This window comes from Stegastes partitus, unplaced genomic scaffold (assembly GCF_000690725.1).
Source record: "Stegastes partitus isolate 25-593 unplaced genomic scaffold, Stegastes_partitus-1.0.2 Scaffold221, whole genome shotgun sequence".
NCBI lineage: Eukaryota > Metazoa > Chordata > Actinopteri > Pomacentridae > Stegastes > Stegastes partitus.
In genome coordinates, this window is record NW_007577952.1 from 89,405 (window position 1) to 214,729 (window position 125,325).

Below are 125,325 nucleotides of genomic sequence, written 5' to 3' on the forward strand. Positions count from 1 at the left end.
TTGACCGTGACATTTGAATCAAGAGAGATACATTTACAGATACAGGCCTCACTGATAGATTATTGATTTTGTACCGGTTGGAAGCAACGTGGGTCCCCTGATCATCACTGACCAGGTTCTGGGGTCTTGACGTAGACGGTGTTCGCGTTAGCATCGTCAGCTGGAGGCTGCTGGAGCATCTGTTTAAGTAGATAAAAGGTAGATCGCAGACATTAGCACAAAAAAACTCTCTTCTGCCTTCATATTCCTGTATTTGGCACCTGATCTCCAACCTTGAAGGATTGAGTGTCTCAGACTTATTCATCTTGTGCATCATACGTGAAGCATCCATCTTCTCTATTTCCAGGTAACTGCTTTGTTGCTGCTGCTGACGTCTTCTTGTCTGTTTCTCTCCTCTGACAGTCAAGTGAACACATGAATCATATCTTGCCTGGCAGACCTTTCAGAGTTGCACCACCCCAAGCTCAACCTGGATCAGACTGACATTGGGCTTCTTAAGGAGGGAGTATGCTGACACCTGTTCACCACTACTGGCAATTCTGAGGTGAAGCCATCTACAGTGGCAATATATGGTGCACCTCTGGGATGCAAATTGAAGTTTTTAGCAAATACTGGACATGAAAAACATCAGGAACATCTCCTCACCAGAGACCAGCCTCAGTCTTGTGGGTCTGCTTGATTCTATTTGTGTCTTGGATATCCTGATGGACACCCGTATTGTGGATAATGGACTAAATATAATTTTTTGTTTGCAAAAGGAAGGATGCATTTAGAAGTCAACGACACCTAGCTCTTGTTCCTTATAATGTTCGAATACAGTTTCTGTGAAGAAAAATATCAACCAGTAATTTTCTGAAATGAAAATCTATGGATGGACAGGATCTCAGGGATAACGCCACACTCGTGGAGAAACAAGCACTTTTCTGATCGCTTCCATATCTCCCTATGAAATTATACTGTACGTGTCCTTACGCTACCCTTTCATGTCCTGCTTTCACTGCAGATTCTCAGCCTGTCTAGCTTCCCATTGTGTTTCCCTCCTCTCCGTCCATTCAACCCGACCTTTCTGTCATCCCACTTACCCTCTTCTGACCTCCTCTCTCCTCATCTGTGAACTTTCTCCCTTCCTCATCTCTCATCAAGTCTCCCTCCCTGCGTTCTTCTCAAAGCCACGTCCCGCTGTCCTTCTTCCAGCTCCGCTCATCAGAGGTCACTGTGTTTGTCTCTGATTTCGGTATAAATGGCCGCGTGTATGTATATGTGCGCGCATGAGTGTATATCTGTGCAAGAGTAACTTGACTGTTGTGAAAACAAATGAAAACTCTGTTTTCATATCCTTCCATGTATTCGTTAGCCCATTTCTGTGTTTACCTTTGAGCACCCATGGTAATCATGTTGTCACAGCCTATTTTCGGGTGCCCACTCAACCTCTCTCCATCGCTCTCCTCCGCTTTTATACCTTTCTCTTTTCTCTTTCATCCGTTCCTTTCTCCTGCTTCTACCTTCTTTCTATCGTGTTGCTCTCCACGCTTGTTGTTTGCTTCTCTCCATTTTTCTCCACCGTTCATTCCTCCCTCTCTTTCTCACTTGCCCTCCTCCCCTTTCGCTTTCTCTCCCTTTTTCTGCCCAAAGTTCTGCAGCCCAGCTGGCATGGTTTTCTAGTGGTGTAGTAAAATATAAATATAATAAGGACGTTTTTGAGCTGGTGAATCCATTCTGAGCAGAGAAACATCACCACAGAGCCCACAGATGTGGCACATACTCAGGAGAGAGAGAGAGGGGTGGAGAGAGGGAGGAGAAAAAAATCCTTCATTTGACATGGAGAGAGTGCAGCAGGAGCACTAGACTGCATTATTGTTGGCACTACCGAAGCTACCGGACTTGTTATTAGGACACTTCATACAAATTTGACTCAAGTCTTTGTCAACAATCTTCGAGCAAGTCTTCAATCTCAGCCCTCAAGACTTATTTTTAAGACCAGTCCGCGCACATGTAATTAATAAATTCGCCGTTTGAGCGCAATTCTGAGGATCAGAAAGAAGTTTGACTTCTGACTCAGGAGGAAATCTGATTTTCCGTTTGTAGCATCATAGTAATACACAGTGTTCAGCCATAGTTGACAAAAGGAATTTTACGTCTCTGCCTTTGTATTCAAATCAAACAATAGTTACACATAAACACCTAAATGACTGAACTATGACCATACAGGGAAGAATGTAATGCATTGTATTGTGTTATATTTCTTTTCTATTGGCTTATATGAGGGGCATAAATATTCTGTAAAGTGTCTGTTTATGTGTGCTGTGCATTTTTTTGTAATAATGCAGATTTGTATACGTGCATTATTGTGTAACTAAACGTTGCATGTGGTGTGTGTGTGTGTACGTGCATTATTGTGTTGCCTGTGGTGTGTGTGTGTGTGTGTGTGCATTAGATGACCTTTAGCTACCTGAAATTAAAGGCTTTCATGCATTGTTTTTGTGCGTGCATGTGTGCGCACATGTGCCTCTGTTTCCTCCTGCACACACTATGTGTTTAATGTCAGAGCACAGCGGAGCTCTCTCGGGTCCCCTGGGCAGCTCTTTGTTTGCTTTAGCCATGCGGTGGCTAGCCTAGCCCGCTAACTCCGAGACACTTTTAGCCTGCGCTCCACTTTTATATCATCCTGCTTTTATTTTCCTTTCTGTCTGCTCTCTGACCAAACATGCAGCACTGAACTGGCCTTTAGCAAGACTAGTATTGGTGCCATTCTCGACCATTGACAGACAGATTTGGTCATTGTGGTTTTCGCTGGCTGCCATGTTAGCTACAGCTTAGCATCTTAAACTGTTAGCACCGGCCAAGTGGCACTCGCTGTCAAGAATGCGAGACGTGTGAAGGCCGCCTGTTTGGTGCGGCGCATCTCCGGAAGTTTTTAACCTCCTTGTCTTGGAAGATTGAGGCTCGCAGGGCTTCAGACAAGAAACCTTTTTTGATGCTTAGAAGGCTAGCGCATAAAGACATAGTGTTAGGTGTTTATTGTGGTCTGGGGTTGGACGCTGGAGTGTGTGGAGGGACAGAGGGAGGAGGAGGAGGGAGGAAGAGGGATGGCGGTTTTAGCCACCAGCTGTTGTTACCTTGAGCATAACGTCCTTTAACCCCCATTACAGCAAACCACCACAAGCCACAAACACGCTAGCTTCCACTGAGTGAAAAACAACCCAAACTCACTTGTTTACTAGCTAATGTGCCGTGTCGTTCGCCGTCTCTTACTCACTCAAACCCCGCTCCGCTCTCGTCTTTTATCGACTGCCTCATTCACATCTTGCGCCCTCATTTCCTGACATATTCTCCTCAGTCTCTTTGTACATTTTTTTCCTCACCCTCTCTCATTATCTGTCTGTCTTTCCGTCTGATCATTTTTCACATCCTTTCCATCGCTTTCTTTTCATCTCCTTCTTAGCATTTTCTTTCATCTGGGTCTTCCTCAGTTTGCCCCACTCGGAGCCTTTGTTGGTTAGGGCCCTGGGTATGCGTGGGTAACCCCGATGCCCATGTAAAAAGGCTGTGGACTCATAGAGCCTCAGTGTCAGTAGATGAAAGCAGAGCGAGAGATTCTGGGGCTGGCACCCATCTCCCTCTGTCCTGCCACCATGGCCTCTTATTTCACAGAGAAAATTAATAACTTTAACAAACATCAATGAGCGAGGGCCTGATGCTCGGTTGGCTCGTCGGCTGGCCTGGCGTACACGCGTGTGTGTGTGTGTGTGGATCTGTGAGTTTGTGAGTGTGCACACATGCCTGGATATGTGTGCGCTCGCTTGTATGTTTGCGGTCCATGTGTGCGCATTCGGGCTCCTACCTTACATGTGAACTATTTTGGAGGTTGACAGGAATAGTGTACGACAGAGAAATTGACAGGTTGATGAATAGTAACGGAGGAAGAGGATGTTGGGGGGGGAGGAGTGCATCAGGCTCCACTTTGGGTTTGATCTGATCAGATTGTTGTCTGCTTGAAAGGCCATAGTGTCCTTCCTTGAAGCCAAGAGGAACTGAAAGATGGATGGATGAAGGGAGGGATGGATGGATGGGAGAATGTGACCACTTCTGAAGCATTGTCGACAGCCACGCTGAATAGGCAGCGGGCCTGCCTGGAGCCACGCCTGTATTTATGATCTTCAAAGGAAGGATGACACACACACGCTCACGCACACCCACAAAATGTTGATAGTTACAGGAAAACACATGCTTGTGCAAACGTGGGCACACACAAATTTGCATATAGATATCTGCTCACACATGATAAATGCAAACCTTTGCACACACTCTGCGTGAGACAAGCCTCGGCGCTCGCATTGTGTGAGAGCGGGTCAGTTGTAACTCAAAACTAAAACGCATTTTTCTGTTTAGCTGTAAACATCGACATGTGAACTGCGCAATGCTCTGGCCTGCTCACTTAGCAGTTTGGGGTTCAGTGTCTTGCTCAAGAACCCTTAAGAGGCTGGAGGAACCAGATGTCAAACCACCAAAACTTGGAATAGTTTGATATTGTGGGAAATATGCTTTCCTCCTTTCTTGCAGAATTACATCAGAAAGCTGATGCCACTTACATTTCTGTATAGTAAATATGAAGTCTTCCCGAGCAGCTGGTCGGCTTAGCTTAGCATAGAGGGACACAGCGAGCCCGGCTCTGTCTGAAGGTAACAGAATCAATTTGAAACCAAGCAGTTTAGATGTAAAAAGGTCCAACTTTAGTTTTTCAATGGGCCACGTGCTCTTTTCTTAGCCAGAGGTTGCAAATGTCTGAAGTCTTCTGAGGAGTATCAGTCAAAAGCCCCTGGACTTCTCTTGAAGACGTTTCACCTCTGATCTAAGAGGCTTCTTCAGTTCATCCACTAACCCAAACTAAACGTCTTCAAACACCCAAAAGAAAAGTCTAGTTGCTTTTTACTTAAGCTCATAGTACTACAATGAGCTGGAAGATTGGGAATCTACATACACATACTTCCTGATGTCTTACTCCCACTGTGAGGCTGACAGACAGCAAGTGGACACGCGAAGAAGAAAAATGTCCTTTCTGTGATTAAACATGAAATTTCCAAATCAAACATTTAGCATTTCGCACTCGCAGCGATCACAACGACAAATGTTCCCAGAGACCGTGGCGGACAGCAGGAGCATGAGAAGATTTCCAACATTAAGCAGAGCTTATTTGGACACATGAAAAAAGAGGAGGATGAACAACAGACAGAAGAAGCTGTCACACATCATATTTTACGTCAGTATAGTCGGACTAGTATACACAATGTCCAGCCAAGTGTGATCCGTGTTTCAGATCGCTGTCATTTACAAAGATTAGTCTGTCTTTACTTGTTGTGGATGCTGCCATGTTGAGAAACACCAGAGAATCTGCTTCTTTTTGAAGACGGTGCGCTTGAAATCGATCCAAGATTCCCAGTCAGAGCTGCTTGTTCCATCATCTGAAAAACACAAATGATCAGTGTTAGAGTTGAGCAACAATATACTGTGTTAATTACATGTTGGCAGTTTCTTATCTATCAGCTAATCTACATGGATGTGACATTAATCTCTGCAAGGCATCTATTAGCTGTATATTTTATCAAAGGTGGTCACATGCCTTCCACACTCTTGCCTTAAAGAAAAAGTGGAACTTCTCCTTCACTTCTCTCTGATTTTACAAGTATTCCTTGTAGAGAAGTTCCTTTTTTTTCCCCCCACAATGAGGTGAAACTTCATTATCACAGTCTTTGGAAACAAATTAGCTGAAACACTAACACCTCTATGACAAATTTTGATGTGTTTTAACTGGTTTGTACGTTCCATACCAGGAAAGCTCTAATGAATTTGCACAAGTGTCAGTGGACGTTCTATTTCAGCTAAAAGGTAAACACGACTATAGATGGCTGTTTACCGTGTGTGAATCTCTCTCTTTGCCTTCCTCTGTTCCGTCCAGAGACATGAAAAGCGGCGGCGCAGCAAAAAATACTTTACGGTGTTTACGCTCGCAAATAATAAAACATAAATTGTGGAAACCCTCAGCCTTGTACAGTTCAATTCATTCAAAGGAGGCAGCCCTGAGAAACAGCGGTGAGACCACTGATTTTCTGCAGGCAAATATTTGAAGAGCTAATTTGGAGGGGTTGGGTTTGCTGCTGCTGTGTGTGTGTGTGTTTCTGTTTGTGTGTCAGCCACATGCAGCCAGAGAGCCAGGCAGCCAAAAGGTATTAAATTAAAGATGTATGTTCTTTTCAGAGAAGCTGGCATAAAGTTATTAGACTGTCTGATTAATTGGATAGTTGACTAATTGTTGCTGCTGTAAATCTGTCAGGAATCCTTCAGTTAGACCACCTGCCAACATCCAGGCAATTAATCTGTCTCACCGCTGGTTAATTACCCCATTACCCAGTCTGTCACCCAACAGCCAACCAATGACCCTTGATCTTATTTGATATTGGCATACAGCTGGGGCAACAAAAAAAAAAAATCACTAGTGGCACCAGTCCGGGAAATTGATTGGTTTAATTGATTGCAATTGTCTGTTGTTTACAATCTAAAAGTAAAAGAAAAAAAAAAAAAAGAAAAAAGCTCACAGGGCTGTCAAGGGCACAGCCTGACAAAGACAACAACTGGAAATGTAAAGTGGCAGCAATAGGAGGGTAAAGCTTATGTTTGCTGCCTGCCTGGCTGCCAGCAGAGTGTGGACAGGACTCTCCAGTGCGCCCTGTGCCCGAGAGGGGCGGGGTGGGTGGCAGAGTATAGGGACAGAGGGAGCGAGGGAGAGAGGAGGAGGAGGGCAGGACTGGCAGGGTGCGGTCTGAAGTGGCAACAGATCGTTTTGGATCACTCAAATCCCTTCAATTCAACTGGAAAGCTGCAGCCTGTTGCGCGCCGGCCGCATATGGAGAGGAGACGCTTTCAATCCAGAGAGGGCACCAACCAAACAGCAGGCGAAAGTGGCTCACGTTGTGACAGCTTCCCAGAGCAGAAGAAAGAGAGGGAGAGAAACCACAACACTGCAACTCGGATATCAGTAACCGCTCTCTCTCTTTAACTCTCTCACCCACCGAATCGACTTTGAACCTGTTTGTTTAAATACACGGACTTTACAGCCTGCACACTTACTGTTGATTCTGTTGGGCGCTGGGAGCGAAGTTTCTCAATTTGGGTCAATGTTTTGGAGAAGCTGAAAACTTTTTTTTTTTTTTTTTTTTTTTTTTGTTGGTATCCTGATGGTGCCCCGTGTAGCCGAGGTGCTGATCTCGTTTTATCCGAAATCTTCGGACGTGCTGTCGCAACTGTCACGGACGATGGAGTCGGGAACTGAGCCGGGGAGGTACTGAAGACATCTGTCTCCCCCCCGGGAGAGACCTCCCTCCCCCCCGGGGCGATGCGGATCTCCTTCCTCCTTCTCACCGCCTCTCTGTGTGCCTTGGTCCTCCTCCTCGCACCTGCCTCGGAGGGCTGCGGGCCGGGGAGGGGGTACGGCAAGAGGCGGCTCCCGAAGAAGCTCATCCCGCTCGCCTACAAGCAGTTCAGCCCCAACGTCGCCGAGAAGACTCTGGGAGCCAGCGGGCGACCCGAGGGCAAAATTACGCGCAACTCCGAGCGCTTCAAAGAACTGACGCCGAATTACAACACAGACATAATCTTTAAAGATGAGGAGGACACGGGCGCCGACAGGCTCATGACCCAGGTGAGGAGGGGAGACGGATGGTGTGCGCCGCCGGAGATGCGCAAAGATGGGGCGCTGTTTCCTGAGCTATACTGCTTTATGTGTCGTTAAAAGTGATTAAAAAAAATAATCCTCAAGGTCTTATTAGTTACTCATGAGCTGCTGGTTGACTGCAGCATTCCATGAGGCTGAATGACGTGAATCACTTCAGACCAGATCAGCCACACTGTTCCTCCAATTGTCTGCTGCATGTTTGCTGTTAGTTAAATGTTTAAACCACAGTGATTGATTTCATTGACTCTCGCCCCTTCGTTTCACTTCTGGATTTTGCTACTTGACATTCTTAACTGCTTTTGCTCTCGCACCAATTGGTGTCTGTCGTCTGCACAGTTTTCCATTTGGCCAGACTTTGTGTGGTGCGTAAATCGCTCCCTTTGGGTTTTTACGCGCAGGACAGATTTAGCCTCACAGAAAACAATCTTAATCTCAATAATTTCACATCAGAGTCTTTAAAAAAAAAAAAAAAATCTTGTTTGTTTGTTTTTGGCCGCACATGAAGACACCTTTTACCCATTTGAAACTCAAACTACTGGAGTAGTAGCTTCTTTACGCACTCCAAACTCTACCCAGCTTTGTTGCGAGAATTTGGAATAAACTGTTAAACAGAGTTTGATCTAGAACACATCCATTCAGTCAGTCAGTCGGTCATTAAATGGTACTACCATCGACCACATTACCTAATGCAAAGCTTCAAATAATTGCATGTGAGCAAATAGATCTGGAGTGCTGAGAGGCATCTGGAGCTCAAGCCTTATGTAAGCAGTCTATCTGAAAAAACTGCCAAATCATTCCAAGCAAACACACAATCACAGCTGTGTGTACTTTGATCCTCACAAAATTCACCTGACAGAGTAGTAATATAGAGTTAAATTCTTCTTGCATGTTTTTGTTCTAGTTAAGAGTCACCGTACACCCTCATCACCTTTGTTCTAGTACCTGGGCGGATGTTTGACTTATTTAATCAATCCCTTGCTCCCCTTCTTGTTATGTGCTCTACTGATCTTTAAGAGCCACCTTCACTGTTCCCACATTAACTTGAGGACACTGAACAACTGAATGAGACATCACGTTGCTGTCCCCATTCTTCATACAAATCACATCCATTTGGTCTCACAGCGTCCACGTTTCACCTCAGGTTTCTGAGCAGGACTATTCTCTAACAAGTCTGCCTTCCCTTTCTCTCTCTCTCTGTCTGTCTGTGACTCTTCCAGCGTTGTAAGGACAAGTTGAACTCGCTGGCCATCTCTGTGATGAACATGTGGCCGAACGTGAAGCTGCGGGTGACGGAGGGCTGGGACGAGGACGGTCACCATTCAGAGGACTCGCTGCACTACGAGGGGCGTGCTGTCGACATCACCACGTCAGACAGGTAAGGCATGCAGCAGACCACGTTGCTCAGTGGAAATAGGTCAGACGAGGGCCAGGCAGCATCTAAACTGCCTGCAGTCTGTCAGTTATGACAGTCAATAAGTCAGGCAGTCAATGCACTTATCAGTAGTGTGATGAGTCAACCAATCAGTCAGCAAACTAGCCCCACTTGTTTGCTGATTGTAAACTAAAATCCAAATTTAAGTGTGTCCTCATTTAACAACATTTCAAGAACATTAGACGTGAGATTATGCATATTTTCTTTTGTCCTCTTTACAGGGACAGAAACAAGTATGCCATGCTGGCCCGCCTGGCCGTAGAAGCTGGGTTCGACTGGGTCTACTACGAGTCCAAAGCCCACATTCACTGTAGCGTCAAGTCAGGTAAGAGACGGTGATGATCTGTACGTGCATTATCTGAATGTGTCTTGTCGCCAGCTGTCATTACCGCTAATGAGGTCGATTCTAGACCCTGTTGTTGGTGATCGCTAATGGTTCAGTTTGCCTTTTAGTGCCTGCCTCATCAGTCTGTGTCGGTGTGAACGGCCTTTTGGGAGCCAATCAAAGCAGGGCGTGCACCTGCGCTCTTTGCTCCGTTCAGTCTCACTTCTCGGTCAGATCTCACCATAAAATCATCAGTTCCAAAGATTGTAGGGTATTTAGTGGTGTAATGTGCAGACAAAACAGTATAAGACATAGATGATTCTGGATGAAATCAGATGAACTAAATCAGTATGTTTAAAGTGGCATCTTGCTCTCCTGTCTGCTTCTCTGTGACCAATTTCTTTCCATTTCATTGTCAGTAATAAGTTTCTCCAACACAAGTCCTTGTATCGGATTCACGCAAACAATAGCTGACGGCATTCCACCTCCAGCTCTTCTTGAGACATCTGAGACGTGCGTTTACCCACGTCTGGTACCACCAGTTATTGGATGCCAAACTAATTTTCGAGCAGTCTGCTGAGGTTAGAAGGCTGTGAGATGATTAACTCTCCCTTTGTTTTGCTACGGCTTTTCCTTCAGTAGGTTTCTCTCAGATCTCTTATCTGAATCTTATCACCTCCTGGTCTCAGCCCTCCTTTTCTGCAGCCTTCAGGCCAACAGACACACACACCTTGGGCAAATATTTGGCTGCTTTAAGGCTGCTTCAAGACAACCCCCCACCACCACCACCACCACCACACACAAACATACACACACATTTGCACTGATTGATTTCTTATCGCGTTCTAATTTTTCTTCAGTAGTCATAGCAGGTATTCAGTTCTAATCTGTTCTTGCATTCTCGCTTTATTCGAGGTCATCCTACGAAATATTTAAAAAGAAAGCTCATTGCAATGCCTCAATCTTCATCGAGCCTGTGACTCACTTTAAAACACAAACTGTGCCGTAATCCAAACAATATCTAAAACCAGGTCTGAGTGTGTGTACTTTCCTGTCTCTCTGACCCCAGGCCGTGCTCTGACTGTGCTGATACAATCAGCTGGTTATCCATTAGCTCTCGCTGACTACCCCTTCTTCCCACCTCATCTCACTGCGTCTTAAAGGGCCAACTAAACCAGGTGGACTCAAAGAAGATCAAACGCACAACCTGTGGCAAGTTTGGAAGTTTAAAATGTGGAACAATAGAAAAACAAATCATGCAGAGTTGTTTAAAGAAGATCAAATGCACAGTCCATGGTGCATTTGTAGTCTTAAAGGAAGGACAGTAGCTCAGAAAATAAAACAAATGTCATACAGTGCAAAATCTGGTTTGAGAGCATGACATGTACTTGCAAAAGTGAAGGGGCAAACTTTCTCCTTTTGCAAAACATAGACGAGGTGCCCAACAACAGGCAAAAGAGCTCCTCTCTACTTTTTAAAAAAGCAGTCTAGTGACACCACAACAGGAGTTTTTCATTAGCTCTATCTTTAGTTCACCTATTTTAGGAGTAGGACTGGTTTAAGAACTGAAATGATCAACTGACTTATAAACTGCTGATAACGTCTGCGTCTTTCTGAAGTTCAGAACCCAACAAAGTTTGAACCTGACTCACATCACATACAAATGTTAACAATCCACCACTGATCCGCCGAGATAAAGCTGCTCCTGAGTCAAAGTCTCACCTGCTTTATAGATCACTCAGTGACCTAGAATAACATGCAGATCACTGCAGAAGGCCAAATGCCGGCTGTGCTGTTGCTCAACTCCTCAGAGGAATTCTAATTGCATTTTTCTCTCTTTATGTTTTCTCTACACATCCTTCTCCTTAGCAACAAACAGGTCATAAAAGTTATGACTGCACCGTGTTAAATCAAACAAGATCATGTTGTTTTTTTTCTCTTTCACTTCTGCAGAACATTCTGTGGCAGCCAAAACCGGCGGATGTTTTCCCGGCGATGCTCAGGTTACCCTTGAAGGTGGGGCAGCTAAACGGATGCGCGACCTCCTGCCCGGCGACCGCGTCTTGGCTTCCTCGTCAACAGACGGCCACGGTCCTCTCCTCTACAGCCCAGTCCTATCCTTTCTGGACCGCCAGCCCAACGTCACAAAGACCTTCTACGTTATCGGGACTGATGCAGGACTTAACATCACTCTCACGGCTGCTCACCTGATCTTTGTCTCAGACTGTACTGGTGGGTTGGAGCGACCAGGGCGGGAAGAACCAGCTGCAGAGCCACTTTCGGGTTCCGTATGGGGGAGCAGGCCTGGTCGGAGAGCAGGTCTGAGGACAGTTTTTGCCAGCGAGGTCCGGCCGGGACAGTGCGTGTTTACGTCGGCTGGGGAAGTGAGGTCACAGGCGAGACTTTCAGCCGTGACCTTTGTGGAGGAGCGGAGGAGCGCTGGGCTGTTTGCCCCCCTCACACAGCACGGCTCTATAGTGGTGAACGGCGTGCTGGCGTCCTGCTACGCTGCTGTGGACAGTCACCATTTGTCCCACTGGGCCCTGGCACCGCTGAGATTCTTCTACGGCCTGATGGGGCCTTCAGGAGCGCAGAGCGACGGGCTGCACTGGTACCCTTGGCTTCTGCAGAAGCTGGGGAAACTGCTGCTGGACGCCGGACACTTCCACTCCTGGGGTATTTAATACAGACATAGAGACACGATTCAGTCGGCTGTTTTCAGGAGCACCAAAGCACAGAGCACAGCTGACTTTCTGTTTAGCAGAAAGCAGTTGATGGGCCCACCAAAGACAATTTTATATTGTAAATATATTTTGTAATAACTCCACTTGCCTGTATTTGCTGTACTTTAACTTCTTTTGTTGCACACATCTGCAAGATACAAAGGGAGGAGACAGGAGGTTCTAGTAACTTCAATTTCAGAAGATTTAGAGAACGGAGAGTGAGGTGAAATTTCACATTGTGAGTGCATCTTACTCATTTTTTTTCAGTTTTCTCTCAGAGCAACCCAAAGATCCAAAAGCGTGACTTTGTCCTTTGTACTGTATTTGTCGTTATCCTTCCACATTATTCTTACGGATACAGAAGTTTAAAGATCTGATGACATACCAAAGGGAAGGTTAAGGTGAGGAGGAAGAAAGACGGAGAGAGAAAACTAGTGACTGAACACGGTGAAGATTTATATGTACATAGGTATTTATACAGTTATTTCATGTTGGGAAGGAAAGGAAAGACAGCAAATGGACTTTTACTCGGTTTACTGTCAGAGTCATCACTGCAGTTAGTCACTGATTCTTTAATCTTTGTTTAAGAGCCTATACTGTATATTAGAATTAATTTACAGAATTATATTTAACTGGACAACTTATAAAGTGCATTACAGTGTGGACAATGAAGTTCTATGTATTTGCTGAATGCAGCGTAGCAAGGTGCTGGTGTTGCATTGCAGCATCTGAAAAAAAAAGGACTTTCCTGCGACTATCGAAGGCCGGAGAATGAAGACGTTCACACAGCGCTTGTGTCGTTCTACTTCACTTGTCGCTTACTGATGCAGAATAGATGCATGGTGCTACAACGGCCCCCCCACGCCTCCTTACACGTCGTCACCGAGTCCGCCGTCTGCTCTCATACAACTTGATTGTCTCAAACTGATGTATATGGTTCATTTATACATTTTCATGTTTTTATCAGGTGTTTTATTTAAAAGGCTGTATTTGTTTTTTTTCTTCATTGTTTCGGGTTTTCAGGTCAGTAGTCTCTAGTTAAGGCATACACAAGACTCAGGCTGTATTCAACTACTGTATTAAGTAACAGTTATGCATCATATTAAAGACAGTAATTATTTTATTGTTGGATGATAAGTTCATTTGATTGCTCTCATTTTTTTTTTTTTTTTTTACAATCTTTTTGTATTCCATCTCTTCCCCCCAACACTTAACTAAAGACCTTAATTGGCAGAGGTGCAGTAAATCTAAGTTTTACGACTACGGGAAGCAGCTCTAATCTTTTCCTAAATGGAAATGGATAAACATGTAATCCATGACACCCAAACGCCCCTCCAGTTGACACTTGTTAAGTATGCTTTGTGACAACTCAAACGTTATCCAGGAACTCCAAAGCATTCTTCTATATGACTGCTCAAAGATTTGTCAAATATGTATATTAAGCTATTGTTGGAGAGACTATTTAAAGATCTATTTTTTAGAAAATAATGTAAATGTGTTGTTATTTTTTGGCAACTCTGTTCATAAAATTTGTATTTGAAACATAAACGCTTGTCGTGCTTTTGTAATACCAACGAAATCATCACTGAGGAAGCAGTTCACGTAATAAAGTGGGATTTAGAATGCTTGTTCTAACAGAGGCGCCCTTTGTCTTTGCAGCAGTGCTACTACTCGGCGAACATGATCATACGTTTGATGCGCGAACAGCCATAAGCCGGTGATCCCAGCGAAAAGCGAGGCATGGCTGCGACTGGCACAATGTGAACAGAGCATGAACGGCTGTGGTTACAGGGTGGGCGGCTGGTTGGTTTCAGTACCACGGACAGCATCACCCAGCGACGCTCTTCTTTCCTCTTCTTGATGGCTGAAGGCTTTTTTCTTTTTTCCAGGATGGAGAGTTAGTCCTTGAACACAGCACACTCTGCTGGATGCTTCAGTATCTGCAGAGAAGGCTTCAGAAATAATTTTGCACATAAAAATGTATTCATACCCTTCCATTAAAGAAAAGGCAAAATTCACTGAAATAACTGGAAACTGAAAAAAGTAATAATAAATAAAAATTTGCTAAATTATAATTTAGTGAAATAAGATGTTGCTTTTGAATTTTGGTTGAAAAGAATAATTTAAAAAAACAAAAAACAAAACTGTCCCCGACAAATTAGAGCACTTTGCTGATGAGCAGTGAAATCAAAATACTTGTCGACAGGTAAAGAAGTCTGATTGGTAGTTACAGAAAACACCTGATTGCAGTGATTGGCTCAAAGGTTTGTTCAACTAAATATTTGTTGTGGGTCCTATCATGCTTGTTTTTTAAATTTTTGAAATATTGCTGTTGAACCACAATTCAAAAGCAATGTCATGATTTTCATTAAATTGTTTTTTATTATTACTTTTGTCGATTTCAACTTATTTCAGCTGTTTTTTTTTCCTTCTTTAATGGGAGGGTATGGATAAATAGGAGACTTCTGCTGCTTAATGTTGTATTTTTAATCTATAAGAGTAAAAATGAGGACTAAGTAGAGACACTTTACTCAGTTTGTTCATTAAGAATAAGAATCAGATAGAAAAGTAGATTCTAAGTAATCTTTATTATTATTATTGGTCAGTTGGGTACAGGAAAAACCTTTTAGTTGTATCCCATAACTCATCGCAGGAGACTGATCCATAAAGACAGATACAGAACCAGACCCAGGTAAAACATTCACCGATTTGATACACAAAATTCGAAAAACAGGATGCGAGTGACTCATTTACCTAAACGTGCAGGTGTTGTTCTCACATGTGAGGCTTCTAAAAATACACATGGAAAAAAATAAATAAAAATCCTGCACATCCCAAATACTGAAAACCATTAGAAAATCTGTTCACCTGAGTCTGGTGGCTTCAAATTTATCTCTATGCGTCCCGTCTCCGTTTAATTAACTCTGTTTGGACCACGATACCTAGCAACATTTTGAGGCAAGGCTGACGGACAACCAGCAATTATAATCAGGACTGATTGGAGAGAGAGAACCACCACCGTCCTTCTTACCGAGATTATAAGAAAAAAGAAATGTAACAAAAAAAAAAATACAAACTGCTTGTTTCAGCTGCCTCAAAACCGAGCCACGTATCAGTGTCTTAAATCAAGGGTGTTCACACAACAACACATGGGGGAGTCAGCATGCTCACAGTAACTCACATACAGATATGAATGTCTTTATAGAATATGTATCTGTCATCACAGCTTGGCAAAAATTACACTTATACACAACGAATGCACAATAACACCTGGAACCATAATACCAGCCAGTGGAAAAAGACCCAAAACGTTTTGAGTTGCTTTTTGTCCAGTCAGAAAAAGTTTCCTGTAAAACGGACGCCCTTCTCCGCTGGTAGGTGGCGGCGGCGGCGGCGGTGGTATCGTCCAATAACAATAGCCTATAGATAAAGATTTATGTCTTTGCAAACAACTCATAAACGCACACACACACAATCGCACACACACACACACACATTTTCTCTCACACTTATTACACGTTAGTAACATCATGAGAAACCGTGAATCTCTTTTTAAGTCGGTGACGGAACGAACGGCTGAGTGTGAGTTAGTTTTAACTACCTATGCGGCTACGCTGAGAGCAGTAAACCTTACAGAAGTACAAAACACTCCATAACATCCTCAGTTGGCAATTATTATTATTATTATTATCTTTTTTTTTTTTTGACATAGTTACATTAGGCTATATGTAATCATTGCTTGGCAGCATACAAAAATAAAAGAAGTTGCTCTGGTGCATATTCTGAATCATCTGCGTTCGAGTCCAGTGGTCTCGACGCAAACGGAGGGAACTGTTTTCGGCACATTTTTTTTTTTCTCCTTTTCTTCAAAAATGAATGAGGCTGGCTCAGTTGTTATATTATATTTGATTAGTATTAGGGTGTAACCGTGTCTATAAACGATGACTATTATACTACCAGTAGCAGCTTCTCATTGGTGTAGTCTGGTGGCTAGCTTGATGGCGAGCCTGGCTAATGCATATTTTGGAATCCCTTGTGAGAAACAGCTCCAAGGAATTCAAAAAAATAAATAAACACAACTGTCACAAATGATTTTTTGCAGTTGCGTTTTTCAAGACCAGAATTTGTTTATATAGGATTCCTGCTGTCACTTTGACTACGCTGCTGACTGATGACCAGGTAACTTGTTTGGATTTTTAACAACAGGTTCAAACTACCACCATAGACTCTAAACTAATACAACAACCAAAGGGCCCATTTTTCCACACGTAAACAATTAAATCAGGGATAGAGGATGGGCTGGATGTGTCCGAAAGGCATCGCGTCAGGACTGTAACCTGAGATAACCCCAGGACTGGATCGGATATGTGCTGTTTGGTTGATTAAGCCTAAGTACGTTGTGTGTTTAAACGTGTTTTTGAAATCTGACTGAAGCAAAGTGGCTGATTCGGAGTTGGTTCTAACTTTTTCCAGTGTTTTTTTTTCCCACTGGGTGAATGTTTCCTACCAAGAAAAGTCTACTCCGTGTGCAGTTTTACCTTTTGGTGTCAGTCCTCCTTTATAAAACAGATTTTTCTACGTGTTTGGAAGGGATGCTGTGCTACACTTGGCATCGTCTTTTGCACTGCTCTCATTACCTCGATACCACCGTCACACATCTCGACGGATGTTTTCACTCTCATGATGGGACACGACCAAGAGTAAAACACAATTCATCTTCAGTTGTAACCATTGCAGAGGTCACCGTCCCTGCATCTGCCCCGTATGACCGGGATTCTCGACTCCTCAAGTATGGTTTAGCAACAATAGCAAAGACAAACAGCGTAAAAGTGAGACCTGTGAAATGGTTACATCTGTCGTTTTTGTTTTGTTTTTTTGTAAATGTTGGCAGAAATCCACAGAAATGCCAAAATCCACTTTGAGCACAGTGTAGCAGACCTTAGAAATGCATGATTTCCTCCAGGGCTGTGACAGCTCTGCTTCTATGGCCAAAGTCCTAGTAAAGATACAGTATCAGGGCAAGAGAGGGGGGAAAAGGATATAGGCAAGAGGAATAGAGACGCAGAGAAGGAAGCTGGAGTGACGTCCTGTCCTGCTCTTTTTTACAGCCTCTGGGTGAAGTTTTCGGGAAATACTCCTTTGGCGGCGTTTTCTTTCTCTTGCTGCCACTCGGCCTCCTTTATTCCCATCAGCCAGCCGTCATCCTAAACGTGCAAATATTGTATTGCCGTGATCATCTCTGTGTGTCTGTGACGCCACAGCACGTAATTAGATGTCTTGTGTTTGTGTGCGTACCTGTTCGTCAGGGTTGTCAAAGGTGATTACTAGCACCACGTCGCCAGCCTTCATCTCCAGTTCATCCGTGTCGTTGGCAGCGTAGTCGTGCATCACCTGGACCTGTTTCACACAAACGCGAGCATGACTTACCTCCCTATGGACAAGGTACATTTCAGTAGATTCTCAGTACGCCTGAGATTTTTTTAATTAGTTTTCTGTTTCACCTTGAAAAGGAAGCCGGGAGGCATTTCTGCAGGTTCTGGTGCTACTTCTGTTGGTTCTTCTGCTACTTCAGGTGTCTGCACGGAAAACAAGAGGGACGACTCACTTTTTTAAGACACATAACTGACTCGATTAAATCTCATTTCCTTGAAGCATGAAAGGTTAATAGAATAAAGGTTTTGTATTTATGACAACATGTACGAGGTGTGTCAGAGAAGTTCCAGGACCGGTGTCACAAAAGATAAATGTAAAACCCAAGCTACAAACTAGGAGTTTCCCTCGTCAGACGATCAACCAGCACGTCTACACAGAGATCCTGTTTGCTTCATTCAGTGAAGAGGCGAGAGTTGTGGCAGGACGAGTCGTGGCTGCTTCACCATGACAACGTGCCTGCTCACAACGCCCTGAGCATCCGACAGTTCCTGGCTGAGAAGAACATCACCGTGCTGGAGCAACCTCCCTACTCACCCCACCTGGCTCCATGGGATTGTTTCCTGTTCTCCAAGCTCAAGGGGGTCATCAAGGGGACCCGTGTAGAAGATGTGGACAACATCAAGATGAATGACAATGAAAACTGCGGAGGATCCCGGAAGAATCCTTCCAGGAGTGCATGGCGGCGTGAAGAGAAGGCTGAGGAAGTGTGTTAGACTCCAGGGGGACTACTTGGAAGGGGAAAACTTGTTTGGATTTGAAATATATCCTTTGTGACACCAGTCCTGAAACTTTTCTGACACACTTCATACATTGAAAATACACAAATCGCTTTCCTAAAGAATTTTGATTGAAATGTTCAACTCTGCAAAACTGTTTAATCTTGACTTAATTAGGACTTAATCACAGACAGGTTGTTTTGTGGTTCAAAAACATGAAGCACACATGAACACACCCTGTTCTTAAAGCACATCACAGCCTTAAAACAATATCTCATCTAGCTATTTTAAACATAATGCAAAGCGTAGGGGTTGTGTGTCGTTGCAATTACAAGATGTATAACATTTAAAATTAGAAAAAGTACGGCTCTTTGGAATTCTACACAATATTTGCTGCGTTTCACGTTTTTCGTAAAGAAAACGTTGCAATAAAGAGGGCATTTTAACAATTAATGCATATTATAGAAGTTCCTTTTGCACTCACCTCCTCCGTCGCTGGTTCTTCCTCTTCTGGTGCAGCAGCAGCTGCTGCAGATTCACCCTGTGAGCACAGAGACAGAGGACAAGCGAAGATAGGTGAGAGTGAGGCAGTCGATAAATTAAAGTGAAGAAGGACAAGAGATGAAAGAAAGAGGAACAGACAGACAGACAAGACAAAGACAGACAAAGAGACAAGCCGAAAAGCCTCAACAGCAAAGTCCTGGTTAACACATTCATGTAAACAGACAGCGTCATTAGATTAGATTGCACAGATGCTATAAAGATAAAGCTTTTGCGCAGCTCACTATGTTCATGGACTTGTGATTAGCAGTGACTGAAATTAACTGTGTGTACTGAGAAGCAGATGTCTCTATTGTTTTCTTTCCCTCATCAATTTATTTTCAACCTGCCTTCTTCATCTCAGTCGATGCATCCATGCTGCTGGTCCAGATGCATCCTAAATCTTTCCATGTCAAGAATCTCCATCTTCCCTCCTTTCATTCACAATTTATCTCTCCAGCACCCCCATGCTCAAACCTCCTTCTCAAGAGTCGATGCATCCACCATTTTCGTCCAGATGCATCTCTCCATTTTTTTTTTCTTTCCTTGGTTACCTGACCCTCTTCACCATCCAGCTCAGCAGCAGCTGGGGTGACCTCCTCCTCGGCCGTGTCAGCCGGAGCCTCGTCTGCAGGTGCTTCGTCCTCCGTGGCGGGCACCTCTGTGACTGGCTGGCTTCCCTCATCATCCCAGGTCTCCTGGGCTTCGGTCACGGGGTCGTACTGAGGCGGCTGACTCTCGTCGTCCCCCCATTCCTCCTGAGCCGCAGCCACAGGGTCATAGCGGACCGGTTTGGTACCATCATCCCCCCAGCCCTCTGTGGCAGCTGCTATGGGGTCATAGCGGACAGGCTGCGTACCATCATCCCCCCAGGCATCTGTAGCAGCAGCCACAGGGTCATAGTGCTGCTCGGGCTCTTCTTCCTGGGCACCGCCGTCCTCAGGCTGGAGGGCAAGGGTCAGGTTTCAAGGAGTCAGAGGTCATAAGACATATTTTTATGGGTTTCATAGGGGCTTCATAAATCAAAGAGATGAGGGGCACAAGGGGTTTAAGGAGTATTTAAAGGGGCTGATTTATTAGTTAAGAATTTGGATGAGTAAAAAGGTCTGGCCGGCACAAGGAGAATAAAGAATTTCTGAAGGGCTGGTGAGGGTGTATGGCCGGCATATGAACACAAGAGTGGGCTAAAGACCAAAGCAAATCTTTCATGGAGACGGGATTTTAAAGGGACACTAAAAGGATGCATAAGGGGGCTGTATTATGAGGTTGGCAAGAAAGGGGTTCAAAAATTAAGATTCAAACATTAAAAGACCACGCAAGTGATTTGGAATATTTTAGCCCTTGACTTCAAATATCATGTTTAATATACTATTTTGCTTCATATTTTATTAGCCACACATGCAAAATATCTTAACATTTTCCTTTAGTAAGCTACGGTTTAGACATTCGTGTCTCTTTTAATTATTTGCAATGCTTTCGGAAATCATCTGAGTTTTCCTCCAGCACCACGATCAGATCAAAACTTTTGGTTTCCGTTGCAGCTTGCGTTAAGTACAAATTAGCTAATTTTAGCTCGCTGACATGCTACACAGTAAATGCACTTGCTAATAAATTGGCTAAATTATGCTAAATGTCACTCAAAGAACAGCTAAGTGTTTTGAAATCTGACAGTGATGTAAAGGACTGATTAGTAAAGGGGCGAAAACTTGCAAATATGGTCTTTCAAAGGAAGTTGAACGTTGACATCAACTTGTCTATTATTCCAATTAAAATGATATTTAAGGGGAAGATAAAGCACTCTTAAGGGGACAATGACATTACTTGAAGGGGGAAAAAGAAGCAGCCTTAAGGGGAAAATTAAGGAGTTTTAAAGGGGAAACTAAAGCAGCCTTTTCAATGATGAGCAAAAATAAGGCCAAGAAAGATGCCATGGGGGGTAGAAGGAGATGTCAGCAAGTCATCATAACCATCCCAAGCCCTGAGAAGACTGATGCACGAGTATTGACCTTTACAGAGAAGCTTCAGATTAAATCAAAAGACAGATGAAGATAAGGAAGGGTGGCGGTAGAAGGCAGAAACGCAAAAAACTGTTTTCCCATCAGAAGATAGATGTCGGATCTTCTGTGTGTGGTTAAAAAGCATGGTTTATAATCCCACGGCTATGTTCGGATGGAGAAAGAGGAAGGAAGCTTTGTAAGAGCAGAGGTGGTGTCACTCCTTTCTGAGCCATCGCTGCTTCGCCTCAAGCGTGCTAACACAGCAGAACTCCGTGACTGCCGAGACACGTCTCTCTCTCTTACAGTGACAGGGATGAACGGAAAAGGTTAGTTGATGGACGGAGGGCCGAGCTACGAGCAAGGCTGCGTGAAGTTGCCCACTAGGTTGCCGCTCTTACGTCTACAAAACAATCCACTGCACACATGAGCAACTTCACTCTACTTTCAGAACAAAACTGATCCCTGTGTGTCACAAGAGAACATGTAAAAAGCCACATGTTTTGTCAGTGCAACATGTGAACATACAGGGATATGAGGGGGAACGGAAAGAAAGAAAGTTAATTCAGCTACAAATTAGTTCACACCGTGGAGAAATCGGATTTAAATTTATCACACCATTGTGCAGTCAGTCTTATAATTAATCCTGTATAGGTGTCAGGTGTATGTTGTGCTGTTTGCCATCAACATACTCGACATTCATACAAAGAGAAGACTGCACCTGAGACGCCATTTATATTCGATTCAATACGTGTAAACGGTGTAAAATTTGAAACTGAATTGACTGAAGCTCATTCCCAACTTCTGATTGTGTTGTACAACAATATCTTCAGTGTTTAGTGTTGCCACATCAAGCACTGCAGACACAAAGACAACGCACAAACAGATTTGGGACAGACGAATGAAAGAGATCTAAATATATACATATGGAAAAGCTTATGAACAAAAGCAGCCATTATAGAAGAAGCATAAAGAAAGCAGGGCTTGCATAATGGCTAAATAACAATGTTAGTGGATGTTTGGTTACTATGAACACAATATGATGAGAAAGACTGTGATTATAATGACATTTATATGTGTTTCTCTGGTTATGTTTGGGCATTTATCGGATCGTGAGCTCACCCATGAGTCCCAGTTCGCAGGCTGTGGAAAAAGAAAAGAAGCAACAGAATAAGACGAGAAGAATTCTTGACAAAGTTCTTGCCCGTTGCGTTCAAAAACAAAACACATTTCCAGTGCAGGTCCCATGCTCTAAACCTACAAGCCCATAGCAGTAGATCTCCAGCAGAACAAGAGTACAAGCACTACTCGGTGATGTATTTCTGACCAGGTGGGATTCTGCTGAACGGCTCTCGTACAGTTTGAGCGCAGCGTACGAGAAAAATGGCAAAAATGTCTCGTTTGCGTAATTTAATCTTGCAGTTAGTCCTAAAAGCCGACATTAGTAAGAATGAATCTAATTTCTTGCAGCGGTAAAAATTAATTCACTTGCATCAGAGGACAGCGCAGTGCAGGGATTTATCTGGAAATGTAAAAACTTGTCTCCAGCTTTGGTTAAAGTGCAAACGGATGGATTAGTTTTTAAGGTTTCTTTATTTCATCTGAAATGTGGCAACCTGTGCCCAGCTAGTCATAGGACAGGGGGGTCCAATCCTGGTCCTCGAGGGCCACAATCCTGCATGTTTTAGATGTTTCCTTCTTCCAACACACCTGATTCAAATGATCAGGATCGTTATCAGGCTTCTGCAGAGCTTGATGATGAGCTGATCATTTGAATCAGGTGTGCAGGAAAAGGGAAACATGCAGGACTGTGGCCCTCGAGGACCAGGATTGGACACCCGTGATATAAGGCTTTGGCAGAATTATGATAGTACTGTATTGTATTACCATTAGTATTAACAGTAATCGCCAAAATAAGCACTAACTACACTCCACGTACTCTATGGAAGCCACATCTTTCTGATAAAGACAACCATCAGCATCCATTAGGAGTTTTCAGCCAGAGCAATATTCTCTCTTTTAGCTTTGATTTGCTCGCCGTCTACTTCTGAAGTCTCAACTAACTCTGTGTCTCTGCGGTTTATTACCAGGCAGGTGCAGAGACAGAACAATGCACACTATGCATTTTTAAAAACCAAAACAACGACCTCAAAGAGGCTAAAAAGCTCCATATTATACAGTTGACTGAGAATAAAAAAAGGAGCCGTGTACAAATCTGTACTCTCGGATTTACAATTTGTTCCCTTGGTTCTGTTACGAATCTGAGAGCACAGTTTGTAAAGCAGGACTACAGATATACAGATGGCTTTTATTCCCTCAGGGGGCTCCAGGGGAGCTGTGTAATATTTAGCTTCACACTGGGGAATTTGTTCTCTATGGGTTTGTCATCGCAAGCGCATTTCATTGTTAATGCAGTCCGTGTGCCACAAAATGTAAAAGTATGCAAAACAAAAATAGCTACCTTAAAAAAAAGACTGTACAGTAAAAGAAACATCTTCCCTACAATGTGAGCAACACTTTTAAGTTACTCAGCTAAGATTCATCCAGTCCTGAAGAGAGAGAGAAATAAGAGCAGAGCGGGGCTGTAAGTCTGCAGTTCATGCCATGAGTGATCTGTGGACGGTGCTGAAGCAGGAAGAAGTGGTCACTAGAAGCAGGTTTCTACAGATCATCATGCCATCATCCACCTCTCGATTGGTAATTTGGAAAGAAGAAGCAGAGCAGGCAGCACCTCAAACCGTGCCAAGCTTCCCAAGTGATTTCATTTTGTATTCAGATCTACCGAGCTTATTTCAACATATTTAAAGTCAACCAACCGCGCTGGCAATTGGAAACGCTACGGGCTAAAAGCTTCATTTGATGCTCGATCTTTTGCCCCACGTCTGTGACTGGAACCGCTCATATAAACGAGTTCAGGTTCATTCAGACTTAAATATCATGAAATGAACTTCAAACCTTTCTGAGCACAACGTAAAATCGCTTGTGAAGGTTGGCACATCTTACAGGAAAGGGTCTCTATGATCTCTATGTTCATGCCATGAATCGTCCACCTGTGTGGTTTGCTGGTTGGTTGCTGCACTGAAAGAGTCCAGGTCCATGTCCAACAGGCTGCTCACTGCAGGACTGTCAAACTGACAACAACAGGAACAGGAGGGCTCATTGGCTAACTGGGCACAACAGTGGGGGAGCAGGGATTAGGACAGAATGGAATAAAATAGAATAGGTAGAGCTAGGAGGAAGGGGGGGGAAGGCCAGAAGAGGGAATACTGAAAGGTTTTGACCTGTACAGAGAAAGGGGAAGTTAAACGGTTTCTTGAAAGCGGCTGCTCACGAACCTCTGTAGGTGAGGTGACGCTGATATCAGGAGTTGCCGCAGAATCAAACAGGTTGATGATGTTCTCTGTTTTCAGCTCCTTGGATGGGGTCACCTTGGGTGGAGGAGGCACTGCTGGTCTTAGCTAGAATGCAGAAAACACACGAAGTCATGAAGCCAAATGGATACGACGTTTGAAGATCTGGAGGTTCTCAGTGTCATCTAAACTGTATAGACATGTATTTCTTTAAACTGAAAAAATGAAGTCAGTTCTCGAAGTGCTAAAAACTGCAGTTCCTCAGACGGCCACTTGAGGCTGACAGCAAAAGTGATCAGTCACCATAGACCTCCATGTTAAAATGACCAACTTTACAGCAGGAAAAAACATCTCTACAGCCTGATACAAAAAATGGTTTTGGTCTCTTGGTTTTGGAAGTTTGCGAGGCCCACCTCAACTCCACTCACGCTCCATCTATTTGCTCATTTTAGGTCCAAAATGGCGACGGCTGGAGCCACCGGACAAAGCTTTAGAGCCATCCCACAGAGAAGCTAATTTTCGATGTTTGCCAATCTCAAAGTGTATTAATTAATAAATCTATCCTCTGTGCAACAACTCTGCTGCCTCTGAATGAAGACATAACTTCAGTGAGCGTGTCTACCTTGGACGGGGATTTGGGGATTGGCGGTGGTCCTCCTGGCCTGAGAGTGTGGTTAGATGCCTCTCTCTCACTGAGTGAATGAGAGAGAAAGAAGAGATGGAGGAGGGGGAAAAAAGAGAAAACATGCAGATTACAGTGAAAGTAATGCAGACAGGAAACAACGTTAGAGAAAGATGCAGCAAACGTTAGAGGGGGAGTGGGGCATCTAAGATCTAAAACACCACTAGAGAAAAGCTACAAAGCATGCTCGACAAGAGTCCAAGCAGAAGTCGTTATTGCAAGAGCTGTCATGCAAGAAAAAACGTGTGCCTTCCTCCCTTCCCTCCATCCATCCCTCTCCTCCCATGCAAGCAGGCTTTGTCTGGTGCCTCTAGGAAATCCTCACAAGCGAGCAGTGATTGAGGCATTCGCTGTCAGAGAAAACGTTCTAAAGATGACAAAAGCGGCCCCTCAGATCTGCAGATATCAGAAGAGTTTTGGCTTAAACCTGCAACTTAATGCTGGAACAGGCAGTTTGGTGCAGTGGAGGACACGACTGTTAGTTTTTGGAAAGTCAAGCACCAGAGATTGGATTACCTCACAGGCAAAAAGAAAATACTGCAGGTCAGAAACTCTAGGTTCAGTTTGTGTTTGTATTAATGCAGAAGTCTCCAACCGTTTTTGCACAGATTTCAAGCAAGACAGTTTTCTACATAACTAATGATAATCATTTTTTCTATTAAAAACGCATCTTAGATGATTAAAATTACTTCTTATTGCTAAATGCCATCGCTACTTTTACTTTGGCATCAGCATCGCTCTCTCTTTTCAAAGAAGCTCCTCAGAGAAGTTTGTTTTTTTATTAATTTTGGCAGCAGTTAGATTAACGGCTTCAATTAACAGTCGGGCATGAAAACCAACAGTCAAGTGCAGGAAACGAGCACAGACGGTCTAGTCGTTTTTCAAAATAAAACACCCTGCAGACTCCGCAGGAGATAAAAATAAAAATAAAACGTTGTATTTTTTCTGTGCAGCCTGGTACCGGTACACGGCCCGGTGGTTGGGGACTGCTGCATTAATGCACCATCACAGTATCACCTCACATGATCAGGGCCCTCAAGTGTTTTACCCGATCCTGAAGCCAGTTAAGATTTTATCAGTTGTTCCTATGTTGCAGATCTCTACATGTGTGTGATCCATCAAACTACCAGAGAAAGAAGCTGGGGTATTTGTGTTTACTAGTGGATCCTTACAGGACAAAGGGTGTTATTGATTGTTTTGGCATCGTAATTTTACTACTTTGGTCGGTTCTGTACACAAATCAACTGTATGTCTAATTGCCAAGAGAGAGAGAGAGAGATCCTTCCTCTCTTGGTCTTCCTGGGGTTTCTTAATTTTTTTTTGTAGTATTTTTTTTTATCTGCATCAAAGTTCTGAGGATAGAAGATGTCAAAAATGGACCCGACTTGAAAAGGTTAGCGAATAAAAGGGGACTGAGGCGAAGAGTTCCTGAAAAAAAAACACCTCCTGCCTCGAGGTGCAAAGCTGCATAACGTAGGTGCACACTTTGATTTATCACTTCACGCTCCTCGGCAGGAGATGAGAAAGTTTGCTGCCGTGTTGTCGTGCAACAGTCTCGCCTGGTGCAGCATCAAACGCCTGCAGGTTTGCTCGACTCTTGTGTATCTGCAGCTCCGAGCACACAACTCTCTGACCACACAGTGCGTCCGTGAAATCACTCGCACCACAACCAAGCCTGAAGTCTCCCAAGCCTGCAGACTGACTGACATACGACAGCTGGACAGACAGGTCAGTTGGACAGACAGACAAGAGTTGTGTCACCATGGTTACCACGGCTGCTGCCAGTTACCTCCTGTTTGCTCCTGACGACGAGGTGCCGCGGTTACCTGTCTTTCTGAAAGGGGGGTGGGGGGGGGTTCAGGAGTAGCTCCAGGTTAATGCATGCCATTTGGTTTATTTAGTCCTGCAGCTTAAAATGCTTGTGAGTGGTTTACGTTTCATATTTTCCAGACAGAACCGGGAATAGAGAGATGAGCCTTTAACTTAAATCAGTTATACAAAACTCCTGCATGTATCTCTCAACATATCAGTAAAAACTCTGGCTCTTCATCTGTCAGTGTTGCATAATAGAAAATATGTGAACAACAACATAAAAAGGTATCGCTTTCTGTGTGAAGCCTAAAAAGCATTAGCAGACCTCTTTACTGTGGCTTCTGTGAAGTCCACCTGTCGGCCTCACGAGTTAAAATTAAAGTGAATAAGTGAGGGGAAATACACAAGCACATTGAAAGCAACCTCACCACTTCATTTACAATTTTAGCTTCTGACGCAGCCCGCTACATCCATCAAGCGTGATGGGTCATGAGCTCAAATATTTGCAAACATTTCTGCAAAGATTTAGATTTTGCCCAAGTTTAAAGCATTTATTTAGCCGGCTCAGGCAACCAACCGGTGTAATTAATCGATGTAGCTCAGCAATCCAAAAGGATTCCCAGAATTTCACACAAACAGCAGTTTCAGGTAGATGAGGAGATTTTTTTAAAATAATAAAAACCTGAGGTCACTGGGTTTTTACCTCAATGGAATTTTATAACAATAGAAATGAAGAGAATATGATCTTGACACATAATTCCATGAAAAAAAAGCCTTGTAGGAAGTTTAGCTCCAGTTTGAGAGCATTTGAGCGACGGCTCACTCACCTGTTTGGATCTGATCCCTCCAGCTTCACCAAGACGTCATTCAAATCCTGATCCAACTGTGCAGACAGGAAGACAGGATGTAAGACAACATGCTGGTACAAAGAGCGCCGCGTCTTTTAAAACTTGATTTAAGCAACAACATCTTCTGTCTGCCACTGCTTGTTTTCATATATGTTGAGATTCAGACAGACACGATTTACAGCTCTCACTCTAAGACAGTAATTCAGCAGATTATCTGCCCGCAGTCAAGTTTAAAATGACCTGTAACACACTTTGTATTAAACCTGTGCGGCCAGCGAGCAGTTTAGAATTTTAGATTCGGTTGCAGCAACTGCTGATGTAGTTACTGGCACCGACTGGATGCTGCCAACGTTTTCCATGGATTGTTATCTGATACGCTGCATCAGTTTCTCTTTGTCTGGTCTTTCTCTAATGCCAGCACCAAGTGGAGGTCAGTGAAAGGTTCTTACCCGACTCATTTCCTTGTGAAACTTCTCCTCAAAACCAGCCAAACTCTGGAAGGTGCTGACGTAAAACCCAACACGACTGCAAAAAGGACCGAGAAGACAGAGAGACACGGCATTAGTTCAATATCCTGTGAGGATAAATTTGGCACAAATTTAAGTAAAATGTCTCCAAATCTAAATTCCAGAGGCAACTGTATACGCACCTGTTCCAGAGTGAAGGTAACTCCTCTTGCAAGTCAATATTAATCTCCTCAAACACCTTCTGGGCTCTTTCCAACTCCTCCTCAGCCTGAAATACACGCGCAATGTGTTAGCACAGTGCATTAGGGGACGTTTAGTAGTGACTGCTTGTGTTTCTGTTGTTAATTATGTGCTCTGTGTGTGGGTTTAACATCTCCTGCCACTTTTGATTAAGCTTCAGCGTGATTTGGTTACATTTGTTTTGTTGTTTCCAATTTCATTTTGCTTGCATTAGAGTGTCAGCAGTGTAGGAAACAGAGGAGGAAGAGGATAAAGTGTGACAAAACAACTTTGAAGCAAGTGTTTCTTTGTTATGTGTTTGACTTCTGGGCAACTACAACAACTCTTATGATTGTTCGTAGTCAACAGGAGTAAATTTAGTGAGTACCTGGCTCCTGGAGAGACTGCTTTGGGCAACGTTGTGTGCAGACAGGATACCCTGAGCCCAACCCGGAGTGGCCCTTTCCAACAAGGAGGAAGGCTGGAAGAGATGAGAAGTCAGGTTAAATCGTTCGGTGTTGATATCTGTGCTATAAAATCCATCAGCTCCTGTGTCTGAAGCGTTACCTTGGTAATTTTAATGCCCCCGTCCTTTTTCTTGGTCTTGTGTGTAGCAGCATAGGTATGCCTGGCACTGTCGAAATCCACCAACTTCCTGTCCCTCTTAGCTATACGAGCCTGAGGGGAAGAAAAGAAGAGAATAAATACGTGTTAGTCACTGTCTTCATTCAAAACACTTCATTTTTCTCTGCACTAGCGTTACTGAGATAATCATCAAAATCACTCAGACACTTTTAACTACAGTTTAAGCGTCTTGTATTTTCCAGCGTCCATTTTTTTTGTGAAATATTTCAACACAGATGGTGCATGATGATTAAAACTCCAGTCAGATCACAGCATACAGTCTGAAGCTTAACTGCAGCCTTTGCAAGTGTCTGTGTCGCTCTGCAATTACAACAACAAGCTGGTTTTGGTGCTTCTATGCCACTGTATTGAGTGGCAACTTAAACAGAGTGGGTGCTGCTGGAGACACAGCAATTAAAGACTGAAATAACAGCAACTTTTACCAAAATGACTGCAATGTAGAAAGAACAGAAGTCACTGTAACCTGCAGGTCTGTACCAGAGAAAATGGCATATGGCTACTTTGGCACGGTCCAGAACAATGGGTATGCATTCTAACAAAGCCAGATTCAGCTACAGCCTATATATTACATTTTGTTAAAGGAAGCATCATCTTTGCATAATTCAATATGCTGTCCCTAGATGACGGAGTACTACCATGCATACCAGACACAGTCGGCATTGCTGCAACATGTATTTAAATGGAGTGCTAAAGCATTAGGCGTAAGAGCTACACAAAAGTTCTCAGATGTTGTTCTGCTGCCACATGGCTGCATTGTCAAAAACCTAAAAAAAAAAACAATCAGAAATGTAGAGCCACACTTGTTCTTGTTTGTGCCACTGTGGAGTGTTTTTCCGCTGGCAAAGAAAGTCACAGCGGACAAAGAAGTTCTTTGTGGTGGAGTGAAACAGAGTGTTAAAATGAATCTGAGAGCGTTACTGGCACACTTGTTGGATCTCAGATCACGAGCGGCACTTAAATGGACTCCAGTTCATGCATGCCTTTTCTACCCATCAGCATTTGAAATATACATAATGTGATTGTTAAGAGGGCAGCTCTTGTTGACTTGTTGGATGCAAGCGCTACTTCAAAGCCTCTGAGTTTGCAAGAGAAATATTCCAACCAGCACCAACGTGGGATCACAAATCCACCTGTAAGTAGAGCTTAGGCTGCAACGTGGAACAATAGATCAAGTTTTATGTGGAGGGAAGCCTGTGTGCTGCTCCATGAATACATCCATGACTATGCAGCTTACCTTGATATCCGGGAACTGGCCCAGGTAGGTATCCATGGAGATGAGCGCATGATCAACCAACTTCTGGTGGTAATCATCCCAAAGCACATCGCAGTCCTGCAGCATGGACGGACACACAGAAACACACTCAGTCATAAAACTCACACTGGTAGACGATAAATAAGACAAATGGCTTCCAGCGTGCTTTTTTTAATTGCTTTGCGATTGTGTTTCTCTGTTATTTCACTGTTCATTCCAGCAGCTTTCTTGCTTCTTCTCGGCTGCATCTAAATAAAGCCCGAGCCGAAGCCCTTTTAGCTAATTGCAGTGTTTTCATGCGGCTTAAGACTCGTCTGACAAGAACCGTTAATCCACAAGTAATTTCGAGAGCAAACTTTTCAAAGTCTGAGAGAATTTAAAGAGCTGCTCCACACTTCTCACCAGACATGCCAGCTCGTAACGTTTCTTTAATATACAGCAACATATTACATCTGAAGGAGCAGATGCACATATTTCTAACCATGCACACTCAGACCCACACAGCTGTGCACACATCAGGATAAACAGCTGCTACCCTCCCCTATGCAGACAACCTTTAAAACACATCTGAAGCGTTTCTGACCTCCACAATGGAATCCACTTCGTTCTTGCCGTACCACTCTGGTTCATACATGTCAGCCAGACACGACTGCAGGTTCTTGGAGGACTCGTGCATGGCTGAGGACAGACACACATGCTGTTACTAGCTGCATCTCCATGATTGTGTGGCTACATGTGTGCAATCATCATATGTGTTCTGTGTGCATCTCACCTTTCACTGCCTCCAGGTAGGCTCGTAGGTCCCTCTGGAGTTTGCTGCCTTCAGTCTGAGAGTGAAACATAAATATGAGAATCTCCAAAAAGCATGTGCTGTACAATGTGGGTTCAGGCTTATTAGAATGGACAGCTACAGTACATATTGCTTTATGTTATGCAACATTTGGTCTATAGGGCATCACTTTATTGCACGCTCACATATTGTTTGTTGAAGTTGATGACTCCCTCCTCAAAAGCAACATCTTTGGTCTCGTCTGCTTTGCCAAGCTTCTGTAGAACCTGTTGAAGAAAGGAATGAAGGTTAATGGCAGCAAGTGATGTTCTTGATGCTCGTATTAGTATTTACATGTCTTGGTCTCATTTATGATTTCTGTCTAATAAGTACATCAGCACTGGCAGATATAAGCCAAATCAACAGTATACACAGTCCTGAAATGTATTCATAGCCTTCCATTAAAGAAAAGGCAAAATTCACAATAGTCACTCAAATAACCAGAAACTGAAAAAGTAATAATAAATTAAAATTTGCTAAAATATAATTTAGTGAAATAAGACATTGCTTTGAATTGTGGTTGAAAAGAATAATTTAAAAAAATAAATAAATAACTGTCCCAGACCAATTAGAGCACTTTGCTGATGAGCAGTGAAATCAGAATACCTGTCAACAGGTGCAGAAGTCTGACTGAGAGTTACGGAAAACACCTGATTGGCTCAAAGGGTTGTTCAGCAAAATATTAGTTTACGGGTCCCATCATGCTTGTTTTTAAAAAAAAATTATTTAAAAAAATATTGCTGTTTAACCACAATTCAAAAGCAATGTCACACATTTCCTAACATTTTTATTTATTATTTTTTGTCAATTTCAACTTATTTCAGCTGTTTATTTTTCCTTCTTTAATGGGAAGGTGTAAATAAATTAGAGGAAGACTGTACACTAACTTGTGTTCCTGCTCAATCACACACTGATATAACGTGCATTTACTAGAAGAGGGTACTATTATGTGCCTTCTGTCTGTCCATCTTTAACACACTCTGACAGGCGAATAGCGCCCCCTCCCATTTAATCAGCGCATAACGCGCAGGTGCTTGAACACACACCAGGCCTCCTATCTTCTCCACATTGCAGCATGCTGATTTTATGTTATCCTCCTGCTGGGGGGAGGATGTCAGAGAGCATGCAGCTGTCAGAATCTGGGTATCAAGCCCTCCTTAAGCTGTTCAGATGTAGATACAGGCCTAAAAATAGGCTCTCGGAAGCAGCAGTGTCAGTGATGAGTGGGCCCGTCTCACTGCGGTGTCAACGTGTCCGCTGTCTGACCATGTTCTCAAAAGCTGCATCTGAAGGGGACACATCGATCCTCAAACGCAGCATCCCTGCTCTTATCGCTCTTATTATGATGATGATGATGTCGTGATGCGACACTGCGCCTGAGTGCAGGATGCGGCACCGCTGCTTCGGGGCGCGCAAGGCCCTGGATCATTTACCTCCGTGCGCCAACGCGGAAAAAAGAAATAAAATTAAAAAGATAAGGAGGCAGCTCTTACCTTTTCTTGGGCTCTGGTTAGTTTTTTCTGAACGTTGCTGGCCACTTTCCCCGCAGTCAGCCCCTTCCCCAAATTCAGCTCAGCCATCTTGTAGCGTATAGGTCAGTGTGTGGACGCGGGGAGGGGGAAGGAAAAAATAAAAAGCAATAACGATCGGTGCGGACCGCTACGGTGACCGTGGAGGCAAATGCATCAATGTCCGAAATGAACCGGTGACAGATGTAGAAGGTGATGAGAGGTTCGGGATGTATCTGTAGGAGGACGTGTGTGCGGAAAGCTAAGGCTGGATTCTGTGATATTGAGCTGCTGTGTGTGTGCGCGTCCCTGTCAGAGGAGGAGGATGCTGAGGGAGATGATCTTAAAGGCACAGATGCTGCTGCGCATCCACACGGGGAAACCGTACCATGAATTAAAGCGTGCGTTCCCAGGTGAGGATAAAATAGGAAGAAAATGTTTTTGATGCAATTTCAGATTTTGCAACTTAAATATGCACATTTTTATTTACATTAATCATGATTTTTTTTTTTTTTTTACCTGCAATTTGGCTCCAGAACATGACAGTTGAAGCCAAACCCTTTAATGGTACCAGTGTTATTAATTGCAAATAAATAAATAAAGACTCTACTAAAGTTTCATACAGACAGGAAACAATACAAAGGCCTGCTGTCCAGCCTGTGTGTGTGGCATCAACGCTTCTAAACTAATAGTCTCAGTCTGCGGTAATGTCGTTACATAACAGATGAAGTAATAGATCACTGAAGAGCAGCTCAGTAGTAAAGTGACTCCAGGAATAAACATTCACTGAAATAAAAACACAGCATGGTACTGGAGATGATGCGTCCTGACATTTTTCTCAAGTGTCTGCATAATGTATGAAAATTAAATTATATAGGATCAGTTTGCAATTTCTGGTGAGAAAACAGAAGAAAAAAATGCGGAAATTTGTATATCTTCTAAGCAAATGGATAAGCAGCACTCTGACAGAAGTGAAGGATGTTCCAGCAGAGGTTTCAGGTCCCCTAAAGTTAATCCCAAATCAGCATCATGTGACCAGACAAATGTGTCAAGCAGCAGCTCTGGATCCCTGCTGTCACTTTTCCTTTGCAGTCAACAGGCTTTCTTTAAAAATAAAATAAAATAAAATAAATAATTACGACTACAACTGTGTGGGGTTTTTTTTTTTTTTGGCTTAAAAAAATTCTGTCTGGTTTCCATTAGTTAAAAAAATAAAAAATAAAATAAATACAGAAATAATACTCAAAAAAGATTTACTACTACAACTGTGTTTTTTTTTATTATTATTTTTTGTTTGTTTGTTTGTTTGTTTTGCTTAAAAAATTCTGTCTGGTTTCCACTAGTTTAAAAAAAAAAAAAAAATACACACAGAAATAAAAAAAAAAAAAAAATACACACAGAAATAATACTCAAAAACACAGCTTCTCTCCAGGAGGGGGCGCCATCAGTCCTCTCCTTATATCCAAAGTATGTTCAGGGCTTTTTGAGCAAGATGTTTTTACTTTTCTTTTTTTTTTTTAAATGTATTTTTGCACTGGGAGTCTGGTTCTGCAGGAGTTCTAATACCACCACTGCTGCTCTGAGTGAAGTTATCAGTGAATTCATGGCAGTTTGGTTAATTTTTCTACTGGAATACATTTCATAAACTCCCTGTTCCTGGTGTGGAATGTTCTCAAAACAATTCAGATGTGTCCCTTCGTGCTGAATATAAATCTCGCGGTGGAGAGCAGCTCTCTCTTTGTTGACACAGGTGGCTGGTGCTGGCTGGGAGCTCTCCAAGGTCCTGAACCGACACTCTGCTGGTGCTGAGGAGACTGACAGGCAGCAGAGTGGAAACAAGCAGCCTGCCATAGTCGACTTTTCTTTTTTTTCTTTCTTTCTATCCATTGCACTGGATGTAATTATGTCTCTGTTGCATAATCCAGAGCGTGCTTAGGGGAGAAATCCTGCTTGCACGTGAGAAGGAAAAAAAATGAAGGCTTCCTGTCAGATGGAAAAAATCTGGATTTGTTGTGTGTTTTCCCTCTTTGTTTCCTATTTGCAGCAGATCACACTTTAAACACACCACTTCACTTTCTCCACTTCTCATCCTCACCCTCCCTTCCTCCCTTCCTTCCTTCCTCCCTTCCTTCCTTCCATCCTTGCTTCCTTCCTTCCTTCCCTTTATCCCCGACAATAACAACATTTGTCCACGAGTCACCAAATCCATTCGTTCCCATATAATCACATGAATAGCCCCCATCCACTACCACTACCACCACCAACAACAACAACAGCCTCCCTCCCTCCCTCCCTCCCTCCATCCATCCACCAACACCCCTCTGGAGCGGAATGGTTTAACCCGCCGAGAGTGAGAAAGACGGGCAGCACAAAGGAAGCTGCTCGGTTCGGAGGGAGAGATAATTGGGCGCATGGTGTAAACATGGAATAAAAAAAAATAAAAGAAAGAAAGACAGAAAGAAAAGAAAAAACCCCGCAAGGCTTTGCTTCCTCTATTTCCCCTTCCATCGCAGCGGTCCATTATCGGCGTTTTAATATCACACGAGGTGCTGGAGGAACAACTGCGCGTCTGTCTGGACATCGCAGAGGAGGCAGCCAAGAGTGGAGGAGAGGAAAGAAGGAGTTGAGCATTGTTTCATCTTCTCTTCAGGGTTCCTTTTTCTTTTTTTTTTTGTTCTACTGGAGTTGGCTTTGAAGCTCTCTTGATGTTTCCAAGCTGATCAAGTGAAGATCTCCTTTGCTGCTTTTTTTTTTTTTTTTCCCCTAAATCCCATCTTCTGGACATCGGGGATGACAAAGGAAAAACACGCAGATATGTTGCGTTTCTGAGGTGAGTCACTTTTCTTTGTTCGCCCCTAATTACGCTCATAGATGGCACGTTTATTGAACCTGCACATTGCCTCTGAAGATCCAAGAAGCTCATTTTTCCTTGTGTTCAAATGGCTCAGAGGGGGGAGAAAAAAAAGCCAATTGTGTTGCCCACAGCTTCGTGCCAATCACTGTAATTTGCCTTTTGGAGAGAGAGAGAGAGAGAGAGAGAGACACGAGGAGGACTACCCCAGCTCCTCTATTGTTTTTCCCTCTATTGTTTTCAAACCGTTGCTTAAAGGGAACATTTGGTGCTCTCACACAAAAAGCCGGAGACCCCCTTAAAGGTCGCGGATCAGTGGCAGCCGGATGAATCCTTCATGATGCCTGGGAATTAATAATGTAAAAGACTAAACTCTGAATTTGATACCAGTGTGCATAATTGGGTTGGACAGAGTGTAAACACAGGGAGGCAGAAGGGGAAAGTCACGTGATACTATCCATCAATCTATCCATCTATCCATCTATGAGGAATACTGAGTTTATCTAAAATAACAAGAAGGAGAACATCTTTCTCTCACTGGATCTCTCTCTCTCTCTCTCTCTGCAACTCCTCTCTGCTTCAGGGCACAGTAATAGCACATGAAACATCTTCATAATTAGTAGTTTGCCAGAGCAAAGAAGAAGTAATTACAGGCCCAGTCATTTCCTTTGTTAAACACTCAAATGTTGTCTATATCATGCACCGGCTTCTGTTCTGGAAATGGCAAAGCACGGGTGTTTTTCTTTCCACTTCTTGCAGCTATCGGCTTCGTTCTCCGCATATATGTGGGGCTAATTGTGTGGAAGTGTTTGGTGTGTGTGTGTGGTGGGGGGGCATGTGTGCACAGCTGTCCGAAAACAACAAAAGAAGAAGAAGGAGAAAAAAGAGATTTATTTGGAGGATACAGGGGAAAGTAAGGAGCCTAGCTGTGAAATGAATGAGAGAACATAAACTAGAGATGGTTATTTGGTGCTTATGAGCTCCGGATTGCCTCTAAAATTACAGGAACATTCTGAACTATCACGAAATCACGACATGTAATCATGAATTTGAATTATAGCAAAAAAAAAGGACGCCACGGGAACGGAGCATGAAAACTGTGTAAAGGAGTATTAATACTGTTCGGGTATTGACTGACCTCTTCCTTTTGTTTGGAGTGATTCATTGGAGAGTGCACTGGTGTCAGCCCACAGGGTTTCTTACCGTCGGAGCTATTAAATCTTTTAATAAGACTCTCCTTCCATTTGTGATTCATTTCCCGGGCGGAACTTTGTCTTGGCCACAGATGAACTTGAGATATTTTCTGGGAAACAAACAGCTCAAGGAATCGGCATCCGAACTGTTTGTTTGGTCTTGTGTTTTTTTTTTGTCTACAGTCGCGTATTTGCATTCGAATCAGTATGCGCCGAGCAACAGTTCTGCTCCAGCGGATCTCCCAGCAGGGCACTGTAATCACAGCTTCTGAACAAAATGCGAGACTTTAACGTATACTTTCATTCCTGATGCCGTCCAGTCAGCAATTTTCCAGTCAGGATGCGATTTCTCTTGTTGCGGTGGTGCTATTTACATTCCGTCTGCACTTTCCCCGCGTTTGAATAATGACATGAAACGATTGGCTGTGTTTACGATAATGGAGGTGATGCTGTAGAGACAGGAGGGCCCACTGAGGAGAGCGAGTGTGCGATGGGATTCAAACCCGCACCTTTGAAAAGTCCATTTAAGCTGTTTGAGCAAAGGTCCCCATATGGGGCTTTGCTGATAGTTATGTAACCATAACCAAGAGCCAAACAAGTCTTTAAACTTGGGATTTTTGGCCACAGCGACAGGCTCAAGTTGGCAAAAAAAAGTCTGGTCAGAATCAGAAGTGAAAAAAATCTGTCTCCTTGGCTTCATTTCTTCTTTCTCCATAAGCTCATAAAAGCGTTGAGAAAAATCTGGTAAGGGTTTCTCTTTGTACATCTTTATTTCTAGCCTGAATCTCTTCAATACACTATCATCATTCCAAAGCAATTCATTCAGCGCTTGAAAGAAAACCAGTCCAGTCAAGGCAAACAACGACGTTCAGTATGGAGAGGAAACCTTTGAACCTCACAGAGAGAGAGAGAAAAAAGAAACCCTCCCTCTTCTTCATGCAGTGTTTTCATCGTCGAGCTGGAAATGCTTTAAGAGAATTTAGCGCCGAGGTGAGGATGACGCGTACCAGAGAGGCTACCGTCCACACAGAAGATGCAACTCAAGGATCGCCTGTGTCGCTTCATGTGCCCCGCTTTGATGACGGGTTATGTAAGTGCAGTGAACGTAAGCCAAGAAGACTCAGAAAGTCTAAGGGGGGGCTGTAGCAGGCGGGCCCCCGATGTTTTTATGTTATGTGAAGGAAGCGTGGGGAGGTTAAAGAGGGTGGATGAGGAGAGAGAACCAGGAAGGATTGTGGGTGAAAAGGAGAGTTATCAGAGCAATAAATATAATGAGAGGGAGAAGGTAGCAGCAGTGTGACTTGTGTAAACAACCACATGATTTAACATAAAGTAGATTTCCAGAGGAGGGCTCAGTAGAGAGAAAGAAAGAGGAGAGAAAGGGTAAGGAAAGGGTCGATGCTAATCCCATTGATGCACACCATTGCTGTCCTTATTACCGCCTCTTTTTTTTCTCCCCCCACACATGCACGCGTACCACACACAAAGTGGTGATGGGAAATGTATTGGTGCCTCGTCCATTAAATGATTTCAGCACTTTATACAAAAACAACATGTTTCGGTGGTTAATGCACCATCAGTGTCAAGCAGATCTGACTCACAGTGTGTAAGAGCCCTCTGGCGACGCGGCGTATTGTGTGTGTGTTTGTGTTCGGCTGTCATGTCGGTTTGTAGCTGGAAGGCTCTTTTCCATACCATCGGAGGAGACGCGTCGCCGCTCCTGCCTGTGCAGCGGATGCACACAGCTCCCGCGTACAGATGTTTGTTTGGCTCCGCGAGGTCGCTGCACGTGCCTCGTGCGCGGCGTACGCGGCGCGGATTAGTGATACGCTGATTAATCGCTCCGATTAAATGCCATTTTGAGATAATCGCCAACGGCCCGATTACTGGCTCCCATCACCAGGGGGACGGCTGCACTGGGTCAGTCTGCGCTGGCTGCTCGGGCCTCGGGCCGTTAGGTCTAAAATTAGCTGCGAACTCTGCGAAACAGGGGGTTGAGCAGAGCAGGAATATGTCCCACTTCAAATTTAGAGAAGAGATTTAGCGTCATTAGACCATCTAACCTGAGATAAATCTGTCAGCGGCGGCAAAGACACAATGCAGACGTAGATGGTTGGATTTTATCAGATGCAAGAAAGAAAAAAAAAGCACCAGGATACATGCATCATACGTTGGACCATTGAAAAACCCATATCGGCGCGACCGCTGCAGTTATTTGTGCCGCCACAGTTGATATCAACAAACAGAGCAAAAGGGGAAGGAGAGATAAACTGAAGGCAGTTATTCAGGACGAGTCTACAGAGAGACAGAGCAGCACAGTTAATAGAAACAGTGGAAGATAGAAGGCTTTCTACAGAGGAAGTGTTTGTTACTCAACAGGACTCGCCGCTGACTCTCGTTGTGTGTTCGCGCCATCCGAGCACAAAATGTACTCTTTGTGTCTCGCTGGTGGAACGACTTGACATTATACAGCATAATTACACACTCTAGTACGCACTGTAACGTCTTTATTTAATATTTTTGGAGAAAATCACCATTGCTCTGTAGCTCCTTTGAGCCCTTTAGCATCCTCGGGCTCACTGTTTTGGTTTCGCGGCACCACGGCTTCACTGTTTTGGTTCGGTCTTACTAATCTAATCAGCCAATTTGCTGCAGGAAGCTGTATTCAAACAAATAAGCTCAGTTAAATCCACTGTAAGCCACATAGCCGGCACCAAATGTTAGCAGCTAGGGGGAGAGGAACCGAAACAGAGAGCGAATATCGGACTTTGTCAGGTGGCCAGGAACTTGGCTGAAAATAAAAGCTAATGCGCCTGCTAGATGTGTAAACAGGCGGTCTGCAAACACGTTCAAGCCATCCGCTCCATGAGGTGATAATATGTCAGAGTTGTGTGTACAGCTTACTGGAATATTGAAATTTAATGCTGCTTTATTCCCCCCCAACTGCACACATCTCTGGAGCAAACACAGCAGTTTTACTCGACTACATTTACAGAAAACAGACAGTGTGCGTCAAACAGAACGGCCTCAGCTACTTGAAATAAAGATTATTCAGGAATGACACTGCGCCGGTTTGATGCGCAGTCATACAGTCGCCAGCAGCTCATTTGGGAAAAGACAAATGAATCCGCGCCGGATTGAAGACAAATTTAACGGCGTGGCTCAAAGTAGGTCTTGTGTTCGGCGAGCGAAAGCAGAGAAGAGAGACGAGGAGCAGAGTGGTTGACAGCGGCGGCGGTGAGATAAACGATGCCGGGAACAGAGGCTGTGAAACACGGAGAATGAGCCGTAATCTGATGAAAGCCTCTTTACTCCCCTGTCACCTCACCTTCAGGCCGCGAGCAGTGACCAAGGCTTACGGAGGGATCAATGCCGAGGCCACCAACATGCACACACAGACACAGACACTGACACACACACACCAGTCGGGCTTAACCCTAACATTAACTTAAATTAACTTAAATTAAGTCTGCACCTTAGGATTCTGTGATTTCTGTTACGAGGATTCTCTTTTTGTGGACAGAGAGGAGGCGACGGTCGCCACAACGTGTGAGTAATGCGAGTGTACACTTTAAATCCTGTGAGGCTGCCTGTGCAACATCTATAGACAGATAGACAGATAGACAGATAGGCAGATAGACAGATAGATAGATTCCAGCGGCTTACGAAGATGGGAACACAGGGGCATGAGGGGTTCTGGAAAAATAGAACTAAGCGAAAAATAGGCAGAACTGAGCAAAAACAATAAAAGTACAAAATAAAATATACACAATACAATATAAGGGCTGCAGGGTGGCTCGGTGGTTAGCACCGTTGCCTCGCAGCTAGAAGGTCGCCGGTTCGCATCCCAGAGAGGACACCCGGGATCTTTCTGCGTGGAGTTTGCTTGTTCTCCCCGTGCAGCGTGGGTTCTCTCCGGGTTCTCCGGCTTCCTCCCACACAGTCCAAAAACATGTTGAGGTTAATTGGTGATTCTAAATTGTCCGTAGGTGTGAATGTGAGTGTGCTTGGTTGTCTGTCTCTAAGTGTAGCCCTGTGATGGACTGGTGACCTGTCCAGGTGTCCCCTGCCTTCACCCTGAGTCAGCTGGGACAGACTCCAGCCCTACAAAAACAGGTGATGGGTAAGAGACTGATTGGCTAAAAATGAGGACTTCAAATTGTCATAACCTGACTCGTGGGTTTTAACAAATATGGCAAGGAACACAGATTTAACTCAAAATAAGGATATTTATTATAGCTACAAGCAAACCATTTAACAAATAATAATAAGTGTGGCGTGTGACTATCAGTAGCATCAGTAGGTGTGAATGAGTGAACACGATGGGATTCAAGGTGTTGTGGAGCAGAAACCAAGCAGAAAGGTAACAGAAAGACGTGTCACCGCCAACCAAGCCGGGTCAGAATGAACGAGAGAGGCAGCAAGAGAGGGACAGCTGAGATTTACGGGCCGTCCTGATGCCTTCAGGGACCCACAGGTAAACGGAATTCTAGGTCTCCGTGGCAGCAGCTCACATTGGGCCGTCATAATATCTAGAATGGACACAGTTTTCTGTTTTGTTGATTTTGTGTGTGGGCCGATGGGTGCACCACGAGGAGAGATTAATGGGTTAGCAAACAGTTTTCAGGGTCATGAAGTCGCCTCTCTTTTAACCAGACTAGATCGTCGTCGGTAACTGGTGCTGCACAGCTCGCCTGCTCCAGAGGAGGTCTTGTCCATCGTTTGGGATCCAAATCGTCTGTCAGAAAACGTCGCCCATTCACCGATTCCTTTCCTGAACACATTCTTTCCAACCGACTGTTTAAACCTGTTGAGCCGTACGAAGCTAAAGTAGGCAGAAAACTATGCATTGTGTTACCATGGCAACCTGCATGCATTCAGCCGCAGAAAACACATTAATATATTTCCATCCTTGGCCCTGATTATTTATTTATTTTTATTGCCGAGTCTGTTTTACGCCGCTGCTGCGACTCCTGCTAATAGGACACACATTACAGCATCGATCAGCCTCGTTGGTATTTATCACGGAGAATATTCAGTCGATGCCGTTACGTTCGCTCTGAATTGAAGTGATTCCCACGTATCCGTCGTTACGGGTCGGCGGCGGACCTGAATGCTGAGTATCACGTTTCAGCGGGTTAAAGATTCAGAGCTCTAATGTGCAGCTGTCATGTTAGAAACACGCCGCTGCATTGAGAGCGAGCGGTTAAGTAAATAAATACATTAAGCATTTTCTAGCAGCGTTCCTCTCTTTGCAGTGACAGTGACCCCTTTGTTGTGGTTTTATCCTTTTATTCCCCATATTCTCCATTATAACAACCCTTTCCTTCAAACAGACGTCACACAATCGGTCCATTCTGTGCATTAGAAGAGGCAAATGACTCCAACTCGTGAGCCTGGTGAGAAGAAAGAAAGAAAAACGTGGCTAACAAAGAAAGGTGATTACAGTCATTGTGATACCCATTATCTCTGATTGGAGTTTGAGGTTTAGTGGAGCCAGCTAACACAAAGACAGCCCGGCTATTTAAAGCTGGCTTCGTACTACGTCTGTCTCAGGTGTGTAGACGTCTCAATAGACTTGATGCTCAAAGGGAGGAAGAAGGAGCATGTGGGGGGGATGCTTCTCAGCTCAAATCACTCTTCTGCTTTTAAATCTAATCACCTGGACGTTGAAGAATCCAGCACCAAGGTTGGATCTTTCTGTGTCCTCGAGAACCCCAAAAAGGAAAACAAATTGAGAGGAGGGACGTCTTTATAAAGATAAGAAGACTGATGAAGCAAAGGGTTAAGTTTTGATCAACCTTGCTTTAGGCCTTGTCCACATGTAGCAGGATTTTTGTAAAACCCAATATTCTCTCCCCTCCGTCTAGAAAAAAACTTGCGTACACATCACCTCGTTTTTAGAAAGAAATTCATCCACACCAAACCGCATAAGTGCGTTGTTAAGCACATTCATGTTCTACGTGAGGATGTAAGAACTCCGACGACAGGAGCGACGACCGGGACGTACGGAAATCGTCACGCCATTCCTCCGGGAGCACGATTTCCATCTCAAAGTTCTCCCACCAGCTGGCAATGTGTCCCGGTCTGACCCAAAACCGAGAACATGCCTCAGACATGGAATGACAAGGTGGTGGAAAACAACCGTCCTTAACGTCGGCCTTCACCTGTGTTCTTGTACGTGGAGCAGTATCAGGGCCTGGACAAGAGACAACACGGGTCTGAGGGCGTCCACCAACACAGGTCGCGTGTGTGATGTAAAGAACATATTTTGTCGCAGGCAGTGATGTTTGGAAACCTCAAACCCCGGTTATTGACGTCCACATGCAGATGGAGGATTCGCAGATCTTCAGTTTGGTCGGAGGTTTTTGAAAGAATCGTTTTTAATGCCATAAATCTGCGTTTTCGTGTCGATGACGGACCGTATCGTAGAAATATCTTCGTTTTGTGAGACACCTGCTCCGTGTGGACGAGGCCTGAGTTGAATAAACTCACAGACTGAATTGTGCTCTCACTAAAGTTGGCACTAAATGGCGTCACTTTGGAAAACACATGGAGAACCGTGTTATTAACATTCCGTCTAGCAATGTCAGCGCTCTACTCATTAAAAGATTTTGTTAAGAACGTGCCGTCGCCTTACCTTTAGGAACGTCAGGGACGTCCTCACTCCCTCACCTGTCACGTTTCTACGCCTGCGACACGCTCGAGTCTCTTTCAAATCGAGCGTGAAATGCAAAAAACACGAGCGAAATTCAAACGGAAAGTGACGAGCGAGGAAATCGGAATTGATTCAGAAACAAGAGTTCAAAGGGAAATCAGAGGGGAAATCTCAAACCCCGACTTCTCAGGCTGCTCCTACAAAATCACAGCGAGACTTTATTCTGCGTAAGATGTGTCGGAGTCGAAGCCCCCCGTCTGCGATGCTCGTGTTTTCTGAAGAATTCATACACAGGGAAAGTCAGGAGCTTGAGCTGGAGCTAAGCAGTGGAGTTAATCAAGTGGAGGTTTTTAAAATTAAAAAAACAAAACAAGACTGTCTGCAGCTTCCTGGTTACCATGCCAACTGTGATGACCGGTGTAGCTGCGCCGTCCTGCGTCAAACATCTTCATCATCAGTGAATTTGCTGACGATTGAACGCGTCACAAAATGTCTGAAAATAGAGCCCAAGTTCCCACTGCCCACGCTCTTGAAGTTGCAGCTTGCTTCCAATAAAAAATGCAAAACACGGCGACATGTTGCGACAACATATAAAAGTACTACAGAGGATAGAAACACCTCACATTCTTCAGCTCTCATTAACAAAGCGTTTCAAAGCTCAGCGGAAGCATTGACAGCAGCTTGCCGGCGTTTATTGGAGGGAAAAGTGGTAATTGGAACATCACTGTCATATCACGGTGGAGCATCCTCCTCTGCGGGACAAAGGTCACCGGTGCACATGTACCGGTGTTTCCTGTAAACGCGAAGCTGTCGCATTGCTGCCAGGCTCATTATTGAAATAAAGACCATCGTCGTCGTGGACGCGGTGGTTGAACAGTAATAATTTGATGTTACATCTCACCGGAAAGCGGAATAACGGTAATTACAGTATGTCTTTATTCTACCGCGTGATTTAATGAGAACAGATACGGAGGTGCGATACGCTAAGTGTGCAATTATTTGGCACCTTAGGGTTCTGATCGGATCGTTTTTTTGATTCTGACGGTACTCTTTTGACGTTTCTATAATTTTTTGGAACGGTTTACTTTTATTTTACAGATTTCTGTTCTCTTAAATTACAGATAATAAAAAATAAAAGGATTTATTTACATTTTAATTGTGAAATAGGTCAACACTGTCGGTAATATCCAGATCAATAAATTGCATTTTTAAAAATGGCAATTCATTCTTTTACATTTGATGTATAAGTTACCTATTTTATCAGTAAAAAAAAAAACCCCAAAAACTACAGTATTCTAGAGATATTGTCATTATTTGAAAAGAAAATTATATATAGTATATCTTTATATACGTTAAAAACTGAAAATGGTAAATCATTTTTTTACCTGTTATTTTTCTGTTTTGTTAAACTACAGACAGTATCTACTCAAATCACAGAAAAAAATGTAAAAATTAATTTTCATGTTGACTGTAAATAAATAATAAAAACTGTACATAACATCTACATCAAAAAGAGTTTTTTGTTCTTTTTTTTTTTTTTACATTGTGTGACTAATTTTACACTATTTAAATTATTTTTTACTGTATTTAAATTAGAAAAATAAAAAAAAATCTCTATATATATATCAGTATTCTACAGGTTGCCAATTGCCTTATTTTTGCTTTTTTTTAACATTTTTGAACAATACTGTATTCCACCCATTTCAAAATGTTTTTGCCCACAGATTGTCAGAGTTTTTATGAGAGTCTGTCAAAGTAACACAGCTACCACCGATTCACAAGCTGAGGAGAAACGCCTGAATCAGATGTTACGGAGCGATGAAACGAGGGCGACTCTCAGATGGACGGGTCTGCGGCCGGGTCATTAGCTTTGATTCAGGCGCCAGCAGGGTTGGAGGAGGGACACTGGGATGGGCTGCTGTCATTAACAATTAGGTAGCTGTACCGTTTCAGATTGAAGACGATCTGAAAATAAACTCCCAAACCTACCGCCAGGCTTTCTTCAAGTCTGTCAACAAGTAGAAGTCCAGCAATCACAAAGGGAAGCTCCCCATCGTATGCATCCAAGAGCTCCGCTGTCTGGGCGGCTCGTAAAGGGCTTCAAAGATGACCAAATAATAGCACGGCCTTTTTATTTTCCTGACCTGAAAACTTTTCAAACTTGAAATGTACAGCGAGAGAAAATATGTCTTTGAGCAGCACTTAGAGGGCTGTGGCTGCTGCTTAAGTTGATCAGGAACAAATCAAGAAACTGAAAAACCCCACAGATGGAAGGCAAATGGACTTATTTAAAAATAAAAAATTAAAAAAGTGGCTATATTGCTCACTTAATTACGACAAGTATTAGGGCCACAATAAGAAAAATATTTTTCCACAGACTTCGAGAATAAAATCGAAACTTTACAAGAATAAAGTCGTAATTTTCTGAGAAGAAAAACTTGCAATATTATGAGAAAAAAAGTAGTAATTTTACGAGAATAAAGTCAGAATTTTACAGGAAATAATTGTAGTATTATGAGGAAAAAGGGCGTCATTTTATGAGAATAAAGTCGTAATTTATGAGGAAAAAAACTAATATTATGAGAAAAAAGTTTGAATTTTACAAGAATAAAGTGTTAATTTTACAGGAAAATTTTTTTAATAATTCGAGAAAAAAAAGTTGGCATTTTACGAGAATAAAGTCGGAACTTTACAAGATTAAAGTTGTAATTTTACCAAAAAAAATGTTAATATTACGAGAAAAAACTTGTAATATTACAAGAATAAAGTAAAGATGAAGCATCTCCTGGTTTGTGAAACTGATGCTGAAGTACAACTTCATGAAATGCTCCACAGCCCTCATTCTAACAACTTTCCTCTAAAACAACTGGTTTAAATGCTACGACTTTATTCTCAAAGTCTGTGGAAAAAAACTTTCTTAACGTGGTCCTAATACTCTGTCGTACTTCTAAAAGGCCAAACATTTTATTTAATTGTCATTCTGTGTTGCTGATTTGTTAAACTCACTCCATGAACTGAGAATAAGTGAGTAAGTTGGATTTTATTTTGTAATTTAGTAGCTTAAAAATGAATAATAATTAAGCGTGAAGCTCAGTGCCATTTGACTGAGATCCTTTGCTTCCACTTTAATAATACAGTTTCTCTAATAAGTGCACTCCACACCAGGTTAACTCTCTGAGTCTTAGTGTGATTTCCCATCACTGGCCTCCTTTTACGACACGAACACGCACACACGCAGTCGTAGCCTCTCCGGTGACAGATGGACTGGATGGAAACACAGTCATCCTGTTAGTAATCATGACATCAGCCATCCTGTCACATGCACATGAGCGCTCCTCCATTCTCTATCCCATAAAAAAAAAAAAAAGAAAAGAGTGAAGACGGCGACAGATAAAAAAAAAAAAAAAAAAAAGAGTGAAGACGCCGACAGATAGGCAGCACGGCTGTCTTTGTGTTTGAGAATCACAATCCTAAATCTGGTATACGAGTCCGCACGGCGGGAACAGAAGCCCGTGACTGGTGGGACAGAAATATAAGATAAAAACAGAAGGCGAGGAAGTCTGATACACAAATTAGACAAATTCTAAGTCGCACGATAACAAGGATTTCCACACGGGGGGATCAGATAAGGTTTCCATTAGCCACCAGCTAGACAGAAACAAAAGCCTGATACAGAAGCATCTTGAGGTGATGCAAGCTCATTTTTTCACCTAACTCTAACATCGACCCGTCCGACACATCGCTCGGGCTTCACTTTCTCAACTTCCCAGTGATCCTCTCTGCGGTATCTCGTTAACCTCGCCGGGGGAACAGGTGTGACAGCTCGCTAACGGGTTTAGCAGCATTAGGACGGTTTACCTCGAAAACATTTCACCTACACTAACCAGACTAAACCTTAATCCCGCTTTAGTCCACTGAACTGTGACTCACTGGACTATATTCCAGTAGACTGTTTTGTACCGCTCGCAAAATCAAAAGCGTGACGACCACAGACTGTATAAAAGATGGACGTAGCAACCGGCCCTGAAACATGAAGCCAACCCGGAAGTGTCAAAAACCTGCAATATCACTACGTCCGCTAGCTGCTGGCTGCAAAAAGCCCTGGCTCCCATAGACTGCAATTGGAAGAGAAGTGATCACAGATCAAGAAATACCGCATTCCTACAGCTCAGGATTTTTTAAAATTAGTTTTCATGGTCAAATCCAGAGATCAGGTGGCTAATCTGAAAATAAATCAATACTGAACTTTTTAGAAATCGTGGGGCGTGGCTGGCTTGATTGACAGTCGGCAGCGACGATGCAGACGAAGTGAGCAGAAGGCGGTAAATGTGGGCGGGCAGAGAGGGCCCGCCTCTCAATCCGTCTGACCAATCGCTGCTCCTATGGCTCCGCCCCCCTCCAACGATTTTTGCGTCACTGGCTCCAAAAATCCAAGATGTCAACCAGGAAGTAGCAAAACCCTGGCTTCATTTTCTCAGTGCAGAAACCAACGGGTGACGTCACGGCAGCTACGTCCATCTTTTATACAGTCTATGGTGATGACAGCCTGAACCGGCGGTCTGTTAGCCTCACTCGTACCAGCGTTAGGAAACACCGTCGCCCTGTTAAACCCCCTCACACAGCAGAGTAATTGCTTGTGTTCTGTTTCGGACAACAGCGACCTCTAAGAATTAAATTTTAAGACGTCTGCAAGTCCTGCTGCCACCACAGCACAACAACAGTGGATTTTTATTTATTTTTCTTTTTGGCTCGAACTACGTTTTTAAAAATTCAACAGCATCACTTGTCAAAAAACGGCTTTTTCCGAGACTCTGGACGGAGAAACCAACTCGCTGTCAGGTTTTTTAGGGTGAATATTTTTCACACTGCAGTCTGTTTATCATCCAGAGTGATGACAGAAGAGTTTTCTGGAGTTCAGGCAGAGATCTCTGAGGCAAATATCTCCAACACATGAAACCAGAACTATCTGCGTCGCTGTAGGTTTGCTTCACGATCGACTTTCACACAGTGAGAGAAACCCAAGGGATGCAACTAAGTTTTTTTTTTGCAAAACTTGATTCAAATAGACTTTTTTTCTTATATAAAGATGATAAAATGTGCACTTTGCCTGAGTGAATCATACATTAGCCTCCAGGGCTTTAACTTTCCATGGTTTTTGTTGTGTTCTCTCAGCATAGGAAGGAATCGAGGCTTTTGTTTTGGCGAGGATGACACTTTGTCTTGACAAAAGATGAAAAGGCAGGAAGCTGACCTCCTCATGTGGCTAAGATAGAAAGTTTTGTGTGTGAAGTTAAACCTAATGTCTCTGAGAAAACATTCAATTTAACTTTTTCCTGCCAACCCACCTTCGATGACAGAATGAGGTTCTGAGGGTCGTTCACGCCTCCAAACGCTTTCTAATTACGTGAAAGAGGGCGTGTGTGTGTTTGTGTGTGTGTGTGTGTGTGTGTGTGTGTGTATGTGTGAGTGTGTGTGTGTGTGTGTGTGTGTGTGAAGTCGTCCTATTATTTTTTTTCCTTTCTTGTTTTCCCCCTCTTACTGTCTGTCCGACGTTTCCAATCTCCACCCCGAAGAGCAGCGTGTCCTCGTTCTGGTGATGCTCTGTCGCCACCACTCAGTGTGGGGCCTCTGAAATATTCATGCTGACACACACACACACACACAAACACACACCTAGCAACACACACACACACTCACAGACAGACGCAAACACTTCCAAACCCTTCATCTTTTCCTCCCTGTCAGTTTTCCCGTATCAATAGAAGATTAAAAAAATATAATTTATCTCGCAGCAGGTTTGGGGAGGAAGAGCTTTACACGTCAGCGGACTTCGCTTCATAGCATCCTGTGAATTTCTGCACAATACGGTTTGATATTTGCTCCCAGTTTGCTTTTGAAGTGATCGTTTTTCACGTGAGCTGTAAGTGTTTTCCAGCTTGTATAGATTTACCCCTGCATCAAAGTTGTGAGGATCAGAAACGCGGAGGTGAAGTCTCGCCTCGCTGTGGCTGGTAAACGCACTTTTTGGGGGCCAGATATACAAAAAAAAAAATAAAAAAGCTGGCATAGAGCAAAACAAATCACAACAGCCTTATTACAGTGCCGGCAGCGCTCAGATTTGATCTGTGACCTTCGACTATCTACTCATTTGTAGGAGGGAGGACTCCGACAGAGAGCGCATCAGCACGCAGAAAGGTTATTACGCTGCCAGCGGTTCTGATATGTGACCCGGCGTTATTGGCCCGCTGTTATTGGACTGACAGGAGCATGCACGCAGAGATGCGGCTGAACAAATCGTCATATGAGCTGTGATTTGTACCAGGGGTGCCGTGATCTGATTCAGTGCTCCCTGTTTGTCAGCAGGGAGGAAAAGCGAGCGTGTGAAACAACGTTTAGGTGTTGGTTTACCAGCAGAGTAGCCGTCTGCACCGTGTTGTGACTGGGTGGCTGCATCATCATCATATTTATTGCTTTTTGTCCGTCGTCTCAGCAGCCAGAACAATGTAAAGTGATGCAGCGGCAGCGTAAACACACGCGTCAACTTCCATAACTCACCAAAGCACGAGACGCTTTACTGTAAGGATGAGATAAATATTTCAGCTTCTGCGGGCGAAGCGAAATAGTTCTATTATTGCTGTTTGCGGTGAAGAGACAGAGCTGTTCTCCTGCCGCTGATATAAATTTACGGCGTGATGTCTCTCCCCGTGTGCTTTTAGAGTCCAAGCACAGTTCACAAATCCCACGATACTCGTGTCTGCTTTCTAACGAGCAAACAGGATCGCTTGCACATGTAAAAACGAGCACACAGCACATCTCAGAAGAAGGATTTTCAGAAATAAGGAGAGCGGAGATGATTATAGTTGTTAAAGGCTTGTGGATGTTCCACTGTACAAATGTTTAACCTGAAAATCTTCTTTAACCTCTTAAGAGCCGAGCTCTTGTTTGATATGCATTTTTTTTTTTATTAAGAAAAGGAAAAAATATATAAAGACAATGAAAATACATTTTTTTTTTAAATTAAAATAAAATATATATAAAAATATATTTTAAAAAATATAAAGACAATAAAAATATATTTTAAAATATTTTTAAAATATATTTATAAAATTAATTAATACATAAAAATATATTTTGTAAAAATTTAAAAATATATAATAAATAACAATAATAAAATAATAATAACAAAAAATGATAAAAAAAAATAAAAAGTTACATTGAAAAAAAATTAACTACTGTGGTAATATAACCCAAAATGTGATGTCCATGCATGTGGACGTCAGCTCTTAAGAGGTTAAACTATTTCAGTTGCACTGGACTTGATGTTTTCAAGACTCGCTAAAACAAACATCACCAATCTTTTAGGCAACAGGTTCAAGTTTTACGTTGTCCAGTTGCTAATTAGCACTAAACCCAAAGTTCAGCTGCTATATTTAGACATAAATGAAAGTATTCCAACTTTAATCTGGATTAAGGTTAACAAGAAAGCTCAGGTGATCCCCAAAATCATTAGAATTCATCCTCTGGGAACCACGAACGTACCTACAACATGCTGAGAGAGTTGTAACGGATCTAAAGATCCGCTCCTACATCGAGGACCGGACTGCTTTCAGCCTCAGAACACTCGTGTTGTTGTATCTCCGGCGCTCGGTTCAGAGGACACCCTAATATGCTGGTGAATTATAAAGAGGCACTAGCTGAATAGGGTCAGAGGTCAGAACCATCTGCAGCCAGGAGCCTGAAAGAAACCATCGCGGATTGGCTCTTAACGTGCACATTCCCATGGAGACGAACAACCTCCTCCTCCCCCCCAACCCACCCCCGTCCTATTCGCAGGGTCCTTGTACCGCTGCTGGTTGTTATAGCAACAGACAGGACGTGACATTGTTGCATAATACGCTGTTTTTACTCTTCCTCGTTCTGACCTTATTGGTGGGGCTATTTTCTAATCATGCCATCTCTCCGCGGGTGCAGCAGCAGCAGCAGGCGGGGTTGGTGTGGGGTCACCGCAGAGTGTGAATCGACAGGATCTCCACTCTGACGTGCAGCGCAAACCGAGGACGGTTACTGTTGTATTTATAAAGCTGTGAGCCAAAAAAACACATCGGCGCAGGGCTCAAGGTTGGAAGACTGTGTGGTGCTCAGATTGTGGCGTTGACTTAGAGCCTCGGGAGGACTCAGTTTGCATCATGAAGTTGAATTTCAGAACGCTGCTCTGCCTTTTTTCTATTTGGAATCAGACTAATTGTGCGACACGATCTCCCCCACGTCCCCCCCATGTGACTGCGGGGGAGTCGACAACTCTAAGCTTAGCATGTAGCTTGTTTGTTAGCCAGCGCTGCGTAACCAAGCAACCCACCACTTTATCCAAGAATTTATGCGATTTTTTGTGCTGCAAAGAACTTTCCTTTCTGCTTCCATCTGTTAATATCGGATGCAAGGAGCGTGCAACAGAAGAAGTTAGGAATACCGCAGACACTTTTGCACACCTGGTTAAAGTTTTTCTTGATCAGATTTTTAACAAATCCCACCAGAGCCAACATTTGCATGAAAAAAATGTTTTGAGAAGTGCAGGAAAGTTCTTGAGAAGTAGTTTGTTGTAAAAATAAAAAAAAAGCAGAAAACAGAAATGAAAAAGCGCTTTAGAGACGACTGCATTCGAGCACCTTTTTACTGTGTCATTATTCTTTCTGGCATCGCTGTAGCGTCCTTTGTCATGAATTCTCAGTTGGGTCTTCCTTCTGACTCAGGGGCGCCCGTGGTGTAACTAAGCTGCAGTCTTTGCAATCTGCTTCACTATTGGAGTGGAAGCAATTATGAAGTGGAATTCTTCCAATTGCTTTTCAGGGTTTTTTGACCCACTCTGCAGGGAATTCAAACTAGTACAGTTTTTTTCCTTTTGGTTTGAAATCGCAGCTCTGGATACAAGAGCATACCCAGGTTTTTAAAAAAATGATTTGCACCTAGAAAGAGGGAATTTGTGAATGTTTACCACTTAGCAGTCATCAGAACAGCAAAAAAGGTCTCAACATTTTGGAATAATTTAGGGGCTTGTGCAGCCTTGGTAAAGGTATGCTCTCTCTTAGTGCTTTCACCTTTCTAATATATATAATATATGAAGTTTTACCACAACTGTACCAACATATAACCCCTCTAGTGACACTTCCTGCTCTATAAATGATATCCGAGGAGTCACAGACTGCCATTGTTTCACATCAACGTCATTTTGATTGTTTTTTTTCTGTTAACTGAAGGCTTTTCTCCACACTTTCATCCTTTTTCTAGAATTATGCATTGCACATAACGGTTGTTATGTGTTGATGGTGTCCTTGTTGTGTCCAATAAAGCGATGTGTCAGTTTGAAATCGGCTGAATTCGTCCTACTCCAGCTCACCACAACATGACGGACGATGCATTCCAACTGCTTTCTGTTGCATTTTGCTTGCGATAAATACTTTATACCAACTTAATTTACTTTTTTTATTTTTAATGTTTGCCAAACACACTGAGTAAATGCATTTTCATGTATTTATTTGGGCCTTTTTTGCCTTTATTTGATAGTGCAGTCAAGATAGAGACAGGAAAGTGGAGGAAGGATCTGCAGAAAAGGGGCCATGAGTGGGACTCGAACCCGTGACCTCCGCGTTGGGGACTGTAGCCCCTGTACATGTGACGCCAGCTCAACCAGGCAAGCCACAGTGGCGCCCCATTTTTATTATAAAGTCAAGAATTGGATTGTAATAATTGTAGTTTCTTCTTATACTAAACACCTTCATAGTTTCATTCCAGGCGCTGCAGAAATCGGATTATGAGTCTGACCGTACAGGACTGCAGAGGTGTTGTGCTGCTAAAAAAAATAAATAAAAAAAATCACTGCAGCTTCCGTTTTGCATGTGTGCGTGCCACAGTCATTACTGAATAACTAGAGCTGCCTCCCCCGTGTGTGCTTCAGGCTGTGTGTGTGTGTGTGTGTGTGTGTGTGTGTGTGTCTACATTTTATACATCTGTGTGTACGAAGGCAAGGACAGGCAGGCTGCAACACAGACAGAGAGTATGTGTGGGTATGTTATCTGCACTCAGACATGACAAGTGCACTGACCTGAAGGAGAAAACCTGACAAAAGGTAACAGAACTTAAAATTTAATATTCAATCTCAAACCCACAGAGACTGTAAGAAGAAGAAGAAGAAGAAGAAGAGTGCATCCTGTAACTTGGAGAAGTGGATATGATTTAGTGGTGATGTAGGAAAGCGGATGCACTGCACAGTGAGACTATTTGATTTCACATTTCTGGGTTTTTCAGAGGAAACACTGATCCTTACCTGGTCCAGGCTTTTATTATGTTACTGATCTATACCATCATGGAAATATAAACCTCTAAAATTAATGCAGATCAAATCTTTAGCTGAATCTCATGAGCAGGACCACACCTCCATCACTCCTCTTTCTGTAGTTCATCTCTACACTCTTCTCGTGTACTGAGCAACACAAATGTTAGAAAACTCCTGACTCACCACAGACCGCTCATCCATCAGCCCTCCGTTATAGGAACCCGGCTCCACATCTCCTCCGATCAGCCTCATTCATCCACAACGAGAAGATCAGCGTCGCTCCAGAAATAACCGCGACCCAAGAGACTCCGACCAGAACTCCTCTCGACTCTCCATCGCCCTTCAACCGCGGACGTTCCTCTCAGGGAAAGACCAAACTCCCTCCTCAACCTCCACTCGCTCCAGCGTTGATGTCCGAAGCAGGCGAACCTCCAGAGAAGCCGCCGCATCTGGAAACGACTGGCGCGCGTCTTCTCCGAGCGGACTCTACAACCAGACCGCCGTGGTTCTTCAGCGAGCATTCAGAGAAAGGCTTCACCTGCCACCACGCTGACACCCAGTTGAAACTACTCCAACTTCCCGGAGCTTAAATCACATGACAAACCCAAACAACTTCCCCTCCAGCACACGTGCGCCTGGACGTGACGTCACCACGCTACCTGTAGCCCCGCCCACGTAAAAACAAAAAAAAAACCCAACAACATTAAACATAACATCTGAAGCAGACCAACATCCAGAGAAGCCAACTCACTCTGTTAGGCACCTGGAAACATTCATCATGTTTTGACATCTCCTGGTGATGTCCCTCCACACAAAACCTCCAACCGGATCTCTGTTGGTCTCCAGAGAGCTTCACCTGCTACCACGCTGACAACCAGTTGAAACTACTCCAACTTCCTGGAGCTTAAATCACATGACAAACCCAAACAACTTCCCCTCCAGCACATGTGCGCCTGGACGTGACGTCACCACGCTACCTGTAGCTCCGCCCACCTTAAAAAACAAACAACAGTAATCTTAACATCTGAAGCAGACCAACATCCAGAGAAACCAACTCACTCTGTTAGGCACCTGGAAACATTCATCAGGTTTTGACATCTCCTGGTGATGTCTCTCCACACAAAATCTCCGCTGGTCCTCAGAGAGCTTCACCTGCTACCACGCTGACAACCTAATTAAACTATTTCAACTTCTGATAAACCACAACAAGCCTCTCCCTGGTAGAAGCCTCAGCTGCATGATGTCACCACACTCCACCAAGGTTGCCAGGTTTTCTCCCTTCCTTCCCTCATTTCCTCCACTAATGTATTTTCAGCTCCACCACATCAACCATCATCTCTGGCACTCTAGTGGCAGTCCACTTCCTCCACACTATCTTCTCAACAGCCTTTTCTCCTTCCCTTGGCACCAGGTTCCCAGTTCCTTCCCTCTATCCCCCATTACCAGCAACCCCTCTCTCCCTCTCTCCCTGTCTCTCTCTATCTCTTGTTATGGGCAATGGGTTGCCAACTTATTTTTCCACATCCCCCCTTCACAGCAACCTGTCTTTCTTTCACCTCCAGCACCAAGTTGCCAGCTTCTTCCCCTCATGCAGTTCCCCTATAGCTTCAGTAATCCTTTCATTAAACAACCAGTCCCCTGAACCTCTTGAGTCTCAGCCCAGCTTCATCTACAGATCCCTACTGGTTAACATGTCCACCTAGCTGAACTGCTCCTTCCCTCCCTTGGTTAACCTTCTCAACCAGGAACAATAGACAAATGTGAAAGTGTTCTTATCATGCACACTAAAATCCCAGATTGTTCAAAAACCAGTAGACTTCACTCTCGGATTTTCTCCCCATATAGATATTCTCTGCTCAGTTTCTTTAGCTCAGAGACAAGAGCTTGACAACTGCCTGACTCTACTTCTCAGCATAGCCCTCTATCTTGAAGAGTCACACATTTATCTTTCTCACATTCAGCAGCAGCTCGCCGCTTAAGTCAGCTTATCCCAGGTGACTTGGGGTGAAGACAGGGGACATCCTGGGCAGGGCACCAGTCTATCACAGGGCTACACAGAGACACAGACAGACAATTTAGAATCACTGATTAACCTCGGCATCTCTTGGGAGGACTGTGAGAGGAAGCCGGAGAACCCAGTGAGAATACATGGGCTGGGTATTTAACCCAGGACCTTCTTGCTGTGAGGCAACAGTGCTAACCACTTCTCCACTGTGCCACATCTGCCCTCCTATCTTGATGCATCAGCACGTTTCAATGTATTAGGTCGTAACCTCTAGCGACACTCTAGAATCCATGTTTGTGCTGGCCTTCCTTGGTTCCTGCAATTCACAGAGTTCGTTGCAACATCGACTGTAAAGTTGAGTACAAACCGCACCGCCATCCTACTATCCCCACCGTGTCCTGTATCTGACCTTCCTCCATCTCTGAAGACTGCCACTCAAAAAAGCCAAACCAATCCGTTGTGGGGACAATCCAATGCCCAATATACACTTGAAAATAGATTCCCATCTAAGCCCTTACAAATCTCTACTATGCTGTATACAAAACAGAAAATCTCAGGATACTTCGCCTTCAGACCCTCTATTCGTTACAGAGATCGGTCAAGTCACAACCTTAGCCTGAGTCCTCTCCTATTCCAGCAAGTCATGATGGCATCCAGAACCCGAGCCTGCTCTCTGGCCACTCCCTCGTACTGGCGGAGCTTCCAGCCGAGGGGTTCCACACCTAATCAAGGGCATCAGCTGCTCAGCCGCTCCAACCCTTAAGACCTATATTACGCCCACTTTTCGTCTTTTTTGGGAGCCTTCACTGATCCTTGACTAAGCCTTTCCTCACACCGCAACAGCTCGACTCAGTCATCGCTTACAAGTTGCTCATTCACATCCAATAAATTGTCAAGCTTCAAATTGAAGGTGTGGTCCTTGTTAGTGAACTAGAGAGAAAATCTTTAGTTCAGGAGCAAGACCACACCTCAGTCCCTCCCCTTCCTGTCGTATATCTATACATACCACTCTGCCCTTCCCATCTGTTGGTTCTCGCGACTCCTATCACACTCCCCCTCTCCCTTTACTTCTGCCTTCTCTTCCTCTCTCCTCCTTTTCCTCTGGGGTTCGCCGGCCCGGGAGACGCCGCTGATCCCTGACTAAGCCTTTCCCCTCACCGCAACAGCTCAGCTCAGTCATCACGAACATAACGCTCATTCACATCCAATAAATAATCAAGCTTCAAGCTGACGCTGTGGTCCTTGTTGGTGAAATATAAACCTGTAAATGTGCATAACGTGGGCCCTGTAAAGACAGAGATGCATCAGTGAAGAGCTTGTAGAACGAGCAATGCACTGTTGTACAGGAGTCGGGCTAAGATGCGTGACAGGCTGCAATTTTTACTTCTGCAAACCCTCACTTTGAAAATTTTCAGTTTACGAGCTGTTGATCCGGTAAGAACAAACTGGCTTTCTGCAGTCTGGGACTTTATTGAACAGACAGCTAAAGATTTTCAGATTCGGGATACATGGCTACAGGAAATAAGGAAAGAATGGCTTTAAAAAAAAAATCCCATAATAATAGCTTCAGAAATGTTAATGAAGGTGGCTTTGCAAGAGATAGGGACGGAGAACAGCTGTATAAAAGATGCACTTGTTTTGTGAAATAATAGCAGTGACATTAACAAATCCACTTAAACGTCTCTACCATTGAGTGAGAGTATAGACTTAGCAGGTCTTAATTTGTGTCTCAGCTGGAAATTAAACCTTTGGGATTTGGCGCTTGAATGAGTGCGGAGCTGCGTGTGGGTGTTTATCTAACAGCGTGAGTCTATGATCCATAAATCACACACTTTACGCTGCAACCGTATGAGTTTTTTCATCATAATTTATTTTTCAAAAAAAATGCGCTTTTAGAATTTGCTTTGATGCAATTTTTGTCCCACAGAAACCGCCATGTTTCTGTGTTATCTGCTATTATGTCGGCGTAGTGGTGTGACATTGCGACTGACTGAATTTGCCCTCAGTTATCTTCACACAAAATCTGTGAAACATCGCCGGCTTTGATCGCGGCGATGATTATTAGCTGATGGCGGAAAACACTACAAAAAAGAACCAAAGTGGAAACTCCACACATTTCCATCCCATAAACTGAATCCGTTAAAAAACAAGCCTTGAGGACGAAGCAGTGGATTTTCTGAACATCGACGTCTGGTCTTCTTGTGTCTTTTTGTGACCTAAAGGACACAAGAACATCTATTAAGCATGACGTTATCAAGAAGATCGAGTGTCAGTGATGGGATACAGCACATTATATCATTAGATGAAAGGTATATAGTCCACTGGGTAAAGAAAATTAATACTAAAATCATTGATTGGTTATAACTCAGCAGCAGTTTAATAGGAATTATCCCTGTGTATTGCTGGCCCTGTGTAAGCCCAACATTTACATAATACAGTAAATTAAATATCGCCAGTGGAATCTAATTATACACAGTAGGTAATTACACCAAATAAGTAGAGCAGTATAGCCATGCTTTTGTGTTAATATTGTATGTTTAATTAAGCTTATTCATACAATATATGATTTTACTTGCCTTCATGTGATTGTTTTGACAGCTTTACCTTTTCTACTTGGTACAAAAAAACTCTAATTTAACAGGTTTTCTTCTGTATTTTTAAAATCACAGAAAAATAATAATAAAAGTAAGGAACAGACTGACTTAGTATGCCAATGTCAAATAACATTAATAATCCATAGATGCAAATTAACATAAAATTTGCGTCTTTTGAACAAAATACATGTTTTTCAACATAAAAATACATCAAAAAAAAGATAATTTCACAACTATTTTACTTTTTATATATTTATATGTTTGCTGAAACTGTTTATCTCGAGTTAAACATTGTTAATATATTTTTTTCTAAAATTAGATGTTACTAAATAACTATTGGTTCTATATTTTTACATTAACATGTTTGTTAAATTATGACAATGTTCAAATCCAGACTGAAAACAGTTCTGTTTAGTTGTGCATATGACAGCGGAAAGTATTTTATCTGTACTCTTCTAATTAATGATTATATTTATGTTTTTATGGATCGATTGTATCTGCCTCTTTGCTTTTAATGTAATTAATAATTGTGTTTATGTTCTGTGGACTGATTTTATCTGTCTTCTTATACTTTAGCGTGAAGCACTTTGAATTACCTCGGGTACAAATTGTGCTATACAAATAAACCTGCCTTGCTTTGCCTTAAGTTAGCGATATATTGTGTAATTACTGACATTTTCAAAACAAAAATGTTGAATGAATGTGTTTCCTTCAGTGTGTAATATCAACAAGCAACGGCAACTGTCAAAATACAATTTTTATCATAGAGAACAGTAGCAGCGGGACTCGTGAGGCTTTACATGCGTATTACACTCATAACCAACCTGTTAAACCTTTCGTCCTCATTCACTGGTTGTCTTTATTATGCACATGTTCCTCCTTTACTCTGCTGTACTGAAGTATGATCTTTGTATATTGCCCACTTGTTTGACACTTCTTGACTTTGTCGTATTGTAATTCCCTCTAAAGTCTACCAAAAATCCTCGCTTCCTCGTTCACACTGTCAGACCTTAAGTGTCCTGACTCTTGATTGATGATGTTAATCTGATTGTCTAATAAGAAGCCGTATGCTGCTTGTGGTTACGGCGCAATAAGAGGAGCGTGTGAATGAATGCGGTGATTCTTCATTTTTCATGTAAACTGAAGGATTAAGTGTTATAGTCAGGGGAAATTCTCCTGCTTCTTGAGCTGAGTGAATCATTTAAAAGCCCGTTGGATAATTTAAAAACTACATAGTCATGAAGTTGAAAACAGGGCTCTTTTCCACAGCTCATGCAAGATTAGCCTTCTGTAGATACGCGGTTTTCGCAGGACGGCTGATTTTCAAGTGAGCGATCAGAGCAGCGAGAGATCAGGACCAAGTGCAAACAGTCAAACCTTCATTCTAAAAACTTTGTGGCATGAATACAAGGCCCACGAACTGCCTCGTACTTGTAGCACAAATTTCCCACAACATGCAAATTTATGCAAATGCATTCCATTGATCTTTCCATGGCAACCACTCTGAGCGTGCTGCAGATCTTCTGCTGCTGGTCGAACACCTCCCAACTGTTGCCAACAATTTGTTGCAGCCCCTTTCCTGTAACTCCGAGCGAGCGATAGTGGCTGAATTGCATTTTTATCTGCAGCTATACTTGTGTGGCTGTGCTGAGATGTTTCTTTTTTCAAAATTATGGAGCATGCTTACTGCACTGTCAGCACTCACAGCTGAGCACTTAAAATGAGCAATCAATAATCACTCTCTGCTTTCTTTTTCTTTCTTTCCCCTCATGTGTTCCCACTCCTGCTCTTTCCCTCCATCTCTCTCTTTTTTCCGTTTCCATTTGCAGGGAGGAACGTCTCCATGGGTGAGGCCCAGTGATCCAGAAATCCCTACACATCCCCTCACCCCTGCCCTCCTCTCTCTCCTTAAACCTCCCCCCCTCCACTTCAGCCATCATGACTTCCACCAGCCAGCTGTTGGGTTTGGCTGAGGTGGGGCTGAGGTGCGACCAGGAGATTGAGAGGAGATATGAGATCGTGCCCTCGGTGGTCTGCTCCATGTGCTGCCTCTTCGGAATCATCTACTGCTTCTTTGGTAAGTTGTGATTTAGTCGAAAGTAATAAGTTTTGAAAAATCCACTTGTATGCTTTTTTTTGAGAGTTGAGAAAAGTGCTTCTCTGTAAGTTCAAGGTAAGGCAGCCAGCAGCCAGTAAGTTTAGCTGAGCAAAAGTCAAGGCAGCTCAGCATTGCTGTTGAGCCAAAGTGCCTTCCGGGAGAGAAACAAGACCTATAACCTTTCCAAACAATTTTAGATATTCGTGTTAGGACCCTACACTGTGAATTTACCCGACTATATTAAATATTATGGTTAAAACTGGGCTGCTCGGTGGTTAGCTAGAAGATACCTGGTTAGGACACCCAGGATCTTTCTGGAGTTTGCATGTTCTTCCCGTCCAGCGTGGGTTCTCTCTGGGTGACTAGTGACCTGTCCAGGATGTCCCCCGAGTCAGCTGGGATAGACTCCAGCCCCCCCGCAACCCCAGTGAGGATCAAGTGGTGTATAGACAATGGATGGATGGTTAAAACCTTACAAAATCATACAAAATACTAATTAACCAGGCTAAATTGTGAGGTTAATACCCTACAGTAGTGTGAAACCTCCTGCAGGCTCAGGAAGGGCGGCCGTCGGCTCTAACCAGCTAGAGGGAGGTTAAAGGGGAAAGAGAAAAGGAACGCAAAGAGACAAGAAGAAAAAAAAGGCATGAAACTAAATCCACCTAATCTGCATCTGTGACGCTTATGATAGAACATGTTATATCTCTTTCTGTTTAATCCAAACACGCGTAAAAATCATACGTCCTGCAGTTTTGTTGTCGCCATTAGGGTTGCCAGGCAACCAGCAGAGACCCCAGGAAGATGCACTTATCTCCTGATAACATCACGACATGCTGTTTTGACTAATTTTTGTGTGTTTTAAACAAGCACAGTATACGTTTTACAGATGCTGGGAGGGACGTATTCCTACGTTTGGATCAGAGCCTGTTTCTAGGCTTAGCACTAAGCCTCGTCTTGCCGTAGCTTCGTATTCAGCAAACAGATTTGTGAGAACGCTACCCGTCTTTTCGTATAACTCTCGGCAAGAAAGCAAATGAGTGTGTTGCTGAAAATGTCAAACCCTCTTTTAACATTATCATGAAATAATGGCACAGCGTATTATCCACCAATTACCGTGACCTTTTTACCTGCGATGCTCCGACTCTCAGTCAATCTAGAATCTGCTCCTTTGTATTTGCAAGCACAAGCTTCTCATGTACAAAGACTGAAGAACTTGCACACGCACCACCGCCGTTAGCAATAACGACAGATATGATGGAAACGCTGAAGAGCGATTGATTTCCTCTATGCACAAGTGCCAAGAAATGACAGAAAAATTGATAAAACGCACCGCCAGAAACCTATAAAATCTCTACTGTTCATCATTTTCCTGTTCATTCTGCTCTGCTGATGTATGTATGCTATTGATTTCAGAGCAGTACAGTGTGGTTCTCTTGTTTCTGGCTGTGTGAGCCAATATTGAACTCTGATTCTAACAGACCAAACTGCTGTGGCACTGATGTATATTTTCTGTAGTGAGCAAATTGGACTGCACCATTGTAAACTCCTGGTCTGTGCTTCCAGCCTTGTTTCCAGCCGAATCAAAATCCTAAATTGCTGTCATCATCAGACACACTAAAACATCTTGTGAGCTGCTCCTTAAGACGAGGTATGTTTCTGATTCTTTCAACTAAGCGTTCCAGCAGCATTGCTGGAAAAAAGAAGCCCAGAGCTGAACAATTAATCAAAAGCACCGTGGCAAACTGATTTTCATCTCGCTGTCTTTCCGAGAGTTAATGATGGTTCAGCAAGGGCTGAAGGAATGCTTGCCTTTACCAGACAGTATAAAGCGGAAACATCTTATTTCTTAATATTTTCTAATTGAAATGTCAATGCCTCGGTGGCATTTTAGGCATGAGTAACTACCTGACCATGAGGACGTGCAGCAAATACTATCAGAGGATGGATTTTGCACCATCTCTCTTGTAGAGTTTGATTTTCAAATTTAAAAACACACATGCACATCAGAGCCGTGCAATGTCCCACAGTTAAACCTAAACGTGAACAGTTGTTTCTGTTAAGCAAACACAGCATTTAGGTATTTAAATATAAATATATTTCCTTGTGATGAATCCTTATTTTGCTGGTCCACTGCTAATGTTTAGAGTCTTACATATATATTGTAAGGCAGCCTACAAAATCCCATCTCGTTCAGCTTAGATCCTTCCCCTCCTTTCCTGCTTCCACCAGCAAAATAATATCTAAAATATATTGTTTAATTTCATACAAAATAGAACATTACAAAAGAACTCCCAGCATTTTACCTGGGAGGTATTTTGGATGTTCTTGCATTCCGTTCAAAGAATATAAATATAGTTTGGGGAAGACAGCAACCTGTGTGCTGTTTTTTTTTGGATGAATATTGATGGGTGTTGAAGCTCTGAGCAGGCTTGTTGCATGCAAATAGACGGAGGAGAGAGATTCACCGAAGCATGCAGACGGCATTAACATTCACTGTATATGTCCCAGGAAGGCATTGGCATCGGTCCCTGCATTACAAACAGGTTGCCCAAGAACTTTATTTTACAAAGTTGACAGCATGTAACGACACCACGGTGGCTAACAGGCCTGAAAAATAAAAAGAGCATCGCTATTCATAGGTATTTACCGCTAGTAACGCTGAAAATGTCAAGTTTGCTCTCAGCTGTACTTCAAACATGTTTGTGGCATCGGCGCGCTAACATTAGAATCCTGCAAATGTTTTTGTTGTATTTGCACACTAGCTCTGGAAGTCTCTTTATTTACAGAATCCTCCAATGAAGTTCTTTCATACATGCTGCCGTAAAGCAATAAAGCATCACACAACAAGATGTCAGAACCCGAGCGCCGGCACTTTATTTCAGATACTTAAGCTTCTCAGCCTGTGTGGCGTCTGTTTGTCTTTTTCTGTTTGTTTGACTTCATATTCGTGGGAGAACAGAAGTGCTGCGCTGTCACTCCCGGTGCCCGAATCGCTGTTTGGCAAACGAGACGCAATGCATAATGTTGATGTTTCTCAGAAACGCCGCAGTCGCATTTGAACAATATGAGGCAGAAAGACGTTTCTGCTGGTTATCAGCGCGACGATTGATTCTCCCTGCAGATAAATCCCTCTCGCCACCGCAGAATTTGGTTTAGTCCCAAGGTCTTGGGAAGAAAAGATTAGCTGTCATATATTTGATCCACAAACACAAAGCTGCAGGAGAAATGATGAGTGATGTTATTGCAACAAGATGGATGAGGCAAAGAGAAAGAAAGGGAGAGAGAGAGAGAGAGGGAGGGAGACATGAGCTGAATAAGCCAGATTGAACAGATGGGATGGTTTGATGGCTGGAGGAAAACTAAGGAATGCAATGAGGAACAAAAGAGGTAGTTGGAGGGATAAGCAGGGGGTAGTGGAACAGTGAGGGGGGGGATAAAAGACTGAGGGAGGGAGGGGAGAGGGAAGGATGGGTCAGAGAGGAAGGAAAATGGGCCAGACATTAGAAGCAGTAAAGGAAAGGCACGGGTTTTTCATATTTTATTCACCGGTTGGAGACCATCCGATCCGGCAGTGTTTGGAATGTGTGACAGCTGCTGACCAAACAAATGTTCAGGTGGCTGCAGACGCTACGGAAACGCTCCAGTTACTCTGCGTAATTCCCTCAGGCGTTCAGTTACAGAAGAAGCGCAAACAGCTGTGAAGAATACAGTGGCTCTCGCCGCACACGGTGGCTGAAAGATTACCAAAACACAGGATGGAGGTGAAGGGATAAAAGAAAGCTATACCAAGTGTATCAAATAAATGAGGTATGGTCACAAGGGATGAGCACGGACGCTGGTTGGGATGAGGGGCAGAGCATTGTTCAGCTCAGCTGTGCAATGCCTGATTACACAAAGATAACAATCTGACGTCGGGTCCCCTCGAGACAGAGTCCAGTCAGAGAGAGAGAAAGGCAGAGATGCTGAGAAAAATAGAGGAAGATGCAAACATTAATAAACATAGAAGCAAAGGGCCAAGGAGATTTAAGCTGTTGATAAGCTGCGCTTTTAATGCTTTAGAGTCTTTTTTTTTCTTCTTGTTTTGATTGAATAAAACACATGGAGAGAAAGCCGAGGAGGGAGCAAATGAAGGGGAGAAAGAAAAAAACAAAACGGAAAGGATAGCAGCTGTTCTTTTCAGCAGCCCTGTTGACTAATGAATGTGGATGACCTTTTGTAATATGATAATTATTATATTTTAAAGCAATTTCGTAAAGGTTTATAGAGCGAATTTATCTGCTCCCACCACACTCCAGTGAGAGCCTTTCTCTTCCCGACCAGCCACAGGATGGTGGCTGTTTATGTTTCCTTGCTGTTCATTATGCGTCCTCCGTGTAATACTTTATCTTTTCTGTTGAAACATGATAACAGCCTTTTAATTTCAGGAGCCGTTTGCACAAAAACCACAAAGCAATCTACAGTTTATCGCCGGGCTGAACAGAGAGAACAGTAGCATGTAATTACAGAATGGGAATAAAACGTGAAGTCACAGAAGAATGCGTACGTCTCTTACAAACGCAAGTGATGAGATTTTTATGCTGGTCAGTAAATAAAAAAAGTCTTCTGTTGGGTTGCGAGCATCCATCCTGTCTGCAGATGTAAATAGTTAATAGGTTCTCAGAGAATTGATTTCAGTCTAGATACTCCGCAGACATTTTCAGGAAATGTGGCCAAACTGTTCATTGATGGAAGCTTCAAAATGGAAAAAAGAGTTAGAAAGAAAAAGCACAATTTGGCGACTCACAGTCTTCTTCTTCTTCTTTTTTTTTTTTTAAAAAAAAGAGAAAACCATTAGTTTTGTTCATGTTGCTGTACGCTGGGCTTGGCACTGTATCATTCAGGGCTAAAACTGAATATCCCACTGCTGTGTGTGTGTGTGTGTGTGTGTGTGTGTGTGTGTGCGTGGGTGGCTTACTGACTGTACTATTCCTCTCTATTCTGGGCTGCTGCTAATGGCACACGGAAATGTTTCATATAAGCACCATCATGCTGTTTGTTGTTTCATGTTGTCATCATGTTTTATTCGATTTCATTTTGATTTAATAGATGCTTCTGGTTGTTCACTGAGGCTTGCGTGCACACAATCCCTCCAACACACACACACACACACACACACACATACACACCACACAGAGGTACAGCAGTTCAGAGTTTGCATGCCTTTCATATCCTCACAGCGCTCCGTTTCCCGTCTCTCCTCCAGGCTATCGATGCTTCAAGGCCGTATTGTTCCTCACGGGCCTCATGTTCGGCTCCGTGGTCATCTTCATGCTGTGCTACAAGGAGAGGGTGATGGACACTCAGCTGAGTGTGGAGGCGTCCGTGGGCATCGGCCTGGGCATCGGGACCCTGTGTGGCCTGGTGACCATGCTGGTTCGCAGTGTGGGTCTGTTTATGGTGGGCCTGCTGCTGGGCCTGCTGGTCGGAGTGGCGTCACTGGTGGTGAGTTACGTCCTTGTGCAAGATGAATGATTAACCTTATGAGCCCGAGGCTGTGCTCAGTGTAATGTCAGGACCTTTGCTTTAAATCCCTTTTCGTGGTCATTATAAGGTCTGGTCCTACAGTATGGACTATCTACACTTTGCATCAGATGATATGATATTACCTTTTAAAAATGTTCCTTAGCGTCAAGGGGAAACAAAACTAATATAAAATTGTTGCATTCTTACATGCATTATGCTGGCAATAGAGATATCTTTCCATAATTGCCTTAAACATGCATCTATCAGAAACATGATGGTGGGATACTGTATGGTGCAGGAATTGAGAAAAAATATGTGCTTAGTGCTGAACAGAGATAAATGTCATCATTTTATTCACTAGCAAATTTGCAGAGATGACAAACCAGGTATATATCATATCAATGCATGTATTAGTTTGTATTATATGCAATGACTGCATTGCATGGGTGTAAACATCAATGTATATCAACTAGGGAGGCACGATATATCGGCCACCACATCGATATCGGCTGATATTAGCGTTTTTTTCCCCATATATTGGTATCGGTCTGATGAACAAATTTAGCCGATGATTGTCTAACATTAGCGCCTTTTTCTCAACATTTGATATTGCTGCTATTTCACAGATGTTTTTACCTAAATGGTCCTTGACTTGAATGTTAAATATGTTTAAATATGTTTTACTTTTGTTAATAATAAAAAAGACTGTGTGGTCTAATTTGGGCTTCTTTTGAATAGTTTACTAATTTTTCAGTGTGAACACAAATTGAATATCAACATCAGTAATATCGTTTATCTGCGATATCAGAAATCTTAATATCGGATATCGGCCAGAAATTCTGATATCGTGCATCACTAATATTAACATATTGATGCTATGGCAAGTTCTCAAGTAATGTGTGTGGAGATGGATGCAGGTTGAAACTATGATTAAATCTGATGGATATTTACAATATGTTTTGGGGGGATGACACATCCTCTCACAAAGAATCACCATTGCTACACGCCTGTGCTGTAAATACCTTAAGAAGAAATTTAACTGTGACAAAGTGATGTGAAATTGGGCATCCATCAGGCTCTATGTGTCAAACTGCACATGCATTTAACATGTCAGCCTTCATTCAGTCATGCAAATGAGCTTTACGAGTGAAGCATTGTGCTATTCTCACAGCAGAGTGTTGCTGGTGTGTGCAGTTGCGGTCGTCCATAGACTAATCTGGAGGCGTAGACGGATGTAAACTAACCATCTCTCATTACTGTGGCGGCATCTCGCTTGTCAGTCTGATAAATTACATGTTTGCAGAGAAAATTCAACTCTAACAACTTTTGCACGGCTTTTACCTCCAAATACAAGCAGGAGATCCTGCAGAGCCCGGGCTGAAATGCCATTAAAATGATGATGCCCCAGCAGTAATGCCAGTGTCTGGAGACATCCCATCAGTTTGTCGTTTAGTGTGATAGGAAAGCAGCTCGCTCACCAGCTAAATATCATTTACACATTGGTACTCGAGCTAACACACGACTGAATCACAGCGCGAGGCAGGCCTTGAGGTTTAATTTTAGTAGCATCAGGAGTTTTAGCTGCTGATGGAATTTAAATGCCACGTTAGAGTGGAGTGGTTTAACTCTGCTGCTGCTAATGATGCCACATGGATTTACACAATAAAAAATGACAACAGCCAGAGTAAAATAAACACTTTTCTCCCCCTTTCTCTCAGGTCATGGAGGAGTTCTACCACCCTAAAACGGTGTGGGTCCCTTTGGGCATCCTACTGGGTTCTGGGACGCTATTTGCCGTCCTCACTCTTCAGTGGCAGCGCTGCTTCGTCACCTTCTCGACCGCCACGTTCGGCTCTGCCATCATCACTGTCACCGTGGATTATTTTATAGAGCTGTTCGCCTTGGTGCACTACGTCTACGAGAGACTCAGGGTAAGCAAGTCCCAGTGTTTGTTTATGTGCCAGAGAGTCACCTTGAGGCGAGTTAGCGCGCTCGAGAGAGAGTCATAGACAGATTGACAGCTCGGTAGACTCATAGATAAAAATCTGTGATATTGACCACTTTATAGAGCTGTCACCAGCAGCCATTTTAGACATTTCACCTTGGTGCACTGTCTGCAAAAACTTTTACCAGGAGCTGGAGGTGCGCCTGCAGGTAGGAACTGAGAGGAAAGAAAAGATCAATAGAAGATTTGAGTGTTTATCTGAGAACAGGAAGGTCTGTGTGTTTGATATGTGCATGGGCGAGGCAAAGGCAGCCAGAGTTAAGAATAAGGATAGAAAAAGTCTTCTGTTATGGCATATGTAATTCTGTGCTGTCATGTTGGAGTGTGGGAACAGTCAATTTTCTAACATTTTAGATGAAACAGCCCGAAGGTCTGACAAGTCAAAGTTTATTATCTCACTAAAGCAAAAAATCTCAATAAACCCAGTGCGCTCAACTGAATGCTGCAGATTGAACTAGAAACAGATCACATAGGTGGTGTTTTTAATGAAATATTTAAGATGTATTTAATAGATTTTTAATTGATGCTTTGTTAATTAGCCAAACAGTACAGCAAGTTCTCTGTATGCACATTTTTTTGTCTTCAAGTAACAAACCAAAAGTTTCTTCCACTGGCTGAACAATCTGTGGGTTTCAAATCTTATTTTAAAACACTGCAGTAAAAAAAAAAAAAACGGTCTTGCTTTTAAATCAGCTGTGATTCACATGCTTTTATTCGAGCATACTGAAACTTTCAAGGGTAGTTTTTGCTGCCAATTGATTGACCTTAGAAGGAAATAACTTGAAAACCTGAAGAAAAAAAAATTAATGGAACAAAATTGGAACAAACCTCAGAGAGAGCCACTGAGGAGGGATGTCAAATGGATGTTATATGTACAGAAAAACAGACATTTTAGAATGTAGACAATCAAGGTTGCAAAGAGGAATGACCCAGGAGGACGCTGAGCAGGTTCCATTAGTAACCAGACAGACAGGAGCTGAGCCACATGGCCCCTTTACCTCCATCACGACCTGTAAAGAGGACACACATGACGAACACACAGGAGACAAAACCACTGACGTATCTAGAAGAGGGAGACAAGCATGAAGGAGGACAATATGAACTTAAATAAGACAGAGACAGTCATTGGAGGGAGGTAGGTCCCAGGATGGCCGACTGTCCGACGCTGAGGAGACAATAAGGAGGCCGAGATGAGGAACAAAAGAGAGCGAAAAGCACAGAGCTTTGTCTCTCCTTGTCTCTGCATTCATTACCTTTCAGTGACATAGGCTGATGTTGGTGCATGTGCCATCGAGGATTGACAGCTGGCTCCCCTACATGAGCTTCAGCAATGACATTCCCAGGTGATGCAAAAAGTTTTAATAGAAAAAGAACGGTAGCATAAAAACTGTCCAGATAGGCCAACAATGGATCATCAGCTCATCATCCATCCATTATCTATACACCACTTAATCCTCACTAGGGTCGCAGGGGGGCTGGAGCCTATCCCAGCTGACTTAGGGCGAAGGCAGGAGACACATGGACAGGCAACCAGTCTATCACAGGGCTACACTTAGAGACAGACAACCAAGCACACTCACATTCACACCTACAGACAATTTAGAATCATCAATTAACCTCAACATGTTTTTGGACTGTGTGAGAGGACTCAGAGAGAACCCACGCTGCATGGTGAGAACATGCAAACTCCACACAGAAAGATCCCGGTGCCCCCACCGGAACGCGAACCAGTGACCTTCTTGCTGCAAGGCAACAGTGCTACCGACTGCGCCACCTTGCAGCCCTCAGCTCATCATACTAAATGATATTCCCTCATTTGGTTTCTTACTGGGGCTGCAACTGGTTATCACTGTCGCCTTGCAGCTAGAAGATCCCCAGTTTGCATCTGGTTAGGACGGCCGGGATCTTTCTGCATGGAGTTTGCATGTTCTCCCCGTGCAGCGTGGGTTCTCTCCAGGTTCTCCGGCTTCCTCCCACAAGGTCCAAAAACATGCTGAGGTTAATTGGTGATTCTAAATTGTCCGTAGGTGTGAATGTGAGTGTGCTTGGTTGTCTGTCAGCTGGGACAGACTCCAGCCCCCCCGCGACCCTAGTGAGGATTAAGCGGTGTATAAATAATGGATGGATGGTTTCTTACTGACGGTAGTTAAAGACCCTATATAACACATGGCTCCGAACTGCCCAATAAGAGCCAATAATCGTGGAGTTAAAAATGTGGATAATCCTGCCCGTTCACTGCCAGCTGCTTCCCCGGTGAGCCATTCACAGTCTGCCTCCTCACAGTCCACCAGGTTTATTTACTTCCTCACACACTCATTCACTTCTCAGTTGGCTGCTGTGTGGTCAGCTGCACACACACACACACACACACACACACACACACACACACACACACAGTCTTCTTCCTGAAGGGGGCGTGGCGTGGCACTGCTCAGCTGTGTTTAAAGCTACACAGGGAGAAACTCCCCCTTTAGATCAGGGCTACAACAACGACTTGTACAGTCATGGTAAAATCAACCATCTTTGTAGTATTTTGAACTAAAAAAGACACCTTCTGGAGACATGTGAGACTTTAATTAAGCTGGAAATGGGCACAATATGGGACCTATAAGTTGTCATTTGTAGCTACTAAGTTTTGCTAATTAACAACCACTATAATTTCAAAACCTCTTTTTTCTTTTCAATATATTTTTTGGGTTCTTGCCTTTATTTAGAGCAGAGAGATAGACAGGAAAGGGGAGAGAAGAATGGCGAGAGACCTGCAGCAGAGGGTTGTGAGCGCGAGTCGAACCCACGACCGCTGTGTCGAGAAACTATAGCCCCTGTTTATGGGTCGCCCATTCAACTAGTTGAGCTGTAGGGCCGCCCCAACATGTTTTTTATTAACTGAGCATGAATAAGCGCCCATATTGATAAATGTCCTTTTTCATATTTGCTTAGCAACTGGTTTAGTTTTTGCAGATTGACTTAATGGAGTTAATAGCTTCCAAAACATTTAACAGAAGGCACAAAACATAAAACGTGACCTTGAGATGGTTTCCTCTTCAAGATTGTTATTCTAATTGTACCAATCAAGTGCTGTTCTGCAAAAATAAATGAGATGACAAGGGTTGTAACAGGCTTAAAAATAGGGGAAAAAAATCTTTTATCTGCATGAAATTACTTCAACAAAACTGTCTTCTTTGCAGGTGGCACCAAAGAGGCCGGTGTGCTGGTTTACGTGGGTCATCTTGGGCGTGTGGCCGGTCCTGGCCCTCCTCGGAGTGCTGATCCAGTGGAAAGTCACTGCAGAGGGATTTTCTCACACAGAAGGTAAGTGATGCTGCTGTGGACACACAATCAGACTCTCTGGAGCAGGACGAGAAACTAACTTTCTGTCCACGTTCGTTCAGTTTTGCTTCCTGCTCAAAGGATCCTTTGTTGTTTGTTGGTTTTTTTATTCACCTTGTGGTGCTCTTAAGGGTTCCTAAAGGTGTTTTTGAAGGAATTTTAAAACTATTTTTAACAATATTTGCAGAGATTTTTAAATTGTATTCTATGGATGGGTGTGCAAATCAATCCAGTGCACATTTACTATAGTTTAAAATGTTTCTACACTTAGAAAATCCCGTCATCTCTCCTGTAACCTGTGAAAAACACAACATACAGTAGCAACATAAGACTATGACTGACCTTTTACTCAGTTCTTTCCTCTTTTCCTTCTGCTGTGGAAAAATTCTAGACAGTGAAACGTTTAGGATTTTTAAGCGTTGAGCGTTTCCTCTCCTGTTCGATAAAAATATGTGGTTGTCACAGTTAATGCATGGGCGCCGGGGCTGACAAATCCCAAATGGGGAAGCATGAGACAGAGCAGGTTAAATAGATTTTCTTGTCACAAACAAGTTCACTCAGCGAATCAAAGACAGCCTGAACAAGAAGATCCTGCAGGGAGAAAAAGATGAGTAGGAAGTTTTGAGTCAGACAGCATGTCTCCACACAGGCAGCAGATCATGAGCTCATTCAGAGAAACGGGGGAAGACGGAGACAGCCAAATGCAGGTTTATATACAGAAGTGCAGAGGAGTTTCATCCAGACGTAGTGTACATTTGATTAAAAGTCTGAGAAATTTGCCAAAAGAAAATGAAATGAACCCTCTGAACCCTGCAAGGTTTGAAAGGAAAATTAACTTCACCAAAATCCCACCGTTTATCAGAGCCAGAAACTATAAATACAGAAAGAATCACTGGATTTCCATCATCATTGAACTAATCATGAGTTTCAGTTTTGACAATCCAAAATGGAAATTATGACATTTCATCTTAATCATTTTATGCTACATGTCTCATTTAAAAATTACACAACAATAAATCATTTACTCTACAAAATTCTGGACGGAGCCCCGGAAGGGACATGGAGAAAGAAAAAAACATTAAAAAATATAGAGGTATCTTTTGAGAGATCTCGCAAAACTTTCTCAGGATCTCACAATAACTTTTGCCAGATCTCGCAAAACTTTAAGTAACTCCAGTCCAGTAGGTGGCAGTAATGCACCTGCATGTTGGATGCCAACCACCAAATCAATAAAAGAAGAAGAAGAAACAAACTTTAGGTGTGTATACCTCTGGGTCTTTTAGCAGTATGGAGAAACGACAATAGAGGACACCCACTCATAGGAGAGTTTTATTGAGTTTTATTTTGAAATCGGCCTTTAATGCAAAGACATTCAAGCAGTGCTCAGCAAGAGGCACAGTTTTCACCAAACATCCAGTAAGATGCATGTGACTTGCAAGATCTCAAGAAAGCTTTTGTGAGATCTTACAAAAATTATTACGCGATACCGAGAAAGTTTCGCAAGATCTCTCCAAAGATACCTCTATTTTTTAAAATGTTTTTTTTCTTCTCCATGTCCCTTATGGGGCTCCACATGTACAAGAGTTTTACTGAGTTTTATTTTGAAATCAGCCTAAAATATAAAGACATTCAAGCAGTGCTTAGCAAGAGGCACAGTCTTCACAAAACATCCATTAAGATTGATGTGACTTTTCCTGAGAAAGTTCTGCAAGATCTCACAAAACATACCTCTATTTTTTCCCCCTTTCCCTGTTTTTTTTTTTTTTTTCTTTCTCCATGTCCCTTCCGGGGTTCTGTAATTCTGTCAGAAAAAGAATTATAAATTAGCTCCGTGAAACAAAGCTGCAATCAAAAGTCACATTAAAAAAATTCATGGACGTTTTAGCTTTTCTGCAGGCTGTGTTTAAACAAAGCTGATTGGGGAACAGTATTGACGCTAGGATAGAAGTCGTAAAGCATCTATAGTCTGTAGAGTTTCTTCAGTATTGGTAACACCTTGAAGCACTAAGGAAAATGTTGTACATGTTGATATCAGGTTTTTGTGATGATAAATGGTGAATTCATGTTAGTTTCATGTGTCCATCTGAGAAACGCATCACTCCTCATATCACTCCACCCAGATGTGATGTTTCCATCTGCTGCTATCTTTCATTTCCTGAGTGGAAGTTTTCAGTGGATGTTAAAGTCTCAGTCCTCGTGTACGTCAGGATTTATTCACCGCTTGTTGCTGCCTTATTTTATCGACACACAAACTTTCCCACTTAAGTTAAGTTTGAGAACTTTATTTGCACTTTTTGCTTTGCTCTTTCTACTTTTTTTTTTTTTTTTTGACACACAAAGCCACTTATAGACAACAGTGAAAATCTTGCTGAAGGGCCGCTGAAGTGCCGCTGAAGGATCCGGTAAGGGGTTTGCAAGTGGTTGTGGAGCTCATGTGGTTTCTCTTCTCTTTTTTGGAGGGGGGCAATGGAAATGGCAGGAAAAGGTTGTTAAAATTCTGTGGCCCAGGGGAAGTGAAAATGTCTGAGGTTGAAAGGTGGACAGAGAAACATGTCCTATGAACACAATGTCTGCATGATGGCCAGAAAACAGCATCCCAGGTTGATGATTTCATCAATTTTCCCATTTGCTTCACCATAGTAGCAAATTAATTCATAATTCACTGCTTCTACCCGGACGCTAATTTAGTCCATTAGTTTACTAAAATACATTCAGACGAAGCCTCTGCACCAGTTTTGGAACTTGGGAATCCATGACGAATATACTCAGAGACAGTTGATTCAAGAAAGGTGGTGCTTTCTCCATTCTCCAAAGGAACCGCTCTCAATAATCTACCGGCAGCTGCAAAACTTGTTCCAGTATTGATCTCACCGAGACCCCAACAAGCTCTCTGACAAATCCCGAGTTTATTAGATAAACAGTGTCCTCGCTTAAGCAATCTTAACCGCTACGAGGTCGGGGAACAGCGCGTGCTGCATGCGTACGAATGTCTCGGCGTGAGTTCGTGCGAGTCTGAATGTACCAACACTGGTGTCGACGCCAGAATGTGTTACTGACGGAAACAGCAATAATCTGTTCTGAAAGCAACCACAACACAGATGGCTGGATGGCACACACACCCAAACACAATATGTAAATGCAGCGCACACAAACACCGCCACAACACACAACTCGTGCACTCAGACACACCGGGACGGAGGCAGCAACGTACCGGGGCGCCTTCTCACGCTCGCTCGCTCACTTGTACGCCAAGAAAACTGAAACACACACGTGCCATTCGTTCACACACACACACACACACACACACACACACACACACACACACACACACACGTGCCATTCGTTCACACACACACACACACACTTGTACATTTGATCTTTGCTGCTGTATGATGTGCGCAGCTATGTCTTAGAAGAAGTCACACATGGCCTCAAATAATGGGATTAAACAGCAGGCTGCCATGGCTTCCAGTCAGAGGGTGTGGGCAACGAGATAGAGGCATAGAGGCAGCTTCTTTTTGGTGCTATTTTGAAAAACGTGCAGTTGCATGTAGGGAGAGAAACCTTGAGACACACAGAGGAAGTGCAGGTCGGCTACAAACTGTAAAACAAGGGAGGGAAAGGATTCTGTTCAATTCAAGACACGGTGTTAAGCTGCAAATAAAAATGCTTTAAAAAACATATTCTGTATCATGTGGTGTGGATTTGGATCAATTAGCAGATCCAAAATTCCATTTTTTTTTTTTTTTTTACAGTTATTAAACTAATTCTGAATAAAATAACTTGTGCTATTTTGGCTAAGTATCTTGAGCAGCATCCCGCCCACGGAACAATCTGATTGGATGCATGCCCTGAGCCTATCAACACTGAAGGAGAAATGATGAAAAGGATCTTTTAATTAACCATAAAGACAGGCATTTTAATAAAAGTTTGCTTTATAGTGTGGGATTTTCTACATTTTGACACCAAGATTTTAATTCTTGCTGCAAATCGTTCGCCTTGATTTCTCATAATTGGTATAAAAAACCCACATCAGTCGACCCTGACTGTTGTAAAGACAAGTAAACGCTAAAAGTAGATCCCTAGAACTCTATATTTATTGTTGCACCAACCCACCAGAACAAACTCCTCGTATTGTGTAAACTAAACCTGGAAATAAATCTGTTTCTGATCCTGACTCTAGATGAATGAATCCAGATTGCAGTTAAACACCTGTAGCTTTGTGCAGTAATGTCCCATTTTTTTTTAATGCAATGAGAATTAAATATTCTAATAAAAATAATAACATTATGTCCAGAATATGACAAACGTAGAACAATAAAGAAAATAATAATCCAAATATGAATACAGGGGAAAAAAACAACAGCTAAGAACAGAACATTGTGTATTTTTGTGTGTGTGTTGCATTAAGAGCTGAAAGCAGGATGAAGGGAGAGCGAGGAGGAGGAAGAGGAAGCTGCAGCAACGTTATTGCGGTCGCTGCTGGTTGGCGATAAGAGCCCCGGTCATTTATTTGTGTTATTTAAATGAACATATACGGCGCGTTATCTCCAATTGGGTTTTGATATTAGCGCCGAAAGTGCTCCTTTTATGAGCGTCGTGGTGAACAGGGGAAGAGGAAGGGGGGAAAAGTAAAGAGGGAGCAGGTGTACTGGGGGAAGGGCAGGGTGAGGGGTAATAAACTGGGGCACAATGGGTAAGCAGGGCACCCGAGTGGAGCAGGGAGGAAAATCATCTGTCAGCTTATTGAATAGCATGCAGGTCACGGCCATGAATGAATTAGCTCACACATGTTTGACTTGTTTTTTTGTTTTTTTTGTGGTGGAGATACTGTACACTTCTATATACTTGTGAGGACCCTCGTTGACTTAACGCCTGCTGTAGCCCCTCTGCACCTACCCCAACCCCCTAAACTGTCAAACTGCCTTTTAAGTAAGCACCCAAATGTCCTCACTCGTACATCTAAAGCCTATTTAGGCCTCACAAAGACAGAGAGGCATGTGGTCAGAGGGGCCTGAGGTGGAGCTGGCTGGCAAGAAGAAAAAAAAGAGGAGGGGGGGGTGTATATGATTAAGCAGTTTCCCCGGCAGATGGTGCCTCGTGGTGCACAAAGAAACAACAATAGCACTTCCACACCCACCCACACACACACACACACACAAGGAGTCTCTGACCTACACGGTACATCTGTACACGGGAAGAAAAAATTTGACCTCTCGTAATAAAAACAGATTCTGCTGTATGTCGCACCACCGAATCAAAATGCCCGCAAAGACCCATACCCAAAAATAATCACATCAGCGGACAGTGAGACAGGATGGATTTTGGACATCCTTTTGCCGGAGAGGGTGTGAAAATAACACGAACACACTCACCCACTCACAATATGTCAGGAGACTGAGCAGCACAGTACAAGTACATGCAGCGAGGAAAATTATCCGCCTGCCAACCGGCTGAATGCAGCGACGGAAGTAAGGAAATGGGTGTCAGTGTTTTTTCTCCTTTTTTCATTTTTAAGGCACTTATAATCAGTCCCCCTCGGAAAAGTTCAACATCTGCAATTAAAGCTAATTACAATGCTAAAAATATATATTTCAAATCTTAGCTTATTGAGTGTTTCTGAATGTGCTCCTTCCGCTTCCCTCCATTAAAGCTGTATTGTTTTGGTATTTATCCAGTCCTCACTCCCCCTTGATTATCTATTGTTCGCCTCCTCTCCCGCACATTGTCACAACTCCGTTCTCTCTCCGTCTCCAGTGGTTTTGAGCCGGCAGCAGCGGCGGGTCCAGCTCATGCGGATCCGGCAGAGGGAAGAGAGGCTGAAAAAGGAGAAGGAGAACAAGAAGAAGAAAAAGCGACAGACCCAGAAGACGAGCCACAAGCAGAAGGCCCACACCCATCATCACCACCACCAGCAGTACCACCACCCGGCGGCAGCCCACCCGCATCACCAAACCCAGAGCTCCCAGCCGCCGAAAGTCCCCCCTCCGCCTCCGCAGACTGAACCCGGATACCACCGCAAGGCCAACCCTAAGAGACGCTTTGATGGAGATGTGCTGTCACCGGTAAGATGCAGTGGCCTCCTTGTTCCTAAGATCTATACAGTCTGAATCATAAATGTCCAAACAGCTACAGATTTTGTTTTTTCGTACTCTCTGCTTGTTCAATTTGAGATAACACTACATTAAGGTAGAATAGATTTTTATTATCATTGCTCTTTGGATGAACAGACAGCACAGAGTCAATACAAAAAACAGAATAAAGATCCATCCATCATCTATACACCACTTAATCCTCACTTAGGCTAAAGGCAGGTTCACCTGGACAGGTCGCCAGTCTATCACACTTAGAGACAGACAACCAAGCACACTCACATTCACACCTACGGACAATTTAGAATCACCAATTAACCTCAACATGTTTTTGGACCTTGTGGGAGGAAGCCAGAGAACCTGGAGAGAACCCACGCTGCACGGGGAGAACATGGAGACTCCACACAAAGATCTCAGGCATCCTAACCAGGATGCAAACCGGGAATCTTCTAGCTGCGAGGCAACGGTGCTAACCACTGCGCCACCGTGCAGCTCTAGAATAAAGATCAAATACAGTTAAAAGAAGAAGAAAAAAGTAGGAATGCACTAAAATCCCAAATCTGTGAAGATTCTCAATCATCCAGGTCATGGTTATTCTCATAGTTTAATCGTAGCGACTGGACTTGCTTGAGTTCCTTGAAGACGTTCCACCTCTCATCCAAGAGGCTTCATTAGTTCTGGCTGACTAGTTGGGAGTTCTAGATACTTATATCCTTAAGGAGTCATTAACACTTGAGCATCAAACCCCCAATTAAAACCAAAACTCAAGTGTTAATGGCTCCTAAAGAATGCCAGTATCTGGAACTCCCAACCAGTCAGTCAGAACTGATGAAGCCTCTTGGATGAGAGCTGAAACGTCTTCAAGGAACTCAAGCAAGTCCAGCTGCTACGATTCAACTACGAGACTAAAATTCCAACTTTTAGATTTACGTAAACGTCTCATTACCAGTGGAGACTGCAGGGAGTCGGTGCTCCCAGCTGAGAGATGCTCCTACTATAGGATATATCATAAATGTCAAACTATTCCTGTACGCTGGCTCTACATTAGTATACGCTTTACCTACTGATCATCACATTCCTGTATCTCGTGTGTGTGTCCACAGAGCTACATCCGGAGTTTCAGGGACAGACAGACGGACAGACGGGCGTACTCCCACAGCCGAATGATGAGCCGCTCCCGGATGGCCGAGCTCGACTACGACTGTGGCTCTCAAGTGCCCCTCACGGCCCCCAGTGGACCCCCAGTTCGCATCTGAGGCGGTGAATTGGACAAATTCCACACGCAATCCGAGTCTACTTCACACCTTGTAGTCACAGTTCAGGACAGGAAGCCCGACCTCGCCGTGCCAACCCAATCAGCTGCCTATTAACCCAACAGGAGCTCGGTATGTCCCAAAGGCGGTTGGACCCACACCGGTTTTCCTCCTCTCAGACCTGCTAACAGCTGTATTTATTTGTCCACTTTCGTCTTGTTTTGCTCTTTTTGAATGTCAAGATACAAGAACGGGGAATTTTCCTCTAGAAGGAGCAAGAAAATTGAGTCACCACATCTTGTATTTGGCTCCTCTGTTATTGTACCTGCTCGAAGGACGCTGGAGAACCTGTGGAACTCGGCAAACCGCCTCTGCTGAATATTTTTTTTTGGTTGCTTCAAATCAGAAGAAGTAATTTTCTGTGGGAGTGCAGTGGGAGAAAAAAAAATCGAAACCCTGCACCGGAGTGCCACACCATCTCAGATAAAAGTGCATCACATGACTTTCAAGGTAAAACTACTTTTAATGAACTTTCTGCTTCGAAGGTGATTAGACGAGGAAACTTTAAGGATTCTGTTAAGAGGAAAGTGACACAACATGAAGAAAAAAAATGACTCTGAAACTCAAAGGCAGCTTCCTTATTGTTTTTTTTTTTCCACTGAAAGATCTCCGCGTGAAGCAACGTATTCCTGAAGTCAGCATTTTATCTTCAGTGAAATCCGGTTCGTGGCAGCACAAGGCCTCTGCAGAACGGGGACCAGTTTTCAGTGTGAACTGGATTAATCAGTTCGCACCAAAGACGATTTCTTTTGGTGTCATCGCTTGTATCGTCGCCATTCTCCAAGGAGAACGTGCTCACATCTCGTCACTTGTGGACCTGAGCAGGAGACACATCCCACCTCCCGCCTCCACCCCGTCCCTTCCCCGCTTCTTTCCTCTTTCCGCTAAATTTGAAATGTTTGTGTAAGCTATGTAGCTCTATTTGTCTCTAAGTGCTCTCATGTCCCTCTTCTGTCCCTTATTCCCAAAACGGTTCACCTGTGCAGCTTGTGTTGAAATGTTCTGTTAAGGCACAAAGACAAACAACTGCTATCTGATACTGCCATCAAGGAATTTGTCGGTGAAATCTGTCGGACGGTTTAAAGAGGTCGATGGTGAAAATGGTAAAAAAAACAAAAAAAGTAGTGTGTTTGTGTGTGTGAGTGGACATGTGAGCCCTGTGGCAAGTGACGGGTTGTACCAAACGCTGGCCAAGGAGAGGGGGGATTCATTGTGATGTCTGTAGAACATGCAGTTTTCCCTCTTTTTTTGTTTTTTTGAGCCAGTATAGTGATCCGGTTAAAAAAAATGTGAATTCTTTTTACGTCTGGATGAAGTGTTAAGTGATGAAAAGGAGGAGTTTTAAAAAGAAGATTAACTCCTTTAAAAGATAAGCCAGTGAGAAGATGAAAGCGTTTGCAAATGGCGCCCTCTAATGTTTACTGCTGGACCTTTTTTTTTTTTCTTCCCCCACCGGAAACTCTGTGTATGTGTGTGTTTGTGTTTACATGCATTTGCGTGCTCCTTACATTGATATTGTACTAAACATCCAGAAAGGAAAGCGAGTCGGTGCTGAGATGGAGGAAGTTTTGGTACTTTTTGTTTTTTAAATGGAATTGAAGTTAACTATTAACACCAATACTACCAATGTTACTACCAATGTCCAATGAGGCAAAATACTACCACAAAAAGCCACAAGGGAAACAGCCAATGGATTGTGCGCTTTATGTACTTTTTGTAGACTTTTATTTCTGAGGTTTAGACCAAGAAAACAACTCTACTGTACTTGAACAGCGTGCGTTGGGTGGTGCTTGGATTTAGAAGGATTGTGACTGCCGGATCAACCATTTGCATCATGACCTGTAACTGCATGAATCCTTCCGACGTGTCATTGTTGTCAAAGTTTACATTATTGGTCCTGAGGTACATAAAACTCTTCTCTTCTCTTCTCTTCTCTTCTCTTCTCTTCTCTTCTCTTCTCTTCTCTTCTCTTCTCTTCTCGTCAGTTAATCCAGGTAAAGGGCTTGAAAAAGGCATTTGACTCACTTCCCCTCTTTCTGACATGTATAATGCTAAGTCACCTTCTGTCCCGCTGTATAGTGTTTCGCAGTAGTGGCTGTTTTTGGTCTCCTTTTTGTGTGTTTTTGTTTTTAAACTGTAGTGCAGTTCTAACATCGCCAGTCTTTACTTGGAAATGAAATGTCAATTCTAAACATTGGCCCCTCTCTTGCTTGTAATCTGGGGACAAAACTTAATCATTTGCTTCTTTTCATTTGCTTATTTCTAATATTTTCTGTGATTGCCTGTCGCCGCTTAAAATATATGTCGGGGGGAGGGGGGGGGAAACCTTTCGATTGTAGATATTGACCTGTAAATAGTTTTTAAATGTACAAAATTGTTTGGCTTCATTTTCATGTTTATGATCACGTATGTAATTTATGCAGCTGATTATTTTCTAATGGAGTAGACCTGCTATATTGTGATACTACTGTACGTTCCGTTGGTTTGATTTGGCCGGGTGGTGGACGCACTTCTCATCCTGGTGTTTCGCCAAACTGATTCATCGTTATCCCGCCACCCGCTATGAATTTGTACAAATCACCTGATTATTATTATTATTATGATTATGATTATTATTATTGAGCATGGATTTATATGGACCTAACATATGATAAACATTGTGATTCTACAATCTTATGGTCTTGTTGTTTCTACAGTTCCTTCATTTCATCTGTGTCATATAATATCACATAATCAGAAGCACACACTTCAGAAAATATGCACAGTTCCAGGATCAAACTCACCTTTATTTGAAGTTTAGTATAGTTTTAGTAAAGTTTACTGTTTCATATGGTAAAAATAAGTAAATAAATAAATGTCATACTATCAAGAAGTCATTGTACTGACATGCCAGGTAATTTAAAAATTGCATCACTGCATATTTATTTCTAAAGAAAATACTCTGCACATGTAATAAGAATGCAATGGTGTCTTACATATCAATATGCGAATCAAGCTTGATTATTATGCAACCAAACATCAGCCAGACTTTACCGTGTACAGCTTGTATCTGTGTGATATCCCTGCAGGTCTCAGGCATGCTTAAGAAATTCTAAGGGCAAACATGACCCACAGAAAAATCTCCAGTCGAGTTCATGTGTTCTGACAGTATCGCTTTCAGGCTGCAGCTTCATAACAAACTACAGTGATACAGTTATGTAATAAAAATGGTAAAACTTGTCCTCTGAATCAAAATGTAAGCAGTGTTTCTAACAAAAAGCTTCAGGAAAAAGACGATTCACATGCAGCGAATTGTCTGCTTCCACCAGTTGATGGAAAACAAATCACTGAGCTGTTCATAAGAGCTGGACCAGAGGGACGTGCTGCCTTTTCTCTGATGACCTGTGATGACTGGAGAGCCGTCACCTTTCACAGCAAAGAAACAGTGACGAGAGCAGAAAGTTCTGGCCGACACGGAACCACTAATTACCGGACTGGCAGCTACATGCTGTCTTCCTGTGCGTCTCTACATCACTCTGTGTAATTATCTTCCTCTAAATCTTCCTGCTGTGTCATTTTCTGTGCGTTCTCTGAATAACCTTTTCAATACACGTGTCCTCTATATTTTTCTTCTTCTCCTCCTCCTGTACCTCTATCTCCGTCTTGCTCTCTCTTGCATGCTCATTTATTGTCTGTATGTTTCATTTTTTTCTCTCTCTCCCTCCTTTTTTTTTTTTTCATCTCCGCTGACATTTCCAGTCCAGTGACTTCAGAAACAAACAGCACAGGCTGTAATTCTCGCTGCCGTAGAGTCTGCTTTCCGCTGGAAGCAAAGAAAACGACCAAGGACAGCTCATTAACGAGCCATTGTTCACTTCTCGGTGCGCCGGGATCAGCTTGGTTACTGATAATTTCAAAAGGGCGGCGAGTCTTATTTTCTGTCTGAAAGTGAGTTAAATTTTAACCGAAGGGCTGTTACGGCTGACTGAGAAAGCCGGCGTCGTTTTAAAAAAGCAAACACAGCCCACATCAGATGATGAATTCAGTGGGCAGAAACGGTTCATAAGGGAACCAGTGAAAAGACATGTGTGCAGGCTGAGGAGAGCTAATGAGTTAAAGAACCAGACTGTTTAATGGGCTACACACAGACACCACATCTTGAATAAATACCCTGACTCTCAAGTGATAAATCGTGATAATAAATGTCTTTATTTGGGAATTTCTGTTCCAGACCAGCACCATAATCACGGTTACCCATCAAACACCCAGCACATGCTACAGAGCTCAAACTTCAAACACGACCGAGTTTCTTCTTCATTCGATGTTTCGACATGTCACTTTCCTTCAATCAGCCTCACAAATAGCCCGTCTTCATCGATCGCATACGTTTGCACAAGCCAATCTTGGAATATGTGCAGTGAAATTTATTCTCACAATGTGATGTTTTGCAGGCACATCGATCTTGTTTTGCACCTTGCAAAGTTCCCCGGCGAATACAGGAATACATAAGCCTTGTTCATTCGAAACGCTACCAAAGTACTTTTGTAGACAAGGTGTAATAAATTCTGTTGTTTCTGAGAGAAGAAAAGTAACACAAATAAGGAATAAATGGAATGCCCTTCATTTGAAAACCAGGCTGGAGGCATCGTGCCACCGTACTGCATCTATCCTGTGATGTGCACAGTAAACTGAATGTAAAGAGGTTGAATTCATTTATTTGCATTTAGATCAGACGAAATGGTCAGCATTCTGTATTTAAAAACAGGCTCAGCTTATAAATCTTTCTTGCAGTGGTAGGAAAATTTATACTATTTTTTTTTTATAATTATCTAGTATTGGTTCTTCTTGTTTACATGATGTCTTGCTGGTGCTGTGTGGACTCACTGACAACCTGAGGAGAACAAAAAAAACAGAAAGAGAGATACTGTAAATGATAGCAGAGGCGATAAAAAGAAGGAAAAAAAAATGCAGTGTTTGCTGACAATATGTGAGCAAATTTCTCGTCGACAGTGAGCAGCCTGATACCGATGCTACCGGTGTTCAACATTCAGTGCAGGTGTTGCTCAGAGTGAAGTGCTGTGCAGGGACCAACCGGCAGTGAAGCTGCTGCTTGTTCAAGGAAGCCGGAGTTGCAAACTTTTATTCAAAGTGTCTATGCAGGGTCAGTGCAAACTACAAGATTTGGAGGAAAGCTTCTGGAAAAGCCTGTTTTTCTGCCACGTGTGAACATAAGACATGAAAAAACAGAAGGTGGGGAACAAATCGAGGCCACAAGGGGGGATTTTCTTTTTAAATCTGGTAGTTTGCTTCAACCCGGTGATGTGAGAGGATGATAGAAGGTGAATACTGGAACCAGACTTACACTTTGAGCGCCCTGGCTCATAGAATACTTCATCTGGGTAAGAATATAATAAGGAAATATGATTTGGTTGAAAACATATCAATGCTACTGGTTCTGTTTGTCTAAAGACATCTTTAAAAGTGTGTTCTCGTGTGTATTTATTGGTGTGCAGATGTGTGTGTGAGTTCAGACCTCTCCATCGCGGGTCTCGATGGTCTTGATGAGAACAGTTTTCTTGGAGTGAACCTCTGATCCGCGCTGATGTTGGGACTCAGGACTGGTCTCTGGAAGACACACATTCACACATGCAGATCTTACACCATCCCACACATTAAGCTTTCCTGCAGCTACACTGAGGTAATTCAGTCTAAAGACACCCATCTTTACTTAGGATTTCTCTCAGAAGGGTCAGTCTTATTTTAATCGAAGCAGCCACAAAACAAACACGAGGCTTTGGCAGGGATTACTTCTACATTTCAAGTGTAAACCCATCAAACAAACAGCCAAGACTGTGTGATTATTGATGTGTGGTTTGTTCTGTGAATCAAGGAGCCGTGATGGTCTATGGCGTGTCACATATCCCCACACAGTGGTCACAATGCGCCACTGCAGGCGCACTAATACCCTCAAAATAACACCTACCATATACAGTCACAGGCTATAATTAGTCTTTTTTTTATCTCTTCAATGACTCATCTGGAACGTATAATAGATTTTTTTTATTATGTGTGGAAGGAAGAATGGATACTAATCCTCCTACCTCTGAATCCAATGGAGGAGTAGGCAGACTGCACAGGCATAGTGGTGGTGATCCTGAAGAGAGAATGCACACATTTGCATTACAAGACAGTAAAAAGGATGACGTAGTATATTACTGGCTAAAAAGAAAGTCAAATAGTTATAGGACTGCCATGCACAAACCTGCTCTCCTCTCCCTCCAGCAGCTTGCGATAGGTGGCAATTTCAATATCCAGGGCCATCTTCACATTGAGCAGGTCCTGGTACTCCCTCAGGTGGCGGGCCATGTCGTCCTTTAAATCAGTGGAGAAAAGCGTGATGAGAAATCGATGACAAAAAAGTGTTTATAAAACCCCTAAATCCAGCATCACTTCTATGCCGCTCGTGTTATCCGTCGTGAAACATCTAAGCCTATTACCTTCATTTTAGCGATATCTTCCTCCAGCCTTGCAATTGTATCCTGGTACCCTGAAGCCTCGCGGCCCATGCGATCCTCCATATCTCTCATCTGGCGCAGCAGAGACTCGTTCTGCAGGGAAACGGAGAGATGAAGTTATGAAGCCTAAAATGGAATGAAAGCAACTGAAAGGAGGGAGATTAGGGCCGCGTGTCTGAGCAGAAAATGTGCCCGAAAGAGGGAAAAAAACGCCACAAATCAGATCAGTGAAGTGGAACAAAGTGAGACGAGGTGCGGCGGATGCTCACGGTGCCCTTGAGTGAGTCGATCTCGCAGGTGTAGGACTGGATCTGGTGCCTGTACTCCATGCTCTCCTGCTTGGCCTGGCGCAGCGCATCGTTGTTCTTGTTCACGGCCTGGTTCAGATCAGACACCTGACGAGAGAGAGGACGAGGTTTTAGCAGCGCAACAGCTAAAGTAGACCATCTGGTGGGTTATATATATGTGTGTGTGTGTGTGTGTGTGTGTGTGTGTGTGTGTACTCCCTCCCTACCTTGGACTTGTACCAGTCTTCAGCCTCTGCAATGTTCTTGGCAGCGATGGCCTCGTACTGCATGCGGATGTCTCTCAGAGCAGCGGTCAGGTCAGGTTTGGACATGTCCATCTGGATCTGCACCTGAGTGTCCTGTATCTGGCTCTGCAGCTCACGGATCTCCTGCAAGGTGAAGGAAAAAACAAACAGGGTTTTGTTTTGTTTTTAGGATTTTCTAGAGAAAGAAGCAGCTCGCAAAGTTCTTATTTCAGCCATGCCTGCGTTAATAATTAATGTCGAAACCACATCAACAACTAAAATTACTCTGCAATGGAAATTCTAAAACAGGAATCAACAGAACATCAGATCAATGGCATTTCCATACAGACGAAGTATAAAATGCAACACGAAATGCGCCCAACCGTGCATTAATGCAACAGGCTAATTTAGCATTGTGGGGCTAGAATTTTTAAAATTGGTAAGCTTTAGTTGCACTCAGCTGCCTTCTTGTCCAACCAAAAGCTATATTTAGCTTTGCATCTGTTCACAGACACACACACTCTTTCTCTCCGCCACACACAGCTGACAAACAGCTGACATGCTCCCTTCAACCAATCAGCAGCTCAGCATTTCTGAGAGGTCAAAGTTGAGACAAAGAAGACAAAATGACAGGAAGGGAACTCAGCTGTGCCGACATGTGTGTGGCTCAGCGTCTCGTTTGATGTCTGCGAATGAATGTTTTAGTGAAGCTTCGGTTCTGCAGGAACTATACGCATTTTCTTTACACCGATAGAGAGAGTGTGTGAGTGTGTGAATCGGCGTATTCATTGTGTTTTAACATCAGCGGGTGTGTTCGAGTGTGAAATATCTGATCCCTTGAAGATTTGCATGCCTGCCGAGACTCAGATCTGATATTACGGCGCGGTATATCATCTCAGAGAGGTGTTATATGATGCAACACACACCATCCTAGTGACACACATACTGCACACACATACAGTAGACGTAGCGGCCTCGTTGCCAGACAAAAAAAAAAGAAATGAGCAAACCTCTTCATGGATCTTCTTGAGGAAGCCAATCTCCTCTTGAAGACTCTCAATGCGTCTTTCCAGGTCCAGCCTGGCCAGAGTGGCATTGTCAACATCCTGGATACAATCACAGAAACACAAAAAAAACACACTGACATCCAGCCGTAAAGGCAGAAATATACAGCGAGAACAGAAAATTGAGAAAGTTGTGCAAGCGACCGAAGGGGGAATGAGACTGAAGGAAAGTTTCTGTTTACTTCAGGCTTTGAGGGGGGAAAATGACTGAGATATAAAGGAGCGATTTTATGGAAATAGAAGACGTACGGCTCTGAAAGCAGACAGGTTGTTCTCAGCCTCTTCCTTCTGGTGAATCTCTTCTTGAAGTCTGGGAGGAGTGACAGCAACATACAAAGAGGAAAAGAGCACAAAAAAAGAAAAGAGGAAAGTTGAAACAAAAGTGGATACAAACTGTGTGTGAGAGCATCGCTTCTTCCCCGGGGGACCACTTAGTAGACAGCTAACCTAGTTACCACTTGTCATTCCTCCAGCCTCTCTGCTCTTTTCTACACTAAACTTTTATTTGCACCCGCATCCACACTCGCTTTTAGAGTCCTAAAGCTGTGGGGCAGCTGCTGTCACACTGTCAGGAGTCAGAAGGGCAATAGAGGCCTTGTCCTTGGCTGGTTCTAGAATTAGCATTTCACTGTGCAATTTGAACAACTTGAGAATGTGCGGGGAAACAAAATGCATCCGTGCAACGTGTGCATCCTCCTATAGACACCTTTGCAGACAGCAGAGCAGGTGGGAGTGACTGGTAGCATTTTGCAGATTAGAATGATGTCACGGTTCATGGAAGTGTTTGGTAAAAAAACGCCTCGGAGTGCGTTTGTGTGCGTCTGCATTGTAAATGTTTGCAGGCGGGAGGTCTGTGCGTGCGTTTTGATCTCAGCGAGCGTAGCAGGTGCTTTGGAAAGGTTCACTCGGCGCTCCAGGCAACAGTTTAAAAAGGACTGATAAACAGAAAGCCAAGAGTGAGAGTGTGCGGCGCTGCACGCGTGAACTGGAAGCTGTGTGTGTTTTGATACAGACTTTAAGTGCTGTTGCAGTGACAGAAATCTAAATTCACTGAGCTGACCCAGTAGCCACAAATAGACTATTCAGAGAGACCCACCCCCCCATCGCACTAAAGCTCCTCTCTCTGTGTATCTGCTCGCAGTGAGTTTGGCGGACTGGCTTTCGGAATTTAAAAATTTTGGTCCACTTTTTACTCGTATTCTCTTTGTAAGCTCGCTCACAGACGAGCAGACGGCGCATATACATCTGTTCTTTCTCGTCTGTCTGCTTCTCTCACCGTCTGACTGCCTGAAACTTTATCCGTCTGTCTGAATCCACTTCATCGCTACGAGCCTGCGAGTCTGTCTCTCTCTTCGTTTTCCTCTGCTAAGTCTCTCGTGAATAAATTATAAAACACCTTTTGTAAAAAGCTGTTGGACCGTAGCACTCACTCAAGTATGCCTATTCTCAAATCTCTCCTTTGTTACTCTGTTGTTTCCCTATTCTCCGAAAGACGAGAGACGTCCTCTGGAAATCAACGATCTGTCTTTGATGCCACAAGCTGGTGTGCTTTTTGTTTTTTTTTACTGCTTTCATTGCATAGATTAAATCTAATATTTCAAAGCCTGCTCTTTTAGCACTCTCCAGCGTTCCATATTTTTTACATTTTCTCATCCTACAAAATCTAATAATGTGCCTTTAATAACAATGGGGTCCAAGGGGTCCCAGGATAGATCTACAACACCTCTGTAATACAAATGTTCGTTTGATTTTGGTGTTTTATTCTTGAGATGCTGTCATTACAGGAAACACCACAAAACTGAAGAGTTTATCTGCCCAGGCCTCCAAAAAGTCTTCAAGTGGGAGAATCAGTGACAAGAACATCACTTTTGTTTAGATCTAACAATAAAAATATTAGAAGAAGGGAGATGATTGCTTTTATTTAAAAGGTCACAAGTCAAGAAGGTTGAAACTCTTTAAGGTTCAAGTTGTTCTAACTGATTGTAGAATGTGTCAGAGGCCCTGCCAGGACTATGCAGCTGCTGTTTGTCTTTCTGGTTAGTCTCTTGCTCGTCTAACAGAGTGTCTTCTGGAAACCATAACCATAAAACCCAAAACCTTTTCTCACCATCCAATTATCCACGTATACGTACAGTTCCCTTCATGTAAGCTTACCTGAGCTTGAGTTTCTGCAGGTCGTCAGCCAGGTTGTCTCTCTCCACCTCCACTCTGGCGCGCTGGTTGGAGATGGCCTCGATCTGCCTCCTCAGCTCCCTCATCTCCTCCTCGTACATCTCAGCGACGCGCCCGGGCCCCTCGCGGCCCCTCAGCTTCTCGATCTCCACCGTCAGCGCCGCATTCTGCTGCTCCAGGAAGCGCACCTTCTCGATGTAGCTGGCGAAGCGGTCGTTCAGGTGCTGGAGCTCGGCCTTCTCGTTGGTCCTTGTGTTGAGGAAGTCCTGGTTCATGGCATCTGCCAGGTTGAAGTCGAGTTTCTCGCCGGAGAAGGTGCGCATGGCTTTGGAGGAGCCGAACCCTGCTCCCCCGGCGCCGGAGGACACCCTGTAGCTGGAGAAGGAGGGAGAACCGGTGCTCTTGACCTCGTAGACTCTGGAGGACATGTGGCTGGAAGAGGAGCTGCGGCCTCCTCCTCCTGCAGAGGAGAAGAGGGACGACATCGGGGTCGCACTGATGCCGGAGCCGAAGGTTCGGCGGTACGAGGAGGCGGACTGAGCGGAGGCGGAGTAGGACTTGCTCATGGCTGGTCGACTGGTTGCTTGGCTTGTGGTTTGGATGGAGCCGCTTCAGCTGCTGAGACCCAACTGTCCTACTGGGCAACTGGGAGGGAAACTAAGTAAAGAAATGCCAGGCACCGAGCGCAACTATTTGTAGATTCACCACACCCACTCCTACCCCCAACCCCTCCTCCATGGCATCCCTCTATTCACCCAGTCTGTACTCCCACGTCGCCACCCCTCCACTGTGCTGCAACCCCATTTGCCCTTAATGACACTTTTGACAACATTTTAAATCAGGATTTCCCCGTGGGAGTTGGATTTCCCCAGTGGAAGTTCTTCCACTGCTGTCCTAGGTTACAGGTTACTTTAATCTAGCCATCGGAAAATTATAAAGGAGTGCTCACGTGAAAAACTGTGCACAAATTTAGCTGCTGCTTGGCTACTTTAGCATAATTGCACTTGCAACTCCAATGTTTACTGCAGCACCTTAACATACTGTTCTGCTAAATGAACGTCTCATAGCACTTTGACATATTGGGCTCCTCCTTCAATATTTTATGGTACTTGTCTTTTAGCAAATCTCTATTTATTATATTATTTTTTTACTCTTTTAACCTACTGTTGACTGTTTTCTGTAGATAAATGACAAGTAAATCTTGAATATTTTGATAATTTTAGATTTTGTTCTTCTGTTTAAGTTGCTGTTGAAATCTACAGCCCAAGAATCGAACTCAATGCCTTTTTATTGACCTGACAAATCAAATTTAAGTTGCATTAATACCGTCTTGCATAAATCTGATCCGGTCCGACTGTTGCTTCCAAGACATTTTTGTGATCACTTTACTGCACAGTCTCTGGACGTGTCACCCGTTTGATTAAAGGCCTTCACCCTGTTCAGTCAATCATCTTTAATCCAGCCTTTCTTTTCTCCTCATACCTCGCCCCTCTCGGTCGCGCCTGTTGCCAGCCCTTGATTCAGCTGTCGATGGGGTCCGGTTTCAGCTGCATGAAAGACGGCCTTCTGTAAGTGTGTCCCGGATGCTTACATGACTGAGTGAATGAGAGAGTGAGTCAGCCAGTGTCTGCATTTCTGTGCAGGAACTCTCATGTGGGAAGTTGTTACAGAGACAGTGTGGACTAACACTATATGCATCATATGAGTCATCACCTGGTTTACTTTGGCATAATTTTGGCAAAGCGTCACTCAGTTAAACTAAACTTAATTCAGTTTAACTCCAGTTAAATGGAGGTAAAGACTCTTCCTGTTAAGACTAGCAGCTGATATCAAAACCCTAAAATCCAATAATTAAACCCCCGAACATGCAAAACATATGTTTAGCACTTTTCTAATCCTGCACGTCAGAATTTATTATATACAATATTTGATTTACTGCCACACCATAGCTATAGAGTTACAAAGGAGTTATGTGTTTTTCCTTGGTTATATAAGAAGCAGCATAGTTGGACTAATGCAGCCGCTGCCAGGAAGGTCACACACTCGACTTTGTCATTAGAGCTCTGCACTGGACACCGTGAGTGGGTGGACAAATCAGCGCATATCAGCCATGCACTGTCCAGTCTGATGCATTGCTGGGACGCCCCTACATCTTTATCCATCTTCGTAATATCCGCTCATAAAGCTGTTATTACCAGCCTAGTTACGAGGTGCCTAGTTACACAGACATAGCGGAGAATTGTGTTTCTGAGTCCAACGCTTTGGTTAATTTTGGCTAAACTAAATATCATCTGGCGAGCAGCGAGGATGAAGGCTCCCGGAATATGATGCGTGTAATTGCAAGGATGCGTGTTTACCTGTTAGAGAGGGAGAGAACGTGAGTGTTTGAATGAGTGCTGCTGGTCTTTAACAGACATGGCCTATCTCAGACATGCAGGCCTGCAGCTAAAAGCAGGCCCAGACTTGTGAGGCATATCTAGCCTGCCTCGTGCCATAACTGTGTGACCAGCTGTGTGTTTATGTGTTAAAAGTAATGATGTTAATGACGCCTCTAGAGCAGTAGGATGCAAAATATTCATGCGAGAGCCACCCACCAACCAAACAATGCTCTCAATAGAGTGTAAAGATCTGGGCTTATATTATTTTATATTTTTGTTTGCCAAAAATCAAATCCTCCCCAGACCTTCAACACTTAAGAAAGGCATTAAATGTTTTTAAAAAAAATGGTGTTTACGTGTGTGTACGAGCGTCCACGGGTGTAGGCGTTGTAGTTGGCGGAATCATTGTGTGTGGTCATGCAGATATTTGCGTTTCACGGAGCACTGTGCATGTCAGCTGCTAGCGGTGTCAGCTCTATTTTTAGATTTCCCGACTGAACTCCACTGGACGGACGATAAAGCGCAACACCTTCAATAAAAAAAAAACAGAGAGTAATGTGCCAGTTTTTACTGACACACTGTGAGGTAAATATAGTCACGATTAAATATCAAATGACTAAAAGATTTGTTTTAAATCGGGTGATTACGCCTATCAATTCATCCCAGGTCATTTTACAGTCAGTAAGAGCAGCTGAATGTATATAAAGATGGACAAACCCTATCGTGATGTCACGTATAGGTTTCCTGAAGAGCAGTTTTGAAGCTTAGTGTGGCGGCTCCAGCTGTCGCCATCTTGGTAGCGCCTGACCCCTCCTAAGTCCTGGATGATTTAAGAATGAGGCATGAGTAGAAATGACAACTCTGGTCCATGAACTGTCCTGTGATCATATCCAGTCGTCCCTCAAAGCAGCCCCACCCTTAATTATGCATGCCTTCAAGTCTTAGAACAAATTAAATGGCCGACTCATATGAAAATTCTTTCATGAACAGAAATTCGCTGAAGACACCAAAACCATTGCCTGTACCGGGCTGTAAACGAGGTGATTTCTGCCATAAAGTTTGTCATTTTAACACTGAGGTCTATGGAGACTGATTTGTTTTTGGAGTCAGCCTCCAGTGGTCATTTGAGGAACTGCAGATTTTAACATTTCTGCACTGACTTTGTTTTCAGCCCAAGAAACTGCTGATCATTGAGAGCAAAGTTAAACACACTGCCACAGTTAGAGCAACATTTTTTGAACAATGTGAAATTATCCTGTCAATTTGCTAGTTTACTCAGGTGAGGTAAATGTAATGGGCTTGATGTCTTGTTAATATTCTAGGTAAATGTTTTTTTTTTTTTAATTTATTTATTGTACATAATGAAATGATAATCAGTCGGGATAGAAGGAAGGGATGGGACTGATCGGGACAGTCTTTGATGTCATGTTAAACCTTAAATATTTTGTTATTTTGCTTTGGGTAAGATTAAATCAGCTACATGAAGGCCACAGAATCAGTGGCTGCAGTGTTGTGATTTGGACTGAAACGTTTGAGTCAAGAAGCAGAACCCTGATAAGGCGGCACAGTGGAAAAGAAGTTAAAAGACTTTGTGGTCTTTACCTTTTAACACCATCTTGAAATAGAGGATGAGGATTTATTCAAATGTTTCCAAACCTATTGGATGGATTACCTTCAAATTTGATCAAACATTTGCATTTCCTATGAGCTTGAATTGCAAATGATCAAGATTTCATTTGGTTTAAGTCTTTATAACTGAATACCTGCACAACTCATATTTCCATCAGTCACAGCTTGTTTGTGTTTCATGGCTAATTAGCAAATGCTAGCATGCTGACACGCAAAACTAACAAAGAGTAAACATCAACTGCTCAACATCAGCATGCCAGCGTAGCCACTGAAGTACTACTCAGGCCTTTGTGACTGAACTTATCAGCCCTCTTTCCACAGCCATCAATTTGCTTGTTGCGGTGCCAAATGTACATGTGGTCTGAGTAAGATACTGAAAAGCCTTAACACACAACATATACTGAATATGAGTCATGTAGCCTATACCATATAACTCCTCATGTAACCGCACTCATACACCGGAAATTATACAGGACCTTTTCAGGGACGATGAGAAATCATCTGATAAGCGCATGATGTGACTGGACTGTGTTATCTGCTGAGATGACAGGACGAGTCATGCCGGTGTTTTCCAGTTGGACACCACATCATCGGTGCAGGACAGAGAGTGAGCCATGTGCGAGTTGCCAAACGCCCCCAGACTCAGAACTAACACACCCGTAACCTAGAAAACAAGACTCTTAAATTAGCACGCAGATCCCGGGACGGCTGGGAAAAGAGTTATCACACAGACACAGACACATGCACGCATCAGGTCTCAGAATATCAACAGCACATAGCAGCCAAACCCTATACTCAGCCATGTCATGATTCTGTTCTGGGAAGAGGATGTAGCATTGGAGTACGAAAATATCCCCACGTAATTCCCCCCAACTTTGTTGACTGAAGTTAATGTAATCACTGCGCAGTATAGCTCTCCTCGTTGTTACTGGATTCCTTATCGCCACATGAGTGAGCCGTATTTACAGATTTGGATTCTTATCAGTTCTGCAACACCCACAGGGAGGATTGCTCTCGAGTTTATTCTGCAGCACATGACAACGCCGCCAAACATACAGCCAGAGTCATAAAACTACTATCTTCAGCAACGAGAAGAACAGGGAGTCCTGCGACAGATGGTCTGGGTCCCTATGCAACCCCCACCCACCACCCACCACCCACTCCCCTGATCACAACATCATCAAGAAAGTCTGGGATTGCACGAAGAGACAGAAGCAACAGCGACTGAATTCGAAGGACTCTGCCAGGTTCTCTGGCCTGTGCGGTTCTCAGTGTTTTTCTGAAACATAGCAGAGACACTTGAAGAGTTAATTTGCAAAAACAGATGACTCCATTTTTGTAGATTTTCAGAAAACTTATTTTTTTTATTGTTTGCTTGAGATAATATCAACCAAACTGAAGCTGAGTGGATTTGAGTCAGTAGACATGACAAACATAGAGATAACCTAAGTTTTACTGATATTGTCTCAGGTAGATGATGGAGAAGTGGGTTTTCTGAAGGTCTGTGAAGATGGAGTTACCTGTTTTTGCAAATGGACTCTTCACGTCTTTGTGGATTTGTCCTACTCTCAGGAGAATAAACACATACAGCCTCCAGTCCAGCTTGTTGAGTCATGTGACAATGTGGTCATAGTGGAAATGTAATAAGAGTGAAAGATGGTTAAAAAAAAAGACCCTATTGTGTTTCAACAGGACTCAAATAGGACCTATAGGTGAGGAGGGGTCAGCAGGTTTCATCACACAGAATGCACGTCGCCCGGCAACCGACCAAACACGCGTACACACATGCCAAAGAGTTGAGCTGCTACTCAAGAGTGACACCATGACTAAAGGATGATAGTGAAGGAGAGGAAGAGAGAGCAGATGGACTGTGCATTGGTGTGATTGCATATCTGTGATTGCATGCAGGCGTACTGCACGGAAAAACTGGAACAACTTTATAGACGTGTTTTACAAGGAAACTCGCTCCAGACTTATTTTAGGTCTATCTTAGGCGAGATATGATATCAAAAGGCAGCAGCAGCAGCAGCACAATGTGCCTGAAATAGAGAGCAGCAGACTTCAAATCAAACCGTGTTATGTTTCACGAGTCACGCTAGACGGAAAGCTTTTTCATCAGACGGTGGTTGCCTCAGACTTCTGTCAGCGAAACGAGAACAATTTAATATTCGACACAAATAAGCCCTCAGGAGTTTGAGTCTATAACGCTGTGAGACCTTCTATTGGATGAAGACTGAAGCTTGACAGGTTAAAACAACTGAGCTGTTGGGAAACATGCAAAATCGTCCACAGGAAGCTGATTTTCTGATTATTAATGTTATTATTAATGTAACGTGCTGAGGACGAGGTAAACTTGTGGTTTGGAGGGGAGACCACTGATGCTGCTGTTCTGCACACACGCCATCTAAGGCGTGTTGGTCTGTCATGGGAGAGGAATCCCTCCACAGCTGTTCTTCCTGAAGTTTCTTCACTGGCTTTTTTTGTAAGGACAGCGGGTGAACAGATTGTAGAGCCTCTCGAGGCAAACTGGTGATTAGTCACAGTGAGCTGTATAAATAAAAGTGGCTTCAGTGCGTCTCAGTCTTATGCAACACGGTGCCAATAAACTTCATGTGTCTTAAATACTGTGTGCTACAGTTTTGTCTGTGTCTTGGATATTATTATTTTCACACGGCTACTGTCTATGCAGAGCAGAAGGCTTGTACGATCCGTCTCATCACCAAGCTGTGGGGTATATTTGTATCATGACCTGCATCTTGAATTGCAAAACAAAAAAGAGAGAGAAAAAGGTTTGTACCTGCAGCAGTGGTGTCAGGTGTTTAGCAAGAATCATTTCCAAGCGGCTGGTTTTCACAGACACAAGAGGGAGCAAGAGGACAACTAGACGAGATGAACCGCTGTGGCGCCGCTTCCTCCTGGGGATAAAGAGGTGCAGAGCCATATGTTCCAATTAGTTAGAACTCATCAAGTGCTTGCACCTACAATCTGGACATTCCTGACGCATGCAAAGTAACTTTAGGGGAAGAGAAAAACGTGGTGGGAAACTTATCTGTCTGCATGGCAACTGAAATGGTTTTAGAAATCAAATGTAAGAACATTATTCTAATTGTCAAAACTGGAAGTGTGTATTGAAACATCTGACTTTTTTAATAGAAACATATAATGTGAGCTGTGGTCTTACATGTTCTTTCACTTTCTTTTCAGGTTTGTAGGCTTGGAAATCTCATTTTACAAACTGCTGCAATAACAAATTAGAAACTTTTACATCTCATTTCTGAGTATTTGGGAAAAAAATTGCCATTATTCTGCAATAATTAAGTCTATTAGAGTCCATAAATACTCAAATTTAATGCAACAACAAACAAATACTTGACATCCTCTACAGCTATTAAATTAAACACAAGCTTAAAGTTGTGTGTTTAACTTGAGGTGAGACTGGACTGATTCCTGCGAGATGGAGCAGAAACGTTGCTTCATCCACGTTTTTTTGCGCATGCATTATTGATTGTGAGCGCATGACGTTTATGAATGGGTGGAAGTTAACGCATCTCCTTCACCTCCTCCTCCTCCTCCCTCCCCACCTCTCTCCGTTTCAAAGCCGTGATGACGGAGCTGCAGGTCGATTCCTCCCATCGCAGAGAGCTCCCCTTGTTTCTACTCAAACCGTAGACCTACGTTGCGTGCGCAGTTGTGCCGTCGTGAGTCGATTTTACGCGCACAGTGTGTCCCCTCCTTCTCTCCATCCTCGCGCCCCGCCTGGCCACTGTGAAGAACTACTTTTTTTTTTTTCCTCATCTGTTTTCGTTTTTTTTTTTTTTAATCATTTTTTTCCTCCTCCCCAGTCACATGGGCTGTTTGGGTTCAATGTGAGCTGTCGACACCGCACAGCTACGGCTGGTTTGATCATGATTTGAAGGAGGGAGGAAAAGCAAATAATAAAAAAAGAAAAAAAACAGGGACTCCGCATCTTTCTCTCTCCATCTCCTCCTCCTCTGCTGCTGCTGCTGCTGGGAGGCTTCGGAGGATCATGCAACACCTTAAGCCATGGCGAGCTCTGCTGCTCCTGACCGCGCTGTGCCAGCCGGGGATCTCCGACAAATACGGTAAGATGATGCTGGCGCTGATGGTGGCCGAGCACAAATGACAACTTGAGTCACACTGTGCGTCCAGGTGGACTTTATGGCGATACTGTAGGTGATGTTTCATCCCCTGTTGTGTTCTCGGAGCGAATGCATTGCTGTGACATTCTCTATTGCTGTCCTTAATGAACTAAGAGATGAGATGCGTGCGTAAATATGGGAGACGGTAGCCAAATGTGATTAAACCGAGACTGAGGAGAGATGGAGGAGACAAGGAGTGATAGAGGGAGAGAAGGATCCTTTTAAGGAATGATTATTGAGCTTTTGTTTTTATTTAGAGTCCTCTTTTTAGTCGGAGAAGAGAATCCATCAGCTGCTAATGGGAAAAAATTAAAAAACGCCCACATTGGCCTGTGTTTACTACTAGATTGCACCATAAAAGCCCCAAAGTCACTGAATGTTCTGATGCTCAACTCTTCACACTAAATCCACTTTAGATTTAGATTAAATATCAGCATGTATAAAAACTGTCTTCACTGACCGGCCTTCACTTTTATCAGCAGAAATGACAGCAGCTGTAGTAGCTGTTGTGTTCATATTAGTAACAGTGGCAGCAGTGGGAGCTTCACCTCCATCTTTTTGTTAGATTTTAATATTGGTTGATGAGATTTGTCTCTTTTTTGGAGATTACTGCATTGAATGGGCACAATTTGTTAATGCAAAAATGATGCAACAAGTGATTTTTGTTTTTTTGGTTTGCACCCAAATGTAGTTTCATAGCTTTTTTCCACAAACAGTTTTTTTTATTGTCACAGAGACTGAGATTCAGTTTTAATGTTTGAATTAAATTTGTAAATCAGAATTCAAAGAGGAGCTCAGACTGAAAAGGGACCAAATGTTATTCTCTCTCTCTCTGGCTTTCTTCAACAAAAAAACAAATTACATCAACTTTCCTCTGCACTCAATATATATATACATATCCAGCCATGTAAAGGCACATCATGACCTCCATTGCTTCAATTTTATCTTTATAGTGCATCAAACAGCAGCTGATTACATCTAAAGCAGCATTAAAATAACAAGAAACTATAATATACTCTGATTTATTCAAAATCTCTCCAAAAAATCAGCTTAAATTGCTGCTAAATAACTTGTTGCTTTACAGATCGGCATTAGAAGAAAACATACATTCCTGAGAAAACTCAAGAATAAGAAGCAGCGTTAAAAAAAACCCAAAACAACAATGAACAATGAACAATGAGAAGCCACGCTGCGAGCGCCTCCGATTTCAGCACCATGGAGAGAAACCAGCAAACCACTGCTGCTTCCCCTCGTCCATTCATTCCATTAACACCTCTCTGCTTTCGTCTCTGTTCTTTCACACATGAGTCCGTCCATCTGTTCATCTAATGAGCCATCCATCCATATGTCTGACTGTCCATCCTCACACACACACACACACACACACACACACAGAGTATGATGTCTCTGGAGCCGGTTTTGATCCCTGAGGGGGAAGATTTCCCCAAGATCTTCTTGCTAAAGTTACAGAATTCATTTGCACTACTTTACCAAGCACTGGTGCTCGTTTTTCTGCTTCATATGCATTAAAAAAACAATACTTCTTATTGTTATACTGTTGTCCTGGTTACAACCAACCTGGCTGCTGGCCTGAGGAAGCCGACTTGTTACACCTGCTGATGCCGAGATTCACCGTGACATCAAAGCGCCCGAGTGTCGCTGATGTAATGCAACAAAGTGCAAAACAGGAGTGGGCGTCGTGTTCACAGACAACTAACATCATCCTCAGCATTGCATCTGACAAACCAGAACGTACAGGAAATAAATAAATAACATATACCTAGAAATTGAATCTTATCAGTGTTGAAAAGTAAAACAAACTGTCAGTGTGTTTTCAGACTTCTTTGTTTCAGCTTCTTCTCGGCCCATCGTTCCCAGAGGTCCACTCCTAGATGACCAATCAGTATTTGACAACTAGAACTAGCATTTAGTCTTGTAATCAAGCCAATGTGTTGCATAACGACCTTATCGCTTAGCCAGTGCTATTCATGCTTTTTAGAATTATCGCTGAAGCTTGTTTCAGCCACAAGAACAACAGATCAGAGACTCCTGGTCTCTTAGATGGAAGTTATGTCAACATACTTCCTGTCACTAAGGCAAAACATTTTAAGAAAGGCATCTGATTTGGATGTTTAAAAAAAACATAGTTTCAGGGCTAAAAGTTTGAGAAAGCAACTCAGAAACATCAAATACTTGCACTGTGTGCGTACAGTGCTCCAGTTTCTGAGAGGTGAGTCACTGTTAGGTACTGCGTCACTGCATTTAAAGGTGGAGAAAACAGTTCTCGGCCCCCTTTATTCAAGTTTCAATAAGTCCACGGATCCATCATTTCAGCCAACCAGCTGCCATTTTAAGAATTCAGGGGTTTTTTTTTACACCCACTTAGCCCACACAGATTCATCCCGCTATTTATTCATTTATTCTTTTAGATTCTGTTTGAGGCACATAGGGCGTTTTTATAGTGGAAAGAGACTCGAGCTGTGACGTGATGGAGAAAGACAGACAGACTTATCCGTGCATGTTCCGCTGCTGTTGCTATCTGTCGCCGGCCACCTGCTCCTTCCCACATTGCCGTAGCCTCCAAAGTCTCACCCACAAACCTAAAGTCAGAAATAGTGGAACAACTGGAGGGGAAACACAGAGGAATAGTCAAAAACAGAAGTGGCAGCATCACATGTGCGCCCCTAGTTAAACACAGCAATCATCAATTAACAAGTCAGCATAATGATGACTTAACATTTTATCTTCTGTCACACTAATCAAACACATTTGCAGAAACATAGAGAGCATTTTGACTTTTTATTCAGGAAAATACTAAAAAAATTTCCGTTGCTTGGATATTTAGTGGGTTTTTTTCTGGTTAATTAGTTTGAGGGAGCTTCTGTGCCATTACATAAACGATAAGAGCAGCAGTGTATGTTGGCTTGGGAACTAGTAGCATTAGAAGATAGGAACCAGGGTTGCTGGTGCGCCTGTTTTGGTTGCCACCGTGCGTTACGTATGATTCTGATGAGTAGGTTAAGCACACTTTGCCTCATTACTGCCCCAAAGTTAAACCGATTGTTGCCATGGAAATCACTGCGAAAGATTTCATTCTGAGCACCTGTTAGCATTCTCTTTTGTCTCTCCGCCTCAGGTTGCCTTTTCGAGAGAAAGCTGTGCACGCGGGATCAGTTCTGCTCGGATGGTGAGTACAACAATCCAACATGATCTCTTATCTTTTTTTAGCACTTGATCATTAAACTTTTAAGACACTGTGTCTGTACAGAATATGAAATCAATAAACACTTGATGTCACTGGATGCATGCCGACACACCGACTGCGTATGAAAACACACACAAGTCAAGGATTTTTTCCCTCCCCATGTGCCGCCGTGTCTCTCTCCGTCACCTGCCCCTCTCCTTTTCCCTCGTCTTCCTCTAAGCCCCTCCTCCCCATCCCACTGTCTCCATGGCAACACTGACATCACGGTGAGGTCGACACCCCCACAGTTGTTGTGCTAATACAGTGATGAGTCACTGACACACGCTTACGTTCTTCTCTGTGGAAACTGCGCTTACGCACGATCATTGGGCAGAATACTAAAAGGGACGCGCAGCAGACCGATATCTGTGTGTCCGCAGAGCGCTGGAGGAAAAAAAAAAACGTTCAGAGGAAATGAGGAGAGGTTTCTGGTCTGATTGCTTGTAATGAGCCCTTTGTCTCTCTGTCGCCGCGTCTCCTCGAAGGATCAACGACGGAAAATGAGCTGTAAACAATATCGGTGTTTGTTAGACAGCAAATAAGACTAATTGCCCTCTTTTTTTTTTTTGTTTGCTGAAGAACTCCACAGACGGGTCTAGCAGAGACTAACACCTTAAATAAAGAACGGCCAGCGACTGTATCGGGTTTAGATAAAGAGGTCGAGGGAGTGAATCACTACAAAACCTGCTTTTGAGCCCTGATTAATTAACACCATCCGCTTCATTTATACGTTTAGAGTAAAGTCACTGTAAAATTTTGAGCCTTGAAATTAATGATTTTACTTGTTGGTGGATGTTGTGAAATATTCAATTAGCAGCATGTTTTTTTAACTATCAACATTTCATGCTTTTATTTGACCCTCTTAAATTTAACGCACACGGTACACTGAAAATAAATGGCATCTTTTGTTTGGACAGTCTAGCAGTTGTTGATGTGATTACTTTTAGATTAATGAGGAATTTAAAATTAAGAAATTGCACAAAAATGCTGGGAGGTGGTTGTTTTGTCTGTAAAGAAGAAGGTCTTCTAGTTTAACTTATGAACAACTACATAATCTGTAAGTCTTGAACTGAGCAGATGAGCTGATGATCTGCAAAGTGTGATTTTTTTCTTTTTCTCTTGAACCCAACACTAATGAGACACATACGAGCTTGTTTTATAGTGTCCTTTATGATTTCACCACGGCTGTAGTGCATCCACACTTGGCCTTTGAGCAATAATTAGTGTAAAATGTCTAATAAAGTGTGCTCACTGCTCACACAGCCTGCTCTCTCTCTTTGCAGTAAATCTCCAGGCTTCAAGGATTCTTTTAGTTCAAGCCATCTTTCTTCTTCAAGCCCAAGCTGCCTCCAGTGACGGCTAATAGTGATCCTGTCTTGTATACGTCGATGGGTTAAATGGAATGCTTCTTTTTTTCTGTTTTTAAATACTTACAGCTGCTGTTTATTTGCATCTGTGACAGGATGTTTGACTGGCCCTTGTAGGATTTCCTGCACACCAGGCAGTCACTGTCCCCACTCTCGATACATTTGGTGCGAGCAGTGGAGTGTGCAGGTTTTCGTGCTGAGGTCTGTAGTTCTTACTGAAGTCAATCTCTCCAAGACAGAAGTGTTTATAGATCCCCATAGGATCCCTGTGAGCACATTCATCCTGTGTGTATAAGAGGTTCTTAGTCTGCTTTAAGCCTTTCCAAAGACATTCCAGGTTTTGTTGTTGGCCTGTTTGTGGTATTCTGAAAGGTCAATCAGATTGGTTTGCTAATGTTGTCAGCAGCCTGCTATCAGCGTCGTACGCTGTCAGCTGACTTGTGTGTACACAGGTGTAGCACACTGACCTTGCTATGTGGTGGATACCAGGTCAGTGGAAAATAGGGATCTGAAAGCCAACCGTGACTTGTCGTGGGGTCTGCAGTCATTAACTGTAGCAGTGCATGCAAATTTCAGCATGGAGCCACACCAGTCAAGCACATCAGCTGATCAGAGTGCAGCGTACATGATTGAACTAGTGAACAATACCAGGTGTGTATCATAGATATTCCATAAGGATGGACGAAGCCTCCAGGAGATCACCCAGAGGTTTCTGTTGCCATCTTCTCCTGGCTAATTTTAAACGAGCAGAGGTGGAGTGTGAGACGGGAGACGGACCGTCTCATGAAAGCACCCGCCTGTCACTCAAAGCAGCCCAACGATAAATTATGCACGTCTTTAAAACTGAATACAATTTAAATGGGTGAGTTATATCATGATTCAGCCTCTGTACAGGCAAAATGAACCAAAGAGACCAAAACCATTCGTGTTATATACTATTTTGCGTCTTTAAACTTTGCCATAAGGCTTCTATGATTAAAAACACCAGAGATGAAAACAGTCAGGCCATAATATACAACTCCTGCTGGTTGTTTTGTGTGTTTTTTGTCATTATGGCAGTGGTTGTGGGTTATGGAACGTATTGCAGCTGAACTGTTTTCCACTATTTTTATGTTTGGGTGGCGTTAAGGTATTGATGGAAGCCAATCAGAATCACAATTCCTTTGAGACTAATTTCTTCTGAGAACTTTCTAAATCCTGCATTTTGAGCAGAATGTCGTGTTTTCTTTTTTCGGATTCCTCTGCACAGCAGCATACAATGTCATACACTATGCTCACTGACATCTACAGAAACAGCCCGAGCTCCCAAAATAGTCCCAAATCCAATCGAACCATGCGGTTTACTGTCTTCCCTCTATTCATCTTCCAATTTTCCTCCTCGTGACCCTCTTCTTTCTGTCATCATCCAGTTCACCAGTTAGAAAAACAGGAACTACGTACTTTATCAGTGCAATACACTGCCAGGATACAATATCCGGTGTCGTATCACATCATCAACATCAACTATTTGTAATTTGATAAGGGTTTTACAATCACTGGGATGTGATATATGAATGGAAAACAGTCTGTGTCTCGCTAGGCAGGGGAGAGATGCTCCTATCTGTATCTCTATATATATCTTTGCTGGCATTCTTTTTCAGACTGTAAGTACGCACATAGACTAGATGGATAAGAACTCTCCCCAAATTCTGCTAAGTGTTTTAAGTGCGATGGCCTTTTATGTCTGGGTTACAAACTAAATCACGAACAGTAGTTTTAGCTGCTGTTAATGTCTGACAGAGCTTCAACTCAAAGTTCTGGATGTTGTTTTTGACTTGACATTCAAAAGAGTGGCCTCGATTTTTACAAGTCGTTTGTTGTAATTACCTGCAAATTCTTTGCCATTACTTAACGCAGCTGCTAAAAATCATCCTGCAGCTAAAATTGATTGACTTTTGGGCTCAGAGATGTCCAGGCGCTCAGCCTCGGCCACGTCATCGCTCACGCCCGATTTGACTCAGGTTTAAAATTAGCATCCGACCTGATGCATGACAAACACGCACCTGGCTCCTGACTTTTTGGACAAAAATAAGCAGCGGCGTTTCATATAAAATGTGTGGCTATAAAAACACATTAATCCTCCCTAAGCTGCTCATTATAACAAATCACCATCTCGCTGTGGCAGATTGGGTTGTGTGAGATTTTGCTGGTGTGGAGACCACGGTGACTCATCGGTGCACCAGATAAAACATAACGCTCCTCTGCTTTATCTTTATTCACGTCACATGCAGTCTACAGTCTAGCAGTATTTTCTTTTAGATATATATATCAATCTTGACTGAGCTTTTTTTAGAGTAAAAATCACAGCCTTAAAGATTGTTTTAGCTGTTCAAACTTGTATCTTTGTAATAAAGTTGGAGTTTTTTCAGTGAACAACAGAAGTGAGTACACCCTGTACAATAAAGGGTTCTACTGGATTTAACTCAGGTGACACACGCGGGCAGGTTAATGCCTTCATGTTTTCCTTCTGTAGAAACTCTTATGTGATTTTGTGGGCTTGAGATCGTTATCATGCTGGATTAATCCTCATCTTCCAAGCTTTTATCGGCTGGGAGTAGGGGTGTAAAGATTCACCGGAAGTCGATTTAAACTTTAACGATACGGATCGATCTATATCTGCTGTGGAGCGGTCAATGTGACGTTGTTCTGACCCTTTTTTCTTTAATTTTTTTCACCACGCAAATAGATTCAAGCTGCATCACATCGAATCGTATCATAACCCATGTATCTAGATTCGTATCGGATCGCCTCTTAAGGTAGAGATGCACACCCCTAGCTGGGCATCATCTTGTCAGTCAGTATTTTTGACATATTCACATGGAGTGGTCTAGAAATACCATCTCTTGCTTTTGCACTCATGCAGCCCCACATCATTATATTGCCACCTCCGTGCTTCATTACTGGGACTATGCATTTACTGTGGCAGTCTTAGCCAGGTTCACCTCCATCTGAGTCAAACAAATGTACCTTAGTCTCATCCAACCAAAGTATGTGGCCCTGATATTCATTCTTTTCATGTCATTGAGATCTACATTATGCAAGAAGCTCTCAGTAGTCTGTCCTTAGACGACCACTGCAGCTCTGATCCATGGCCTGTTTTACACCTTCTGATTATTGCTGCTCATTAAATGGAGCTAAACTCTTTGGCTGAGGTTCAGGAGAGGGACCACACCTCCATCACTCCTCCTCCTGTTGTACACCTCTACACACCACTCTGCCCTTCCCACTTTGATGCCAGTCTGAAAGTATTAGGAAGCTCTTGACTCACCTCATCCATCGGCCCTCCATGAGGGAACGTCCAACTGCGGATCTCCTCCACCCCAAACAGTCTGATCCACAACGATCCCCGGAGACGAGAAGATCTGCGTTGATCCAGAAACTACATTAACTGTCGCTCCTCCTGAAGAGACTCCAACCAGAACTCCCCTCATCCGACCCCACCTGAAACCAGGGGGGCCCTCACAGGGAATAATGAAGCGTAACTACCCCCTCCTCTACTTTCACTCGCTCCGGCGCTGATGTCCGAAGCAGGTGAGCGTCCAGTGTTGTGCCGTAAAAAGCACCCCCTCTCAAGGAGCGCAGTGACAGCCATTCGCCTGTAGATGAAAATAAAAAAAAGTCCAACAGTAATATTTAATATTTGTCTGTACATGGTCATGTGGAAATAATGAGAACAACAGGGATAGATTTGGTCTGAGGATACTGTGAAAAGTAAAAAATGCCCCCCTCCAGATTTACTGGGGGGATGCATATTCTGGCAATGGGGTCAGAATAGCTCCACTCCCTCCTCATCATGATGGCCCCAAACAATGCCAAGCAGCAATCAGCTCGTCACAGGCATGCTCCTTCTCTTGGTTTTGGGGGTTTCATGGTCAACAAAAGTCTCCGTACCACAGCCTCCCAAGTTCTGACAGCTTCTTGAAAAACCTCTCTAGCTGTCTTCAGCAGTATTCAAATATCTACCTCATCGTTATTGCTATCCTCTCAGAGCCACGAATGGTCAAGCAAAAATCCATTCTGTACTCCACTAACTTAAGCATATCCCCCACACCACATCAGCTCATCTAAGTCATCGCCAACAAAACACTCATTTGCATCCAACAAGCAATCAAGTTTCAGTTTAGTCATGTGGTCCTGGCCAGGAAAACAGTCTTTTGACTGATTTTTAGTTGGTCACCATTTGTCACGTATCTTCCATCTTTGTGAGGTGAAACAATCAGATTTTTTAAATTCCTCTGGCAATTTAAAAAAAAAAAATGTTTGCATGTAGAGCCATGATGCTGACAAGCAAATAGACACAAACCCATAGGTCCAAAAACTGAGTAAATTCTGTTTTTTACAGCTGATTTTAAAGCCATGTTCATGCAATTAAGCACAATAAAATCATGGGTATGCTCGTTAGGGTTTTCATAATTACAGAGTTTCTCATTTCTGTGTCAGTGATCACAAGCTTAGCCACTGTTGTTGCACCGAGTTTCTAGTTTTGGGCCTGTATCAATTTAATATTTAGTATAAGTACTTCTTTATGATTGTTCAAGAGCGAAAATACCGAATATGTCAACTTAGAAATAATATATTTATTGAGCAGTGATGCAATTATGAATCATTTGAAGCTGAAGCGACACTGGGCAGGAGTCTGCTCATTTCAGTTCCCAACTATAATTCATGAGGATAATCTGCTTTTTTTTGAATGCCTTCTCTCTTCTTGAATCTTGTGTATCGGAGCGAAGCGAGCGTATTTTTAGTGTAAGTGCTTAATCCTGTGCTTTCAGATCATCTTCATTGTAGCTTACGTCAGAATGGAGTGAATTGTAATCATGTATTTATCATTCAGAGGGGGGCTGACACTTTTATACCACGATGTAATGCAAGCAAACAGTCCTACAGTACAGCAAACAGCAGCTTTGTCAGGCTGAGAATGATGCATCAGCTCCTTTCTGGCTGAAGAGCAGATGCATGAAATTGTGTGGGCTAAGGTTGACATAATGTACAGAATGTGTGCACTTCTTTTTTCTCTCTCTCTCTCTCCTGTTGTGAAGTGCTCGTTCAAGGAAAATTCAAAAAGAACTTTGGATTTGTTTCTCTGTACATTTTGTCCCGTTACTATTTACTACAAATAAATTGGATGAGATGAATTCATGATCATGAAAACAAAAGTGTTCACAGACAATAGCACCAAGCAAATACTGTTATTATTTATGTTGCTGTGAGGCTGTTTGTGGGTTAGCAACTGTTTCAGAATGAAAACTGTTAAAAAATTTTCTTAAAAGCACACACACACACTGACGGTGGCAGAACCTTGTCAAAAGGACTGTGACAAGCTGTATAAGTGTGTGGGCTGTACTTCAAAACTATGACTCACTGCTGTGGGCTTGGGCGGTGTGGGCTACCGTAAGAATTACAGTTATTATAAAGCACTGTGCCGCAAAGACAGCATCACTGTAGCATTTGTGGTAAAAAATCTACACAGATACAGCGAAAAAAAAATCAAAAGAAAATTCAGCTGATGCCTCGTTAAATAACGGGTTTGGTCTCCGAGGCCAATCAAGATCGAGTGTGATATTTCCTTTTAAGCGGTGCTGCGTCACTGCTGTTTGGTGCGATTTCTTCACTGCAGACATTTTGACAAACAACACAAATCACAAGTGTTGCAAACAACAATAACAATGGTTCCTTTCTGTTCAAGTGCCGCAGTCACGCAGTGACGCTGCGCTCGGCTCCTGAGACTGGTATGAAATGGATCTCAGCCAGATGCTATTATTTACACCTCTGCTCTCCTACTGTGTCAAGTCAAAATGTGCTTCATGAAAAAGAAGTCAATAAATTGAGTCGGCGTTCTGGCCTCCAGTGACTTCAGAATGAAATCTCTGGAGGCTGCACTGGCAAAAAAAAATTGTATTAAAAACATTTACAGCTCAGTGTGCATGTGTGTGTGTGTTTATTCCAGATGGGTTGTTTGGTCAGTGCCGAACCTCTAAGCAGGACCAGGTCCAGTACCAGGTGTCGGTTCCTGTGCTGAAGAGGATGCAGGAAGTGCTCAAACAGCTCATGCTGCAAGGTAAGAAAGAAATGTTAGTAGAATATATTGACAAATCTTAAACTGTTAAAGTCATCGAAGATACAAAAAAATCATCATGCTCATCTATGCTTTATAAATAATGGTAGAAATCCATTTATAAGATGAACATTTGATTACAACTCCTATCAGAGCATGTAGGAAGCAGCATTGATTTCAGAAGCTCTTTCTCCGTCTGTTCCCCGACATGCACTGCTGTCTTGCACTTTGGCTCTCAGATTTTGTGGCTTTCCTTAATGGCTGTGTCTGTGTGTGCAGGGCTGTCATGGCAAGATGACATCACCCAGTATATTTTGTCAAAGGAGCTAAAGCGAGTTCCTCACACCACCCTTCCCTCCAAGCCAAACTCCTCATCGTCCTCGTCGCATTTGCCTCAGTGAGTACATTCACACAATACCAATTAGGCAAAGGACAAAGTCAGATGCTTCCATTCATTCCACCTTTCCTTTAAAATCTAACCTCTATTTCTAATCTTGCCTCTGCTTTTTTTTTTTTAACCAGGCCCAAACAGCACATCCCTCACCACCAAAGTTCCAAGTCGGGATCTCCTGGTGGCAAATACGTGGACTACATGATCGTTGAGCCCCCTCAGTCCCCGCTGCGCATGCAGACAGCATCCATGGACCCGTACACATATCACCAGGTTCATAAAAACACACTGTGACTGTACAGAAGCTGATGTGTGTTATTAATAGAACTGTACAGCTCATGTGGTTACAGCACGCAACGATCAAAGCGGATGCAATTACGACAGCTAATGGTGTACTGTGTCTGCCAATCACAGCACAGGTACCAGGATGATGTCGAGAGATCTCTTCTGGGTGCAGGAGGTAGCTATGCACGCCCCTCTTCAAGGTCCCAGGCCAATCAGAGAGAGCGAGAGCGTGACAGGCAGCTGCTGCAGGAGGCGCTGTCTCTCTACCTGGCGTCTGCGCAGCCTTCGTATCGCCACCGTGGGGCTGCTGCCATGACTCCTGCAGGTAAAGGGTTTAAAATAGAACTTTAAAGTATCTGAAAGACGTAAGTGAAGAGGCAATTATAAAAACAATTCATAAAGTACAATCATAGCATTGCTTTTACGTCACTAACTGTGCTGTTATGACCAGGTTTACCCTATTATGAGGACCTGGAGTTGGAGATACCAGTGGACTATGTGGAAGATTACACCCTGGAGGAGAGACTCGGTACTACTGGCAGGCAACAAAGCCTGCAGAATAAGAAAGTTCCTCAGGATTTAGGTGCTCTGTCTGGAACTAACGGTGAGAAAAAGGAACTTATTCATGCTTAAAATAATAATGGCTGCAATGGGAATAACTGTGCAACGCGAGCATAACATCACATTTACGATATGAATGTGCTTACACTGTATGTGACTGCACATAGTAGAGCAAAAACAATGCTAATTTTTGCTGTTCTGTGTTAGATGGTCTGCTCCAGAGGATGTCGGGAGTCTTGCAGAAGTACAGAGTCGACCCCAGAGAGCTCAGTCAGGAGCAGCTCTATAAACTAGCCCTCATACTGCAGCTTCTGCAGGCCCAAGACAAAGCAGGTATAATCCCTTAGCTGCTAATTAACAAACATGGAGGAGGTTTATTATTGGGGGGCAGAATATTTTAAATGCAATAACATCTAAATACCAATGATTTGAGTAGATAGGAAAAGCAAATTATGCTCAATTTGAATCCTGTTTTACTGTTATGTTTGTCTAAAAACAGTATTTTGCCTCTCAACACAGATCCAATTGAGAAAGACCTCATCACCCTCAAGGAGGTACGTCAGCGCTTGTGATTATAAAATGCAATCATACACTTTTTTTTTTTTTTTTTACACTGACAGCTTTTCTATCATCCCACTTAGATGCAGCTGTTAAAAACGGACCGCGTGTCCAATAAGGCGGAGAAGCCGGCTCCTGCTCCCAGTCCCCCCGACGCCCCTCCTGCCCCCTCATCCGCCTCGGTCCAAGCCACGCCTCCAGCCAAGAGCGCCAGCCTCCACCTGTCTGCTTCCCAGCCTCCACAGGCCCCTCCTGCTGCAGCTGGACAAGGCCTGAAGGAGCAGGGGCTGCCACTTGTCGAGGGCACAGGAGCCAAAGAGGAGTATGGGTACATCGTCACCAACCAGAGGTCAGCGCTTGATGAAACTCCTCTTTCAGTTCTTCTGTTTTTACACAAACAAACCCAGAACAGGAGACATGTCTTTTCTTGTGGAGCTAATGATGAGGAAAGGCCGTCTTCATGTGAAAGGCTGCCATGAATGGAACACAGTGGAGTCCACTCTTTTAACTAAAATAAAAAGCAGAAAAAAAAGGATATTTATCCATTTCTGGGCATTTGTGCTCACTGTAAGCTGATTTTTCACTGCAATATAAAGTCCTGCACCTCTACGTAATCCTCTGTTTACACCAACGATGACAAAGTCAGAATGGCTTAAATCATAAAAAAGAAAGGACTTTTTTTATTTCTTTTTTTGGTGAGGGTTTTTTCTTTTTGGCAATAATTGAAAAAAAATATAAAATGGAATCAACATGTAAAGTAGTTTTCCAGGTGCCCACAGGTGTTGCTAGTACTGGAAAAATCAGTGACTACAAACTATAGATATGTCACTACTTATACTTTTAATTTCAGTACTTTTCTTTTTCTCTCAGTGTAAACTCAGCCTGTAGTTCAGTCAGAGAGTTCCTGAATTTTTGTCACATGATCCTAGCTGAGCCACTTGTGGCTTCACGGTTGTGCCGAGGAGCACTTTTTTTTTTTTTTTTTTACGGAATCTAGTTAACCCAAATGGTCTATTTCTGCAAAATGATTTCGGGGTTAGGCTTTGGGTTAACAGTAGTAGTACCAACACTATCCCAAATTTTAACCCAAGATTCTGTCAAGGTTTGACAGAATGGCACGTCACAGATGAGTAGCTCAATAAGCATTGTTGAAAATCTAAAGGTTCTACATGTTTTTACAGTTTGATGCCCTGATTAATGCTTAAATTGTGGCTTTCACGTCTTTCTAACTTGCTGGTGGGTTTTGGCGTTCAGTTTCTAATAAGAATAATGTTGTTTTTTCATTCGTAGTCCTCTGAGCCTGTACGATGGAGTGAAGCTGTTGGAGCTATTGGCTGATAAAATCCACTTGGCAACCAGCAGCTTCATCAACATCAGGTAACACCACAGTTCATTTGGATGTGCCGTACACGTGTACTACTTTACTCTCCATGCTTATGTTACGTTTAACCGCTCTGAAGCATCCAACATGCGTGTCCCTGTGCTTGTGTGTCACCAGCGTCGTCGGACCCGCGTTGACTTTCCGCATCCGCCAGAACGAGCACAACATGACGGCTGCAGAAGTGGCTGCTAAAGCTGGTGAGACTCGAAACAGACACGCTAACACCTACCTACCCACACACAGGCGAAAAAGACGTGGGTACATCATCCTGTTACTGCCACAGTGTTCTCCTCAAATACTGCTTTTTTATTTTTTTTTCACTTCAACAGTATCCGAAAAGAACTTCCTGGAGTCGGAGACAGGCCTGAAGATCGTACAGACTGGTGTGGGAGAGGTACTTGATACCACACACTCACGGTGACACACTTCTGCGGCTCCTCCTATCGGTGACATATGGAGCGGTTGTCAAGGCAACAGAGATATAATCATTCCCCTCTATTCTTTACACTGTAACGGAATCATGAATGTGTCCTGGCTTGGCAGATCATCAGGCTCGCCGCTGTCAAATCCCAGCAGTTTTGTTTTAACAATATGGCTGCTGCTTGTCTTTTAGTCAGGATAAGATTCTTCATTTGTGGTAACAGTGAGGACGGACGTAGAATGATCAGTGAGAATATGTTGATTAATTCTTATTAAACAAAAACAGTCCATCCATCTCTCCTATAAAGATTGTTTTCCGTCCGCACTTTGTAATGTTGTGTCTAATCGTACGTCCGTGTGTGTGTCAACCCTTGTGGCCGGAGCGAACAAGCGAGACGACACTTTACAACAACCAGCGTTTCACTTGTTGCCATGGCGTTTCATCCCCTCACCCTCACCCTCCCCTCCTGCCCCCACTCCCAGGTCCCAGGTGCTATGGCAACAGTCACATGTGTCATTAACCTCATTATCCGCTGTTCACACAAACAGCGTGATTCCAGGCGGCCTCTGAATCATCAGCCACATCTCACACGTCTAATGGATTGATAACGAAACGCCCATTTAGATGGAACATCTGGATAACGTGCACGCCGACCGCATCCAGGGGGGGCAGAGATAACGTCGTAGTTGTGCTACCAGATCAGTTGGCAGTGTTTTAAATCAGCTAATAGTGATGTTTACACTCATTAGGAGTCAGTTGTTAGTAATCCATTGCTATGATTTGTCTTTGTTCCTGATTTTAAAGCGTTTCTGATGATTTTATGCGATTTCAGGCGGTAAATTCACAAGCTAAGGTTAATTCCTTCTGCGATTTAAGTAATTTAAGTAAGCTTTGTGTCTCAGAAGTAATCATAGGATAACAGTACGGACAAAGCTAAAATATTTTGTACAAATTAGGATCTCTGTTTTCTGCTACGGTTCCCTCTGTTATATGATAATCCAGTTTATCTGCTATTTGCGGCTCTTGATTTGCTTTCCGAGGTTGACCTTTAGAAGGAATTTGTTCTTTCAGGAGTGGTTCGTTTAATGTCTTTTTAGTGAAGTGGCAGTTTTGTGTTTTTTTTTTTTTCTTTTTGGACAAAGGTTTTGAGTGATTGAGGAACAAACAGACCACGCACAGGATTTAGCTCTGAAATGGCAAAATGTTAAAGGTACACTTTGTAGTTGCAGCAGGTAGCTTTGTTAAAAAATAGTTTTGAAATGTGGAAAAGAAAATGAGGCACAGTTGGAGCGACACTCTGGGGCAGACTGTAATGTGCAGCACTGATGTGTGGCACGTCCCATGCAACGGTTGGCCGGTCTCCGTGTTGCCTCAGCTGTCTTTTTAATGGGCTCCTGGGGCATACCACCTTGACCTTTCAGAGCTCTGTCTTTAAATCTCAACTTCAGCTGCTCATCGAGTGCACAGTGCTGTCATGTGCAGTTACAGAGAAACAAATCTTTTGTTAAGATGAAATGCGTGACCTTTGAGATGCTGCAGTGAGGGTGAAACTCCCCGGAGCAGCTTGGCCTGGGCTGACTACTGATGCGCCCGTTGAAAAGACAGAAGTTCCGACGAGATAATGATCTGTTTTCTTTGCGTTCCTTTCCCCCCCTCCCCGCCTATAGCTTGCTCACCACTCTTTGTGATTGTCTTTTTTCTTCGTAGAGGACGGATGCACGGGGTCTCCCTCAGGTAACCAGGGTTTCCCAGGGCTCCAGTGGGACAGTCATCACCCTTGTTTCCATGGCAGTTGTTGGAGGCGTGTTGGTATTGGCCATGGCCGTTGCTTGTCTCAGGCACTATGCTCAGCAGGTGGCCAATGGCAAGCTTGGCCTGGGGCCAGAGGGAGGAGCAGAAACACACTTTGACTACCAGGTAAGGCAACATACAGTAAAGGCATCATGGACTAATAAAGCGCCTGCACATGTACGTATAAAATGGGCTTAAAGGTTTTTAAGAAGAACAGTGTTGTCAAATATTTTAGCTGAATATGCTAATAAATGTGTCAATTTGTTATTCATGGAATATGGAATATTAGGAAAATCATAGATCAGGCAGGTGATTGTGTGCAGGTAACATACATTATATTTAGAGTGATGCAATAAGCTGAAAACATCAACACATTAACCATTTGGAACCCCGAGCAGGGTCCGGGCATTTTTACATTTATTTTACATCGCATTTTTACTCACTGTAGGCTCAGCCTTTACTGCAATATAAAGTCCTGCACCTCCATGGAAAGCACAGCCAGCCTAGAAGTAGAAAGAACTCAAAAATGTCTGATGCACAGGATGACAAAGTTAGAATCTCACAAATCATAAAGGTTTTATGCAAGAGTGCCCACATGCCTCACCAATACTGAAAAACATGGTGTGTTTACATACTATAGGATATTTTACTACTAATATTCTTAATTTGTTTCCTTACTTGTCTAATTGTAAACACAGCCTGCAGTTCAGCCCAGTTCAGCCAAAAAGTCTTGGAATGTTTGTCTCATAACTGTAGGTTGCAGCTGAGTCGCTTTTTTTTTAAGTAAGTCGCTTTTTAAAATGAGACACGTAGAATACAATTATTTTGTTAAATATCACAGTTTAAAGCTCAGGTTCTGTTAATTCTTCTGATGGAACTGCACATCGCACATGATGAGGACCAGCAGAAAGTTGAAAATCAGACAGTTTTTTCGGTTTTAACAGCTTGTTGCTATGACAAATGCTGTAATATTTTGTGGTTTTGTAAAAGTTAGTAGTGTTCCATCTAAATCCACTGGTGGGTTTTGGGATTCATGGGGTTAATACATACCAACTAATTAAATAAATACTAATATATAGTTGCTACCCTCATGTGAATTCCGTCAATTATTTTTCTTACCATTTTGCAACCTCTTTACTTCATTCAGGAGCTGTGTCGGCAGCACATGGCGTCTAAATCCTCCCTGTGCCGCCAGGACTGCGTGGGCGGGGGGAGCAGCGGCATCGCGGGCTCCGCTATAGGAACCGGCGCTGGTGGACGGAGGGGTACGGACACGTCCCGCGTCAGCAGCGTGTCCTCCCAGTTCAGCGATGGTCCTCAGCACAGCCCGTCCTCCACCCACAGCTCCACCCCGTCCTGGAGTGAAGAGCCGGCCCAGTCCAACATGGACATCTCCACTGGTCACATGATCCTGGTGAGCAGAGAGGAAACTGACTCTCTCCTGCTATAAAAAAAATAATCCTTGACGAGCAAATGTTGATTTCACATCTCTCCCCCAGGCGTATATGGAGGATCACCTGCGCAATAAGGACCGCCTTCAGAAGGAGTGGGAGGCCCTGTGCTCCTATCAGGCCGAACCCAGTTCAGTAGCCGTGGCCCAAGTCCCGAGCAACATGGACAAAAGCAGACACGCCGAGTCCCTCCCCTGTTAGTTCATCAATGTGTCTTTTAATCATTTATATTGTTTGTGGGATTTCATAGCCTTGAACTGCAAAGTGAATGCTAAAGTTAAAAAAAAGTATCACCAAATTAAATATCCTGACCTTTAATTGATATTTTTAGCACATAATTTAATCTGTATTATCCATTTATTATTTCATTAAGTTCTAATTTTTTGAAACGCTTGCTTTCTTTCCCAGATGATCACTCTCGGGTGAAGCTGAAGGCTGAAGTAAACCCCAACAAACAAGATTACATCAACGCCAGCATCATTGTAAGAGTTCTTCTAATAATCCAAAACACTCCAATAAACAGCCATTCTTTCATTATTTTCATGTGTAATTCACTTTGGACCTGCAGGTATTTGTTGGCGTTCTACTCTGCTCTGGTTAGACAATCTCTACACTCACTGTATATCTGACTCTCTGAGCAGTAAACTTATAAAACGCTCTGCTGTTTTCTATTTCTTTCTAATCAACAGTTCGATCACGACCCTCGCCAACCGGCTTATATCGCCACACAGGGACCTCTGCCACACACTGTCGCTGATTTCTGGCAGGTCGGTACAATCTTCCCTCTGCTTTCTTTGACTTTTTTGTTTTCCACTTTGTCTTCCTCGCTTGCAACTGAATTTACCTTCTATTCAATGATATAAAAAAAAAAGACAGAACTATAACAACGTAGGCCCGAAGCATCCCATCTACGGAGAATCTGCTCTGTTACAGCCTCGTGTTACGCAATTACTGACAATCACATCATCTTGGTGAGGGTGTGTTTGTTTGTGTCTTCATACGCTCGCTTTGTTCGACTTCCAGATGGTGTGGGAGAACGGCTGCACGGTGATTGTGATGATGACGGCTCTGTTGGAGGACGGAGAGAAGCAGTGCGAACGATACTGGCCTGACGAGGGCTCGTCACTCTACCACATCTACGAGGTTAATCTCCCGCAGTCCTGTCTGAGCTTTAAATGTAGCACGGAAGAAACCTTCAGTGTGAGGTGTCCCTGCGTTAGCTCTCTCAGTCAAAAGACACTGTATGTGGACAAGTGATTTGTATTAATAATCTGAAGTTCTGTGTCCAATATTCGGAACCACCAGACCCACCTCCCACCAACCTTCTTTTTCAGATACAGCTAGAGGGGTTGTGAACTCCAAAGATAACAACAGATCATCCAACCATGTCAGCATCATACAATACATTGAATGGCTGCAGTAGAGCTGATAGATCTAGATCAACTAGAGTAGCGTTATTTTCACTTCACCTTTCTCGTTTCCATTCTGCTCCATGTGTCTGATTCAATGGTGGACCCACATCGAGCTAAAATTAAACGAATAACATACGAGGTGTGTCAGAAAAGTTCCAGGACTGGTGTCACAAAAGATATATTTCAAACCCAAACTACAAACTACCAGTTTTCCCCTTCAGACGATCAACCAGCACGTCTACAAAGAGATCCTGGTTTGCTTCGTTCAGTGCTTGAGAAGAGGTGAGAGTTGTGGCAGGACGAGTCGTGGCTGCTTCACTGAGCATCTGACAGTTCCTGGCTGAGAAGAACATCTCTGTGCTGGAGCAACCTCCCTACTCACCCCACCTGGCTCCGTGGGATTTGTTCCTCTTCCCCGAGCTCAAGGGGGTCATCAACGGGACCCACTGAGGAGGATCCTGGAGGAATCCTTCCAGGAGTGCATGGCGGCGTGAAGGCAGAGAAGGCTGGGGAAGTGTGTTAGACTCCAGGGGGATTACTTTGAAAGGAGAAAACTTGTAGTTTGTAGTTTGGATTTGAAATATATCTTTCGTGACACCAGTCCTGACACACCTCTTAAAGAAAATAAACTGATTTAGAATTCTGATAATTTTTAGGGCACTAGCTAAATGCACTTTCATTTTTTAAAAGCCACATTCAAGGCCAAAATTGGTCTGTTTCTAAATGCAGCGAAGAGTTTCAAAGGATGGGACTCACTCTGCACTAACATGCACACGTGGCCAGACCAGCTGTCGAAACAATGCAGAGAAGTTGATGTAACTTTGTTTTCTGCCATTACTCCACTATTTCTTTATATTTTCGCTGTTAACGCTAAATTTATGTTCACAATCTTGCACATTGTACCTTAAATGAAGAATTTTGAGAGCAAAGTCAGATATTTGACATTAAATACAGAATTTTAAGATTTGACATCGTTGAAAGTCAAAAATTCGAGGAAAAATTCAAAAGGGAGCATGACGCTGCTCGTGGCTTTGATGATTATTCTTTATGTTCATATTAAATCATTTTAGTATTGTTTGGTATCATTTGATGTCCTGATTGTCAACTTTTGCTTATATGCTGGTGTTCACTTGAATATTTAACTCACACGAAGTTCGCTGCGTCTTTAAATTTTTGGGCGGCTGCAAATTTTAGTATCACAACTAACTCTCCATCAGAAAGTTAAATTGTTCACCCTCTTCTTCTGTACCTTTGTCTGCCACCCCTCCCTCTCTCTCGCTCCGTTCGTCTCTCTCAGGTGAACCTGGTGTCGGAGCACATCTGGTGTAAGGACTTCCTGGTGCGCAGCTTCTACTTGAAAAACGTCCAGACGCAGGAGACGAGAACCTTGACGCAGTTTCACCTGCTGAGCTGGCCTGCTGACGGCATCCCCACCTCCACACGGCCGCTGCTCGACTTCCGCAGGTAAAAAAAAACAACAAAACAAACAGAAAGCCACTTACGCACACACTCCAGGCTCGCTTCAACAGGTTCCACGGGATTTTAGTCATTTTTTTTCTGTAAATAAACACAAAGCGGAGCAAGCAGATGGTCAGGATGCAGTGTGTGAAATATTATGTTGACTCAATAGTCCCATCAGCGGGTTTGAATCCTTCTGATTTCCTCCATCGCGTCCATTCTCTTCTCTTCGTTCTCCACCCTTCCCGTCATTTACCCAGCGTTTAATCAAATAATTTCATTTCATGCCTCATCCATCACCCTGGCTCTCTCTCTCTCTCCCTCTCTCCCAGTGTGCAGGTTGATGGGTTTGTATTTTAACATCTCCCAGTGTCATTTTTGTGGTTTGCAGCTAGTACTCTGGCTCCAGTTGCATAGTCACAAAAATGAGCATTGGCAGGTGTGACTGGCTACTGCAAGAGGGACAGTGAATCTGTGGCTTCCTCTTCACCTCTTCTGTCCTATAATCTCATCTCGCTGTCCTCCACAGTTATCATCACGCAGCATCTGCTTTTTCCTGTCCTGTCAAACCTTCCCACAATCTGGGTTGTTTTTCTATCTGTCATTAACACATATTTCCATCCCTCATATGTAACTCAACTCCATCACTGGCTTTGTTCTCATTGCCTTTCATGAGAACAAAGCCATCAGCTACCCGCACAAGTGTGTTGTGTGCATTTAGTCATCTCCTAACTGCTGATGTATATTTAATACATGTGTGAACAAGACCAATTGCAAAGTTTGTGTCATAAAGTGTACAATAAAGCACCTTTCCTGTCCTTTCGTTTTCTTTTCTTTCTCTGCTGTCCCTTGTTTGTGCTTTTCAGGAAGGTGAATAAATGTTACAGAGGTCGATCCTGCCCAATTATTGTGCACTGCAGGTAAATAAAGTAAAAGCTTCTGGATGGGTCGTGGATTTCTATGACACACCAGAAATGGCAGAAATATGCTGGATACATGTTGTGCTGGCAGAGTGGGTAGAAGTGCGATGTGTGCTTTGACAGCTATGCGTCTCTGTTACTTCCGCAGCGACGGCACCGGCAGGACTGGCACGTACATCCTCATCGACATGGTGCTGAACCGCATGGCCAAGGGTGAGCTGCCTGTACATATGCATACGTAGAGCGCAGAGAGTGTGCAAGATGAGCGAAATTGGAGTGAAGCATTTTGAAAGGCGGATATTTTGTGATGTAGGATGAGTCAAGCGGAAGATGTAGTACCTCTCATGGACACTAGAGGGGGCTATAGTTACAAAATAGTTAAATAATTCTGCTTGTGAGACGTTTGGGTTGTTATTCCACATTGAAGTATGCATACATGCATGAGACTGTGTCTAACATAGTAACATGTACACTATTATTTTGTCCATTCATTAGCTGTATCCTCTTTATTCTTTAGCTAGATGCTGATAATGCTGCACGTTTGTGGATCGAGCAGTTAGATTGCACTCTGTGATGTGACATGCAGTATGTCTGTAGCATGACTCCTGTTGTTTGGCCTACTTTACTGTCTGACTGCAGCAGACAGAGCCATTCATTTGTGGTAGTGTGACTAAATAAGAAGGAATTTCTGAGGATTCCTGGTCAATCCAAATATTGCACCAGTGTCAGGTCGTGCATTTTCGTCCTCGGCCTTCAGTGGCGTCCTGCCTGAATCAAACCACCTCTTAACACCGTCATCATGACGCCACGGCTATAGAAACCATCAGTATTATGCAGAAAGGCAGCATAACAGGACGTTGCATCGCAGACGGGTATCTTATGTAGAGAGAATGAATGAAATTACGAAAGCAAGAAACCCAGTTAATATAATTTTTTTCTTTTCTTTTCTCTTTTTTTTTTTATAATTAGTTTCCATTAACTGCAGCCACAGCTGCTCCACATACATCACATCTAACAGGAGCATCAATATCAACCCAATAAAATGACAAAAATGTATATTTTACTCACCAAAACAAACTCCATCCTGCTTTCTTTCCTCACGAGGAGTTCAATCCCTCTGTTGAGCAGCTAATCCGTGTGTTTCACTTCCAACAATAAGTCCTGTTCTATATCCATGGAGGCTGATGCTGGAAGTCGGGGCTGCCCAGTTGTGTTTCTGGCACAAGTTTTAATTTGCTTTAAGGCTGAGAATGTCCGCTCGCTTAAGTAAAAAAAAAAAAAAAAGACTTTTACGATAAAGTTTTAGCCTGTGCAGGTCGCTACAGACAGGAACCGCTAGCTTTGTCTCAGCTCTCTGATCATCCAATCAGAGGATGTGAAAGTCATCATAGACCAGCTAGCTGGCCCTGGGACCACCAACTCTCAATCTGATTGGTTACAGCAATAGTTTCATCGCGATGCATTTCAAGCTACAGACGCCTGCACTTTTGATTCTAAAGGCTTTTGTTCTGTGACCCTGGCAGCACATGATGGCTGAAATATGATTGGATAAAAGCTCTGATATAAACATACGCTGCTGGAAGCACCACAGCCCAGAGACACTATGACATGAAGAGAACAGACTGTTGGGAATAATGTAGAAAGATTAATGCAAAAATATTACGACATAAGTCAGTGATTGTGACAGAGTTTAGGCCAGCAGAGAAGGCCTTGCTGGTCCTGATGGACCACCACTGTATTTCACATATGCTCCCTAAATGAATCATTTCATGGTGGTTTTTTTTTTACAGATCTAAAAGTTGTGAGTTTTATTTAGCTATTTAGGATCACAGAGCTAAGTTAACACATCCAAACCATAGAAAATGAATTGGCTAACGAATAGAAGCTCAGAAGCCTCTTTTTACACTTTTTTCAGTGGCTGAGAGAAGAGACAGTACTTAACACCAAAACAGTGTCAAGGAGTCTCAAGAGCTAGTTGTGATGCTGTTGCTGTTCTTGCTGTCATTAGGAGTGAAGGAGATTGACATTGCAGCCACACTGGAGCACATCAGAGACCAGAGACCAGGCCTGGTGCGCACCAAGGTACCGACTGTCCGTGTGTCCTTGTCAAGTGTTTATTTTCCTGACATGTAGCGTGGACGTCCATCATAACCTCAGCGTCTCTGTCCGTCCTGTCTCTGACCACCACCTTCTCTCTGCTGCTCTTCCCGATCAGGACCAGTTTGAGTTTGCTCTGACAGCAGTAGCCGAGGAGGTGAACGCCATCTTGAAAGCGCTGCCACAGTGAGACGCGGCAGCCGAAGGACACGCCGACGAAATGCAGATACACAAGAGAAACACCCGACCCAAAGGACGCGCCATCCGATCATGTATGTCCGTTACTGTAAATAAGAACTTGCTCGGCCACACTCGGAGCCGTCACCGCTCCCGTTGTCAACCTGCAGTATTTCTTTTTTCATCCACTCATTCTCTGGGTTTTTAAAAACTTTTTGGAAGTTCTACAATGATAAAGGGTAGGAAATGTTTTGTTGGCAGGATGCAAAAGGTCAAATTTCTTCACTATTGTGGCACAAATTTGATCTCCGTCTCTGCTCTGTGAAGTTTCTACCTAATTACACAAGGACCCGGCCAAAAGAAATTACCAGATTCAGAACCTTTGTGCCTGTGTGAACCCAGATGAAACACTTATTCTTCTCCTGAGCACAGATTAGGGAGCCATTGGCTGTGTGGTCATACGGTCAGACAGTCCTTCTGTTTGACTGTAATGGCTTTAACATCAGAGTGTTTTTATCTATCTTACCGCCATCTCATTCAACTTTTGCCTTTTAGTGGACATGATTACCTCAAATGACGAATCAAAGGGTTTGTTTCGGCTGCTCTGATAAACAATCGGGCCAATGTTAAAATTAAATCCCCTTGCGAACTTCTCTACCTTACTGAAACTCGGTGAGGTTTTTTTCTCCATCGTAACTCTCTGAATGTGGTGTTTTGTGTCCAGCAGAATACTGTATACTACTGTCTAGTGTGTGTTGACTTCTGGCAAGTTTTTATTTGTGAGGCTTGTTTTTTTTTTGCCTTGAGAACATGATTGTTTGCTTTCAGCACTGCTCCTTTAGCACCGGTCCACACCCCTCCTCTTTCTCTCTTTCGTGTTCTTTTTACCGTCTCACTCAATGTACGACCTTGTGATTAATGTAAATAATTCATCCTGATGATTGTGTTTATTTCATGTAGCAGACAGATAGAAAATATCTATAAAAATGTATTTTTGACTTGACCTAAATAAATTTGTGATGTGATGCAGCAGAAAACAAACATGAAAGGCTCGAGTGCTCTTTTTTTTTTTGTCTGCTTGTGACAGCACTTCATCTCCATGCTTTTCAGACAAAACTCAAAAGTGAAGCAGTCAAAAATAACTTTTACAATATTGTCAAGATAGTTTTTTTTTTTATTGTCAACTTTTTGATATTAACTCTCCTTTTTGCAGCGATAAACTACCACAGACTGGCTGGGAGTAGTCAGCGGGAAATACTTTATTTTCTCTGCTTTATGTTTTTCAGAAGACTTTTTTTTTTTTTTNCAGTTCCAATAGGGTCTTCGCACCCTTTTGGGTGCTTGGACCCTAATAATCACAAGGGTTTCAATAGGTTCCTTGCACTGTTAGTGCTTGGACCCTAAATAGTGTTGAAGAGACTGTTTTGATGGAACATTTGCATGCAGGGAGGCGAGCGCTGCCATTAAAATGTACCCAGAAACCCCCCCCCAAAAAACTAGCAGATCCTCAGCTAAACTTTCCATGTGGTAAGCTGCTCGCCCGGAGCTTGTTGTTGTTGTTGGTTTCTGTAGTGAAGGGGATTTTGAAAACGGTAATATGTAGATAGCGGAAGGGTTGGAGAAAGCTGCAGGCTTACCGTATACCTACAATCTACATCTGGTGAGTCAGATGCGGGGGTGACCCACAAGTTCCTGCAGTGGAAAACAGCCCAATGTGATGTGTTGGCAGACAGTTGAGCTGGAGATGTGCTATGCTAGTGGCGTCTAGTGATGCTATCAGCAAGCTGTAGAGGTGGTTGGATCCTTAAACAGAGCCAGACGAGCTGTTTGTAGTCTTTATCCTAAGCTAACTGACACTGACCACACAGACAATGTCATTATTCTCATCCAACCTCGTGCAAGAAGTGTTAAACTATCAGATTTGGTTGTTTTATCATGATTATCTAGAGCTGGATTCTCCAAGTGTCCTCACACACCTTCATGTTCTCAGTTCTTCATTTGCTTCAACATTTCCTGCTGTTAAAATTTCTTCTTTAAACAATAAATGTTGGGTAATATCAATAGAGATAATGTGTTGGAAGACTGACGGAGCAGTTAGTCACACAGTTTGAAAAAGGCCACAGTCCTGGTGTGCTTAATATGGCATCAAAAGGAGAAATAGCTGTGTGGTTAGATTGGTGTTAAACACGTATACGTTTAGTGGAAAGATGTTGTGGTAGTGAAGATTTGCAACATGGATCCAGCATTTTAGTCTTCTTGCTGTGAACAATAGTATGTAATTAGGGGTACTGAAATGATTTTCTATGTGATACTGGAGCATAAGTGACCTCTTTTAGAAAATTACCGTAAACTATTGTCAGGCTTTCACCCTCTTTTCCTCTCATATATCTGATCCACAGCTCACTACTACTGGAAAAAAAATGCTGTTTAACTTCCATCCATTATCTATACACCATTTAATCCTCACTAGGGTCGCGGGGGGCTGGAGTCTATCCCTGCTGACTCAGGGTGAAGGCAGGGTCACCAGTCTATCACAGGGCTACACTTAGAGACAGACAACCAAGCACACTCACATTCACACCTACGGACAATTTAGAATCACCAATTAACCTCAACATGTTTTTGGACTGTGTGGGAGGAAGCCGGAGAACCCGGAGAGAACCCACGCTGCACAGGAAGGACATGCAAACTCCGCGCAGAAAGATCCCGGGTGTCCTCACTGGGACGTGAACCGGCGACTTTCTCGCTGCGAGGCAACAATGCTAACCACTACTCCACCTTGCCTGCTGTTAAACTTGATCATTTTTAAAAATGTAAATTAAATGCAAATCATGTCAAACTTTCAAGAATCCAACTGACAGGGCAAAGAAAACGGAAATGAAATCACGCACAGCAATTGATTTGCAAACAAAGACACAAAAACCTTTAATTTAAATAGGAGGGAAAAAAAAAATCACATAAAAAAAACTGTACAGAACATTTAACATCGACTTAAAGTTCTTAAATAAAAGACCCCCCCTCCCAAAACAACTAAAATAACAAAACGATAACAAAGTGGGATGGTGTATGATACATCTTGTGCAAAAGAAGTATTAATTGATTCTTCCCAAACTGCACATTTCATGGTGAAGAGTGTCTCTCTTCACTCAGCTCTCCCCTTTGATGGGTAAACACAAGAGTCCCTCCCCTAAACCTCAGCATAGTGTCTTTGATGTAAAAGAACCCAAAATCCAATAATAAAATAGATTTATATTTTAAATATATATTTATATACGAAACATGCTGTACATAATTTCAGAGATTAAGAAATCCCTTTTTTTTTTGTTTGACACCCAGGTCTGTCCGTTAACTTTGTGCTTTCCTGACTCCCAGCAAAGAAAGGATGAAACAAACTCAAATAAAAAAACCAAAAAACAAAACAGTTCACTCCCTGTTGCTTTGGATACAAAATGAATAAAAAAAAGAAAAACAGAAAACAGCACTGATCAGAAAGTCTCTGTTTTTCCTGAGTTGTGGGAGTTACTAATGTGTTTTGAGAGGGATGCTGATACACTTTTCACCTGTTGTAGCTTCTTCACAGCCGACTGACAAGAAATCTCAGGGCTGCTCGAAAGATTACAAGAAAAAAACAAAAGGAAAAGGAAGAAAAGAGAGCTTTGTACTGTTTTGTCCCTTGTTCAGATGTAACGAGCTTGAAGTGGGGAGGAGAAAAAAAAAAAAAACAGTGCTGCGAAGAGAGTGACTTAACAAAGATGTGGCTTTTGAACAGCATGCAGAACATATTCTAAACCAGAGGGAGCAAAAAGGGGGCATCTGTAACATCAGTGTGACCCAGTAATCCAACCTGCCTCATAACTGTGACGCTTACTTCTCTTTTGTAGCCCCCCTTTCACTTTTCTCCCTTTGGACAAAAAAAAAAAAAAAGTCTTCCCACAGAAGAAGTTCATTTCTTTCCCGTTGTAGACCCTGAGAACAACTGGCCTCTTTTTAAGCTTCCTACAGGGGGAGCGCCACTTCTGACGAACAATTTGGTGAGAAAACGGCGGTTAATGCTATGGCACGAGGTTATTCCAGGATCCTTAAACCACTGCGCACAACAGATGCGGATCACGTGAGGGACGAAGCCTCTGGATCCTCAGGGGCTGCTGTTTTTCTTTGTGTTTTGTGTTCTATTTCAATCCATTGAAACTCTCAATCAGTATTTTAATTTGGTATTCACAGTGGTCGAACAAAAACGAGTGCAAGAGTGGGAAAGAAACCAACTTAAAGTGACTTCTCAGGAATACTTCCAGTTATATTACACACTTTAAAATAAAAAAAAAAAAACAGCCATTGGTGAGATGATACAAATGCGATGACACCGAACAAACCGAGGGAGGGGAGGGGGTACAGTTGACAGAAGGCAGATTTCCAATTCAATATATCAGCAACACCATATAGACAAACCCCGTTAAAGATATCTGTAAGACAATATTATTCAAATAAATATTCCACCTTTGCTTTCAGTATTTATTCAGCTTTGTTTATTTCCAACTAAAACGCTGGATTTAACTGTTTGTGGAAACAGCAGTAGTAGTGGGTATATTAGTAGTAGCAGGAGATGCAGAAGCAGTAGTATAGGAACGGGAGGGGCCGTACTGCAGGCAAAGAAAACACAGCTCCCCACACGGAGCAGCCCGGGTCCCTGCTATTTGGAAAAAACCGTGAGCTGACTGGATCTGATCAGAGAGGGCATATTGATCGGTCATCCAAAGAAAACAACCTCAGTGCATCTTGAACACTGAGGGACTCGTGATTCTTCAAGTAGAACAAAACAAAA

The 125,325-nt window shown here is 43.1% G+C and overlaps 4 protein-coding genes and 1 pseudogene across 4 annotated transcripts; 3 read left to right on the forward strand and 2 right to left on the reverse strand.

The window, feature by feature from the left end:
• Window positions 1–7,387: 7,387 nt before the first annotated feature.
• LOC103356775 (indian hedgehog B protein-like) lies at window positions 7,388–12,167 on the forward strand. Its single transcript, XM_008281060.1, has 5 exons — window positions 7,388–7,693; window positions 8,944–9,101; window positions 9,380–9,483; window positions 11,437–11,719; window positions 11,786–12,167. The coding sequence occupies exons 1-5, from the start codon at window positions 7,388–7,390 to the stop codon at window positions 12,165–12,167; spliced, it is 1,233 nt and encodes a 410-aa protein (XP_008279282.1).
• Window positions 12,168–16,921: 4,754 nt separating this feature from the next.
• bin1a (bridging integrator 1a) lies at window positions 16,922–32,578 on the reverse strand. The gene is made up of 20 exons (XM_008281061.1): window positions 32,487–32,578; window positions 31,140–31,220; window positions 30,937–30,991; window positions 30,748–30,842; window positions 30,147–30,242; window positions 28,835–28,945; window positions 28,656–28,748; window positions 28,231–28,316; window positions 28,031–28,106; window positions 27,561–27,616; window positions 26,711–26,755; window positions 24,862–24,931; window positions 24,225–24,347; window positions 23,940–24,020; window positions 22,012–22,032; window positions 19,450–19,839; window positions 18,840–18,896; window positions 17,708–17,782; window positions 17,502–17,603; window positions 16,922–17,410 (listed from the first exon to the last, which is right to left on the reverse strand). The coding sequence occupies exons 1-20, from the start codon at window positions 32,571–32,573 to the stop codon at window positions 17,309–17,311; spliced, it is 1,902 nt and encodes a 633-aa protein (XP_008279283.1). The 5' UTR covers window positions 32,574–32,578; the 3' UTR covers window positions 16,922–17,308.
• Window positions 32,579–60,067: 27,489 nt separating this feature from the next.
• On the forward strand, window positions 60,068–78,412 carry tmem198aa (transmembrane protein 198aa). Its single transcript, XM_008281063.1, has 6 exons — window positions 60,068–60,206; window positions 65,470–65,708; window positions 67,448–67,660; window positions 70,923–71,046; window positions 76,822–77,129; window positions 78,260–78,412. The coding sequence occupies exons 1-6, from the start codon at window positions 60,068–60,070 to the stop codon at window positions 78,410–78,412; spliced, it is 1,176 nt and encodes a 391-aa protein (XP_008279285.1).
• Window positions 78,413–82,634: 4,222 nt separating this feature from the next.
• LOC103356779 (desmin-like) lies at window positions 82,635–89,397 on the reverse strand. Its single transcript, XM_008281064.1, has 10 exons — window positions 88,714–89,397; window positions 86,809–86,869; window positions 86,506–86,601; window positions 85,478–85,639; window positions 85,233–85,358; window positions 84,946–85,056; window positions 84,711–84,820; window positions 84,550–84,602; window positions 83,982–84,073; window positions 82,635–83,339 (listed from the first exon to the last, which is right to left on the reverse strand). The coding sequence occupies exons 1-10, from the start codon at window positions 89,295–89,297 to the stop codon at window positions 83,298–83,300; spliced, it is 1,437 nt and encodes a 478-aa protein (XP_008279286.1). The 5' UTR covers window positions 89,298–89,397; the 3' UTR covers window positions 82,635–83,297.
• A 7,151-nt stretch (window positions 89,398–96,548) lies between these two features.
• Window positions 96,549–121,500, forward strand: LOC103356778 (receptor-type tyrosine-protein phosphatase-like N; annotated as a pseudogene).
• Window positions 121,501–125,325: the final 3,825 nt, after the last annotated feature.

What these genes read in the sequence shown, in the direction of transcription:
- bin1a (XM_008281061.1), bottom strand. Translation starts at nt 32,573, where the DNA reads ATGGCTGAGCTGAATTTGGGGAAGGGGCTGACTGCGGGGAAAGTGGCC. An exon ending in TCCCCAAATCCCCGTCCAAG is followed by an intron (nt 24,348 to 24,861) that starts GTAGACACGCTC and finishes TCTGCATTCTAG; the next exon opens with CTAAGACCAGCAGTGCCTCC. An exon ending in GCGTCACCTCACCTACAGAG is followed by an intron (nt 24,021 to 24,224) that starts GTTCGTGAGCAG and finishes TGTTGTTGTCAG; the next exon opens with TTTGACAGTCCTGCAGTGAG.
- tmem198aa (XM_008281063.1), top strand. Translation starts at nt 60,068, where the DNA reads ATGACTTCCACCAGCCAGCTGTTGGGTTTGGCTGAGGTGGGGCTGAGG. An exon ending in AATCATCTACTGCTTCTTTG is followed by an intron (nt 60,207 to 65,469) that starts GTAAGTTGTGAT and finishes TCTCTCCTCCAG; the next exon opens with GCTATCGATGCTTCAAGGCC. An exon ending in GGGATTTTCTCACACAGAAG is followed by an intron (nt 71,047 to 76,821) that starts GTAAGTGATGCT and finishes CTCCGTCTCCAG; the next exon opens with TGGTTTTGAGCCGGCAGCAG.
- LOC103356779 (XM_008281064.1), bottom strand. Translation starts at nt 89,297, where the DNA reads ATGAGCAAGTCCTACTCCGCCTCCGCTCAGTCCGCCTCCTCGTACCGC. An exon ending in CTCCTCCATTGGATTCAGAG is followed by an intron (nt 84,074 to 84,549) that starts GTAGGAGGATTA and finishes TGTGTCTTCCAG; the next exon opens with AGACCAGTCCTGAGTCCCAA. An exon ending in TCGAGACCCGCGATGGAGAG is followed by an intron (nt 83,340 to 83,981) that starts GTCTGAACTCAC and finishes TGTTCTCCTCAG; the next exon opens with GTTGTCAGTGAGTCCACACA.
- LOC103356775 (XM_008281060.1), top strand. Translation starts at nt 7,388, where the DNA reads ATGCGGATCTCCTTCCTCCTTCTCACCGCCTCTCTGTGTGCCTTGGTC. An exon ending in GACATCACCACGTCAGACAG is followed by an intron (nt 9,102 to 9,379) that starts GTAAGGCATGCA and finishes TCCTCTTTACAG; the next exon opens with GGACAGAAACAAGTATGCCA. An exon ending in GTCTCAGACTGTACTGGTGG is followed by an intron (nt 11,720 to 11,785) that starts GTTGGAGCGACC and finishes ATGGGGGAGCAG; the next exon opens with GCCTGGTCGGAGAGCAGGTC.